At 33.3% G+C, this 132,921-nt stretch overlaps 1 protein-coding gene across 1 annotated transcript; it reads left to right on the forward strand.

The window, feature by feature from the left end:
- Window positions 1-53,568: 53,568 nt before the first annotated feature.
- Window positions 53,569-102,564, forward strand: Arpc5 (Actin-related protein 2/3 complex, subunit 5). The gene is made up of 4 exons (XM_035350572.2): window positions 53,569-53,813; window positions 67,370-67,442; window positions 73,140-73,316; window positions 95,249-102,564. Exons 1-4 carry the CDS (start codon window positions 53,668-53,670, stop codon window positions 95,309-95,311), a joined length of 459 nt encoding a protein of 152 aa, XP_035206463.1. The 5' UTR covers window positions 53,569-53,667; the 3' UTR covers window positions 95,312-102,564.
- Window positions 102,565-132,921: the final 30,357 nt, after the last annotated feature.

The following is a 132,921-nucleotide window of genomic DNA, read 5'->3' on the forward strand; positions in this document are numbered from 1 at the left end:
ATTTAACAGAATTCTTGAAACGCGACTCGAAGGTTTTTGATTAGATTTGATTTGAATAAAATTGGAGATCAATTTTTTACATTTACATTTAAGTAAAAAGTCAAGATGATTCAGGAATTTTTGCCGTTTCAGGCGTAATTTAGTGAAACGATTAACGGATGAAGGCATGATAAACAATGCAGAAAATCAAACTAAATTAACTGAGCAATAATAAAGTACACACAAAATAGCAGAAAAATCCCTCACTGAAATGAATAGAAAACAAAATGTTTGTAAGCAAAATGCATGAAATCAGACAAGCAAAACACAATATCCAAATGTACAAAACATAAACATAACTTGAAAATTGCAAAAATGTACTCACCGAAACTCCTACAATCACAAAATGGCGGCCACACCACGTGCAAAAAAGAAAGCAAAATGTAAGCCTGTTTGGGGCTTCTATAATTAAGACACAATAACACGCCGAATAAATACTAATTCAGAAGTCAAACAACAAAAATCAGCGTTAATTTGCAAAATTTTCACAGGACTAGTTTCGATGGTTTTACCGAACCATCATCTTCAGCTGCAAAACCGCAAATGAACAAGATAGGAAATAATGTTTAGATAAGATAAGAAAGCCTGGACAAGAATAAGCAAGTGGCGCCATCTGTTGGCGAAACCAGAACTAAAACATAATTTCTCTAAAAGCCGAAGGCAAATTTGGATTGGAATTAGGATCGTTAACTAGAACAGAAAGATTTTTATGAATGTGAAATGCCTCTAGAAAATCCAGTTCTCCAATGGAAGATGTTTTTTGAATAATTTTGGCAGCAGAAATATTGAAAGTGTGATTTTCGGACCAACAATGTTGAGCAACAGAAGACTTCTGTGTTTCCTTTTTTCTAACATATGCTTCATGTTCTTTGACACGAAATTTTAAGCCTCTCTTAGTTTGGCCAATGTAAATTAAACCGCACTGGCAAGGAATTCTATAAATACCCGAGGAATTCATATCCGGAATGGGGTCCTTGAGTATAGAAGTTGGAATTTTATTGATGGGAGAGTAAACAACCCGAAAGTTAAATTTCTGCAAAATATGTGCAACTTTATAGCTAATTGATGGAAAGAAGGGAATGACAACAGAATTTTTATAATCTCCTAAAATAAGAGTGTGGCTTTTGGTGTGTTGAGATGAGAATTTTTTAACTGCTTGATTAATAATGTTGGGTGAAAAGCCCCTGTCAATAGCTATTGCTTTTAAATAATTTAGTTCTTCATCAAGGGCCAGTTTGGAGGAGCAAACTTGAAGAGCACGGAAAACATAGGAATAAAATGAAGCTAACTTTTGTTTAGTCGGATGACATGATTTAAAGTGTGGTGGAAGGCAAACCGATGAAGGTTTACGGTAAACTGTAGTACTGAAGTTGGATGTGTTACGTGTGACCAGAATGTCGAGAAACGGAAGAGAATTGCAAGTCTCAAGTTCAAAAGTGAACTGAATAGCAGGATCAATAGAATTCATTAATGAAAGAACTCTATTTAAATCATCTTTATTACCTTCAAACAGGGTAAAAGTATCGTCTACGTAGCGGAACCATGCCGGGAAGTTTAAAGTTTCAAACAATTTTGATTCATAATAATGCATGTAGATATCAGCCAGGATGGGACTGAGGGGGCTTCCCATGGCTAATCCCTCAGTTTGCTTGTAATATTTATTTTGGAAAACAAAATGTGTTTGTTTCAAACAGAGTTGAGTGAGAGAAATTAGTTTTCTCTCACTTCAATTAGTGAGAGAGTTTGCAATTTAACAGAATTCTTGAAACGCGACTCGAAGGTTTTTGATTAGATTTGATTTGAATAAAATTGGGGATCAATTTTTTACATTTACATTTAAGTAAAAAGTCAAGATGATTCAGGAATTTTTGCCGTTTCAGGCGTAATTTAGTGAAACGATTAACGGATGAAGGCATGATAAACAATGCATTAAGATGTCTAGAAACCAGACTTCGCGAATTTCATTTCTCTTGCATCGAAATTGATGAGCTAATTTCTCTCACTCAGCTCTGTTTGAAACAAACACATTTTGTTTTCCAAAATAAATATTACAAGCAAACTGAGGGATTAGCCATGGGAAGCCCCCTCAGTCCCATCCTGGCTGATATCTACATGCATTATTATGAATCAAAATTGTTTGAAACTTTAAACTTCCCGGCATGGTTCCGCTACGTAGACGATACTTTTACCCTGTTTGAAGGTAATAAAGATGATTTAAATAGAGTTCTTTCAACAATGAATTCTATTGATCCTGCTATTCAGTTCACTTTTGAACTTGAGACTTGCAATTCTCTTCCGTTTCTCGACATTCTGGTCACACGTAACACATCCAACTTCAGTACTACAGTTTACCGTAAACCTTCATCGGTTTGCCTTCCACCACACTTTAAATCATGTCATCCGATTAAACAAAAGTTAGCTTCATTTTATTCCTATGTTTTCCGTGCTCTTCAAGTTTGCTCCTCCAAACTGGCCCTTGATGAAGAACTAAATTATTTAAAAGCAATAGCTATTGACAGGGGCTTTTCACCCAACATTATTAATCAAGCAGTTAAAAAATTCTCATCTCAACACACCAAAAGCCACACTCTTATTTTAGGAGATTATAAAAATTCTGTTGTCATTCCCTTCTTTCCATCAATTAGCTATAAAGTTGCACATATTTTGCAGAAATTTAACTTTCGGGTTGTTTACTCTCCCATCAATAAAATTCCAACTTCTATACTCAAGGACCCCATTCCGGATATGAATTCCTGGGGTATTTATAGGATTCCTTGCCAGTGCGGTTTAATTTACATTGGCCAAACTAAGAGAGGCTTAAAATTTCGTGTCAAAGAACATGAAGCATATGTTAGAAAAAAGGAAACACAGAAGTCTTCTGTTGCTCAACATTGTTGGTCCGAAAATCACACTTTCAATTTTTCTGCTGCCAAAATTATTCAAAAAACATCTTCCACTGGAGAACTGGATTTTCTAGAGGCATTTCACATTCATAAAAATCTTTCTGTTCTAGTTAACGATCCTAATTCCAATCCAAATTTGCCTTCGGCTTTTAGAGAAATTATGTTTTAGTTCTGGTTTCGCCAACAGATGGCGCCACTTGCTTATTCTTGTCCAGGCTTTCTTATCTTATCTAAACATTATTTCCTATCTTGTTCATTTGCGGTTTTGCAGCTGAAGATGATGGTTCGGTAAAACCATCGAAACTAGTCCTGTGAAAATTTTGCAAATTAACGCTGATTTTTGTTGTTTGACTTCTGAATTAGCACTCAAGGAATATTTGCCCAAGAAGAAGAACGCCTTCGTCGAGTACTTTCTAATCGTTATTTCAAATGAAAAAGGTGTGTGTGTGTTTGATTGTAGCAAAGTCTCGAGGGCTATCTGCCTAAGGGAAGGAATGCCTTCGTGGAGGACTTTCTAAGGTAAACTGGCTCGTATACACATTGCACATGGGGAAAACCACGAAAACGCCCATGTAGCCAGTCCGTTTGCGGGATTCGAACCTCGGACCGAACTACCAGTGTTCAGCGACTTTACCGCTCGGTCGCTAGTGGGCCGTTATTTGAAATGAAGCTTTAAAATTTGCACTTTTGCTTTTAATTTCTTTTAATTTTTATTCTACTTTTACTTTGCACAGAGCATTCAGTACGTGAAATCATCAATAATAATATAATAATGATAGTAAAATGACATCATACAACTAAAAGTATATACTACTTCGTAAATTTCGATAATTTAATTACAGAAAATATTAAGCATATCAATGGCAGCGTTGGACCTAATAGTTTTAAGTTGCATTTCGACATCTGAAAGAACACGAATTACAATACAATGTTCACTACACAGACCAATGGAAAAGAATTCTCCCACTTTTATTGCAATATTTTAATAATTTTCGCAATTAAAAAAAAATTAGTTAAAACGTTTTAGTGGAAAATGATGCGATTTTCACTCATAAAATCCCTTTTCGCATTATTCTCTTTCATTTTGGCACCACTGCGTAGCTTTTCTAAGACATAAATAGGTTCCGTTAATATATGTTCCCATACATTATATGTATTTTTCATATTTTTGTCATTAATAAATTAATGTTTAAGATAAAAATGATACGGCTTAATTTATAAGCAATGTAAAAACTGGAAATCTGACGTAATTAATTTCTGAGCCAGAAATTGTTGTTTTAAGACGTAAATAAAAAATATAACAATAATCAAAAATATTAATGCTCCTAAAATATATCGTGATTTTTGTTTTCCTAACTGATTTTTGCTTTTTGATCCACCTGGGGTAAAAAAAAAAAAAAAAATCTATTTTCATTAAATGATGTTTTTCGCATTTCTCTACGAAGTGCGCGGTCCACCACCGGCCGAGCGGTAAAATCTCTGAACACTGGTAGTTCGGTCCGAGGTTCGAATCGCGCGAACGGGCTGGCTGCATGGGCGTTTTCGTGGTTTTTCCCATGTGTAACGTGTATGCGAGCCAGTTTCCCTTAGAAAGTCCTCCACGAAGGCATCCCTCCTCTTAGGCAGATAGCCCTCGAGGCTTTGCCGTAATCACACACACACTAAGAAGTGCGCAAGACTTGTTTCATACAACTTTTTTTTTAGTAATTATGAAGAAACTTTATACTTGTTTCCTAAACAAGTATTTATTTATGCTAATTTTAGAATCTATGCGACAGAGTACTCATCTTCAAATGCGTTAGTGTCAATAAGTTTAACTACAAATTATTAAACATTTCTGGAAACTTGAAACTTGGAAGGTTTAATTTTAAAATGCGACAGAGTACTCATCTTCAAATACATTAGTGTCAATAAGTTTAACTACAAATTATTAAACATTTCTGGAAACTTGAAACTTGGAAGGTTTAATTTTAAAATTTCCATTTCACATATTACACAGTCACCTTCAAAGCTCTTTGGGTACAGGTCAATAAAATTTGTTTATTATTTCATCCTAAACTTGTGGAAGAATTTCCTAAAATTATTCGAATATCCATAATTTTTACTGTTAAATATTTAATAATTATACATTAACTGAAATACATTTACAGTACAGAGGATTGGATTGGATTGGATTATTCAGTTATGGCAAAGCACACGAGGGCTATCTGCCTAAGGGGAGGGATGCCTTTCGTGGAGGACTTTCTAAGGGAAACTGGCTCGTATACACGTTACACATGGGGAAAACCACGAAAACGCCCATGCAGCCAGCCCGTTCGCGGGATTCGAACCTCAGACCGAACTACCAGTGTTCAGCGTCTTTACCGCTCGGCCGCTGGTGGGCCCTACAGTACAGAGGAAATGCTAAAAGATATTGCAGGGCATTTATTATGTGTCATTGGAATATGACAATAATAATAGTAGAATTTGACTGGAAAAAAAAAAAACAGATGTTTCAGCTTTTTAGAAAGGAAAGTGGACATCTTTACAGTAAAATCTTAGATGAAAGTTTTACTGTGACTCAACTTGGGAAGACACTGGAAATTTATGGTGGAGGCGGGGTCCATTTCTTTGCTAAACAGCTGCGTTGTAATTGGCTGATGACTCAGAACAGTAAACTGAACTTGCTCGTATTCTAATGACATTTCTCTAGTCTTCATCACTAGATCGAGAGCATAAAGAAGTTTTTCTTTAAAATTAAATTTGAAAGGGATCTCAAATATAATTTTTCATTATAAAGGTAAGTTATTGATTTGTAATATTACATAAACTAAATTCTTATAATTTCAAACTTACTAAAAACTCAATTTAACTAAACTTTTAATCCATTTATCTAAAAATCCAAACTTATCACCATTAACAATGCAGATGTCTTCTAATATTAATAACGTATTGCTATATTAACATGAAATATTTTTATGATAAATATGAAATATAAATATATGTTTCCATACATTAAGAAACATAATGACAGGCTAAAAATAAAAAACAAAATTTTTTTTAACTTGTCCTGCGCTATAGCTGCAGGATGGAAGTAAAATAAACTTAAAGCATCTAAAGTCAAAACTAAATTGGAATCAAAGGAAGGCAATTTCTTGACGCTATAAATAACTGCAACCGTGTATAAGAGGTTTAACACAATATCTAAACAAATTTAAAATAAGAATTCATAGTAGCACAAACTCGAAAAATAAAAATTCAAAAGGGAAAACATACAAAATTATAAAAATTATTCTCCTTTTACTGAAACTCCAATTCAGAACTCATCAGGAGAAAATGAATTAAAGCTTCGTAATAGTCGATTAATACGTTTTGAAAACATATTTCGTTGTCCTGGTTCATTTGAGATCTAAAACCGTAAAAAGAATCAATTAAATTTTCATTTAAGACATTAAAATTGATATAAAACCGAAAAATCGAATCTGAAATGTACGAGAATTTTCTCTACACGCTTTCGAAATACTTGGAAAAAAGAATAAAACATAACACTGTGCCAAATTGACTACTCAAAAAAATCATAAAACTTTTCATTATGCAAATTGACCTTTCAAAAAAAAAAAAAAAAATTGTTTTAAAGTCATCATATGCAAATCCGAAATTCAAAAGCAATTACAAATAAAGAGCAAAGCAAATGTACTTTAAACCAAATTGTCATTTAAACAACACTCAAAAATTGGGAGATCCCCAAAATAATTCACATATTCTGAGCGTTTTGTCTAAGAGATGATGCAAAAAGGATTTTTTTGTTTAAAGTTCTTGATATGTAATTCTAATGTGTAATGTCTTCGAACTGAAAATTCATCGTCAAATCTGAACTCCAATAATTCAAAACATAAACAATTCGTTTAACAAACGAAATAAGTGTCTGAAATTATTGAAAACTTTTTTTATATTAATGCTTTTCTTGTTTTATTGCATAGATTTAAAATATTTTTGAAACATTCTTATTTGAGAATTTAATTATACGGCTTAGAAACAATGAAAACTATACTGCAGATTAAATTGTAATTGGCAGGAAAGTAATGCAATACATTAATATTAAGATTATTATATAAAAGTTTTAATTGTTAATTTTTGTGCTTATGTATGTTTAAATATCTGTAATTCCCTTATCTTCGGTTTTTATAGCTGTAATTCTGCCTAAAATACAAATTTTTCTTATGTCCTTTCATTCTTTTATTGCCCACCAACGGCCGAGCGGTAAAGACGCTGAAAACTGGTAGTTCGGTCCGAGGTTCTAATCCTCGGACAAACGGGCTGGCTGCATGAGCGTTTTCGTGGTTCTCCCCATGTGTAACGTGTATACGAGCCAGTTTCCCTTAAAAAGTTCTCCACGAAGGCATCCCTCCCTTTAGGCAGATAGCCCTCGTGTGCTTTGCCATAATTAAATAATCCAATCCAATCCATTCTTATATCATGGTAAATTAAAGTGTAATTTCTGTATACTCTTTGCATTATCCTTGATTTTTAAAATGATGAGAAAAACTAAACTAAAGCAATATTAAATTCGATAACAGGCGTAAAAGTCAACAAAATATAAATTCCAAATTGCCCGAGATATGTTTTTGCTTGTATATGTGTGTATATTATGTAAATGTGTGTATTTGCATGTATATGTGTGTATTCAATATCTTCCTTTCTTTTGTCTTTCGTATCCTATCTTACTAATTTTCTTACTTTTCATTTGTTTCAATATTCATATAAGTTTTACGATTTGCTTATTATTTCTTTATATACCATTAGTTTTAAAATTAAAACATACCTTTGAACTTTACATTTTATTTGATTTTAATTATTCCTTGTTTTATTTGTTTAATTTATAATCATTTTTGATGGCTTACAGTAGGACCTTTAGTTCCTAAATTAAGCCCAGGTTTAATAAATATCAATGTGCATAATTTTAACCTCTAAAGACATGTATTCTTTTTCGGATTATCTCGGCTAAAGTTAATCACACAGAAACTACATACATTACAGAGGCTAGTTAATCAGAAAATTATTGCAATAAATTTTTAGATTAATCTTCCAGATTTTAGTTCAGGAAATTAATATAATAAAAACATTTAAAAAATAAAATGAGTTAAAAATTTAATATATCATTAATTCAGAAAAAAATCTGGAAGGTTTCAGATTTTAAATTACGTTTAAAGGGGCGTTTTTTTTAATGTTTTGTGTGTTACCTTTATTTATTAAATATCATGTTTTTTACACTTAAACCATAAAATTCAGTTTAACAGCAATGTCGAAAAATAATTTTAAAATCAGCATATCTTTAGAATTTCCGATGCACAGTTCCGCGCGTTTTGTTTCCTCGTAGAGTGTTGTCACTATTCACTTTTAAATCGGTGAGTTTGTTAATCAAAAATTCGTTAAAGTTTTACTCAATATGAAATTGATAATAAAGCAAATTCCAAATTTGGCCTTCCAGATGCCCATATTCGGGTGGAAACGTACGTTAATTCAAAATTGGATGGCTCTAGGTACCGTTGTTTTATCAAAATGTAAGAAATATAGATACGTTTATGCAGATTCTTCCTTATTTAATTTCATTAAATATAACACAGAGCGATAATATTGGGTGGCAACAATTTGAATAGTGAATCGGACATTTATAGTGAACCAACGCAAAATGCCAAAACGAAAATAATAGTCCAACAGAGCAAATTGCACCTTTTTTGGACTAAAAAATTAATTAATTTTGCTTAATTTTTATTCGTTAAATATTTATACTGGTTGCAATAATTTTTTTCACAAGCATATTACTCTCTCCTGATAGTATAAACCATAAATTTTAAAAATTTAAATTTGATCAATCTTAGCTACATTTGCGCTAGATTTTTCACACTAAAAGTTCTAAATTTTTAGCCCCAAAAGGCTATTGATTTCGTTTTGGCATTTTGCCTTGGTTCACTATAAATATCGTTTCACTTTTCAAATTGTTGCCACTAAATATTACAGCCCTGTGTTATATTTAAAGAAATTAAATACTGAAAAATCTGCATAAACGTATCTATATTTCTCGCATTGGGGTAAAACAACGGTACCTAGAGCCATCCAATTTTGAATCATGTAATCTTGCACCAAATATGGGCATCTGGAAGCCCGAATTTGGAATTTGAAATTTGTTTTATTATCGATTTCATATTTTATAACTTTTATTCACGTGTTTTTGATTAAGAAACTCAACGATTTCAAAGCGCGCAATGGAAATTTTTTATGCAAAAAAAAAAAAAAAAAAAAAATCGGAAAAATGTATCGGAAATTCTAAAGATATTCTCATGTGATATTGCTGTTGAATTTAATTTAATGGTTTAAGCGGGAAGAACATGATATTTAATAAATAAGAGTAGCACACGAAACTTTAAAAAGATGCCTGAAAGCTTTCAGATTTTTTTGTAAATTTCGTATGAATTAATTTTGCCCCTCTAGCCGTTTACTTGCAGTAAGTTTCTCACTGGCTTTACCCTTGTCTCGTTTCTGGCTTGATTATTCATTTCCTTTTCATTATATATTTATTTCATGGATAACTTATATGGCGCTCCCTCCCCCGAATCATAGCACAGAAGCAGAATATTTTGTCTGTTTGGTTAATTAAGGGGAAATTTTTAAAGTTAATTGCTCTTATTCTTTTATTTTCATCTTATTCAGTGTTTATTGCCAATAAAATAACGTTACAGAAAAAGCTTTTTTTTTTTTTTACAAATTTAGCAAAATTTTTTAAAGGTTTAAACAAAAAGTAAATATAACTTAACACAAATCATTATTTACATTCTCATTTTTTTTTATTTGTGGAGGAAATTTATTCTGTATTATTATAGCTTGCTAAAAATATTTATTCTAGTTTCTTATGGCATTCGGCGTCATCCTTGGCAGACAAAATTTAAAATTTCTCGTCTCATTTGCTATTTGGAATGATATACTCATTCATGTAAACCACGCGAGTAAATTCTGCAAAGTATAAAGACGAATCTGCAGTCAGCTGTCTGAGCTCTGCAGAATGAGAAAACATTTTTAGAAAGTTGTAGAAGTGATAATAATAATTTAATAATTTAAATAATAATTTAATAGATTTCATCTCCGAAGGAAAGTAAATGTCAGAAACGTTAGAAATCTACCCTTCCTTTAGCCAGTCCATCCATACCCTAAGGCGACGTAGATTGTTTAGGTACGAGGCTTCATATGAAAACATACAAAGTGTTGGAAGCGTAATTTAAAGTAGAACTGTATTTCTACACGTTAGACATTGCTATTCGTTCTGTAGAAGAAAGATTTGAACTTACTCGGGAATACGGAGCATACTACGGTACAGTTTCCTGTACGACGTAGGAACCCTCAAACATCTTTCAGAGAACTTTTGAATAGACGCAAAGACTAGAAATTGAAACTCACAAATAAACATTCGAGTAATCTGAACGTAATCTGAACTTTGTGATGAACTGAAAGATCTGTCAAAATACATCGTTCCTGGAGCGGAGCCCCTTGTCATTTTAGAATATGTATAAAATCTTGAATGTTTTGCCAATATACTGGAGTGGAACTTTGAATTTTGCTGTCCTTTCCTATAACAGTTGCAAGTGGAGAGAGATATTTTTCAAAATTAAAATACATACAAACTTGTTTAAGATCTTCTATGACGGAGACTAGGCTGACAAATCTTGCTCTAATTTCTATAGAGCTCTAATTTCTATACAGCATTGCTCTAATTTCTATAGAGCAAGATACACCTAAAGAAATTGATCTTTCTGACTGTGTTCGAGAGTTTTCGGAAATGAAGGCAAGGAGCTTTTATAAAATTATAGCTAATATTATAAAATAAAAGTTGTTACCCTGGTAAAAAAAATCATTCAAAAATAAATATTTACACATATTTTGGCGCAATTGAAAAATGTGACTATTCTTCAGTCTTGTAGATTTCTTTACTTCTGACGAAGAGGGACCTGCTTGCTCTAGAAATTGTTTGAGATCTTAACATAAATCTACATCAAACTTAAGGTTATTGTGTTACTAATTTTGTTTCACTCGGCGTGTTTCTCTTCTATTTTCACAGAATATATTGTTTTCAATGTTTTATAATATAACCAGTTATTTAAGTTTGCTAAATTAAGCGAAAAAAACTTAGATTGGTGCAGATTTTATATAAAAATTAAAAACATATTTGTATGTAAAACCTCTTGGATTTTATATAAAAATCTCCGTAAAACTAAGCTTTCTTACTTTTCTTAATGCTATACCTTACGTGACATGTTCCTTTTTTTATATAGACTTATTCATTTATTATCAGTATTTATCTCTGTGAAAGCAGAGAAAAGTCTGTCTCTCGCACGCACACAAAAAGTCTTAAATAACTGATTAAAATCATCTGATATCAAATACCCAGACTAAAGCAAATTTCACAGTTGATCAAGGGAAAATATTTTCCTTTTTATTCTTTCTTCATGTTACGTACCTTTCAACTGGTTCCCTAAGGATATGCTTTTATTTTTTAACAAATAATCCAGATGTAATAAAATTCATCATAAAAACACTGGCTCGTGAAATCCTTGATTTTTTTAACTTTTTAAAAATTTTAATTTTAATTTTTATTTTTAAGCACATTAAATTTATTGAGGGGGGGCAGGAAAAATTTTTGCATAGGGATCCAAGAGTTCTAGTTACGCCACTGGTACTAATGGTGAATGTTGAACGTATAAGAATATTATATTTTCTTCTCCGTAATTCAGTCGCAAAAAAACGCACTTGAGACTTAAAATAAGAACTTAATAACATTAAACTTAAAACACACAGTACATTCAAAATGAGAAAAGAAAATAATAGAGGTTAAAAAGTTACTCAATTATGTGATTCAAATCTTATTTATTGCAACAACGTAAACTATTATGACACTTTGAATTGCACAAGAGGCCCTTGTTTTTACAACTGCATTTATTTGTGTAACACTTCCTTTAGCAATGACAGCGAGTACATATACTCCTCTCTTTTCGACCTACACCAGAGCATATGAACTACCCAACTTGTATTGGTACTGTCTGGATTATACACATTCAAGGGAGGACTGTAAAAGGTAGACTTTTCTGAATTTAATTACCCTGAAGTATTCAAGTAGTTCAGTTCACAACGTGAATTATTTTATTCTAAATGCAGACTCTAATAAACAACATTCTAACGCAATTATCTAATCCTCAGCGTTGTTATAAATCTTTCTGTAATAGTAGGTACTATTAAAATTCTGCTGACTTATTAATCTAATATTGGTTTTATTAAGAGTGCATTAATTTATCTTAATGATTCTTAATTAATGTGCAATAATTTATCTTATATAATTTTACTTTGCTTATTATAACAACTAATAATATTTTTATTATTTTCATTATTGTTAATATATACTATATATTAATGAATGCATAATATCAATTGGTTTTGAATTTATCGTGATTAACTGTCTACTAATTTGTTTAATCTTTTTTTTTTTTTTTTTACTACAATTTTATTGTTTACCTGTAGTAGTAATTTGCTTATTGTATGTTGCTTATTATATGTATTGTTTGTTGCTATTTGTTTTATTCCAATTTTGTAATGTTATAGTGCGCTGCGGACGGTTTTTTTCCGCTCTTCGTTATTAGTATTCATCTTCCTGCCATTAGCGCTAGTTCTTGCAAGCATATGAAGTTTTCTCACCTAAAAAAATACAGTAACTTCAGTGCTATATACTGTTCTTACATTTGCTTTGTGTTCCTCCGACTTTCTTCATCGAACGAGTGAGCACTCTGTGCAAGGATTAGAACTTTAACAGGTTGAGAGATCCTCTGAGTTTTTTTATTTTTAAGCTAATATTACTCTTCATCGAACGAGTGAGCACTCTGTGCTAGGATTAGAAAATTAACAGGTTGAGAGACTCACTTAGTATTTTATTCTTAAGTTAATATTACTATTTCATGTTAAATGGGGTCAAGAGAAACCTCCCCAACTAGATCAATTAGGACTACCAGCTCGAGGTGTGTGAGCCCAGTGAGATTAGAGCATCCATTTTCCAGATTAGATAGGATTAACACTTTGACTCTGCACATCAAGTCACTTTTAGCAGAGTACAGAGGCCGTTCTAAACTAAAAATCGCAGACCACGAAGCGGTGTCCAATTATATCACAGAAATACTGGCTATAGCTTCTAATCAGGAAATCTTAATTGCACGACAGGAGGGACAAATACTTCAACTAGAACGACAACTTAATGCCAGTCTCTTCTCTCAAGCAAGAGAGCAGCACAGTTTTAAGGTCCCGGAGCTACAGGAAAACCATCCTACAGGACAACAAGACCGCCGGAGTTACGCAACTGTGGCCGGTAAGATTCAGAAAAAGAAGCCCCCTTCCATACAAGCAACAGCCATTCCCAAGCAAAAGCCTTCTGAGCACGTTTTACTTATCAAAGGGAAAGATTCAGAGCGCACGCCAGATAGTGTGAAAGCGCAAGTTCTAAACAACATCAAACCTCATAAGCTTGGCATCAACATACAGCAAGTGAGGGCCACGAGATCTAAAGAACTCTTGATTAGGTGCAAAGAAGCCACACACCTGCACAAACTTAAAAAGTAATTGAAGAGTCTAGCGTGCTGACAGAGCACTTAGAACTAAGGATTCCCCGTCCGTTTAGGAGCTCTCTTATAGTATTTGGGGTACCCTGTGACATAACGGCAGACGAAATAAAAGCAGCATTTGAAGATCTTTTGCCAGAAACGCGGTCGCCAGTTATCTTTCCAAAAGGCCCGAAACCTAGGGACGAAACTACCTGTAATTGGATACTGGAAGTAACAGCAGATTTCAAAGACAGGCTTCTCGACCACAAGCGGGTTTATATTGGATTCACTTCATGTCCGTTTAGAGAATACGTAAAAATAACCCGCTGCTACAACTGCCAAACCTTTGGCCACCTAAGTAAAAACTGCAGATTCCCACCAGCCTGTACTAAGTGCGGAAAAGGTCATTTAACACAAGAGTGTACGGCAGAAGAGGAAAATTGTGCGAATTGTGTTCACTCCAATACGTATAATGGCACAGACTTTGACGCAAGTCATCCGGCAAGTTCTTCAAAATGTCCTGTGTACCGACAGGAACTGCAACGAGGCAGCAAAACACAGCAACAACGGATGTAGGCAGTAACCAATTCCGCCAACAAGTCACAGGACTCAGGTTTCTCCAAGCAAACCTGCAGAGAGCTCTGCAACACTTAACTTCATGGATATTATGACAAAGGAAAATGCGGATATCGCCCTCATACAAGAGCCGTACTTAGCACATAGTCATCTGCCAGGAATTCCACCCACAAGCAAGACGTTCCAGTCAACCTCTCAACAGGCTGTCATAATTTATAATGGTCCGCTATCTCCCCTCCTTACATCTCAGACGCAACACTCAGTTACCATTAAACTAGAGACAACTACGGGACACCTTCAAATTACTAATGTGTACTTTCCACCAAATGAGGAATTAGATCCACTATTAATAGAAATCAGCACTGTCGTTAGAAAAGGGAACAACCAAATCTTATTAGCAGGTGATTTCAATGCTTCAAGTCCCTTATGGGGGGCACGAGTGGAAAACGTAAGAGGCAAAATGATTTTAGAATATGCAATGACAAACAGATTAAGCATCATAAACACGTCAGACTCACCGCCCACCTTTCGCACTATAAGGGCGGAAGGTTGGCCGGATTTAACCATGGTTTCTTCCCAATTAGCAAATCAAATGTCGGAATGGCATGTTATGGACATTCCCTCTCTGAGCGACCACAGAATAATCAGCTATCTAATGGGCGCTCAGTTAACTTATACTCTGAAACAGAAGTTCAAGACAGCTTATGGAGGACATCAGAAGTTCCTTAATTTGCTTCGTCCTTATGTAGGTCAATTGATTTTCAACTTCCAAGCAAGCAACACCATAGACGGACTGGATGATGCCTACAGGAATTTAATTGGAACTCTAACAAGTGCAGCCAAACAAACGTATAAGAAAAAAACACCCAGCCAGAAGAAAGAACTTTCCTGGTGGAATGATAAACTAACGGCAAACAGAAGCAGAGTTCGGGTGCTCAGAAGACTGGCACAGTCAGAAACAGATTCCATACAAAGGGACCAAAAATGCAGACGTACAAGAAGGCACTTGCGCAATACAAACTACAGATAATAAAGGCCAAATCCGACTCCTGGCAGGAACACTGTAGTAGAATACCGGAAATTTTTGGGAAAATACAAAAAATCGCGGCAGGTAAGGTCTTTAGACCGACTCAATTGACTGCGAATGGGGCCCCTGACGCACCAAATACAAGAAATATTCTTTCGGTAATACTGAAAACGGTTTTTCCTTCAGATGATCCCGCCAATGACTCAGAAACGCATACATTAATAAGGACGCAATTTCAGGAAAAATTCTGGTCTTCCAAAAATGGAGACTATCTCCTACCAACAATAGAGGAGGTAGACCTAATCATAAATGGTTTGGCAAGGAAAAAGGCACCGGGGCCGGATGGCCTAGACAATATAATACTCAAGGCATTGCATAATGAGTTTCCAGAGCTGATCCACTCAGTCTGCAAAGCATGCTGGAAAGTAGGACACTTTCCGAAAGATATGAAGCTGGCAGAGATCGCTCTGTTTCACAAAAAGGGGAAAGATCCCTCGGATCCGACCTCCTACCGCCCGGTAAGTCTCCTTCCCACAATTAGCAAAATTCTAGAAAAAATCATTCTAATGAGGCTAAATTATTTCCTGAATAAAAGTTCAGTATTTAATAAAAAACAGTATGGCTTCCGTGAAGGAATATCTACGGAACAGGCAGTAGCAAATCTCCTGAAAGTGCTGAAAAAGAACACAGAGGAAGACAATCACTCAATAGTAATATCTATTGACATAAAGGGAGCCTTCGATAATGTCTGGTGGCCTGATGTAACAAAAGAATTAGATTCAATCAACTGCCCAATTCAGATCTTAAAGTTGATAAGGAGCTACCTTGAAGACAGACAAGTTCAAGTAACTACAAACGATGGAATAATCCAGCATAAACTGGAGAAAGGCTGTCCACAGGGTTCCTGTCTAGGGCCAACCCTGTGGAACCTAGTAGCTAATTCAGCGTTCCAAATTTTTGAGATGGAGAGCGAAATACATCTGCAAGCTTTTGCGGATGATTTCCTTCTAGTAACTTCGGGAAGAAAGAATATCGAGAAAATTACACAAAATGCACTAAATAGGTTCTTAGAGTGGGCACAAACACATAAACTTACGATCTCAGCAGAAAAAACTACCATGCTATTTATAGGGCGTAAAAGAGTAATAAAAAGAAATCCTACCATTAGACTCAACGGTAGCTCAATAAAATGCTCTTCAAACATAAAATACCTAGGATTTATCCTCAACAATAATCTCTCTTGGATTCCCCACTTAAAAGAACTCAGGAAAAGATGTATCGCACTCACAAACACAATGCTACGCACAACAGGACTGCAGTGGGGAGCACCACCATGGGTGCTTAAGAGGTGGTACCAAGCAATAACAGAAAGAATTGTTCTCTACGGCGTAGCGATCTGGGGATATACACTCAACGTAAGCATGCGTAGATTACTCCTGTCCATGCAAAGGCTGCAACTCTTGCTTATCTGCAAGGGCTACAGAACTACTTCAACGACAGCTCTGCAGGTTCTAGCAGGAATTCCTCCGCTAGACCTGCAAGCGGAAAGGGAGTCGTTAATTGCAAGAGTGTTAAGGCTAGGTGAGGATGGAGTTCTATGGGAACAACACCACTTTGCTGAAGACTTTGAAAAACACAAGCCAGTGACGCAAGGACATCCGGCTGAAACACACACAAAAAAAAAAGTGTATTCTAGGCCACTATGTGACACCAAAAGATAACCACACAGCTATATTTACAGATGACTCAAAAACCGAGACGGGTACTGGCAGTGCCTTCTGCGTTCTAAAAGGTAATACAGCTGTGTATAAATGGAAAAGAAGACTTGGCAGTAGGAACTCAGTATTCCAAGCTGAGCTGGCAGCACTTAAAGCAGCAATTAATTATGTGAAGAGGAACAGACTTATCCACGTTACTATTTACAGTGATTCTGCCTCTAGCCTTGACGCAATCAAAGATTACAAAAGTAGAAGCCAGTATATCCAAGAAATTAGAAAAATCCTCCTCAGTCTTCTACCATCAGAAAGGCCATGCCTCACGTGGGTTCCAGCTCACGTGGGCATTAAAGGCAATGAGGAAGCAGACACCCTGGCAAAAGAAGCGGCAAAGGAGGTCTCAAGAACAGAACTGCCAGATAAATTACCTAGGTCTCATCTCAAAAAGATCACTCTAAAACAACTGATAGACAGATGGCAAACCATATGGGACACAGCAGACACAGGAAGGAGAACGTATATGTTCTTCCCAAAAACAACGCTAGAGTTAAACTGCAATAGTGGTAGTCAGACACAGTTTTATACAGGTCATGGCCCATTCCTGACCTATCTGCATAGATTCAGCCTGAGTGAACAGAAAGATGTCAATGTGGAGAGGTGGGGGATACAGACCACTACGTCTTCCACTGCACAAACACGGCACAGTACCATATAAGAAAGCCAAGTCAAGCTTACTGGCCACAATGGGCGGCAAATATGAGAACAAACAAAACAGCAAATAAAAAGCTACAAGCGGTAATCAGCCATTGTCAGAGAAAGTATTCTCTAATACGAAGATAAGTGTCCCCAAATAGAAATAATCAAGTGCTTAGCGCTCTGAATCATAAAATGTATAAATCACACTAAATCATTCTGGGCACACACCTCGAACCTCTCAACCCAAGACTAACTTAGATAATTAGGACTATGGCAACAACCTGCCTATATTCTTTATAATGTTTACTTTTGCAATTAATGTACAGGTCTAGGACTCGCAAGATCAAATCGTGCCAGTAAAATCTTCAACAGCAATGAGTTTTTCCTACACTTACTAATCGTGTATTTAAATTATAAGTTTGTGATAAATAGGTTCAAGAAGGGCAAGGTCAACTTATGTTATCACCTCAAGTTTATGAATGATATTATTATTATTGGTATGGCATTTTTGCCTTCTTAATTTTAATAAATATTCAACTTTTTATGCAAATTTTAGGGAAGAAATATCTGTATTTATGTGATCAATTGCATGTTTGAATCTTTTCCCTAGTGATCAGCATTACGTGCTTAATTATGTTTTGTATAAATTATGTGCATGTTCTAAGGTGATAAAACTAACTATGGAATTAATGTAGGTAAGTTTCTCTTTGTAATTATGTATCAGCATTATGTATTCAAGTGTTTGGAATCAGATATCAGTTTTACTGAGTATGGTGCTGTACTTTTCTGTTTATGTTCACTTTAAAGTACTCAAGTCTGTATTTATTCCTTCTCTGCATGTACTATGAAGGTCAGTTCGTACTTGGCTAGGATTTAGACTACATAGCAGTACTTAATGATCAGTTTTATGTATTATGCTTATCAGTTTTATTTTTAGTTTTCATGTATTATGTATGCATTTTTAAGTGTTATGTATGCAGGCATTAGGGATCAGCTTTCTGTATTTCTGTACTCAGTATCATGTTAGTTTTTCACTTTAATATTCAGTTTTGTACTTATGTATGTATTATCCTGTCTGCAAGTACTACGAAAGAAAATGTAGGTGAATGGTTCAATTTGTAAAACAACTACAGTTTAAGTATGCGCAAAGAACTAAATTATGCAGGAATTTGTTATTAGTGATAACAGGTACCCATTCCGTTAAATGTTTTTACATAAGAGTCAGGCACATGGAAAGTAAACTGCGTTAAATTATGTTTGGGCGCTAGGATTTTTTTAATCATCTTTTAATCGCTCTCTTTATTTTTTTTTAAATTATTTATTTATTTATTTTTAAAGTTTACTATGTGCAATAATTTAATTGGTTACAACTTTCCTCCATGCAGGACCAACAATTTCACAGAAGCCCCATAAAGATATGACAGTTGTGTCAGGATAAGCACCCGCATGTAGACATTTAGCAAGTCCAGAAAATCTACGGCAGTTAATTTTTCAGGCAAAGTCCTCCTATCTTTACTTTATCTAACACAAGTTTCTGTCTATTCTAACAGCGATTCTTAACAGTCTTTTGATTGCTTCTTTGCTTAATTTTAAGTAGTTCCTAACAGGATACTCTTTCCCCGTACAACAACATCCAAGCTTATATATAGACTTTATGAGGCTCTTAGCCGTCTATTCGGCTGCGTTCCCGGAGCAGGATGGAGCAGAGAGTAGATGGTTTCTGCCAGGAAGATAACACACTGTGAGGCTAAGGCCAGGTCAGTGGTCTTCCTTGGTGGCGCTCACTCACTCACTCACCAGAGCATATCTATGATTGTCGACATACACCGGTGAGCGTCCGAATGTATAAGAATGTAATGAAATATTCGATCATTCACCGACGTATTTGGTGAATGCTGACATTCTCCGGTGAAAGTCGACAGTCTCCAATTTCGTCTTTCACGATAACATATATACTAATTATATATTAATTTGTAAGTCAAAACACAACAAAAAAAATTCTCCCTTTAAATCATGAAATTATTGGTTGAGAGGAAAATTCATTTCTCTTCAGAACTTCTGGTTTAGATGATATTTATTTCACATACTTGTTATTTAATAATTTCAAAATGACTTAATGTTTTAATATATCAGCAACATTTTTATTGTACATTGAGTGTATTGTATTAACTCATCTTTATCTCTTTCTATGCTTTAAAGTTCCAATATTTTCAGGATTAGTAGTTACTAATTGGAAAAAAAATACTCAATTACAATATTTCAACATTTTTTTTTTCTGAATTTAGTTACTTAAATTTGGAACAAATTCATTAACTATAATAATATAATATGCAGTGATGTGAAATGGTATTTACTGAAGAGGACAGCATGTAAAAAAGGATAATCTTCTCTAAAGATGGTGAATGGTGGTGGTCATCTTATAAAGGTGAAATTTTAGTGTTAGTATTTATGTTTTCGCAGGGTCATTCCTAAGCCATTGGCTGCCCGCATACTTCCCTAGGATTGCCGTACTCAAATTTTAAAAAAAATTCAATGATTAATAAAATTTTTATTTCATACTCACTATGTATCTACATATGACGAATTGTATAAGTATTGTAAGTACGTACATATGACAAGTACTTACAATGAACTTAAAATATTTAGTTGTGGTATTTCAAGAGTCGGGCAGCCCGTGTACTTTTAAGCGCTGCACGCCTTGCTAGGAACGGCCCTGTGTTTTCGGAAATACTTGTCATGTTCAGCAATAGCCATCTTACAGTAGTGGTTGTCATGACAGAATTTGCTGTATTTCAGATACAAAGACTAATGAGTTAATATGCTCTGATAAATTTATGAAAAGTGGATAAAGAGGGGAAGTCAGAGTGACCATACTAAAATAAATAAATAATTTGTTGTGTACATGGGCAGTCGACTGTAAATAACGTGCCAAAAAGAGTCACCAAAAATCCGTGCACCCTGCTACCAAAGTAGCATCCAATTTGTTTAATCTGATGAATGTCGTGATAAGTTAAACATTTTATTGCAATGAAGGATGTGATATTTCATGTTTTTTAATTATCTATCACCATTAAGTATTTAATGATATTTTTACATAAGCCATGGGAACAGGTGAAACGGACGTAGTCTTTCCTGCTATAGACACAATGTAATTCAAGCTATTCTCTTTGGCGCGATCGCTAAACACTTGTAATTCTGTTTGAGGGTTGAAACCCAGCAAATGGGTCATTTGCATTGGGTTTTCATGGTTTTCCCTAATATGGATATGAGTAAGTACCCTTAGAAAGTCCTCCACGAAAGCATCTCTCCCGTTTAAGTAGATAGCCCTAGAGTGATTTGCCATAACCAAATAAAATCAAACTCTTGGATGTGAAAGCCCAACTATATTTGAATAGCGTAGCATTTCAAAAGTGGTAAAATGACATTCATTTAACACTTTTATAACAATAATATACTTCAAAGTGTTAATGCATAAAATTTTAAGGAACTAGCCCAGTCCCTTTGCAGATTTTCAGATTCATCTTTTACTGTTTTATCCTGTCATTAAAACTGTGCCGATTCGTCCGCTGTTAGCCCCTTATAACCCCAAAACTGATGGAATCTTTCTTGATTCATCTGCTGTTACCCCCTCCCCAATCTCCTCATCAGTATCCCCTACTAAAACATGGCTGGATATTTTTCTGTTCATCTCCCTTTTCAAAAAAATGTTGAGAAAGTCATTTGTTGAAACTGAACATTACATGATAAATGTTCATTGGCGTATCCCTTTATGACCCAAATTAAATCTAATTTGTATTTTATTTTCTTGTATTTAAGTTATAAATGTGTAGAAATAACTATTAAAGCTAACGAGGCACTACAGCAGGGTGATATAAAGGGGCTTGAACACACGAACTGGAATATCTGAGGCAACAAAATGAGAAATATTAAGTACACTGCTGGCAGATAAAATTACAACACCAGGAAAGAATGATCTGACGGACATCAAAATCACATGAAAGGAAGAAGAGGTTGGGATATTCAAAAGATTAGTATTTCAGTGTATTTAGAAGACACAGGAGTTAGAAACAACATCAGAAGCAGTGCATAAAAGAAAAGTTCAGTGTATTACTCAATCAGAAAGTGCTTTGCAAGGTTAGAGTTCTCTCAGAATATCGTGTTATGCCTCGAATAATAATAAGAAATGCTTACTAGCAAGTGTCGGAATTCGATAGAGGCAAGATTGTTGCCTAGCCAGAGTGTGGATTATCTTTCCGTGATATCGCCCGTCGTACTGGTCGACATCTAACCACTGTCATACGAATATGGAATCAATGGGTTTCTGAGGGTCATACTGAACAGCATGCAGGATCTCAATGCCCTCCCATAACTAATGCCCGAGAGGTCAGCCCTGTAAAACTATACAACCACATCACGGACCATTAATGAGAAAATGGGCATGTCTGCAGTGCTTCCAGTATCCGCTCCTACAGGGCGTCGACATTGGCAGCAGTGTGGACTATCAGCACGGCTGCCATTACTTCAGCTTCCCTTATCAGCATAGAGAGCGACGTCGACTCTGGTGTCCGAAACAACAGAGCTGGATACAGGAGTGACGCAATGTCATATTTTCAGAGAAGTTCCAGGTCTGCGTGCAGTATTTTGATAGCTGCATATGTGTCATGAGGCTCCCAGGAGATCGCACGTAGCCTGCTAGCATTTGATATTGGCATAGGAGCCCTGCACCTGGTGTGATGGTTTGGGCAGACATTGGGTACATGACACGCACATCTCTAGTTTGGATCTATGGTAATTTAAACACAGATTGGTACATTTATTATCTTAAACTTTTCGTTTTGTGTTTTTATGCATGTGTATTTAAAACATAATCATGAATTTATGAAACCTGAATTTATTACACAAAATATAACCATCCAGTAAATTTGAAGGGAGTTCATAAACATTAAAATGGAGATAAACAGTGGATTTGCCGAGAAGCTTTCTGCAATGTGGGTCAGTGATCGACTTTTTCATTCATGCTATTGAATTTTGCTAAGAATAACAGAGTAGTTTTTTGCATAACGCCTCTGAAAACATGTACCACACGAAAAAAAGAGAAAAAAACCACCATATTTCTTTATTCTGGAAGTATTTTTTTAGTTGTATGAAACTCCCTTGTTCAGCACTGCTAGCACTAATATTGCCAGAAATAACAACTGATCCCAGGAGTTGGTCCGTCACACGGTGTTTAAATACTGCTTCAAAAGAAGCCATCTACTATTTGAAAATGCAGCTAAGAATTACATCTGCAGTCCAGTCAGATGGTAGTCATTTATCTATATCCCCCCCCCCAATTTTTTTTTAAATCTCATGTTGTTAACTTACATTAAAGTTACAAACTAAGGAGACATTAAATATTGAGAAGAAAACAATATTTACAATAAACTGGAAAATCAACTAGGAAGAAATAGCACTGGCACTAGTTGTAGTGCTGAAAGTGTACAGAAATGCCTTCAAACTTCAGTTGATATTCAAATAGAACATGTAGCAGTCAAGTTACTAAACTAAAAGATTTCTGTGAATCTGTATATGTAGACTATAAAAAAGTTCTTCAACATGAACAACACCCATTTTCTTTCGCTATTTCCAGCTATTCTTTCATAAGAACATTTTGAAAGGATACAAATTTTATTGAAATGTACTACAGTCAAAAGTCTTTAATCCGGACTCGTCGGGATTTCGGCAATTCCGGATTATAGATCATCAGTTTAAATCTGATAAGATGGCATGCAGAAATTATAAAATTAAAAATATGAAACCGTAATTTATGAAATAAAGAGCAATTATGATCTAAAGAGTATCAAAATTTACAAACAAAAAGCTTAATTTGTTTACTTTATTAAACATTTCTTTCAACGCGCGCGTGCGTAAAGCATACATTACGCATAGTTGAAATTAGAAAATTGCAACCAGAAAACTATTTGATGTGTACTTGTGATGTTTATAATGATGAGGAATTTGATTTAAATCATATCAAAGACGGAGTACATCGAGATGAAATACTACATTTAGTAAGGAATTATAAGCTGAATAAAATAAAAACATCTGCCCTGAAGATAAGGATAGTGCTGACAGATCAACTTCCAGTTCATTGCGTGCCGCAATGTTCTCCCCCCCGCAGAGCAGGGTGAAATTGATAAACAGATTTCGGAATGGTTAGAAAAACAAATCACCTCTGTGTCACTTTCTTCATGCCTTTATCCATTTTTTGCAGCAGTTCCACTTTTTGTTTAATGGACATCGAAACATGCTTTCGCTTTGCAGATCCTTTGGCAGCTCCAGCATCGGAAATTCTAATTGACATAATCGAAAATTCAAGCTTACTTTTATAAAATTGCTCTAACAGTCTGCAAAATATAATAAGCCGGATCCAATTCGAAGATTAAGGAACAACGCAATCTGCAACATTAACTGAAATAGATAATTAGATCATTTTAGCTTAGCTTATACCATCTGTTATACATTAAACGCGCATGCGTAAACGTATTATGCGAATTCGTAAAGGTATTACGCGCATGCGTGAACGCATGCGCAGAAAGTTTGTAGCTTTGAATTCCGGATTATGGGTGTACGAATTAACGACTTTTGACTGTATTTATGGTTTGTACGAAGGCAAATCACGTTATTTAACAAAGCTATGTTAATTATGGAAAGTACAAAAAAAAAAAAAAAACAGATATTGTCAATGGAATTGGGAAAAATTCTGAAGAAAAATAGATACAAAATTTCAGTCATTTCAAAGAAAACACATTTCATTGCACAGTGTCATTTAAATGATAGAATACATTTTCAAGCATGCGAGACACACTAGCAGCAATCAAAAGAATGTCAATTATGTGAGCATCATAAAAAAATTGTTCGAAGAAAGAGGTAAACTGGCTGAATCAACAGTAAAAGCTTTACTAAGCTGCAAAATTAATAGCCAACTAAATTGCAGTGAATTTTTCGATATTGTTAAAAATAACAAAGAATTTTTAAACAAAGTGCACACTAGATACTAATGAATAATATATTTAATATATTAAGTTAATTCATTGTTATTTTTTGTTAATAACTTCTTTAGTAAGGCTTTTCAATCCTTCTTTATTTTCCTTTTTTCTTAGTAGTTGCTTTTTCAGGTTTTATTTTCTGTGCGAGTATTTTCTCAAAATTCTTCTGGTTTGAGCAAAAAATATTATGGTAAGCCTAGTCATTACAGGATCGATGAAGAATAAAGTGTACGTCTTTTAATCAACAACAAGAAAATACACATATATAAACTGCATTAGAAAAAAATTGAAAAATGAGTTTCAATTAATTGATTATGGCAAAGCACTCAAAAATTATTTAGATGAGAGATGCCTTTGTGGAAAATATAAATTCAAAGAAATTTCAAAAGAAATTTTATAACAGTAAATATAGGATGGAATATCAAACAAAAATACATTAGGAAATAAATATGAAATAAGTGAATTGATTATTAAGCATTACAGAAACCTACACTATTAATTTAAAGAAACACAAAAACGTCAACACGTCAACAAAGAACAACGTAGGCTTCCGCATTAGCAATTTCACAAGCGTCTAGCCCAGTGTTTCCCAACCTTTTTAGTGCTATGCCCCACCTAATCCTCTTTAAAATTTTTAAGCTTCCCCTAGCATATACATAATTTTTAATATTTAAAAATTGAAATGTTCACGAAAGAAACTCGAATGATAGCTTTTAGGAAGAAATGACTACGAAATTTTGTGAGCAAACACAGTAAGTGAACTTTAAAAACATGGAGAACTGAAATTCAAGAAAAAGCTAATTTTAGTGAAAGTTTTTCATTTTAAGTATTAGTAATTTTTATTATTTAAATTTAGCGAGTTCCTTGCGCTTGATACTTGCTGCAAAGAAATTTTATGTCAGGTTCCAATTTAGATAACTTGAGTCTCAAGTCTCCCGGTTTCACTATATCCAACTGATTTCTTTTTTTTTTTTTTTTTTTTTTTTAGCAGCAAATCATTTATGGCACTAAATCCGCATTCAGCAAAATATGAAGATAGAAACGGTAACAATTGTTCTCTTGCAAATTTTGTTGAATTTGGATATCTGATTCTGGTTTCCTCACAAAGCTATGTCATCGCTCCTTTTATATTAAATAAGGTTTTAATTGACTCATCATTTTGCATTTCTGCGAGTTCTTCTTTTTACTGAATATTTGAAATATCAGCCAAATCCACTAGCATTGGCTGCATCATCCAAGTTGGGAAATCAATTTGTTTTAAGTTACAAAATCTTTTAAATCAGCCGATAAAATTTTCAGATGATCGACAGTAACAAGTATCAGCGATATCAATAACAAGTATAGCGGTAGTCACGTCACATTTTTGGAGCCAATGAGACTTTTCAAACTTTTTGTGGTAAATAGTATTTGCCTGACATAACTAAGATAATGAAACCAAATATCTTCCTTTTGCATAGACACGTTTTATTTGCTCCTTGAAGTTGTTTATTTAATACATTTAATTTTTCAAAGATATCGGCTAAATAACCCATAATTGCCTTGTTATCATCTGTTAACGGATTTTTCATTTCAGGTTTGTCGCTTATAAAATAACTAAGAGTATCAAATAGTTCCATAAATCTTTCCAAGTTCCCTTTGGACAGCCTTCTTACTTCAGTGTGAAGTACAAGTCTCATATAGTCTTCATTTTGTTTTTCATAAAATAACTTGAAAAGACGTTCACATTTGGCCCTAGCTTTTATAGCATCGATACACTTTATAACTGAATTTAGTACTTCATTTAGAACAGGCGAATTGTTTTTAGCTACCAGGTTTTCTCTGTGAATAACACAATGCACAAGAACCATTTCTGGATTCTCATCTTTTATCAATTTTAAGCAACCCGTTTTCTTATTCCGTGCTTTATTTTATTTTTCAACCATCATATTAGGAACACCATCTGCAGTAAATGTATTATATTTTTTATTGACATAATAAATACATTTATAAAAGTATTTTTATATCTAAGTAATTTTTTAGCTTACTATAAATATCTTTGGAGGTAGTGATGCTTTATAATGATTTACAAAAGAACATTTCTTCGGCAAAATCCCCTTTATTAATATATCTTACATAAGTTACGAGTACGGCCTCACTCTCTCTCAAAGTTGGTTCATCCATTTGCACCGAAAATTTTCTTGTTTTCAGCTTTTCAACAAGTTGTATTTCAATATCCTCATTTAATCTTTCTTCTGCAAATAGTATTGTTATTTAGTGGCATAGCTTTAACGTCTTTGTCATCTTTTTCTAGGACAGTTTTAAATGCCGATATTGATGGTTTGATTCAATTCTCCCCTATAGTACGGCTTTTCCTAGATTAAGCGATGCGTAATGAAATTTGATAAATAGCATCAAGAGCACGATTAACAGTTGTATTATGAGCAGTAAATAGAGACTTTAATATTACTCTTTTTTCAAAAATTTTCCTTAAAGTGTGAAAATAATTCAAATCTGAATTAATATCAGCATTATGTTTCGCCTTTAAATGTGCCTCAAGACGACCTAGTTTCATTGATTCGTTGGTCAGGCATTATTGGCATAAAAGTTGACCGTTTAATGGACCGGGTATGAAACCAAATTTTAAATATGCCTCCGAATACCGACGAACGTTTTTATCTTGCTTGCACTCCTCATTTCAGTAAAGGCTGAAAGAAAGAAATATAAGATCAATATAAACAAAGCTGAAAGCAGCTGCTGTTGCCATTCAAGGAAAAAATAATATACCGGTTTCCATTCCTACAGTAAAAAATAAAATAAATTCGTTGGCTGAAATGTGCGAGAAACGTCTGGAAAGCATAATGTGTCAAGTATTTAAATGCCTTTAAAAGCATTTAAATGTCCATGTCTACAGCGAGAATTCTTTATAAAATATTTAAAATGCACCGCAATTTAAAAACTTTTTTACGTATACATCACTTACATTTTTTAAATTTTTATTTTAAGGAATAAAAAATTAAATTTCGAAAAATTTTGACTTCATGAAACATATTTAGAACATCCTTTGTTCCCTTAAACTCTGAACGAATCCATTTTCGAATTGCCCCCTTAACAGTGGCATTGCCCCCTTGTGGGGCGTGGGCCCTACGTTGGGAAACACGGGTCTAGCCCCTCAGATGCTAGCATGGAGGTAGGAAGTTAGATGGAGTGGCCCTAAACCGGTCTCCCCATACCCTGCTTTGAAGCACTTTCGATTCCTTCATTGGTGACCAAAACTTTAGGTAATTTACCATTAAGTTCAATGGGTTTTGACACGATCAGATGTAAATATTTTGTAATTACGACGTAAATATGCATATAAATGTATATATTTTCTTTTTCTACAATACTTCAGAGTCCTAAGTATATGAAAAGAATACATTTTTAAACAACATTTCATTCTGAGCAGAATGAAATGCTATACTTTTCACCGAACAGTTTCCTCAGAATGGTTTAATTTGAATGAAATATTTTTACAAGTTTTAAAATAATTACATTGGAAAGAAATTTTATGGTAATTCGATTTTATTCGGTTAAGAATTATAAAAATTAAGATCAAAGTTTATTGTATTATTAATATTAAAATTATACATTATTTCTTTTTTATTTATAGAGCTTGCTAAAATGCTTTCTCAAATATGACATGATTTTCTAGCTTCTGAGGCATCTTTTAAATCGAAAAGATGCCTCAGAAGTCAATTTATAATTAATGCTCTATTCGGTCCATTTCAAATTAGAGCACCTTTTATTTTAATAGCAAAATACTTTAAATAGTACTTAACTTTCTCCGAATATTTCTGAAAGAAAATAAAATAAAGATTGTTTTTTAAATATTATTTAAAACTTGTAACTAAGTTATTATAAAATGTAAGGGGAATAATTCTTTTAATTATACTTATCAAATGTTTTACCCTTAATTTCAACAATACATATTCCAAAACTCTTCTTTATTACTTTCTTAAGTACGCATCATAAGAAATTGCTTTACAATACCTTTTAACAGATTGCTTTCCAGTACGAACAATTCTTGCTTATAACGTATTTGTCAACAGGATGTCAATTTATGTTTACAATTTAGTGTTAAGATTATTATATATTTAGATAATATTTATAATCATTATAAATTTAAATACATTTAATAATTAGATTTTTTCACAGTAACTTTCACAGTTGTTTATGAATGAATAAATCCTTCATTTCAAATACATTTATAAATAATTTAATAAATATTTATTTATTTTGTTAAATGCAGATATATGCTTTTTGCAAGCACATGCATAAATACAATTTTTCATTTCCGGCATGTGGAAATCTTTAATTTCTGTGTATTCACTATATTTTTCGTAAAGTAATTTACACTAATTTTAAAAAAGTACATGTTACAACAATATGTAGATGTGAAAAAAATGTATTTTATTTAAAACATTTTGGCGTTTGGAACATAAAATAAAAGTAGCGAATACTGTATCAAGGGTATCGAAAGATGTATACAATTTTAAAGGTACAGTGAGGCATTTTTCATTCTTTAAGCATAATATTTTTGCTAAAATCTTCATTTTTTGTAGTTCAACAACTTAGAATTTTATAAAATAAATTCATAATCAAAATAGCTGTTGTTAGTTATCGAAAAATAACCAAGATGTGATTTTTGCGTAAATGTCACTAAACTATACAAATTGTTATTATCCATCACACTAGGAATTTTTCTTTTATGCAGAAGTGTCCCGTTTTTCGATTTGTATGGAACTGTCATGTGTTGAAATACTACCAGAGCGCTGTCAAGCGAGCTTCTGAATGTAAACAAAAAACACCCCATCTGGTGACCGAAGCTTCAGAGCGATGGTTCACTTCTAATGCCGATTTGGCCACTCCTTCCTTTCTTACCTCCATGGATGCTAGTTTCCTCCCTGATCATTTGCACAGATTCACGCGCAGCGTGTTTACCCAATGAAGCTCGGCGTGCTCAAAGTCGATTTTTTTAAAATGCCACGCTATCATGTTACGAACTTGGTGCGCTTTACTGAGTGTAAAGTAAATTCTTTTATTAGTTTTTTCTGAAATAGTTTTCTTTTTAATTGGGATACATATTTATTTGTTTAGATTATTTTATTATAAATCTATACATAAAGGAAGAATTCCGGATTTATTCATTTATTCATCTACAGATCATTGCCCAAAGCTATTAGAGATACAGATATCAAAACTTAGGAGCTTATTCCTTTTGTATCGAAGGTGTCATTTAAGAAGCGATTTTTTAAGATTCGGCGGGCAAAACGTGTTTTTTCATATAAGGGAGAAACAGATGTACATAAGATTCTTGCTTTAAAATGTATGGACTATGAATACCTAAAAACCAATTTCAAACGTTTTCAAAATTTGGCCTTAATGGGGGGGAAGTGTTCTTCACATATTCCTTCATTCCTCAGATGTCCATAAGACAAACTTATGAATTATTGCTGTAAAATGTAAGGAACACGAATAAATGCTGACATCAACATGTGTGGGGAGGGGAATTGATTGGCATAAAATACAAGTTTACATAATGGACAAATAAGCCTTATTAAAGGTACACACCAGGTATGTAAAGTTATATGCTAATTAGTATATAAAAATACTAACTAGCTTATTATTTATAATTATTATTTTATGTTATTGATAATTAAAACCACAAAATAAAAATGTAGCAGCATGTGGCAATTCACAAAACTGGTTATGTGATTTTGAAGTGATGAGATTGTTGCAGTGTTCAGTTAGTTTTAAACAATTCCACACATAATAAAATGGCCAGTGCGCAACATGTGAATGTACATGGGGTTGAATAATTAGAAAATAAAAAACTTGACAAATATTAAATAGCAAGTATTAAACAGTAGAAAATATTGCTTGCTGCTCAAATTTGGGATTGACTCAGTTTCACCAAAATGTATTTATCTACATTAAAACTATTGGTAATAATCTATTGACTGAACGGTATAAAAGTCAATGAATGATTGATTGTATGGACAATATTTGATATTGCTGGCTTGGGAGGGAAAAAGGAAGAGAGTAATGCAAGGAGGATGAACAAAAATACACTTACTCATTAATCACCGGATCCAAAATAATTTTTAGAATTGTATTATTGTCTTCATTAGTTTTTGTCAATTTCCTTTACATATTTTATTTGAGAATCCTTTGAGTATTATATTTTTGTTAGGTGGAATATCTTTATTAGCAGTTAGGAAATGTATTTCTTGTGCATTTAACATATCAACAGCTTCTAGTTGTAGTGGTATTGATTTTAAAATCCTGTTTAACACATCACATTGTATGTCATATTTTAATGAATCTACTAATTCTAAACATGTTTGTTTTAGTTCATTCTTTCTGTGTCCCAGTGAGAGGGTCTGTAATTTTTTTTTTGGTGGGGGGGCTACTTAATGCAAAATTAATTCATTTTCATCATCTGTAATAAGTGGAGATTCATTATGTACTCTAGTTGTAGTATAAGTAGCAGTATTTCTAATGTGCTGATGTAAGTAATGTGTATGTTTGCACATACTCCACCTAACTTATAAGGCATTTCTCCTCCTTCTTGGTGTGGTGGTCTGCACGCTGGGCGCATATTCTAGAGGTCCAAGGTTCGTTTTTCGGTGAAGGCATTGCTAATTTTTCAATCTCCCTTGCTTCCAATGTAAAATTCTAATGTCTCTACAGTGGCGCCCGAACTAAAAGGTTGTTAGATGATTGTTCTCTACACCCAGGATTTGGCGAATGGGTTCCCTAAAAACCTCAGTCGCCCTTTAAAAGGGGGAGTACATAAAGTATTTCTCCCATCTTCTTGGCATGCCTTCGTGGTGTGATGCGTATCCAGAGGTTCGATTCCCGGTGAAGGCGTTGCATATTTTTCATCTTACCTGCTTCCAAAAAAATACCTTATGTCTCTGCAAACTGATGAATCAATACAGCTGCATATATATCGATGAATGCATATATTACACTCAGTGCACTGTATGTGACATGTACAAGTTTTGTTACTTTCATGTATAGTGTATATTTCTGTATTATGTGCTGATGAAACAGACCACCCATTCTCAATTACTTATAAAGATAGTGTTCATTCGTTTTATGTCCAATTCTTAAATCCCAAATCTTACTTGTTAATTTACCTTTATTTGTTGTAATTAAGTGATTAATCCTTTTATCTCTTACAAATCTCATAATACCATGTATAGCCTTATCCAATCTCTTAAAATTTTCCCCATGAATATAAATATATTTTAATGTTTGGTGCATTGATTCGATGTGCATGTTTGTATTAACACCACTGTGAAGTCTATAACAGTAAGCCCAGCTAGATATATTTTGTAAATAATATGTTTCAAAGTAATTTGCATATTCAATAGTGTCAGGATCTTCTTTAAGTAATTTTATTGCTGCTTCTGTCAGTGTATGAAAAGTATGAATGTCTTGTTCTTCTAAGAGAGATCTAATAACTGTATATGTTTTTGCCTGTTTTTCAACACTATTGATTTTTTTAAAAATTTTTTACCCAGACTCTATCAACGTGCCATGCATAAAAAAGATGTTTCTGTAGTAAACCCATTTTAGACTTCCAAGCATTAAAGAAAGATTCAGCCATATCAGACATAAATATTTGTGGTTGTATTTGCCCAACGTTTTCTTTAATACATGAAAAAAAAAATGCACACGGGAATCCTTGGCGCAAATAATCTTTTATAAGTGAAGTTATGAGTTCAAATCCGTATGCATTCACCCCATGTGTACCATCAATACATATACAGGTCAGAACAAATTTTTTTTCAGTATCTCTTCATGTGCTTCTGTCATCATTATCAAAACAAAACCATTTCCTTTTAGAAAGAAATATTGTGTACAATATTCATTCATGCTATGTTGATCCCTGGGTTTTATAAAATGAAATGCATGGTTGTTCAAAATTTTGCATTTCAGGTACCCACGTATCTACACAAACCCAATCATTTTCTAATAATAATTTATGTTTAACAGAGTTAGAAGACAAATTGAAAGATTTTTCGATGTTATGTAAATCTTCTTTTGTAGGTAAATGAACCCTCTCAAGCCCAGCATTTGATAGAGAATTTCTAATTTAATCTAAAATTATCCAGAGAATTTTTTGCTGCTATCTTTGATGCAATATTTTTTATTTCATTTGTAGTTAAAAATAAGTGACCTAAACCATTTCGATGCCTAATATGTATTTTCTGATATGACACTACACATTTGTAATCTGTATATTCTGTTACTTATAATGCAGCTGGGCAATATGCATTTATTTTATTGCTACCAAGGATTTTTAAGTTACGCAAACCTTTACTTTCTGATATAAAATTTCCTGAACAGTGGCATTACACCATGTATATTAAATATGCTTACTCCATAAGAAATTTTGACTTTGTATTATTTTCAATTTCTGCCTTCCATGCCAAAAAATCATTAAATGAATTAAATTCTAGCTCAGTATTATTCAAATCAACATCATGAACATTATTGAAATGAAATATTATTTCTCGCTTTTCAAAATTAGCATAACATACAGGAAACACATAATTACCTGTTAGAAGTATGAATTTTATTTTGATATTTCAAATTTTTTAGGTCACTAAATTTCAAATGGCAGTCCTCACATTTGTAGCTTGGTGATCGACCACTTTTTAAAGAATCATTAATGTAGTATTATTAGAGTGTAATGTATTGGCATGGCGTTTCAAAATGCATTTATTTTTGTACGTTTTTAAGCAATCAGAGCATACAAAATTACTCTCAGCAACACTAAAATCATTTAGACCCGTCACTGATCGAGACTGCCATTCAGATGTCATGAGAAAAGATCTCGGAAAACAGAAGAAAGACCTGGATATGCTGAGTGGTAAGTTAAATTTTGCTCTCTCCCATGCAAGTTCCACTCACCCACACATTAATTCTAAACGCAAACAAAAGGAAAATTCGGACAACGAAAGAGACTCAGATAAATTTCATAAACCAGCTAAAGTACCCAAAAATCTGCCACCAAAAGTAATTCCTACTCAAAACAGTTTTAATGCTCTATCTCAGCCCAACACACACCCAGATACTAGTAATAACACCACTCAATCATCACAGGGAATTAACAACAACCATACACCTAATAATAGCCAAGAAAATAATAATAACCCAACACCAGTTATGATTAAGCCGGAAGATGGCGCCACGCACAACCAGTATCTCAAAAAAATTTCTACTTTCACACAAGCTAAATTCTATGGAAAAGTCAGCGGCGAATACCTTAAATTGCTTCCATGCACACCAGATGATCACAAACAGTTAACATTAGATTTAAAAACACACAGCATAGAACACTATGGGCCGTATCCTCCTTGCCTGCGACGAGATCTCGATACGAGAGTGACGTCACATATGACGGGTTTTTCGTGCGGAGCGACAATTTGCAATCCTCGAACATCGATCGAAACCATTTCGGGCGGCGTAGCCATCTTCTGGTTTTCGGCTGCTTATGCGCAACCGTGTAAAAATCTTGCGATCGAAAAGTAATGATGTCGTATGAATGTTTAGCGATGTATCTTTTAAATTGAATACATCATCGTAATTCAATTCAAAGAAGAATGTTCCGAAGCAGACTGGATACGTTTGCATTATCTGTTAAGCAGTTTATAAATTTATTTAGAGAAGATAAACAGTTGTATTCTGTTCTGAACTAACAGCTTTTGTTCGAAGACTTACCTTTTACTGGACTGCCACCTCAGCTAAGAGTAAGTTACTTATTTGAATTGTTGAAATTTCAGTCTAAAATTGTAAATAACTTAATCAATTATTCAATAATTTATGTTTACATATTCTACATGTGTCGTGATTTTCGTTTTTCTGATCAATTTCAGTTGTAGAAACATTTTTTATGAATTCGTCTATACTTTTCGAATAATTTTCTGCTTAATATTTTTTATGTATCTCCTGAAACATTCAAAAAATTTAATTGGAATTAAGTTCCGATTTGTATAATAGTAAAAAGAGAAGAATATGTTAGTTAAATTTCTCTCTGGTTTTCATAATAAATTACATCTTTGGTACATAGCATTTTCATTTGTGTTTTGTTGTCAAAAATCAGGATCTGAAAAAGATAACTAGTTGAATTCATTTGCAGTATTATTTAGAAACAAATTACAGTGTTTGTTGGGATTTTAAAGATTATGATACTATTCTTGAAGTCATCTGTTAATATTTTATCTAATTATAGTGCTTAAAAATTCATGTGAAAAGGGTTTGTAATTTTTTACCTATTGATGTAAAATACTCTGTTTCTTCTTATGAATGATATGTTGTTATGAAATTGTTTGAAAATAGAGTATTATTTCACCATTTTACTTTACTAGTATATTATTATGCTATTTTAGAAGCATCATGTGAAAATATTGCAAGTTTCTCATGTGATAGATTAATACAGTTTACAAAAACAATCAGTAGGTGTTATATTTTAAGCTCTTTCGGATTTTGATTTTTGACACCACAAATGAGAAGGTTATGTTAATATATTTTTATGAGATTGTACTCATAATTGTTACATATATGTAAAACTATAAAACTGTGTATTGAGAATTTTCTGAAGTAGGATTAGTTTTGAATAATAATTCAGCTTTCATAATGTTATAAAAATGTATCTTTCCATAAATTTGAAATGAGATTTGTATAATGCTTATGTAATTTATTTTCTTAGTAAACCCAAGGATTTTAATTAACACTCCTCAATAATTTTGTATTGTAGAATATTATTTCATATTAAGTAGATTATTATCATTTAGCTAATAAGTTTCAAAACATTTAAAAGTTATCTAACATGCGTATTTCTAAAATCCTGATAAACATTATATTTCCTGTTATTGATAGCATATATTTCCTTTATCTTGTTTAAGCCTTTAGAGAAGATCTTTATGTACAACAATAATATTTTGCATGTTTCTGATCATAATATGAAGATATTGGCAATAAATGCAAAATGTTCTTGTGTTCATGACACCTTCATATGCACAAATAAACATTTTTCAGGGACAGGGGGAAGAAAGTGAATGTCAGTTATCAATACTTCCTCAATTCTTGTAATCCTGAAATAAGATTTTTCGGTACTCTTCGGTTCAGGCAAGGCTGGGGTCTTGCAGTTCGGGTTCCTACGCAGGAGCGTTACCCCGTGAGTAACAAAATGTCCGATTTTCTAACACGTAAAAAAATTGTTAAGAGAGTTCCATAAGAGTCCTTGGAAGTGTATGACGTGTTGAGGTGACCGGCATAATTGTATGGAACATTTTCGAACAGTCTTTATGAACCGAGGATAACAATGCCACTCCAGATGGCAGTACGCTTGAGGAGAGAAAAGTGCAAGCAATGTGCGCAGTATGATATCAAGTAGCAGGTAGAGAAATGCTTTAAGTTGTTTCCCGAAGAAGTTTGTCACAGTGCATTACAAGTTTACATATATGTACAGAACATTAGTTGAATACACATTTTACAAGGTAATACAAATTAAATACATGAGTACAATGCAGTAAAAGGAATATGAATATATACATATAAATATGTATATATATTATTTTTTCCAACATTAGTTACACTGTAATACATGGCCTAGAGGAGGTGCCGAAGCACCGCTCGAGGTCTTTTTTTATTAACATTGCTCGCTGGATCATAATACAGTGTGGGTAGGGTTGGGTTGTTGACTTTATTAATATTGTCAAAGAATCTTTTTGCCAGTTTGGCAAAGTAGGTTTGAATTTCTAAAATTTCAGACTCTTGGTGTATGGCTTTGTTTCGTATGAACCAGCGGCTTTTTGTCAGTTCACGCAGCACATTTTGCACTGTTTGTGTTCTTTTGATGGCTGTGTGGCTGGCATACCCCCATACAGGACAGGCATAAGTGAGCACAGGACGCAAAATAGCCTTATAGATCAGTAACTTACATTCAAGAGACAACGCTGAGCTCCGAGCAATTAAGGGGGTGAGTGTACTTTTACGTGCTCGGAACTTAGAAAGAATATGTGTAATGTGTGGGGCCCAAGTGAGTTGTTCGTCTAAGATGACGCCTAGGTAAAGGATCTGCTTAGTCCAAGGGATTGGTTCTCCATACATATGGAGCTGGATGTTCCTGTTGGTGTCTTTTCTTATTCTGGTGAAGAGGATAGCATCAGATTTCTGGACGTTGATTTGAATTTTCCAGGCGACAAGCCAGGATTCCAGTGCATGTATGTGAGTTTGTAATGTTGTAACGACTGAGCTAAAAGATGCACTTTGAGAGAGAATTGCAGTATCATCTGCATAGAGTGCAAGAGTAGTGTGGGGTGTTTGTGGGATGTCGTTCGTGTAAAGGTTGAATAATAGGGGCCCGAGAAGGGACCCCTGGGGGACCCCTGGGGGACCCCGGCCCTGATGAGCCTGGGGGTAGAGATTGTGTTATGGACACGAACGACAAATTGTCGACCTTTTAGGTAAGAGTGAAGGATGTGAGTGATGTGCCCTGGTATACCCAGGTTTATAAGTTTGTAGAGTAGGCCCCCGTGCCAGACACGATCAAAGGCCTTGGCTACATCGAGAAACAGTGCTGCTGTGATGGATTTTTCATGTAGTCCTTTTGAGACTTGTCATGTGACAGCACACGATATAGCTGGTGGACTGTAGAGTGCTTTCTGCGGAAGCCATGTTTCTCGTTGATCATAAGGTTGTTTTCTTCTATGTGGATGAGCAGTCTACTCATGATAACATGCTCAGCTACCTTGCTGAGTGCAGGACGAAGGCTGATAGGTCTGTACGACCCAGGATCATCAGAGGGCTTGCCAGGTTTCAGTAGTGGAGTGATGACCGCCGTTTTCCATAACGTGAGGAAATGTTCCAGCTTGAGCATGTGATTGAGAATTTTTGTTAGCTTCAGCAGCATGTGAAGGCCCATGTTCTTAAGCATCTTATTGGATATTTGGTCCAGGCCAGGACTTTTTCTGCTTTTCAGTTTCTCGATGTAGTCAAAGACCTCCTCAAGCAGTGCAGGGGAGGTGTTGGTAGTGTGGGGTTGTGTTGAGAAATTGGAGAGTGTTTGCATGACTAGATTGTCTGTGTAAGGGTGTAAAATGTTGTTCGTGCAGAACTAAGTAGCATAGTGATCGGCAAGCGACTCAACTTTTTCAGTCTCTGTGTATGCAATTCCTGCATGGCCAGTTAAGGGCGGAATGTAAGTGTGGCATCTTTTGAGTTCGGAAGTAGCCTTCTAAACAGAATTATCTTCGCCAGAAACAAAGGATAAGTAGTTAGCCCAGTCTTGATCTGCGATTTGTTGTGTAAGGAATATGACTTGGCAATTTAGTTGGTTGAGCAGAGTCTTGTCAGGAGGGTAACGTGATCTCTGCCACTGTTTTCTTGCTGCATTTCTTCTTTTGATAAGATTGATTAGCATTCTGTTGCATTTCTTTGGTCTATTGGTAGAACAGGTACTGTTGTGCTTCAGAGCATTATGCATCTTATCAGCGAAGGTGCTAATTAAGTCATCTAACTCATCGCTCGTCTGAGGTGTTGGGATAAAAAGTGAGGTGTTGTTTAAGACTTTGGTATAACCAGCCCAATTAGTAATAAAGGCCTTCTTGGGTGGTGAGTTACGAACAGAGACGTCCAGCTCAATAAGGACTGGAGTATGGTCTGAAGACAGCTCATTCAGAGCTTCAACATGTCTAGAGGCACAGCCCTTTAACATGAAGAAATCCAGTACTGAAGCTGAAGTATGATCGTAACGTGTTGGGGTGTGTGGAGCTGCAATGGTAAACCCAGCCGTTTCGGCAAATTGGAGTATTACACGTCCAAGGAATGTGTCATTTCTGCAGTTCCACTCGCGTTGGTGTGCATTGTAGTCTCCCCCCAAAGATAATTCTGTTATTGAGTCTGGATAAGGCATCAAAATCTTGCGAAATTATCCTTCGTGATCTGTGTGCGCTTGGTACATAGGAGGAGATAAGAGTGATTGGTGGTGAAGTGAGTGGAGTGATTGTGATAGCTAGGGCCTCAAGGGCTAAAAGCTGTGGCAGTATAGTGTGGTGGTGTGCGATGGAGGTGTATAGTGTGGTGGTGTGCGATGTGCTTAATTAGTATGAGGAGTTCCCCTCCAAGGCTGCGAGTAGTACGTCTCTCTCTGTCCAGTCTGTACTGGGCATAATTTGGTATGCTGAAAGAGAAGGTAGGGCTAAGCTTGTGTTCCTGAAGGAATAGGACATCAGGACTGTACTGATCTATAAACAGTTGAAATTCATGTAACTTAGGCATTAGGCCATTTGCATTCCATGTCACAATAGTAAGCAAACTATCCATTATTATCATGTTTACCTAAACCGTTGACCTCTTCCATTACTATATACAGAATGTATATCTTTTCCATGTAGGTATTTGCACTTCTAAGTTGGGGCAAGTGTTTGCTGAAAATTTGAATTACTGTAGGTATGTTAGTACCAATTTCACTTTGGAACTCATTCATCACTAAGAAGAGTGATTGCATTTCATTGAACTGACTGTTAAAATTGGGCATAAGAGGTCTCGGGGCTGGATTAACACGATTAGGTGCAGCAGCAGTGGTGACCGTGGACGAATTAATAGTATTCGGCAAATTGCCTCCTGGAACATTAGTCGTAGGTACATTGTTAGTGCTACTAGGTGGTACAGGTGCCTGAGTAGGCTTTAAGGCCTGGGCAAAACTGAGTCCAAGTCTGACAGTAGTATTTTTTTTTTGAAAATTACTGGTTTGCTTTTTTTTGTAAACAGGGAATTTCGGGACCCCCCTATACGAAGCTGTATGTGGGCCTAGGCAATTGGCACACTTGGGTGTCTCTAGACGTCCCTGAATGTCACAATCTCCAGTTTTGTGAAATCCAGCACATTTAACACATAGCGACATAACAATTTTCAGAGGAGTGATGCCATTTCTGGCAATTGTGGCATTGAGGGACTGGATTTTTTTAAACATATTTTTCAATTTTGATATGGAAGAACATCATATATCTAATATCATAATTTTTTTTTTAAATTCTCACATGGAGAAATCTATGCCTGATATAGTGGCATTGGTGCTTTAGTCTTAAATCGTGATAATTGCACAACTTTTGAAACACTATATCCATAGTCCTCAAGTGAGCTTTTAATAATGTTTATGTCAGCATCAATTGGTAGGCCACGGATTAAAACTTTGATGGGCTTTTTGTTTTTAGCATTAACAACATAGTGCTCCACCTTTTTTTCAGTGAAATAAGTGCTAATAGCACGGTGGTCATCTGGTGTGCCAGGCTCGACTTTTAGAAATTCTCCGCTAACGCGGCCATAAAAAGTACAATTAGGTAAATTAGATTTAAGTTCCTTGAGAAATTCATAAAAATTAACCCCATCTTTCGGTTTGACCATGATAGGGGTTCCCTAGGCTGCTGCTGCACTGCTGCTGGAGCAACATTGGAATCACAATTGACATTTAAATTACTATCATTATTATTAGCAGGTAACATATTAATAACATCATTATTAACTTGAGATGCAATTTCATTCCTACTACACAAAACATTAGAATTAACAGTATCATTGACAGCCAGTTCAGCAAATCTATTTTGCAATATAATACTACTTTTAGAGGTAACTCTTCTGAGCCGGTTTTTTAAAGGAAACATCTTCAATACTAGAATCACTGAGATTACCGTCATTTTTTCTCTTATTGAGATTTGAATTGGAAACAACATTGTTAGAACTTTTTTGTTTAATATCAGATCTATTCGATATCATAACTGCGCACCTACCTTGTAATGAAGTGGCACATTCCCTTGCTAGATCGATGTCATCTTTGATTTTTTTGAAGTAAAATTCGAGTATCCTTAGGAATATCCGAGGAGAGTTCACTCACATAACGCGAATAAAGCTGTTGAATTGTATCCGCGATGAACAAAAGCTTTTTCACAATGATAGCAGAGCATTTTATCGCTCGTTCGACACGCGAAGTATCGAGTTGCTGGATAATCGAAAAATCAATTTCATTGAGCCGACGCAAAATATGCACATCACTAAGATTTAACTCTTGCACATTTTCCAGTAAACCCATATCCGCGTGCACATTAGAAACACAACTTGGCTGAGCAGGAGATAAAGAACTTGAAGCATCCAGAGTATCCATTGTTTCGCCCCACGAGGTAGGCTTAGCAGCACTCACGCACGAGGTAGAATCACTCATCGTAGAGATAATAGAAATATCCGAGGAAATAGCAGCAGTAAAATTTTCCGGGGAGTTAACAGCAGAATTATTTTCCGTCATAGTTTGAACGAACTCACAAAAAACTTAAAGCAAGCATAAAAAACACCACCAAAAGAACAGCAGCAGTTTTTTCGGACATCTTTGCTGAACTCTTCTGTTATCGGAACTGGATTCGGAAATAAGTGTATATGTATGTTATATATATGTATGTATATGTGTACACATACTATATGCACATACACATATGCATACATATATACATTCCTTAATCCAGTCACGACAACAAAGTACGAATTTTTCAGTCTATATAGCAAGTTTTGATTAATTTTGTCTGCATTTAGAATGTATTTGATATTATTGTTATAATATTATTCGGTTTAATCCTAGTATTCAGTGCACACGGGATTTGGCTACTTTTGGCGACTTTATGATGAGCAGTAAAAACGGGACATGTACGATGAGTAGTAAACGGGTCATTCACAGAATATATATAGTTATATATAGTATATATTATGTATATACACACATAGTATATACAGTGGTGGCCAAAATTGTGGACACTTTTGGAAACTTTTATGTTTCTGAAATTTGTATGCTTATAGAAAATCTTACGTTTCACAAAATGCAAACTTGTATATATCATTTTATAGAGAATTTATTACTGAATTCAATACAAAACACAAAATTCAATTATTTGCAATACAAAAAAGGTTAAACGATAATAGTTATTGATATACATTAGATAGTGATGATTGCAGTGAGTTATCAGTACTTAGTAGGGTACCCTTTATATTTGATTGCAGCTTTACATCGACGTTTCATTGAGCTGACAAGAGTTTTAAGCTCTTCTTTCGTTATTACATGATGCCAGGAAACAATTATAGTCTCAATTAGTTCCCTTTTATTTGATGGGCGCCTCATTCGGACAAGAGTTTTCAAACGGTGCCACAAATTTTCGATAGGATTGAGTTCAGGACTGTTTCCTGGTCATGACAACAATTTAATGCTCTTTGTACGAAACCACTCTTTCGATATTTTGGCCGTGTGGCAAGGAGCAGAATCCTGCTGAAAAATAAACGAAGCATTGTTGGGAAAGAGATCTCTGATGGAAGGTAGAAGTTTTGGTTCTAGAATAGTGTCAATGTATTTTCTGGCATTCAGTGTCCCATCGATGACATGAAGGCGACCAATACCATCTGCTGACTTGAATGACCAAATCATAACACTAACTGGGTTCTTCACAGTTGCTTGAATGCAGTCAGGATGTAGCTATTCTTCTATTCTACGTCTTACTTATTTTCGCCCATCACTACCGAATAACGATATCTTAGTTTCATCACTCCATATAACTTATGACCACTGATCATCTGTCCAATTAATGTGTTCCTTTGGTCACTGTAGTCTTTTTTTTCGTTGCTGAAAATTAAGATAAGGCTTTTTTCGTGGAATTCTACCTCTCAGTCCAACATCTGTTAATCTCCTAATTGTTCTTGAACTGACAGAAACACCAGCATCATTCAGATCACTTCTGATGGCCGCTGATGACATTTTTCTATCTTGGAGACATAGTCTTTTTATTCTTCTGTCATCAATAGATGTGGTGCACCTTTTTCGGCCTTTTCCTTCTTTGTTTTTCATTGAATTTGTCTCCCGATATCGTAAACACAACTTTCGAACTCCAGATGTTGTCACTGAACCACCCACCTGTCTTGCAATTTCAGCATAGGAAAGACCACTTTCTTGTAACACAATAATATTACATCTCTTTCTAGGTGTCCAATCTACTTTTTTATTTGATGTCATTGCTTCTTGACTAAATATTAAAAATTTTTACAAAAATTCCTACTTGTAATTGCCATGTATAAGAAACAGGTCCTCCTTCTACAGAACAGAGCAAAATAATGAATTGTTTCAAGTGTAAACATGATGTCAGCTTCTACTGGCAGTTACTAACATTTGATTGGTTCTCAGAACAAGAACAGTGATTGGCCAGGAAAGCTGGACATTACAAACCACTTCATAACTGTGTTTTTTATTTGTATTAAAGTACATATAACTTTTTTGTATTGCAAATAATTGAATATTGTGTTTTGCATTGAATTCAGTAATAAATTCTCTTTAGAATGATTTATACAAGTTTGCATTTTGCGAAACGTAACATTTTCTATAAGCAGACAAAGTTCAAAAACATAAAAATTTCCAAAAGTGTCCACAATTTTGGCCACCACTGTAGTGTATAGTATATAGACGTTCTCTGGATCATTTTTGGTGTTGGCGATAATTTTCAAAATCGCGCCAAGGCTGCACCGTATACTAGGATTTTACCTATTATTCTTTCAGATTATAGATGGATTATTTATATTGTTATAGAAATAATAAATATAATTTTTTACGTGCTAGTATTTTTATACAGTATATTACACTAAGTATTATATTATCAGTATTAACATGCGAGTGGATATATGCTAATAAAAGTATGATTTCATTTTTAGTTCTGTAGTAATATTTACCCATACCTTCTTTTTTCAGTAAGTAGTAATTAAAATATTGTTAGAATGTGAAAGAAATAGATTACTAAATTTTATTAAACATGAAATGTACCTAATTTATATGCATTTAGGTACACATGCAAGTTAAGAAATTGTGTGTTCTCAATAAATGCAGATAAAAGACAATTCTATTATAGACTTCTATCTTCCATGTATCAAATTGTTGTACTTAACAATTATGCATTTTTTCTTTCGGATTAATGAGTTTAAAATGATTTTGCAATGTAATGGGTGACAATTTATTTTCTTCTTGAAATCTGATACTATTAGATTTCCCCACCTGTACAAGGAATTTTTATTTCCATATCTTTATTTTTTAGTATTTCAAGTGATAAATGTTATCCGTTGGAACTTTGGCTTTTGACACCATACATATAAATCCCTCTTTATATATAGAAGAAAATTAGAACCAAAAGCATGCAGTAGCAAGGAACTGTGTGGAAAGATACAGTGGTGTACATAAATCAAGGTTTCGTTGCCAACATCATCACAGAGTGTGGATGTACAGCCCAACACTATAAAAGGGCTTCTATAAAAGGGAGCTGACTCATAGTCCATTTTGTAGCCAACAAAGCACACTTGTTGCTATCCGCCATTGGATCAGCATTGTTAAATTGACATGTTTGTTGATTGATTCCGACCTAATTTTGAAAAACATATGTGGATGTGCTGCACCAAATTGTTCCAGTCATTCTAAAAATAACATAGGGATATTTCACTTTCCGAGAAAAAGAAGAAAGCTGAAGAAAATGGATAATTAATTCTTGTCGAGCTCAATAGATTCCCGGCCCAGGAGCGTGTATTTGTGAGGTGAGTTCAGCTTTGTATTTTTCCATAGAATGTTAGAAAAATTACTCTTCGTAATTCTTCAAAATGTATGTTTTCATTTAACTGCCACTTATTGATGATCATCTGATTTTTATAAATACAAAATCAATTATGGAATGTGTGTATTTGTGCAGTAAAATATTGCTAATACTGTTTGCGATGTTATTGTTCCTTTTATTATTATCACGAATAGTTTATACTGTTTGTAAAATTGTTATTTTTGTAAACAGCACATAGGAAAGTGATGTTCTTTTTTTTTATTTAATTCTACTGTACAATTGGTGATTTAAGGTAACATTCTATATTCTGATTCTGATGTATTGTTGCCAAATCTGTTAGCGCCAATGTTAAAAACTGAATAGTATGATCTAAATTATAAATGATTTTGCTTTTTATTTATAGTAAGATAAATATATTATGTATTTTTAAGGTATTTTGAAGGAGTTAAGTATTAATTTAAATATTTGACAAATCATTTTAATCCCATTATCATGCTTGATCTAGTAGTAAATCTTCATGCTGTATTTTTAACTATAGTTACTCTAAATTTATTTTCAATGTGTTTTCATTGTGTGGAAATATGTTTTAAGTAGCTTTACAAACTTACTTTTTCTTAATTTTGTTCTATTTTTCATATAAAAATTCAAATTTACCAGAAAATTGCATTCTTAAAAGCGTGATTAAATTCATTTAATACGTGTAACTGTAATTAAATACTAGTGCTTTAAATGTTAATATTAAATTTCATGCATGCTTTTGTTAAATATGCGGGTACATTTTGAAGAGAGTCAATTTGCTCATAAATGACATGGTTCATAAATTTCTTATGGTCTGCTAAATCAAATTTACTTTTGTGTGACCTTAGATCTGAGGCACCGATCGTAAATCTGTTTTGGCGTATTAAGAATTTTGAATAAAAAATTTATTGCTACTGCAAAAGAATGATCAACTGCTGTTTACCTTGCTAATCAATGTCTTGTAGTATTGTAATGACTTGCAAGATTTTTCATAATGTGATGTTGCATATGTTTTACTCTTCTTTGTTATCAAATAAATAAAAAAAGTATATTCCTAATCACATATTTCTTCTTTAAAAGAATATAATTCTTTTAAAGAAGAATTTCTTAATATATTTCTTCTCTTTTTCTTTTTTGTAAGAGTTTTATGTATCATGATCCGATATTTGGGATTTGTTTTTAGAGTACATAACAGTACTTTTTTGAGGTGTTAACAGAACCAGTGTATTTTATTTATTTACTTATTACTTTAATACAAGCTTTAATTTGAAGCCTTTTCCCCCCTCCTTTCCATATGCACATAAAACTTACTTAAGCTATATTTTTAACATATTAATGAGATATATGTAAATGAAATAAGTCTCTTATATTAGCTACTTTACTAGAAAAAGAACTAAACTAAAATGATATACCTTGAAACTTTTTGAGTTGTTTTTTTATGCATTTAAAAAACAGACTTTATCTTCTAACACTTACTCTAATTTTTTTATTTCTTCAGTATTTAATATTTTCTTGTTTCCTCAGTACAGTTTCATTTAACATCGTCTTTTTCACATTTTCAAATTCCAATAACATATTACTTGAACATCTGCTTCTGTTTTGTCCAAACACGTGAATCATTCTGTTCAACACAAATAGATTCAGAATCTCTAGCAATCAAGCAAACAACCCACAACAGAGTTATTAAAGTTCCCTTACATGTAAAACTTGCATTTCAATTTAGGAATTCATAATTAAATGAATACCAGCCTCAATTTTTTTAGCCTCAATTTTTTGAGTCATTCAAATTATACATGAATTATTGAAATATATCTTCAGATTGGGCTGCAAGATATTGCTGTTAATGAAAACTATAAATAATCGAATTTCTAGTCTGAGATCTGTTTAAAAATATGTTGATATTTTTAAGTAACCAAAAAGTGTATAAACCTGATCTAAATTCACCGACCTAAACTAAAAATTTGTCTACGAATCAGGCAGATTTTTCCCTGGAATGATAAACTGTAAAATAATAATAATAATAATAATAAACAAATTTTGTACATCTTAGATTAAAAAACTTAAAACTGTCTAAAGAACTTCAAATAAACAAGATTACACAAAATTTAGTTATTTAATGATCCTAAATTTCTTGAAAGAAAAGTCATGGTGGAAATGAATAAGTAACAGCAATCTAAATAATAATACATAAATATGCATGTGTGTGATGTGTATAAAATAATATCTTTCATGGTGCTTTTCCATGAAAGACACAAATGTCTCTAACTGACGAGAAGTTATCCGGGATGACTGCTTATTCTAAAAAGAGATGGAAAAAGATACGTTGTTTACAAATAAATAAATAAATAAATAAAAATAAAGTTACGATTATTTTTCAACAAGTCTTCTCATTGGTTGTTGTACTATCGTTTGACGTCAAAATGGGGGCGGAGCGAAGGAGGAGCTAATACCTCTTTCGATCGGCGAAAGCCTTAAAGTTTCGCACGGTAGAGGAGCTTGAAGATACCAGTTCTCGCTCAATCGTTAGTAGCAGTCGAACGAGAAGGAGTCGCTTGCTACGTCACTCTCGTATCGAGATCTCGTCGCACGGTAGGAGGATACGGCCCTATGTCATTACACCCAAGCATAAAAGACCGATAAAAGTAGTTATCAGAGGCCTACCTATTACAACAGACACAAGTGAAATTTCAACAGAACTTACAAATATAGGATACACAATCTACAAAGTAGTTCAATTAACACATTTCAAAAGCAAATAACCCATGCCACTATTTCAAGTACAACTCATGCAAACACCCAACATAGAAAAAATCTACAGTGAAACTCATTTAGGAATGTTCATAATCACGATAGAAAAATACGTTAACAAAGGGGTATAGTCTGGACACCGGTCGAGATCGATATCGGAAAACCAGTCGGGATTCTCTTTCCACTCGACAGCAGAAGGGAGAGCGAGTCTGGCCCCTTAAAATTCCGTCGGCGGAAAGTGAAGTGAAAATTCCGTGCGGAAGTGATGTTTATTGCATAGCAACAAGTCTATCTCCCCTCTACATTGCTCCAGGCTAAGGGGAAGGGGTAGTTTGTTGTCAAAAGGGCTGTTTCGCACGTGCTTATTACTGAGGATGGCGGTAGGAAAAAAAATCGAGTTCGAGTAAATGGTGAAATTTTTCGAAAAAATACGCTGCTGGATTTAGTAAAGAGTATGGAAAAAAGAAATGGAGAACGTTAATGGATATTTTAAACGCAGAAAGAAATGGCCTTTTCAGAACTTCAGGTATGTGAAGAAACGTAAACATAATTTTATGTATGATCTTTTGCAAAATGGAAATTTTCTGAAAGGTTACATGTTTGTAAACTATTTGTTAACAGGATTTTTATGATTAAAATACATTATTTTGTCTGAAAAGGTTAGGCAACAACGTCATAAGTCAAATAATTGAAATGTAGCACCGCGTACGCGTGTTTAATATTCCTAATGGAATCAAAAAAATTTAATTTTTAGCAACCCATGATTATATCAATAATTTTATTTATTCAGGAATTATACCTATCACGTAGCTACAAAGATACTATGTATCGTAGATACCAATAAGCAGTGAGTAAAAAAACAAACTTTTAACAAAAGTAATAGGAAGAAAAATAAAAAAAATTAAATAACTATAGGTTAAATCATAAAACATATTATCTTGCACACATACACACACACACACATATATATATATATATATATATATATATATTAACATATGCAGTGAAAGGAAATTGCAATACATATTCCTATTCATACCCTTTCTAAATCGATCCCACCAGTGACCGTGTGGTAAAATCGCTGAACACTGGTAGTTCGGTCCGAGGTCCAAATACTGTGAACGGGTTTGTTGCATTACCAACATATCTCTGATAACCAATATATCTGTCATTTACCAACATATTTCTCGTAATTTCCAAAAGCATAAAAAATTAAGGCATACAAAACCTGTTTTAAATAAATAACTATATGTATATATTTAAAATTGAAATTTTATTCTTCATGATGATTTAACTCCAGTCCCCGTTAAAACATTATTAACATTTTGCTTTCAAATTATTCAAAACATCTTTCAAAATATAACTTAGCAGTATGGATTCACTCTTTTAAAATAATTCTACTTTAATTAAACTTAGGAGATAATATAATCAATTAATCAATATTGTTTAGGATATAAATGTATTATAAATATATTAATATGCAGTGAAAGGAAATTGCAGTATATATTGTTATTTATGCCCTTTTTAAGTCGATCCCACTAGTGGCCGAGCGGTAAAATCTCCGAACACTGGTAGTGGTCCGAGGTTCGAATCCCGCGAACGGGCTGGACGTATGGGCGTCATTACCAATGTATCTGTCATTACCAATATATCATTGGTAAAGACAGATATATCATTAATAACTTCCAGAAGCATAGAAGTTTAAGGCACAGAAAATCTGTTTTAATATATGTATATACGTAAAAAAGCAAATTTAAAGTTAAAATAATGTGCAAACATATAAAAGAATTAATTTTCGAACTAATTTACAATATCATTTAAATTCAGATTGCATAAGTAAATCAAGTGCAAAACCAAAACATGAAAATAAATTCATCAATTTAGCAAATTAAAATTAATCTAATTTTTTTTTTAAATGCATAAGTAAATGACTGTTGAGCAGGCAGGAGACAGACTTATCAAGGGGAAGTTGCCCCCTAACCTAACTCTTCAATTACTCAATTCATGTTTCCTCATTCATGCAAGCAAAGGTAAAAGTCAAAACCAAAAGTAGTGAAGAATGTCCAACAAGAAATACCAACTAAGTGGTACCTTGAGAAATTAGCAATTAAATTAAAGGTATAAAGGAAAATACCAATGATGAAGTATTTTGAGAAATAAGCAATGAAAAGTTTAGTATTAAATTAAACTTTTTTAAAAAATTAAATTTTCCAGACAAATTAATTTAGAAATCGATGCATTTTAGAAACCCTTGTTTACAGAAATCTCCCCGACACGAATATGCATATTAATCAGAAAGAAACTAAAAAGGAACTAGGCAAATTAATATAAACCAATAAGTAATTAAAAAGAACTAATTCATAATTTTTAAAAAACAAATATATACTTAAAAATAATTACATATCTAGAAAATACTTAAAAACTACATAAAAATATTTTAAAAAGTAAATAGTAAGTTTTAATACTAACTTGCCTACCATATAAGCGTTGGGGTGTGCAAAAGTATTTCCTGAGTGATGTAAGTTTGTACTGCAAATTATATAGATGGCGCTAATGTAAGTAAAGTTGAGTGCCAAGCTGCTATCTTTAATATTAAATTATTTAAATAATATAAATCTAGAAAAAATCAAAGAATATCCTAAAAGTATGTAATTCAAGTTTTAATTTCCTTGATAAGTCTGTCTCCTGCCTGCTCAACAGTCATTCACTTATGCATTTAAAAACATTTTTTAGATTAATTTTAATTTGCTAAATTGATGAATTTATTTTCATGTTTTAGTTTTGCACTTGATTTACTTATGCAATCTCAATTTAAATGATATTGTAAATTAGTTCGAAAATTAATTCTTTTATATGTTTGCACATTATTTTAACTTTAAATTTGCTTTTTTTACGTATATACATTTTTGTTAAAATTTAAATGTCATTCCTTGCAGCAAAGGCGCAAAGAATTAATTAAATGTGTATTTATTTAATGTATTTATTCAATATATATATATATATATAACTGTATAAATATATTAATAAATGCAGTGAAAGAAATTGCAGTACATATATATTTATATCCTTTTTAAATCGATCCCACCAGCTGCCGGTTAAATCAATGAACACTAGAAGTTCGGTCCAAGGTTGGAATCCCGCGAACGGGCTGGTTGCATGGACGTTTTCGTGGTTTTGCCATGTGTTACGTGTATACGAGCTAGTTTTCCTTAGAATGTCCTCCACGAAGGCAACCCTCACTTTAGGCAGATAGCCCTCGAGGCTTTGCCGTAATAACATAAAACCAAAACTAAGCACTTTTTAGATATGAATAAATATACACAAAACTGATGTAATATCTAAAAGTAGAGCACATTAAAAAATCTGATAACTAATTATAAATCTTGCATTATAATATTGACAAGAATTTAACCGAAAATTTTACAGGAATTTGTTTTATACAGGAGATTCTAGAAACTATTGGAAATTGACATTGATATCGGTACAGTTAAAACTACTTAAGTAAATTTTTTAACTCAAAGCAATTTAATGTAAATGTTGAATTTAGGATGTGCATAGTTTGAATTATATACTGCATATTCTTTAATGCATGTCTAATGTATTACATTTTTATACACTACAAATTCAAATAAAAGTAGAAGGAAATACATTATAATTTAAAACACAAAATTTGAAAATTTATAAATTACTCATCAAAAATGAAATTAAGTACATTGATATATACATTAGTTTAACAATTACGATTTTAAATGAAAAGTATGCACCCCTTCTTTATATGTGAAATAGGAAAACACCAAACATATTATTTTCACTAAAATTTAATTAAGGCATTGGTAATGTAGAATAAATAAATAATATAGAATCATTAGCATTAGCATCAAATGCGTTATTTCTATAGCGAAATGTTCGAGTTTTTAACAAATCTTAAGAAATTAAAATATCTATTACGTACACTTTCAAAAACAATCCGTGACCTCCGCCATCCTCAGTTTAGCTCTAAAACGACAGTCAGAAACTTAAACGGCAGCTGTCCAGCTGACGGAAAAATTTCCGACGCGTCGATCTCTGTAATGATCGAGACGATGACACCAGATTCGCTCTCTGTCGAGTAGATCGCAAAAAACGACCCGTTCTTCTATTTCGACGGTGTCCAGACTAGGGCCCAAAAACATCACACCACAATGCCAAAGATTTCATCATTCATCAGATAATTGTTTTTTCTTACCACGATGTGTTAAATGTGCAAAAAATCATAAAACATCAGACTGTCCAACACCTGGAAAAATTGAAAACCCAGTTTGCGCAAATTGTTCTAAAAATCATCCAGCTTCTTATCGCTGTTGCGAAAAATTCCCCCAAAACACACCTAGAAATAATAATAGTTTACCTAATTTCACTTTCACTCCAAAAAATACAACTTCACAAGCAGCTATATTCACCCAAGGCCAAAGCTACGTACAAGTTACTTCAAACTACATCCAAACCACCAAAAACCATAATAGCAATAGCCACTCTGTTAAGATCCAATATGGAACAGCTAACAGCAGCAGATACACTTATGGAAAAACTATTTATATTATTCAACATTTGTGAAGAAGCTAATATATTTAATAGCTAATATGCTTAGGGAGGAAAAAAAACTGAAAAAATTTTCTAAATTCAAATACACCTTAAAAACTCCAAAAATCATTGCTTGCATGGGACCCCTCAGCTTTTCAATCTCTAAGTACTTCTCTCTACTGCTATTGGACGTTCCTGTCACATGACCAGCCACAATGTTAGATCAGCCAGCCTCTTCTCCGTCCAGTTCCAGCGAGGACGCCTACAATAACTGACCATATTCCTCTCATCGCAAGGTTCCTAACCGTTTACTGCTGATATGCTTCAACTCTCCGGCTACACATCTCCTAGTGCCTGTACCATCATCACATTCAACTTAAGGACTAATGCCATATTTTTGCTTTATTAAGATATGCCTTACAGCACCGTATGACTTTAATGTTCGAAAAGTGACGCAAGTTCGCTAGGGATGGGTCTCCCCAGTCCAGGCGCCCTTTGAAAAGAACGTATATTTCACGGATGGGATCACTCCCAACACAATCAGAATTATCGCACACGATTACTCCTTCCTGATTTTGATTCGATTCAGAATCAAAAATTCCTTCTGAGGCATAAGAAGTTCTTGGCCCTGAAATGGGCAATTTTTCTTGATTTTGTGCAGAAGATATAAGTAATCGAAGCAAACTAAAAAAAAGAACTGCATCAGCAATCACATGCTCCCAAAGCAAAGTAAATAACAGTAAATACGGAGCGCCTTTCCGGTAAATGACGACATGCGCAGTAATCTGCGCAGATGTTCAGGGAGGAAACTAGATTCTGAGGGGCTAGACGCTTATAGCAATTTGAAGTCTACATTCGTCTCCATTCGACAAAGGCTGCCGTCCTGAAAAAATGTGTACTGCGCGTGCGTGAAGCATAAGGCCCGCAGAACGGAGACGCTACTCTATTTGAATATATTGCCATTCTGAGACTCTTAATGTTACAAGAAGGAAAAGAAATAACCTGAAGGAAAACATAAAATTGAGGAGAAGAACAAACTTCTCTTTGAAGTAACAAGGACTCTAATTTCGAGAGGAACAGGTGCGGGCGTCTGAACAGCAGAGGAAAGAAAAAGCCTGTGCTTATACCAAAAGAGGAAAATCTGTGTTTTTAACTTTTTAGAAAGGTAAATCTTTGTGGATGTGAAAAGAGTTCGGGAAATCCAGTTTACTGATGAAGAAAGATTTTGGATAACTCTGTCAGACTCAGAGTCAAAACTACCATTAAATTTCCAAAAATGATTAGCTATCGAAGATTTATTTCTTTCTTATTTCAGTTTCCGATAAAGAAACATTCTAATTTTATCCTGTTTTAACATTCTTTTAGTTCGGCCGATATATCTTAAACTACATTGAAAAAACATGCCGTAAATTCTCCAAGAATTAAAGTCAGGAATGAAATCATCAGTAAAATCAAATTGAACGTGGATTTTACTGGAATCTATCAATCATTAGAATCATAATTGATAGGAGAGAAAACACCTTGACAATTGAACTTCTAGAGAATCCGAGTAGTAACTGATCCATGGAGTTTAGGAACAGAAAGAAACAAGATGCCGTTTCTGTCTTGTAGCATATCTTGCCAATGTGGTTTGAGATATATCTGCCAAACTAAAAGAACATTACAATTTAGTATCAAGAAACACGAATCTTGCTTCCGAAAAGAAGGAATACACGTGTCTTGGATAGTTAACCATTGTTGGAAATTTAATCATAGTTTTGTGTTTGGGTCTGGAAGAATTATCGAAAAAGCTTCTTCAATTGGTGAACTGGAAATCCTTGAATCTTTACACATTCACAAAAATTTATCTTCTTTAGTTAATAATGCTAAGCGTTATCTGGATAAGGTTATCCGCGTTATCTGGATAAGGTCTCCGAACCTTATCCCGTTATCTCTTTAATATTTACATTGATAATGTTTGATTGATTTTTTGCCCTGCGGGCAGAAAGACTTATCATGTGCAAAACAAGACATTTGTCTCCATTGTGTGTCTTCTTATCCGTCTGCAACCTTTGAATTAACCTGGTGGTGTCTTTTCGCTGTTTACCTGTTAATTAATAACATGTCTAAAAACACAACTTCGTCAGCTTTCAGGAAAATTGATGTAGATCAATACAATGATGATTATTATAAGGAAGAAGAGGGAAGCGAACCACATTCACCACCCACCGGACCTGATGAACAGGAAATAGTGAATTTAGTGAATCAGTATCCTTTTAAGTTATTCATTATATATTTATTCATATATATAAATATAAGCATTTTAATCGATATTGCTAATTTAAAGCCAGTTCTTATTTTAAATGTCTAAATTCATAAAAATTTCTGAAAGTTTCAGTGATACTTCATGTGGTAACAAATTGTTAACTGAGTATTGTATGGAATTTCGAAAAATAAGACTTGGGATTCAACAATGACAATGTAAGAGTTATAGGTGGGTTTTCTTCTGCAAAGGATCCGTTGGCGCCGGTGCGTATTTATTCGCCAAGCTTGCCAACGGTTATGATTTTAGCGGTGTTAAGTTGCAGGATATTTATCATAAGGAAGCAATGATTTTAGCGGTGTACAGTCAAATTATAAGATATTTAGCATACAGAAGTAAAATAAATAGGTTAATAGTGACATTTAGCGGTGTATAATTAACCTGAGAGGACGCGCTGTAGCATATAACACGAGAACTGGCGTCGCAATTAAATGACATACAAATGAAACATATTCAGGCTAATCTTTGGAATATGGTAACAGATAGTTTGGCGACATTTTGGTAAGGCAATAAAGATTACTAGCTAGGACTTTAGCACTGTACATGGATAAAGTCAAGAGTGTGCACAATGCCATTTTTGTGCAATTCTGGGATGTTTTTTTAAGTGAAAATAGGTCGACGCGTACATGGGTACCACGTATGTGCAATTCTTAAAAATGCGGCAAGCAGTGGGCGATTCTGCACTTTCTCCCAATTTCGCACCTAATCTTCGTCATGATTAAGCAGTTTTGTTCCATAAAAGTCGTAGCATAAGCGTAATTCAGCTAGCAGATTGTTAGAAAAAAAAAAAAAAAAAAAAAAGCCTTTACTTCGTGAAAACAAAATGGCGTCCAAAAAAGAACTAGCAAATTGCTGTAGCAGGGTTGGTCGGCAAATTTTCGCCAAAAAATCGCCAAGTTACCATAATCCGAAGATTAACCCATATTCATTACTAAATCGTACATTTGAAACATTAATTAGTACTATTCGGTTTTGAGGGCTGTAATTGCAGCAAAAATGTAAGCACAAAAGTGCCATATCTAGCAAACGCACCCATTTAACAGCACGCCAAATCTAGCATACGTGTTGATTTCAGATTGCGTAAGTTTATATAGTTCTATATTTCTTAAGATGCCATTGACATACTAGTTTATTTATTTATTTTTTTTTTTTTTTTCAAAATTTACTTGCTGATAGCTTAAAATATTTTATTTTGAAACAACTGCCTTTTTCATAATAAATATGACTATGCCAAGAATCTTTAATAATATTCAAATCCTTTAAAGTAGTATTGTAAATAAAACTGGAAGAAACATTATACATCTTGTTATCTTTCAAGATTCATTCAAACTTTCATTATTTACTCAAAGGAGGGTTTACTAACTTTGGTGACCCTGGGAACACATAAAAGTATTTTGTCATCTCAGAGAGCCAATAATAATTTTTATTTCATTCTAAATCATCTGTTGTGTATAAACACCTATCATCCTCTGAAAAGTAATTGTTAAAATGCATTGAAAATATCAAATTTTTAATCATGAAAACTGATTTAATTCCCATTATTTTAGGTAAAAATAACAGTAATAAAAATAAAAACTTAATTATTAAAAATGTATATTATTGCCACCCACGGAGATTTTAGGAGCCCTATGGTTCTGTGTGTTTCTTAAAAATTACATAAGAACACAGCCATACTATTCTAAACAGCTGTGTTATCAATTATTATACACCCCCACCGGCTAGCCAGCAGAAAAACGGAGCCCTGAACAGACGAGAAATATTCTTTGTCTAAGGCAAGCGTAGAACCAGGTTGCTCAATTCGCCGGGTTGCCAGTTTTGAACTTTTATCGCCACTTTTGGCAATGTTTACATGTAACGGATTCTTTGCGGAAGTGCTTCCTTATAAATATAATGCATTATATATGTTTCAAAAGAATAAATTGAATTTAAATACAAATTTAATTAATTCTTTGTGCCATTGTTGCAAGGAATGAAATTTAAATTTTAACAATTATGTATAGACGTAAAAAGCAAATTTAAAGTTAAAATAATTTTAAAATGTGCAAACATATAAAAGATTTAATTTTTGAACTAATCTACAATATCATTTAAATTCAGATAGCATAAGTAAATAAAGTGCAAAACCAAACCATGAAAATAAATTCTCCAATTAGCAAATTAAAATTAATCTAAATTTTTTTTAAAAAAATGCATAAGTGAATGATTGTTGAGCAGGCAGGAGACAGACTTATCAAGGGGAAGTTGCCTCCAAACGTAACTCTACAATCATTCAATTCGTGTTTCGTCATTCATGCAGGGTAAAAGTCAAAACCAAAAGTAAATACATAATGAAGAATGTCCAAAAAGAAATACCAATAAAGTGGTACCTTGAGAAATTAGCAATTAAAATAAAGGTCTAAAAGGAAAATACCAATAATGAAGTATTTAGAGAATTAAGCAATATAAAGTCTAGTATTAAATTAAATGATTGATAATGGTTAATGAGTATTCTTTTGTACCCTTCTCTCATATATATATATATATATATATATATATATATATATATTAATGGCAGCTAACATCTGTACCCTTGAAGGCGAGATTAAATCGTGTCATGGGTTTATAGGTTACGTAATATGTTATGTTTAGCAATTAATTTGGAATACATCCTGGTGTAATAAACATCAATTATTTCACTATTCGTGTGGTAGTAATTACAAATCATCTTTGTAAGCAGAGAAGTTAAGAGTTTGAATAATCAAAGGCCTGCTGTATAATTTATGTTGTATTTTATCATCCTTATGACCTTAAAATATGCAAAAAAACATAGCGATTTTTTTTTTTTTTTGTAGATTTTGTAATAAATCTATAATGTGGAATGTTTTATATCTCTTAAGATGTTGCTATTACGAATAGTGACAAATAGATCATTCATATTCCAAAGAATGTGGACTTCTGAAATATTATTTCAGTGGTAGCCAATTTAATCCAAGTTTTGGGGCCTTGGACTTCATAGTGTGTGTGCAATAATAAATACTGATTTTAGAATTCTTGTAGTAATTTCATTTAACTATTATGAAAAGAACAAATCAAGTATTAAATGTAAGACTGCATAAACAGATTCAGAATACTACTGTAATATATTTGGAAAGAATACTTATGTTCTTAAATGCAAAGGCTTTTAGATACAATACAAGTTAATATAAATGTGGGCTGTCGTGAGAAAATCAAATATATCTAAATCAGGAGTTCTCAACCAAAACAGATTTCATTGTTTCAGGGGAATGCAATCAGCCTTTTATTTACCTGTTGCAGATTTAGTTTTTAGTTTATGAATGTAAATTTTTTTATTACTTTATCCAAGTTTTGGTATTTATCAACATTTTCTATACATTTTTGTTTACTTTATAAAGCAAATTAAAAAGTAATCTAAATTTTTTTAAAAAAATCATATTGTTTGAATTTTAGAAAAGGGAGAAAGCACAATTTTTGTCTTTGGTATCGTGATTTGGGTCTAGCCCTATGTTGAACTTTTCATTTATTCTGGCACAATTTAGGCATTTTATTGTTTTATTTTTACAGATCTTTTTTTGGTGGTGCTCTGACCCACATCCTGAGCACTTTATTTTCTCTTTACAGTTTTTCGCTGAGTGGTTAAAACTGAAGCATTTTTGACATTGGGCGACTGATAGGAAATGCTCTTGCATTGTTGTGTGTCTATTGGGCATTTATTTTGTGCGTTTTGATAATGGTTTTGAAAGTATTGGGTGTCTGTTGACTATATGTTTACTATATCGCGCTTTCATCGAGAATAGGATTTCTATGTTTGATTCCGCTAGTTCTGGGTTCTGCGATATCAAGTGTTGTGCGAGGTCTTCCTTTTTCTAGATTTTCGTCCACGTTTTAAAATTATTATCTTGGGATTTATTAGTGCAGGTCTTTTTGTCTTAACCTGTTCTGCCAATTTTCTATTTTTTCGAATTGCCTCTTTCATTATGTCGAGGTCGTCTTTTTTAGCTACTTTTATCAGTACCTTGTTAATTTTTTTTACTCCTTTTATGCCTACCTTAAACTTGATGGGATCTATATATTTAACTAGTTTCTCTTTGACTTTTTCTGATTTTAAGGCTTTTTTAGGATAAACTAGTGTGACATGCTCTTGCTCTCTTTTGGATCGAGATTGTGATATATTTCTTATTTTACTAACCGTCGCATAGGGTGTTTTTTCTTGGATATCTATTCCTCTCACATAGTCTTTTATGTCTTGAGTGTTTTCTAATTGTCCCTGAAGTTTTGCAGTTTTAAAGTTTATATTGGTAACTAAGTTGAGTAGGGTCATAAAGTGATTCTTTATTCTTTTAACTACTTTTTTAGAAATAGCAATTAAAGTCTAGATGCAATTAAAGTTCATTTAGATCAATTAGGTATTCATGTGCCTGTTTAACACAATTATTGTCCATGGAAGAGCTGTTCTGTTCAGCTGTTGTGTCCTTCACTGTTTTAAGAATCTTAGCTAACTGCAAGTCGCTGTCAGGGCGTTTATGCCTCTTTGATTCTGTGATTTCTTTATGTTGACATGCCATGCCCACTTTGTACTTGTACTGCATGGACAGGTGAGTGGGGAGAGTGTTTCTAACTTCTAAGGGACCACTGCATGAACAGTTATGGGCCCAACTTATGCTGTGGGTGCTTTTCACTGTGCCTGTGGAGCTACATAAGACCCCCTTGTGAGAGATCCCCTAGACCATGGTAAGGTCTAGCTCCACACGGAAAGCACACAGCAAAAAGACCACCCGTTTCACGATTACTTCCACGTACTGGACGGCACCCGACTTCTTGGGAGATATGCTACACTAACGCAATTTTCTATGAGACAATGACGCACAAAGTTCAATGAACAAAAGAATCTACTGTGTTAATCGCTTCCCCCTAGAGGAACTTCTGCAGTAAATGAAAAAAAAAAAAAAAAAACTTAGCGATAATTCAAGGGGCACCCTTAAATCTACTTTAACCAAAGAAAGCTTTGCATATCTTCAGAAGTATGGCATTTTGCTTAATAGTAGAGTATGCAAAAATTTGAAGTCCATGCATTTATATAAAGCTTTGATATTTTGTAAGTGAAAATGGATTACTATATACATTGAGAGAATAACAGTGTATTTAGTGACAAGTTGTGGAACAATGCCGAGTTTCTGCAACTCTGATTTTTTTTTAAGTTGAAACAGATCGCTGTGTACATAGAAAGAACAGTGAGGAAAAAAAGGTGTTTTGTTCTGGATGTTTGTTGCATTTTTAATTGTGTTAATTAGTCATCGTTAAATATAAATCTTACTGCACCTCTATTTTGAAAATGTTTCTTGTCTTTTGTGTCTTAGCTTAAAGAAAAATTATTTCCTGATGGTTGGCGATATTTTGGGAGGAAGGTATGGATAATCAGAAAGTACTGCTAGGATGTTTGCCATAAAAGTTGTGAGCAAGATCACCATCAACCGTAGTTATTTTGTTATCAAATCTAGATAATTGAATTTTCATTTGAAGACAAGATTTTGAGTCATGACACGTCTTGGGTGTAAGATTTTAATTAAAAAAATCTGAAAGGTTTCAGATTTTAAATTACATCCAAAGGGGCATATTTTTTGTGTTACCTTTATTTATTAAATATCATGTTCTTTGCACTTAAACCATAAAATTCAGTTCAATAGCAGTGTCACATAATTATTTTTAAATAAGCATATCTTTAGAATTTCCAATACACAGTTCTGCACGTTGGAGATAAAAAGGCTTTTTTTTTTCTTCCGTAGAGTGTTGCCATTGGTCACTTTTAAATCGTTGAGTTTGTTACTCAAAAATTCGTTAAAATTTTTACAAAATATGAAATCGATAATAAAACAACTTCCAAGTTTCAAATTTTGTCTTCCACTTGCCCATATTCGTAGGAGGATAGCATCATTCAAAATTTGATGGCTCTGTGTACTGTTGTATTATCGCAATGCGTGAAATATACATTTATGCAGATTTTTCACTATTTAATTTCTTCAAACATAATGCAGGACTCTTAACATTTGGTGGCAACAGTTTGAGAAGTGATTAGCCCCTTTTGGACAAAAACAATTTTTTTTTTTTTTTTTTTTAAAGATTATTTCAAATACTTTTTTTGAATAAAAAAATGGTTATATCTATATTTTATTTCTGTTATTTCTGTCCTTGGCTTATATCTATATTTTATTTCTGTTAATATTATACTTATTGCTAATATTTGCATGTCGTTATTAACAATTTCATTTTAATAAAACTTGAAAGTAATGCAATATAAGTAAATTTTATTAATCTTTGAAATATTAAATCCTCAAATCTATTTTCTGAGAGTATTTATTGCTATTTTCATCTTCTATAGATATTTTTCACATTATTCGTCAATTTTATAAAGTTGCATTAGTTTAATTTTAAATTGGTTGCTTTGAAATACAGATAAACACCTAGAAAATCAAAATAAAGGTGGTGACTACTGTAAAATTCAAAGTTTGGGTTGCAGAATACCCTGAAAATGGAACCAAATGATTGTGTAAAATTTGTAAGTACTCTTTGACTGCAAAATATTAAGATCTGGAGAAGTGCATGGTTATTCAGAAACATAAAATACTTCCAACAAGAAGCATCAAATCAAAAAAGCTTCACTTAGGAAAACTGAGCAGAAAAGACAACAAGAGCAAATTATGTTTATATGTTGCAGAATATGGCACATTCCACATCGTCGAATCATTTTTCAACTGCATGGCAAGAAATTTTTAGTCTGCTCTGAATCTAAAATTCCTTCATATGAAATATATTGAAATTAATAAAAAAATATTCTGGCTCTTTATTTTAAAGATAGAATTTAAAAAAAAATTAATTGTAAATTTTATAGTTTATTTATCGCTGAAAGTGATCCTTTCACTATTGGTGTTATATATGATACAATGGTACTTATGTATAAGTGCAACAACCTTGGCTAAGTTTGGCACTTTTTTTTTTACACTCATGAAAGAAAGGCAGAATGTTATACAGTACAAACTCCGTAATCCGGACATCCATTATCCGGAATGATCTATAATCCGGACCTCAAAGCCACAAACTTACGCATGTGCGTAAAGCGTTTACCCATGCGCGCTTCCAATAGAAAGTGACAGAGAGGTTATTGAAAATGAAAAAATTTCGATTGAGAAGTTAGCCGGTATTCTCGACACAGCAATTACATGACTTGAACAGTGGAACTTTGGAACTGAACAAGAAATGATGTCTGATTATAAAATTGAAGAGAAAGTATTAGCACAAAAAACGAAGCAACTTAAACAACTTACATTGAAAGAAATGTTTTATAAGGTAAACAAATAAATATTAAGCTTTTTTTTTTTTTTTTTTTTTGTAAATTTTGATACCCTTTAGATGATAATTGCTCTTTATTTCATAAATTACGGTTTCATATTTTTAATTGTATAATTTCTGCATGCCATCTTACCAGATTTAAATTGATGATCTATAATCGGGAAAAACCTCTAATCCGGAATCGCCGAAGTCCCGACAAGTCTTGGGCTGTTGGTGATATTGGTACTGTTTTGTTATCAGGACCGGATAAAGAAATATATGTATGCGTGCATGTATGTGTTGATGTAGAATGTATGTGTATATATACATACACATACATTTGTGTATCATGAGAGATTTGTGTATGATATGACGATCATGAGAGATATTCAATAATCTCCCTGAGTTAGGTTCCCTCCTTTGCAGAGAGGAGGATTATGCCATGCACACCCAAATTTCTGTTAATTTCTTTTTCATAAAGAAAGATATTGCAATGACTTATCCATATGTATTTTTATCTTCCATTGGGTAACATGGATCTCAGGAATATGGAAGGGATTTATTAATGCTTGTATGGCCAAATTAAAAAAATGCCTTCTTTATAATGGTTACAGTATTATTGATGCATACTGTAAGTGTTTAAGGAATGTCATTCATATAAGTTTAAACTATGTGGGTCTTAAGTCTGGGAAATTCATACGGCAATCCCCCCAAAAAGCGATTTTTGCGCCAATGTTGGTAGTAATCACTTTCTTTATGAATTATGTATTGCACCAGCGTCATTCGGGCGCTGCTGGTGTAGATCCAATTTCTGAAACTCCAATCAGATTGTCTTTTAGAAAGGCAAAGCAAATTTCCATGAACTTTGTTTTCCAGTAACCTCGAGAATCAAGAGACTGCACATGTGCAGTGCATGTTGAATGAAAGAAAATACCTTCCATTCTTGTATAAAACAAAAATCAGTTTAGTCCTAGTATACACACGAGATTTGGTGACATTGTGATGAACAGTAAATGGGTCATTTTAGCGTTGGCGACAATTTTCAAAATCATGCAAGGCTGTACCGTATACTAGGATTTTATCACAAAATCTTAAACCTTTTTTTTCCCTTTTTAATAAATACCTTATTTGTCATTTTGGAGGAAATAAAAAATAGCAGTCAGTCATCTAGTCTAACCATTTAATATAACTATATTTGCCAAAATATCGTTGATTATTGTAATTCAGTTTTTAATCTTTAAGTAACTAACTTTATTTTAATGTTAGTCATACCATTTAATGTGACTTCTTCCTTATAAATATTTATTATTAATTAATAATACTTCCAAATTTCAGGGAATTTTCTTTGACATACTCCTGAAACTAATTCTAACAATATGATGACATACCATCACAACATTTAATGCACATGTTTTTTGCTTATGTATGCTGCTAAATAAATATAACATATCCAGATTTATTTTAAAATGTTATTAAATAGATTTCTTCCTTTCGTTTACCTGTAAAATTTCTGGCAAAAAAAAAAGACATTTTTAATCCAAATTGGACAGATTTTAATCCCAGTCTTCAGTGGAGAAAACAACTATTATAGTTATAATAATAATGCTTTGGGGATTATATATTACATATACCAAATACATATGACTGTGAATAATACGAGGGTTGGAACTTTAATAGTGGCAACTATTTATTTACAAGGAATACAAAAGTGATTCATGTCACTATGTTTTACAGTCCTTCAATATAGTCGCCAGCATTGTGTACAACCCGTTTCCAATGATGTGGAAGTCGCAGAATACCTGTAGCAGCGCCTGTTTTGTTGATAGTTAGAATGGACCGGTCTACTGCCGCAAGAATCTCAGGAACAGTTTGGAAGCGACTGCCACGAAGTGGTTCCTTCATCTTAGGAATTAAGTCAAAATCACAAGGGCTTAGATCTGGGGAGTATGATGGATGGTAAAGCACTTCCCAGCCTCATTGCTTGAACAAATCAGTCATGGCTTGTGCTGCATGTGGCCGAGCATTGTCATGCAAAATGAGAGGAGCGTTCTGCAGAAAGTGTCGCCGTTTTTTTCTCAAAGCTGGTCGGAGATTGTGCTCCAAAAATGAGCAGTAATACTGCGCAGTGACGGTCTGCTGTGGGGGAACGGTATGCGTTAGGATGACACCATCACAGTTGTATACGAGAATCACCATAACTTTCACATTGCTGGGATTCTGATGAAATTTCGAACGTCGTGGTGACCCGTGATGATGCCATTCGTTTGATTGGCGTTTCAGTTGTGGCTGGTATGATCGAGTCCAAGTCTCATCCAGCGTAATGATATGGTTCAGAAGTCAAACAACAAAAATCAGCGTTATACCTACAAAATTTTCACAGGACTAGTTTCGATGGTTTTACCGAACCATCATCTTCAGCTGCAAAACCGCAAATGAACAAGATAGGAAATAATGATAAGAATAATAGCTGAAGATGCAAATCTTCAGCTGCAAAACCGCAAATGAACAAGATAGGAAATAATGATAAGAATAATAGCTGAAGATGATGGTTCGGTAAAACCATCGAAACTAGTCCTGTGAAAATTTTGTAGGTATAACGCTGATTTTTGTTGTTTGACTTCTGAATTAGTATTTATTCAGCGTGTTATTGTGTCTTAAGTAATGATATGGTGTAAAAAAGCATCTCCTTCGCGCTCATAGCACTCCAGGTGGGTTCGGGCAGCATCGTATCGTAGCCATTTCTGCATTTCCGTCAATTGATGTGGAACCCATCCTGAAGCAATTTTTCTCATGGACATGCGTTCCTTCAGAATGTGCAGCACAGTCGTATGCGCTAATCCTGTTTGTCCAGCCAGCTGACGAATCGTTTGGCGGCGATCACTGTCCATTAGTGTGGCAACAGCTTGCACCTCTGCATCGCTGACACTCAGACGACCTGGCTGCAGCATGTCTGCCACGTTTTGGCGTCCTTCATTGAATGCTTTCACCCATCTTGCTATGGTTCTGTAAGGCAATGCAGATTCCCCACAAGCCTCTTGAAGCCCTTGATTACACTGTCATGCTGTACAACCTCTGGCACATTCAATTTTTATCCAACATCGTTGTTCTTGTTTTGAAAACATGCTGACAACACTTACTTTAGACCGCGAGCTAATACAAGGATCCATTCTTCGCATCACTCCGCATGCGCGTGACGTAGGCAGGACGAGTCCTTTTGCTGAGAGGTAAGGTAGGTATGTAGTTCACATGTGGTATAAGCGATATTCTTTGGTTTTGTTGCGTAGCGTTTTTTCAGCTGTGTTGCCACTATTAAAGTTCCAACCCTTGTATATATATGTGTGTGTATGGGATTTGTAGCCATATGTAATTGTCAAAATTTTGTGTTTTCAAGTGCCACCATAATTAATCAACCGCTCAAACAGCCAACACATACTATGCAGATAAACTGGAATTTTCTCAAAACACACCTAGAAAAGTTAGGGAATTTCATTTTCCTGTTGGAGTGGCAACCCTAGTTTTAATAGATAAATCACATGAAATATTGATTTTAATTGCACAGTGCAAAGAATATATGTTTGTAAAAAATATTGGAGCTTTAAATTACGAGAATCATCAGCTATCTCTGAAAGCAGTTCAATTCTTGTTGGAATTTCAATCAAAAGAAAGTTGTCGTCAAATGAAAATGTGTATTGAATACTTCTATATCTCTTGCAAGAGCTTAAATAACTGTACATTGGATCTAATTGGTAGAGAACAGGCCAGTGTAGAATTAAAAAGTAGGCAGAAAAGGCAACTGCAAATTGCCATAGATTTTGAATAAAGCTCTGTTTCTAGGGCAATCAGTCATAGGTTATTCTTCGTCAGGAGTAGAAAAGAATTGGAAGCACATGTCTTTTTCCAATCACTCACAAAAATGGTAAAATTTATTCAGAATCCATGCCAATCTAAAGGTACCTTTTTTGCTTAATTTTAAAATATACTTCAGATGCTAGTTGGGGTACAAATATATCAATACATAACTCTTTTTATATTTGGAAAAGTATCTACTATCTATGCAATTAAGGTAATTATTATCATGCCACGATCATATGCTATAACAAATGATAACTATACTGATAGTGTGAGATTTATCAAGTTTTTTATATGCATATAATGCATAGAGCAGTGTGTGAAGAGATTGTAGTAAAATTGTTTAGATTTAAAGCAAAAGTAAATATTATTAGTTATCATTCAAATTAACTTTATTTGTATGGCTTTAACACTTCAATTATGTGGATTTTTTTAAAATAATGTATTATAATGCTAAATGATTTCTAAAAGGAAAAATATGTGAAATATCCCCCAAATGCTATCAGTCCTTCAAATGACGTTTCCTGACATTATCTTTAAAAAGTGTAAATAGGAGATTTCATTAAAATGTTTAGTATGAACAAGAAATTACGAATAACAAAGTTGTCCACTGGTAAAATATTTTTCCACACCAAGTATTTTAAGTGGAAATTTTCAAAAGCCAAGTCTTTCTGGAATACTCTCATAAATTTATAATAGAAATATAGCATTTTGAACATTAATTTTTCCCGGCTAAATATTAAGACCTATTATTGGGTTTTGAGCTATTAAGAAAAAGGTAGAATAATCGGATTGTAGTACTCTTTTTCATACAGTTTTCTGATGTTAGGCATTTTCTTGCTTTTAGTGTTGAAGAAAATGGTGTTTTAACAATTCCGAGTTCCAGTGAGGGGGAAATAATACCCATGTTTTTGTATTGGGTTGTTGTGAATGAAGTGGCTGTTGAATGCCATCAGATTTCTACTGGTTGCAGAAGACAGCAGGCATTAAGATATATGTAAATTCTTTTGTCATATGACATTAGCACATGTAGGTGATGCAATTATAATATTTGTTTTATTCAACAAGTATTAAACATTAAGTATTACTGGATCTAAATCAGTATGGAATCTTGCAGTTAGAGTTGTACTGTATGGGTTTAAAATGGGAAATCTACAGTGGGTACTGTAAAAGATATCAATAACATATTTAGTGGAGGAAACAATGAGAGATCTACTTACCAGTGGTTTGCGAAATTTCGCTTAGGAAATTTGAGGCTACAAAATGAACCCCCTTGGCTGCCATTCTTCTTCCATTAATTTGAAAGTGTTAAAGGATTTAATCTAATCAGATCCTCTATAAACTGTGCTAGAAATCAACCACACACTAAATTTGCATTTTTAAACTGTTTCACAGCACTTGGCTGTAGATACAAAAAGTAAGGAAGTTCAATGATTAGGTGCCACATGAACTCATTGATGAAAACAAATCACAGTGTTAGGAAGGATGCTCCTTCTTAAAAAGGAGTAAGAAGAAGGGTTCCTGCAAAAAAAAAAAAAAAAAAAAAATTGTGACTGTGGATCAAAAGTGGATGTTCTATGATAATTGCACATATTTGTTGCACTGGTTCTTAGTGAAAGGCATTCCAGGAGGAACCCAGAAGGCATCTTAGCATCCAAATGTGATCTTTACTGCATGGTGATCTTTTCTTGTGTCATTAGCTACTCATTCCTGTCATAAGGTGAAATGATAAATTGTATAAGTATGCAGCAAATGCATGATAAATTATGACACAAACAACCATCACATGTGAAGAGGCATGGATTTCTATTGCTTCAGGATAATGCCAAATAATACGTGATAATGTCAATCAGATAGCGGACCAGCAACATGGGAAACAAGGGCCTTATTCTCCACATTGTTCTGGCATTTACTCAAGACTTAATTTTTTGTTTGGCAATTTAGCCATTCCCCCCCCCCAAATGCTTTGCTAGTGATGCTTCAATGTATTGGATATTTGACAATATCATAGCTTCCAGACACTGATTTTTACAGTCTTGGTTCAAATGACCTTTTTTCACATTGGCAACAATGCACTGATGTTGCTGAAAATTTCTTTAATTTCAGTTGTCCTTAAAATAGGTCATTTAATTTGCAACAACACAGTATTATAAGGGACTCTTATTTTTATTCTGTTTTTGATTTAATTATTTTCAAAATTTTATAATCATGCCTTGAGTCTATAATTTCATCTGTTTAAATTAACTAAGTATTTTCTTAAGACTTGTGAATCATTTATAACTATACATTTATTAATTAATTTTTCAAATGTTATTTCCTTAACATTTTGTAGAGGTAAACATGTTGAAGCCCTAAAAATACTGCTGCGTTCTGCACCAACAGGCACCAAGAACCAAAATATCAAAGTAAGAAGCTGATAGAAATATTTAGAAGAGTATTTTAATTTTAAATTAATGAAAAGTATAGACTTCAGGGAGTTTGGTAATGTAGTATAAGTAAGATTTTAGGCTAGAGTATAATTTCTCTTAGTTTCATATTCTGTTACCAAAATGTATAGGGTGATTCGGAAATTTCCATTTTTTTCTTTTAATGAATGATACAGATGAAGCAGTACAAAAACGTAAGAAAATTTCATTGAATTAAATAAGCGGCATTTTGTCTATGACCTTTTTGCCATCTCTTCGGCAACTGGAAAATTCCTTTTTTAAAGAAACCATTAGGTTTATTCATATATAAATTATCAAGTTGCTGCTTAACAGTCTTCCAAGAAATGAACTCCAGGCCGTTCAGAGTATTTTAAAGTGACATGAAGAGATGAAAATCACAGCAGGCAAGTCTAGTGAATATAAGAGCAAACACAAAAAATTGTGGTCATACTTAGTAAATATGTGGGATTCATCGAAATGTGGGGCCAAGCATTATTGTGACGGAAGACAGCACCCTGATTGGTCAATTAAAAGTGCTTTGTTTTAATTTCTGCTTTTAAAATTGTCATTTAGAAACAGTTTATTCCCTGATTTGGTATTAACAATTCATAGTGTATAGTTATTTTGTAATCCCATCATACACAAAGCACTACCTTTTTTTTTCAGATACAGCCACCCCCCTTCTCCATATTACTACAGGGGGTTCTTTTGGCCAAATCCATAATCTTTTTCTAGTAACGTTACTGTATAATATAATCTTCTCATCTCCAGTAATGAATTGTTTCAAAAAATGAGTATCTTTATTTTTTTTTCAGCAAAGAATCTCATGCCAGAATTCCAGCAAGTATGTTCTGCTTTGTTAAATTATGGTACTGTTTGGAATATTTAGACTATCAGATAGTTCCTAAACTATATAATGTCCATTTTCAATAATAGCTCTCTTTAATAGTCCTTGTTTACGAGGGATGGTCTTCTAGTAGGAGTAGGCATCATCTTCGAGGCTGCAAATTCCGCACTTGAACTGCTCAAACCACCTATGAATTGTATAATCAGAAACAGCGCATTGTCCATATATAGCAAAAAATTTGGCAAATTAGTACTGATTAGCATTTTCCTTTACTGAAATAAGAGAGCAGAGAATATTGTTACGTTATTTTTCCTTCCTTTTTTACGTTACGTACGTACGGGGTTCGTGCGGATTTGGAGTGAATAACGACGACACTTGATGAAGTATCGAAACACGTTTTATTTACCAATATTAATCAGGATAGCTCCAGCTCCAAAATCACGTTTGCAGTCGTCGAAGAACTACTGTAAATATGCTGACACAATCAGTGATACAGCCTCCAGGTTATCAGGCTGTAACAATAGAGACTGCTTTGCTGCAAAGCAGAGCTCCTGACTCTGCTCGGTTGTTCTTAGAACTCCACGTACTCTCGATACTCTCCACGCTACAACTCGCGATGCACTCGACTCCTCGGTTCAGTCGTTCCCGAAGCTCAACAGACTCTCTTGACGATGCACGAACCATGATACACTAAGAGACTCTTTCGGTGCACTCGATGACCCATTCGACACTCGCTGATCGACTGTCAACTCAATGGACTCTCTGCACAGACTGTCGCCAAATGTGGCAACCCTGCTTTCCCTAGCCATTTTCTGACAACCCTAAACCTTCGTTGAGGGGAAGCTATCTTACCGTACCTGTACATTTCGTAACGGTATGATGGAAGTGAAATTTTATGTTCTTCATTCTTAGTGCTGCACTGAAACAAAAATTATGCCACAAGGCATGCTAGAATTATACAGTGTGAACAGAAAAAACTGCATTTAAACATCCACTTTGATCAAGGTCACTCCTTATTGACGCTAACAAAATAATTGGAGGAAAATGCTCTTTGATTAAAAAAAAAAAAAAAAAAAACAGAACATTTCAAATGACCCAGTATTCAGTGTCGTTTGGAATGTTCAAAATGAATTTCCAGATTTCATGATCTGAAGCTACTCTGTTCGAAGATATAAATCCATAGTCCTATTGTTCAGGAACGTGCACAAACTCAGTTAATGCACAATAATTTAATATGTTCATTATAATGTAGATTTTTTGCGGCAACAGTGATTTTTTTTATATATTGCTTTGAGCGTGATAACGCATGGAATGTTATTCTTTTTTGTAATGTTTAGAATGCTAAATAAAATAGTTCATTGTTAATTAAAAAGGTTTTCTCTGCTAAATATATTACCATTCGTCCGAAGTTGTTAAATAAGTCATGAAATTGATTAATTTCAAACAACTGGCGTCCTTCGACAGGACGGAATGGCTATTTGAAGAAAAAGAAACAACGGTTTGAAAACGAAACGTTGATTTCGTATTGGAATTTATCAAGTGAGTTTATGATTTGTTTGATTATATACTTTATTATTTGAATATATTGGACATATTGAAATTAAAATCATGGAATTTTTATTAAAAAAGCATAAACCACTAAGGCAATCGTTTACGATAACTGCCAATGCTTTAGAGGCTGAAATTCTAAAGCCTGACATGGAGATTAATTAACTCCAAGTATTGAGCTCACAGTTGGAGGGAAAATTCAACAGATTAGATGAAGTTCAATCACAAATTTCCGAAATTTTGTTGAAAAGTGAAAACGAAAGTGAATATTTGGCTGATTTTGACATGAATGAAACATATCGTGATAAATATATCAGTTTAAAAACAAAAGTAGAAAATAGAATGGTGAATGGTGAATTCCACTCCTGTAATTACACCTGGAACTTTAGAAAATTCCATGAAAAGGAACTTTAAATTACCAAAGTTGGAGCTTCAAAAATTCAATGGGGAGACCCGTAATTGGTTAGGATTTTGGGGACAGTTTAAGAAGATCGATGAAGATGTAAATATAGATGACGATGACAAATTTCAGTACCTATTGCAGGCAACGGTCATTGGATCCCCAGCGAGAGAGCTCATAGATAGTTATCCTCCCTCAGGCACGAATTATAAAGAAGCTATCAAGCAGCTAAAATCTCGATTTGCACAAGACGAATTACTGATAGAAATCTATGTTCGCGAATTATTAAAGTTGGTTTTAGCTCAAGCTAGCAAAAAAGGAAATATGATTCTATCCAACTTATATGATAAGTTAGAGACGCAACCCAAGAGCTTTGGAGACGTTGGGGGTAAAAAGTGAGATTTATGCAGCTATGCTGTATCACCTTGTAGAGTCTTCACTACCTGAAGAAATTCTGAGTGCATGGGAGCGATCTCGCCAGCGTAGGGAAAGTGTTGCACACACTGAAAATTTGGAAAATTTATTGCATTTTCTCTGAGTTGAAGTTGAAAGTGAAGAGCGTCTTCAGTTGGACCGTACAAGTTTTTCTGCTCCAGACAAATTGGACTCGGTTCCAGCCACAGCAGCTTGTATTTATGCAGGAGATTCAAAGAAGAAACAGCTTAATTTTTGTGTTTGGTGTGACAAGGAAACACATAATTCTTATTAGTGCTTTAAGCTGCACAGCCTTTCATTGGAAGATAAGAAAAATTTACTAAGAAAGAAAAAAGCTTGTTTTAACTGCCTAAAAATTGTGCATGCTGCCGAAAAGTGTAAAAATTCTGTGAAATGCCTAGTTTGCAACAAACGTCATGTAACGGTGATGTGCAAAGAACTAAAAGGTTCTAGAAGTTCAAAAAAGGAAGCATCTAAAGCAGCTAACGAAACAAGTGAGACTTTATTGTCTAACCAAAAACTGCAAACAACTCTTCTCCAAACTATTATGGTGAAGATTGTCCATAATCGAAAAAAGGAGCTTGTGAGAACTCTTTTTGACAGTGGGTCACAAAGATCTTACTTACGGAAAGACATAATAAAGAGACTAGATTTAGTCCCATTAGATCAAGAGACTTTGAGCCATAATTTGTTTGGTGGAGTTGAAACTGAATCTCAGGTCCATGGTATTTTTGATATCGAAATACAAGAAACGGAAAATAAATTCAAATATGAATTATCGGTTTTAGATAAAGACAAAATTTGTGGATACATTCCTAGAGTGAAACTCAAACATATATGTTCCTGACTTCGAGAACATAAAATCAAAATCAGTGATTCTGGAAGAGATATACCAGATATCGGATTGTTAATAGGAGCCGACTATTCCGGACAGTTAATGACGAATAATATCATTCCAATTGACAAAAACCTTATTGCCATTGAAACAAAATTGGGTTGGACCCTACAAGGCCCAGTGCAAAGTCATAATCCCTTGCTTGGTACCGTCGGACTTTGTTATTTGGATCTCGCAGAACTATGGAATTTAGAGACAATTGGCATAAAAGATCCGGCGGAAGTTAAGACTAAGGAGAATTTAGACACTGACACGATCAAATTTTTCCTAGAGAACATTAAAGTAATTGAGGGCAATAGGTATGCAGTCTGTTTGCCTTGGAAGGATAGTCATCGGATTCTTGAAGATAATAAAGATAAAGCGGAAAAAAGACTTTTCGCCAATACACCAAGACTGCAGAAGATGGGATTTTTTGATTAATATGATGGTATTATTAAAAACTGGCACGAGGAAGGTATAATTGAAATAGCTCCGAATAATAGGGATACTGGTCACTATTCATTTCATCAAGCAGTAATCAAGGATTCCAGTCTGACTACAAAAGTGCGACCTGTATTCGATGCATCATTGAAGGATGAAAATGGGAATTCCTTGAATGCTTGCCTCGAAAAAGGGCCGAATTTAATAGAAATTCTTCCAAAACTTTTGATACAATTGGTATTATGTAAATCAAGTGTAGCGCCTGCCAAAGAAGTAACTATTCCTAGATTAGAGTTGCTTGGAGCACTTATAGCTACTCGGCTGTATCGTCAAGTCACTGACATTCTTAAATTGACAAAGTGCCAAGTGTACCTTTGGAGTGACTCATCTGAAGTTCTGACATGGATAAAAAAAGACTCCCACTGGAGTGTTTTGGTGACAAAATCATGTAGCTGAAATAAGGAGATGCACAAATCTGGACGACTGGCATTACGTACCAAACTCAAGCAATCCAGCTGATCTTCCCTCTAGAGGGTGCGATGCCAAAATGTTGCTACAGAGCATATGGTGGAAGTGGCCGGATTGGCTTAAAAAAGAGCCGGATAAATGGCCTCTCTCTGAAGAATCAGAACTAGAAACTGATGAACTGAGTAGAGAATATGTTGCAATTTCCTAAAATTGCAAGGTGGGAGGATGTTCAGGAACGTGCACGAACTCGGTTAATACACAATAATTTAATATGTTCATTATAATGTAGATTTTTTGTGGCAACAGTGATTTTTTTTATATATTGCTTTGAGCGTGATAACGCATGGAATGTTATTCTTTTTTGTAATGTTTAGAATGCTAAATAAAATAGTTCGTTGTTAATTAAAAAGGTTTTCTCTGCTAAATATATTACTATTTGTCCGAAGTTATTAAATAAGTCAAGAAATTGATTAATTTCAAACACCTATATTTAAGCTATGATTAATTTTTTGGCGAGGAATTTCGTGTCTTAACTGCAGTAGTTTCTTGAATTTAATTCAGTGTATTGTTTAATGTTGTGTGAACTTTAGTAAATATTGTTTTGTGTACTGAATGCGAAAAATTATGTCTTAGTTTTATTAATTTAATGTCTCTGTTTTTTAGGATGCTGCATTTAATCTAGTTCTGAAAGTAATTTTGTCTATAAAAACAAGTGATATGGAAAAAGCAGTTGCTCAGTTAGATAGAGATCAAATAGATATACTAATGAAATATGTTTACAAGGGTTTTGAAAATCCATCTGAAGGCAGAAGTGCTCATCTTTTAGCATGGCATGAAAAAGTAGGTTTTTTTTTTTTTTTTTTTTTTTTTGAAAAACATTACATGATTATAGTAAGAAAGTGGATATATTTATATTATTCACACTCTGAAAAAATAATTTCACCATTATAAAGATTTTTAGAACATCAATAAGGATATGATCACCTTGTGACAAAATGTTTGACAATTCATGATGCATTTGTATTAGGATGGAGCGAAAAAATAAAAAGTTCTGTAATTCACACACACTGTCCCTCAAAAGTTGTGTGTTTAGTATTCATTTCCTGCAAGAGCCTTGAAATTTTGCACTTTTGTAAAAGCACAGTAAAACCACAAAAATTTTCGAAAATTCTAGGATACCCTTTAGTAGTTGTGTGACTAATATGTCACCGATGAATTTTTTGAAAACTACTTCATTCCCTGCAAAGAGCCTTGAAATTTGCAATTGTTACATTAAACTTCCATATTATAATAAAATATTTCAGTGTGTTTTATTTTTCTCAACAACACTGCTAACATGCAGCAGTACATTATGCAAAGTACTGTAAATATTTTCTTTGAAACTAGCAAAACTGTAAAATATTTCTGCATGTGTTTTAAGAAATTATTGTTCACTTAAAAAATGAATGTAAGAATAATTGATTTGATAAAGAAAGCATGAGAAGAAATATAATCTTTTAAAATTTTACATCAGCAGAAAGGAAATTGCCAGGTTTAAAGCTAAAGTTCAAGCTTTCAGAGAGAAAGTAAAAAAACTGTTTGTCCCTGCTCCATGCAGATGTGCTGACTACAAATACTCTAGTTATGAGAAAGCACAGGAAGTTTCTGCAAGAGAATAGGTTTTCCTGTCTGACCAGAGAACTGTAAGACGAATGGACATTGGTTCCATTCATCTGTAAAATTAGTCAGCAACTAAATAAAAAAGGGGGGACTAGCTTTGGGGGAGCACGAATTTCCAAATTTCATGGAAGTGAACCAGGTAGGTGCGTTTCCAATGAAGATGAAGACAAAGTTGTAGAAACAGCTTTTAAAAATCCCCAATCCCATGCCAGACAAGAGGAAGCAGATATCATCATCACTCTGCTGCAACTACAGGTGCACCACAAACCAGAATCAAGCTTTCAACATTTGCTAGAGTATTTGACAGGACAGGTCTACTGCCGCTGTTGTGACAGCATTAGTGTGCGATTTGCAAAGGGATAATGCTGAGAATGTAGCGAAAAAGGGCAAAGTTAAGAAATGTATAGATTCACAGATTATCACTGACATATGTAAATATCAAAGGGAGCAACGAGAACTGTGACAAAATCTGCTGAACCAACTAAGGAGATGAAATCAAACTTCAGGGTCTGTACTTGAATGGGAGAAAGTTGGCGAAAAATGGTCAGCTCCCATTGCAGATCTGAAGTGGAAGAATATATATCAGATTCTAGAACCACACAGTGTGTATCTTGGGCATGTTTCTCCATTAACATTTTTAGCATTTAGTATCAAAGAAGACTCATTGGCTATTCTAAATGATAAAAACATTGATGTATCTCAGCTTGCAGTGGTTGGGTGTGACAGAATTGCCGTGAGCACACGAAATTCATGAAGTGTCATTTGTTTACTAGAGAGTTTGGAAGATACCTATAGTAGATGACATGCCAACTTCACTACCGGTAAGGCACATAATAAATCATTTGAATGGACTGACAGCGGGTCGTCGTGAATTTTATGGACCTGTAGCTAAAAACTTAGTCTACTCTGAGCACCTCTCTGTAGTTGATTTTTCAACCATTTGAGAAAATTTGCCAGCCATGGGAGAGAATGATTTAAATCTCAATTCATATAAAAAATATCTTTGGAATATAAGCCGAGCTATTTCTTCAGGTAAATGCCCAACAAAACTGGCAACATGAAGTCTTAGGAAACTAATGCCTTACTATGGCCAGCAGATTCCTTTGAAGTTACATAAACAGCACTAATCTGTCTGCTGTCTTGAAAAAGATGCCATATTTTATCATATTGTGCTTCACTGCAGTTTTAGATTAAATGCAATCCAGCCATTAAAGATGCTTCTATTAACCCATGGTGTAATCTGTTTCTTGCAGTAGCTCACTTTTAATCTGGTCATCGTGGAAGATTCCGTTTAGCAAAATGGTTGCATTGCACATTTAGAGAATCAGATTGCATCTCTGCTCGCAGAGGAACTGAAGCACATTCAGAGTTAGGTGTACGAAGAATTCTTTTTGCGAGATCAATCACAGTCAAAGAAGCCATCTGTGCCAGTATGCAAATTCAAAAGTCGAGCAAATTATATTGATGTGCAACATTGCATTGACCTTATCGACTAGCAGCATTGTTAAATTACAGAGCCACCTCTTGCATGCTATAAATTGAGCAAAGATTTGAAGCACTATACGTAAAGGAAGGCTTTTAACTTCTTCCATGTACTTTTTATTTGTCATGCAGTTAAAAGGTGTGTTAACGTTCTTACAAAGGTTTCCAGACAAGTAATGTAGGGTTAGAACTCCAGATGGAGTAATCAGAACAAAAATTTTCGACAGCTTGATTACTTTTGAAACTCGGTCTAAATTCAAGAGTATGAAGTAAATACTAAGGACACAGTGACCAAAGATAGAATGGTTAAAATGGACATGGGTGCAACTCACTCTGCAACGACCACTTCATGGCAAGTTCCATGTAGTTCATTGGATCAGCAAAGAGTTGTGTTTTCATAAAGTAAGTCCTACAGTCATTAATTAAAGAAAAAGTTAGATTTTGATTCTCAAAATTTTTGTACCATTACAAAATTTCAAGGCTCTTGTGGGAAATGACGAAATAAAAAAATTTGAAAAAAATTGTGCATGATATATAAGTTATTACTTAACTTTTGAGGTATAGTAAGTTTTCATCTGATAAGTTTTAGAAAATTTCATTGTTTTCCCCTCTATCCGTATATATTTTCATAAATGAAAGTATGTTAATCTAGAAACATCACTGACACTGTGATATATTTCGTACTTGTGTCAGTTCTGTAGCCACGTTCTTGCAAAAAATTACCTAAAACTGCAGATACTAATTGAGCATTAAAACAGATTTTCTACATACCAGCAGAACTGTCAGCTTTTAGTTCAAAGCCTTTTCCTGATATTCTTTTGGTATAAACAACATTGCTGATTCTGTAATTTTAGCTTTCTATCTATCTATCGATTTGGGAGTTTAGCTGTCATGACAACCCTGATTTAATTATGATTTTATTCTTTATTGTTGTGTAGCAATATTTCTTTTAATGCAGATATTAATAACATAGTAAATATTACTTAGCTGATTGAAAACATTTAAAATTATGAAATACCTAAAAATTGGTTTTGAAATAAAAGAATAAATAAAAATGGAAATTTGTAAAAATAAAAAGATCTGAAAAACAGTATGTTAAAATCAATAAAAGTAGTCCATGTGAATATTTAATTGAAAAAACTGGTAACAGAACAGAATAAACAGAATAATTGTGCAAAATATAATTATAATCTAAATAAAATGCATGGGACGTATTAAGGCAAAGATATTATAAATAATATACAAGGAGACACATCAAAACAAATTTGCCAATTTGTGATATAGGATATATAAGGAAAAGAATTGAGAAAAATCTAAAAAATATGCATACTGTTTAAACCAAAAGAGTACTTGTGCTTTGGAAGCAAAAGTAAGCTGTAATTAGTTGTATTAAGTACTGAAGCTGTAACTTTCCAAAGTATTACAAAAACGCAAAAGAAAAAATTGAGAACTGGTAAAAACAGATTTAGAACTTTATTAAAATTGAAGTATGGCCAAAATATTAAAACAGAATGAACTATTTTTGCTGTTGTCAGGGGGATGGACAAAAGTAGTTTAATTTTTTGTTCTAATTAGTTGGTATGACTGATCATTTCTAATACTGTGCAATTTTCAAAAAGAAAAATGATTTAGTTAGGAAAGTTGCATTGCAGGATTTCCCATCTTGATCTTAACAACCGAATTTTACTTTAAAAAATAAATAAATAAGCATAAATAAAGCACTTCAAATGTAGGGTATTGGTAAATTCCAAAAATATAGTTGAAAAATTATAAAGTAGTTAAGTACAACAAAGATTTTAAAAGCATATGTTAATTTTAACTACAGAAAAAAGGCTTAAAAACTTCAAAATGTGGACTATCAATAATTTCCAGAAATGTCACTGAAAAATGCAAAATAATGATGAAAAAGATGATAAAGCCTGTAAATACAATAAAAATAAATCCAATAAAAGGGCAGCTATTTAGGCTCAAGTGTCTTAACAAAACAAGGAAGAAAATGTATTTACTACTACAGAGTTTTAAGTTGAAATGGAAGCTTGAGGCAAAATGCAGTTATGAGGTCATCCCAAGTGAATGCAGAATTTAAATTGTTTGTCCATATGATGTGCTGGAGAGAGGAGGGATAGAAGGAGTAGTTATAAGCAAACAGTGAATCAGAGAAGCTTTTAATTATGGGGATGTAAGCAAAAAATGTATAAGTTTAAAATTAGGAGGGTGGATGGTATTTAAAGCATGTTACAGTAATTGATAAATTAAAATTTCTGGTAGCAGTAAAGCAAACAAGAAAAGAAAAAATTGGAGAGGACTTGAAGAGGGTTGGCCTTGTTAGTAACAGAAATCTGCTACCAGAATGGAAAAAAATAAATATACAAAAGTTTACAAATTTTTTTTTACAAAAATTACACACCTACAATTAGTCTGCCTGAGAATTTAAATTAAAGAAATTTGTAATTTAGGTCCAGTTCGTTTATTAATAAAATAATTTAGGAAGTTGTTTATCTTCAGAGTGGCAAGGAGTGTTTTTATTTCGAATAAAAAGAATATCAGTGCAAGTATTTTTAATTCTTTGAACTTGGTTGATGATACTGGCAGCAGCTTTTTCAAAATAGTGAAATGCCAGTTAATTTAATGGTGGGAAAATTAAAAATATGCTTTTGTCAAAAAAAAAAAAATTGTAGGATTGATAATCCTTCGGTCAAGAAAATCAGTTTGCCTATAATTATGGTCCTATCGAGTTCGAGGCAAGAAGGGTAAATTTTTTTTCAATCAAACCTTCATTTTGAATAGAAATAATGTTGTTTATGTAACAGAAAGTCTAAATGAATTTCCTTTTAATAAAATTGAGACTTTTTCATGAATTATTCTTTTTTGGGGAAAAAGTATATTGATGCAGATACTCGCGGAGTAATTAGACCCCATAGGTATGCCGTTAGTTTACTTGAAAATCTTGTATTCCAATTTTGAAACATTATTTCACAACTTCATAAAAAAGGATTTTCCAGCAAATTCATGGGATGCCTTTGGGTACTAATACTGCATATTATTATTATTTTTTTTTATTGACTAAGCTTATAAGGAAAAACCTCCAGAGTTTAAAAATTTATACTTGTAAATTTCTTTTGATTTTTCTTAAATAAAGTATTGTGTTTGAAAATTATATATTGTGTAATTAGTTTAATTTTCATAGCTTGAGAGTATTGGGAAAAGTAATCATGCTGCTGGAACTTGTTACAATGACTCTTTGTATCCTACACAAAGAATGCATTCTGAGCCGTGGTAATTAGAATGAAAATTCTAGTGATTTCCCCTTAAAACACTTCTTAGTGTAGAATATATAAGGTCATTCATTATAATAGGTTTCAACAGTGCGAACTTTCAGTATAAGGGGTTATTATAGCAAATTTTAGCAAGAGAAAATTCAACATGTTGCCAGCAGTTTGGGATTTTTTGCACTGCTGTTATAATGGAATAGTGATTATAGTGAACATTGACTGTATTAAATATAGAAAAGTTGTTCTTTATCTGTAAAGTCTAAATGTAGGAAAACTGGCTTAACCTTATTTCATATATGTGACATCAGCTAATGCAGTTCGTAGGAATCCGAATTTATAATAAATATATCATTAATTTTTCAAAAAATTTTAAAAGTGTGCTGATTTTCAATGATAGTTGTTGCAGAGATTAATATATTTTATTATATAAATAATAAACTTGCACTATTTAATGGGAGAAACCCTTATGTTAAGAAATGAAGTAATTGGAGAAAAATTATTTTTACTTAGATCCTCTTATTTACACAAATGCTTAAAATTACTATTATGTGAACAAAAGTACTCACCTTTTTTGAAACCCTTACATTTATGACATTGATATGGGATATGATCTTCCCTAATTAGTACACAGATCACAATTTTATTTTCATGCTGTTGGTAACGCAGTTAACTAGGGTTTCCAAAAGTTCCACCTCTCTACCTGTTATGCTTGTCAGAATGACAGACACATTACACAATACATTATTGGAAATTTAACTCTTTATTATATATAGAAGCACAACTTTTATGTAAAAATAGTTACATAATTTAAGAAAATAACTCCAATGAAACACAGGTGTTCAATACCTTACAAATTAAATCAGCCCCACTGGCTAAACTTGAAATTACAACTCAGGTGTAAACATCCTACCACATGTTCTGCAGACAACTCTCGTCTGTCTCACTTGCTGGATTCTGACCGCGAGGTAGGCAGCTGATTGGCTGACCGCAGCCAGATACATGACATCCTCCTCGGTAAGATTGTGCTATGCCGAAGCGAAGCAGAATCTAAAAACTGAACCAGCAAAGGAGTTCACAAACTTAAATTGTATACTCCGTATACCAATGCTTAATAATTAATACACTTATTGGCATTCGAATCGTCTCACGTTGAAATAAACAATTTAGCACTTAAATGACATATATAAACACTTTTACAAATGTAATACTAATACTTGCCTAGTATCTCATTATATATTTTTTCTCAACCAAATAAATTCAAAATATACGACATGTATATGTGACGTAATAACATAATTTGAAATAAGTGCAATATAACAGTCATCTTACAACAGACGAACAGACAGATGCCTTTATACCATACCGGAGTTCTGTATTACAACATATGTACAATACTATTTCAACACACAATATTATAACAAAACAGCAAATGAAAATAACCAAAATGTTTTTTCAAACCAGATGGAAAGTAGCTTTTGTACAATTCCACCGAAAAGTAATTGATGCAAATTTTTGAATATGTCAGTTCATACTTAGTTCACACCTATTTCATTCACTAACTAGTCTTGAAAGACTATCTGCATTTTTTAATTGGCAGAATGAGGTGCCAACTTATGCAAATATAATAATGGATTATGATCTGTGATCAGCTCTATATTCGATCCAAACACCCAACACTCGAACTTTTTTAATGACCACACAATGGCTTAAGCCTCACGTTCAATATTTGAGCAGTTCTGCTGAGTTTTCGAAAGTTTTTGACTGGCAAAGCTGATAGGATGCTAATTGCCTTTAGTATCTCGTTGTGACAAGCAAGCACCAACACCATAGGAACTAGCATCACACTGTGTGGTGTAAGTTTTTTGGCTTACGAGCTTTTGGCTTCAAGAGGGAGGCTGGAGTGTAAAGTTTTAGTGCTTTACACAGTCAATGTTTTAGATCTTGAAATACTGATTCCTCAACATCACTCCATGGAATTATCTCAGAAATTTTATTTTTCGTAAGCTCCATCAATGAGCGAGCTATTTCTGCATATTTCTAAATGTAATCATGATAACAGTTGAATAAACCTAACACACTCTTTAGAGCAGTCTTCGTTTTAGGACTTTCTATAATTTCGATGGCTCATAATTTTTCAGGATCAGGTTCATGTCTTCCAACTCCTATTATATGTCTTAAATACTTTATCTCTGAACGTGCAAAAACACATTTCTTTACATTCACCATAAATCTGAGATCACTGAATGTAGATAGCACAGCATCTAAATGTTTGAGATGCAAATTCCAATCTGGTAAGAAGAAAGCAACATCATCAATATAGGCTTTGCAAAAATCACTGCATCATTCATCACTCACTGAAAAGTAGAAGCTGCATTTTTTACTCCGAAAGGCATTACCTTCCAATGGTATTTGGAACGATGTGTCTTGAACGATGTTAAATCACGACTTTCTTCTAAACATATTTCCCACTAACATTTCAAAACATCTAAACAAGTGATAATATCTGAATGTCTACCTAGCATATAGCTTGTTGCTAGAGTCTGGTATACTAAATCACCATTTTAAAATTCTTTCATACTTTTGCGATGGTTAAAATAATATGCGTAAGCTTCTTTTTTTTCCACAGTAGATAAAAAAGCAAGATCAGCTGCTTTCTCTAAATTTATCTTTAATTCCTGTAGGTAATCAACTGCTGAATTACTTAGATTAAGAGGTAATGGTATTTCACTGGACCATGATGATTTTAATACAACTAAGGGACCTCTAGTTTCACGACCGTACATAAGCTTAAATAGAGATACACCTGCAGTGGCAATTTGGAATGTCATGATACACAAAAAGTAGATAAGGTATATGCTTGTCCCAATTAACAGGATCTGTGTGAATTACATGATTTAACATTTGTTTAAATATCCGATTCCATTTTTGCACTGAGCCGTTCGATGCTGGGTAACCAGGTGTCAAAAAACGAGGATGAGTTCCTAACCTTTTTTCGAATTGTGATGTAAAATTAGTGCCCTGATCACTACAAATTATTTCTGGAATTCCGGTTCTCATAAAAATGTCTAAAAGAGCATCACAAGTAGCTTTAGCTGAAAGACTTTTTAAAGGTATGACTTTCAGCCATTTTGAATGATTATCTATCAAACATAGACAATATTTATGTTTCCTTCCTGAAGGCAGTGAAATTTCACCAATAATATCTTGATTTACTGTATGAAAGGGACATGGCGTGCGGACAATAGGAGTAATTGGAATTTTATCCGATTGTCTTTCCCGGACCTTTTAATTGACATTTTTCGCATGTTCTGCAATAATTTTCTACATATTTTGATATGTTTGGCCAATAAAATGAAAGTTTAATTCTTTCTTTAGTTTTCAGCATACCTAATGATTTCCGAATATGGAATCGTGAGCTAGTTGAAGGACTTTATTTCGATAATTCTTGGGCAAAACTGACTGTTGTGTGTTTTCCCCACTTATTTTTTCTTTATTAAATAACAGTTCATCCTGTAAAAAGAAATTATTCTTCCCTAATTCTGCTTCCTTAAAAGAATTTATTAATGTTGGATATTTTCTCTAACCAGCCGTAAATTTATTTGATTCCATATAATTCTTTAGTCTTTCATCATCTTGATTCGCAACTGAGCCATAAAATAGATTTACATTTGACATTCTCAATGGCTTCAACCTCAAGTTGTTTTTGTTTATGAGTTTCCGTTTTTGTCTTGGGGAATACTGTTGATTCATTCTTGCCTTCAAATATGCGATCCCATACATCTGGCATAATTAAACATTGAGTTTATCTGACAACGCAAAAAGAGATTCCTCATACGAATATAGGCAACTGTTTGGTTTTTTGTAATAAATGGGAATAGTTGCTAATGTTGCTTGTGTGACATTGCCAAATGCAGAACTTAAAACAATTTTACCCTTACTTTCTATTTTTAAATCAGAAATTAATAAAGTCTTCAAAATTGGTATTTCTGTACCTGAATCTTCTATTGCTTCTACTTGCTTCCCTGCAGTGTAAATAGTAATCTTTTCCAAGGTATATAAATTAAGTTTTCCTTTAGAACACTCGCAGTTTTGTAAATATTTAGAATTTGCATTTGTAACAACAGCATTGTCCTTCGGTGCACTTGAAGCGTTAACTTTCGGTTTGAGTGGAACATTATCGTTTTGTTTATTTGACCTATCAAATTTATTTCGTCTGTTTGAGCAATCCTTAGCCAAATGTAAACTGCTACTACACGCATAACATTCTCGTGGTTTAAACGAATGTTTTTTCTCATTTACCACTGAATCATTTCTCAGTGCTGGTGGAATATATTTAGTTTCGGTTGCATGAATCACGAAAATTGGTGCGTTTTTCACCTCTTATGTCATCAAAAGGTTTACCTTTTTCAATCAAATAAGTGTTGCATTCATTCGCTAGTTCTTCTGCACGAAGCCAACTTTCACCTTGTCAAACTGCAACATGGCATGCTAAATCATTGTTCAATGTTTGAAAAAGTTTGTTAGAAATGATTAAGTTAATTAAAGACTCAAAATCACTGACGTTTCTACTTTTACAATAAGGCCTCAACATGATCTTAAACAAGAAGCGAACTGCAAATGAGTTTTTCCCCCATCAACCTTTTAGCTTGGAGAAAATTCTCTAAATATATAATTGGCGATGGTTCATATTCCGTAAGGATTAAAGTTTTAATTTTCTCTTAATCTTTCAAATCATCATATGTAATATATACTAGAATATTTGTCCCCTATCAGTTTAAGTAAAATTTCAGACTTAAACTCATTATTACATTCTTATGCTTAAAAGCTCTTTCTTTTGAATCAAAAAAGTAAGTTCCATGCTTCACCCGTTTTAGGTACAGAAATAGATAATGCCTGTACAGCTTTCAAAAGCTTATCTAATGAAATTGTATTTTCTACATTGTTACTAGTTTCATACGATCCTTAAGAGTCCTTAAAAGTCCTTGGATTTTTTTGAATCAATTTTTGGTCCTTAAAAGTCCTTAATTTTGGCCAAACTCAGCAGAAGGTCCTTAATTTTAATCATCTGAAATTTCTGTCTGTTTTTACTACTGCCATTTTGAGTGTGAATTAGCATTTTGGAGAAACATTTTGGGTGATTCACTGACATATGTGGTTATCTTTTGAATGGGTTATAATTTGTTTCTATTTCAAATATAAATGATGAGATACTCAAGTTTCTAAGCAAGAATAAAACATAAGCATTTCAAAATTCATTTTTTCTAATAAAGAGCTTTTAAACAACTTTTTGTTTTTGGGGATGTGAATTCTTTTATTAAACTTTTCGAAATTTGGCGACTTATCAACATTTTGGCGATTTTAAGATAAGTTTCTATAGAAAATTTTTAATTCTGAGATCTGAGAATTTTTCGACAATTTTTTTTTAAAACATCATAACATTGATAAATTTCATTAAAATAATGGTAATATATTGAAATTATATTTAAAAAATAGCATTAAAATAATGGTAATATATTGAAATTATATTTTAAAAATAGCATTAAAATAATGGTAATATATTGAAATTATATTTTAAAAATAACATTAAAATAATGGTAGTATATTGAAATTATATTAAAAAGATAACATTAGAATAAAACATTTTTATTTTTCGCTGTCATACTATAAAGTTTCATTTTGGCAACTTATCATACAATATTTTGAATCTGAAAAATAAACAAGGTATAATGCTCTGAAGCAGAATTTACAAAACAGCTCTTAGCAAAAGCAAAATTAGCTATATAATTAATTAAAAATGTCTTCTTTTTAATTTTTTCATAGTAAGAGTTTTACGCAAGTAATTGTCTCAGAATATGCATCAGTTATCTATATAAAATTAATTTTACACTTTTCTCCCCCCCCCATCAAATGTTTCTGGCTTTTTGCTGTTACAGAATTGGTTGGGATAATTTTTTTTTTAGGATTTTAGACATTGCACCTTGGAAGGTTGATAAGGATTTGAAGGCAAGATTTATAGATCCACGATTCTAGAAGATTCGAGAAATATGTGACAAAATGAAAAATGTCTCCATGGTATCAACACGTAATGGATGTATTTTACAGAAAGTTTGCAATGAATTTTTTACTTTTTGGAGAATGTCTGGAAGAACAATGAAAACATAATATTTGAATGTTTTAACATGTTTATGTTCCTTTTATTTTTTCTACTTTTCATTAGATTCAAGCATGGAAAATATCAAAAATCCTTCTAATCTTATCACATGGGCAGGCATTATAGAAAGGGATATTTTATTAATAAAGAAATTGAAAATTTACAATTTAAAAGATTTATCTAATATGGCTTAATGCATCATTCACATAGCTGGCACTAGGCATTTTCCCACCTGATGCAGTCTCTGTGAATTCTAAATTCTGCTGCCTCGTCCAATGCCTGCTCTAAATTCTAAAAGTTTTGCCATTTCTAGACTTTGTTGTTCAGTGTGTTACTGAGTTCTAAAAATTTTGCCACATCAGCTCTGTAACCGGCCTTTACCATATATATTTCATATTTCTTCTAAATGTTTATATTACTGAAGAAATAAAATTAGTCTCTTTTTTTATACATTCTAAATGCATTTAGTGAAATTTAGAATAACAGAAATCCTTAATTAAATCCAAAATGAAAAGGAAATGTGTTGAAGAAAGAAACTGAATACACAAAGAAAATTATTCTTCAAGATATGTGCAGTTATTATTATTATGTAAATTACCTAGTTGTTTATGAATTCAGCCTTTACTATAATTTCCCATTTCTATTTCATCATATGATAGAGTTAATTAAACAAATTTAGTAAATTTGAATTTGACTGTTCTTGTTTAATTACGTCACCATGAGCTGTAATTGATTTTGTTAGCATCAGAACATGTCTTTATGGTCTAAGTTCTTATTAAATAAGCCTCTTATTTAAACCTTTGTCTGATACTGCAGTTACTTTCAGACATAGCAATAATATGCTTCGTGTCTGTTGGGGGTTTTAGACTATTAACTTTTACCAGATCAAGTAAACCCTCGTAGGTACATTATGGGGAGGTTGACAAGTTAGGAGATAAAGCACGCAGAAACTAGCGAGAGCAATGGTTTGCATATTAAGACAAATTTCTAATTGTTAGAAAAGATGCTTAAAGAGAAGGAAATCTGTATAAACTACCCAAAATGTTTGGGAAGGCTTCAAATTAAAATGATGGATAAATATTTTGTTGAGTGTTGTTGATACAAAACATAAATGTTTTGTAGCTTTTAATATGTAATTATCCTAATATCGTTTAAGACTCAATGCCATAAATTACATATATTTTAAACTGTAAAATTTTATTAGATTTTAATATTAATAGGGCATTTTTAACAAATATTGTTAAATAAAATTTAATAGTGGCCATGTAAATCCATAATGAATAAGGTTATCAAACTACCTAATTTAATTATTTATAACTAACTGCTTACCCTGAAAAATTATGTCTACATATTAAAGCGAGTTATTGCCTTCCATTAATACTCACTGTGGTCACAAGATAAAATACAAAAATGTAAAAATGCAAGTGAAACTTTGCATCTAGTGAGACTTAAAATAATACAAAATAACTTATCACCTCTGGTGCTTTAATGGCTTATTGGAACCTAAAAGTATATTAACTGGGTTACAACTCCTGGAACTCTACACGAACCTATGACACTAACTGCATCAAACAGAGCTTAACTTTCAACACTTGCCAACCGTGGCTACATCAGGCCTTTCAGGTTTGTTCTAATCAGCAGGTCTCTCTCTCTAAACAAGCAGCAGCGGCAACAACATTCAGTCTTTTGTTATGAATCATGCTGATTATGATCTTACTTCTCATTTTAACCTATGCTGTTTGACATAAAATCTGCCTGCTATTTGCTAAACTGACCAAGTATGTGACAAAATAAGACATAAAAAAATTCAACATAAAGCTAACTGTTAGTAAAACGTAAATGTGTCTTATCTTCTTTCAAATATGTCCAACTATTATAAGTGTAAAATATAATGCTACTTGATAATTTATTTTATGATTTATTTTATTCTCAAACTTATTAATAATTATGTTAATTCATATTTGGGAATAATGCATACTACTTAGGGATCTATTGTATTTGTAGGATGATATTACAAAAGTGAAATTTATGCATAGATAATATTTTTAATTGAATTTATTCAGTTCGCAATTGCTCATAGGTCCTTAATTTTTTTTCACTAAATAGTCCTTAAAAGTACTTAATTTCTGTGTGCCGAAATGTGTACGAACCCTGTACTTTCGATTTGCATCAAACATAGTTTCTCAATTTCCTCGGACTTTTTCCTTTCTTCAACAATACTGTTAAGAAATTCAGTGACAAAATCTTTATCTTTCAAATATTCTTTAGAACTTAAAAGCTTATCTTTTAACCCCGTAACTGCTGCGGGGAAACATACAATTTCATTTCCCAGTGCCACGGTTTTTCACACAGGTGCGTGTAGTTATGTGATGTATTTGGGGGAAAATGAGTGCAAGTTTAACTTTCTAAAAACTGTTTTCTTTCACAAAATAAAGAATAAAAGAAAAAAAAATTAATGCACAAAATTTAATGTTTTGAGTAAAAGTATAATAAAAAGATGTAAGTTTAATAAAAATCATGTTTTTATAATAAAAAAGATCTCTAAAATGGAGTTCCGGTCAATTTATTTTTAGACCAGTAAAGTGCAATATCAGGTTTTATTGTTATACCTTGTGAAATCAGTATGCCTAAAAAAATATATTTCTTCTAAACTTGTTGAATGCCACGATTTTGTTCTTGATTTTCATTTGCAAGGTGTTGGTTCTTATACTTAACTACAAAATGGTTAGTTTCAGTAACAATGTGAAGGACGAGCAGTTCATCAAAAAATAATTCAAAAAAGATAGAAAGATTAAATTTCAAACTAATATTCAAATATCACTATCAATAGACCTGCTCTCCTAAATTAACTGAGACCAAGTCTAATGTTAATTCTAAATTCAAGACCAGGTTTCTACTCTTGTAAGTTAACTGTATCAAAAGTGTCTCATGTCAGTATTAAGTGAGACAGGATCATATAAACATGGCTAACCAATGAAGTTTATTTAAGATACTGTATTTTGTATGAATTCCATCAAGGAAGACTTGCTACAGAAACATGTCAAAATTTAGTGATAGTTTTAGGTGGAGATGCAATTTTGTATAAAATATCCATGGGATGATGCGAAAAATTTAAAGCAGGTGGTCTCAACCATAGTGATGGGCGGTCATTTTTGATTGGTGATGATATTGTCAAGACCATGATAGAGAAAGATCCTTTTTTGGCAAAATTGAGGATTGCAGAAAAACTTAATTCAGCTCAACAAACCATTTCAGATAATATTTAGAAACTGGGATTAGTTATAAATATTCCAAATGGGCTCATCGTGAGTTAAGTGAGAATAATTTGTATGATTGAGTCATCATATACACATCTGTGCTTAGTTGGAGCAAAAATGAACCCTTTTTGGACTCGATGTTAACTGGAAGTGAGAATGGATTACCTACTAAAGCATATTATGAAAAGAATACTGTGATTCAGGACAACCTCCCCTTTCCCCCTATAAACCAAATTTGAGCATGAATAAACGAATGCTATATGTATGGTGTGATGTCCAAGGACCAATACATTATGAGCTTTTGAGACCTAAAGAAAAGCTCAATTCAGAGAGATACTATCAGCAAGTGGATGATTTAAACAAAGCAATCGAAAAAGGGGCCAGCACTTCAATAGGAAGCATGAAAGTGCCAGACCTTTGGTGACTCGTCAAAAAGTCACACAGCTAGGCTTAGAAGTTCTGCCACATCCACCATACTTCCCAGATTTGATAATCTGATTATCACTTGTTTCTCACCTTGCAAAATTTTTTGAAGGGGGAAAAATTCAAAACTGAAGCACATGTCAGCAAAGCACTACTTGAATTCTTCACCTCTAAGGACATTTTTCAAAAATGGCATATACAAATTGCCATCATGCTGGCAAGAGGTCATAAGTAATTACAGAAATTACATTGTAAAATGAATATTATTTAAAGTATGAAAAACGTATACTTTCCAAACTACTGCTTTTCCTCATGAATACTTTTTTCTGATGTATTGGCTGGGATGCAGATAATCAGAAACTATTAAATTGTATATGTATAATTTCATTTTTAAAATTTGGAAGGCAACTGATAAATTTTTTTTTTTTTTTGTGGTAGTTTAACCCCTTCGAGCCGGGTAGCGAAAACGCGCGCTTATCACGGAGGCCGGCAGTGTCTTCCGCGAGTGTCTCTCCAGGCCCGGGGGCTTTTTTGCTACTAAGCCTAAATCCATGAAATTTCCGAAGTATCAACGCATTGTTTAATAATGCTCTATAGAGTATTTAAATGGCTTATGCTTTATAGATATTTTTATATATATACTTTAATTACCTTATTTCTTGTTTAAATGCATATTTTACACATTTTATTTTAATTACTCACCATTGTATGACTTTTAACATTATACATCTGAAAACTAAATATATTACTTAAAATTCTCTTTTCGTATGAAAAATTTGAAAACAGGAATCTACACACAGTCCTACGTTACATTCCTTGAACTCGTAATAACTCATTTGTCGTTTTGGAGGATTTTTCCGGGAATGTGAACAAACGAAGCATCGTCGTCTCATTTTCTTATCAGTCTCTTCTGAACAAAGTTTTGGAAAATGTCTTTCAGTTAATCTTTCAGAATCAATATCTGAAATATTTTGCATCATTTCTGCTATTTCATGCTCTGTTAAACATTTTCGACATTGAAACGGTAAAAACAAAAAAAATTCACGTCTAACAAGATCTAATTATTTTCTAAAAACTGAACTGTAAACGGAAATACTCAATGCTTTAGCGCATATAAAACTTCTACTTACAATAAACAACTACCACATGCGAATAAAGTGCGATTTAAAAAGACGTCATAAATCACGCCATTCGGAAACATTTAGTTCCCCGTTTGTTTATATAATCAAAAACACGTGTATGTGAGTCATGCTTCTCTCATTTCGAGTAGAAAGTCTAATGTACATGTATCTGAAACCATATGGACATACAGTGCCATCTTGTGGCAGAAATTATAGTTTGAAAAACGTTCCAAGGTGCTGGCACAAATACGTGACAGTAGGTAGATAACGCAACAATGCTCTGGCACGCCTGCGTGTCGGCCGGTAGATAAGTGTGTTCGTTGCTGGCACGTATACGTGACAGTCGGTGCGAAGGGGTTAATTGCTAATTCCTGATTATCTGTGCTCCCATGAAGACTGTAAATGGCTGAAAATGTTTCTGTCTTTACAACGCAAAGATACTGCTCATAAATAGTTAAGTATTTTATGAGGAAAGGAACAAAAATCTGTATGGTAAGCTGTTGGATATTATTCAGTTAATAGTTTTCAAAATGATCCCTTGCTGAGCTTTCCAAATAAAAAAGATCACTTATAAAATTTATCTCTGTTTTTATATCCCAGTAGTACTGTATGTGTTACATCCCAGTAGCTCACCATGTGTGTTGATGCTACATACTACTTTCCTGTTCCACAAATTTATGCCATTATGATATGCACTTGCTATTATTGTATGTATACTCATTAAAGAATAGAAAATATAGTAGTCTTACTGAATGTTAAAACCACAGGGGCTGATAGTCAGAAAATACCATTTAATTGTGAAACACTAATGCCTTTTATTACCATTTTAACTAAATTCATTTTTTAGAAATATGCAGCAAGAATGTAATGCCATCAACATAACTTAATATTCGGTACTTGCGTGTTAATGGAGAAAAAGCCAAAAGAGTGAATAGTTACCAACTTTGGCACCGTAATACAAATTAATCACTATTGTAACCATTTGATGTAACTAAATTTTAAGAATGTCTATATATATATATATTTTTAATTTGAGACTATTGTTCGATCATGTGTCTGTGGGATCTACAAAACAATAAATGTTTTGCTATTTCTTTACAGTCAAAAGTCGTTAATCCGGGCTCGTCGGGACTTCGGCGATTCCGGATTATAGATCATCAGTTTAAATCTCGTAAGATGGCATGCAGAAATTATAAAATTAAAAATATGAAACCGTAATTTATGAAATAAAGAACAATTATGATCTAAAGGGTATCAAAATTTGCAAAAAGAAAAAGCTTAATATTTATTTGTTTACTTAAATAAACATTTCTTTCAGTGTAAGTTGTTTAAGTTTTGCTTCGTTTCATGTGATAATACTTTCTCTTTAATTCTATTAAACAGACATAATTTCTTGTTCAGTTACAAAGTTCCACTGTTCAAGTCCTATAATTGCTGTGTCAAGAACACCGACTAATTTGTCAATCGGAATTCTTTTGTTTTCAATAACCTCTGTCCTTTTCTTCGCTATCGGAAGCAAATTATAATGACGAAGAACTTGTTTTAATTCATATCAAAGACGGAGCATATCGAGATGAAATACTACATTTGGTAAGGAATTATAAGCCAAATAAAATAAAAACATCTGCGCTGAAGATAAGGATAGTGCTGACAGATCAACTTCCAATTCATTACGCGCCCGCCGTGGCATTCCCCCCGCCGAGCAGCGTGAAATTGATAAACAAATTTCGGATTTCAAAACATACTTTCGCTTTAGATCCTTTATATATCAGAAATTCTATTTGATATAATCGAAAGTTTAAGCTTACTTTTATAAAATTGCTCTTACAGTCTGCAAAAAATAATAAGCCGGATCCAATTCGAAAATTAAGGAACAACGCAATCATCAACATTAACTGAAATAGATAATTAGATAATTTTAGCTTATATGTCCATTATACATAAAACGCGCACGCGAAAACGTATTCTGCACTTGCGCGCACTTATATGCGCAGTCGTAAAAGGTCTTACGCGCACGCATAAACGCCTATGCGCATGTGTCAACGCGCCGCATGCGCAGAAAGTTTTTAGTTTTGAGGTCCGGATTATAGATAATTCCGAATTATGGGTGTCCAAATTAACGACTTTTGACTGTACTATGTTTTGCTATTGATCGAATATGGAGTTTCAAAATGGTCGAACAATAAATGTAAGGATACAGCAACACAACATTTGAACTCATACTTAGTAGATTTCATTTGGTGGCAGAAAGTTGTGCTTCACCCTTTGAAGCTATTTTAGAAGCGATTGCCAAAAATTTTCACCCAAACTAAAGAGAAACTAACTGTATCAAATTACCACCAAAGTTAGCCAGTCCTTCTCCATTAATAGGTAAGTACCTATTTTTCTTCTAAACTGCCATCTAATATCAATATTTAGTGTTATCAGCAGCATTGTACAAAATCAGTATATTGGCATTAAAATACCAGTAGCACTGAGTAAGATAAGTTTATTTGAATGAAAGTGTTTCTTCCAGTTAGAAAAGTCCTTCCATTTCAAATATTGACCACGTTATTATGCTGCCAAGAATTTCTTTAGTAACTATTTAAAGTCATACAAGTAAGTGGAAAAGTAAAATCTTATTTGAGCATATTGGGACATACTAGCAGATCTCCCCCCTGCACAAGTATGGCCTTTAATGTTCCAAGTTTTCTGAACATGTAATTAAAAAAATAACCAGCTGCCGTAATGTTGTAAGAAAGGGATTAAAAGTGTGAATTATGCAGTATTTGACAGTGCTGTTTTGCTACTTTTTAAAATTTTGGGTTGTTTCTTAGGACTCCTGATAAATTCATCAGTTAAAGTAAAATAATAAATGAATAGATACATATAGAATTTTAATTTGCATGTTTGTGTTTCAGTTTTTTTTTTTTTTTATTTATTTATTTTTTTTATTATTTTTTTATTTTGACTATAAATGTACCAAGTTGTATATTTCAGTGATCAGTTGCTCACATTTTATAAAAAGTCTGTTTAAAAAAATATACATTCTCCTTTTCAATACCTACTAATTAACTTGATAATATGGAATGCTACATAAAATTTTAGTCATAAAGATAAGGCCCATATGACAATCAAACACATTGGAGAAACAGTATGTCTATTATAGCTGTCAAAAAGTGATACAGTTTTAGTGAATTCAATGAAAGTATGAGGTTGACAGCTGTGATTTGTGTACTAGACATAAATTCAATAGTGATATCACTTTTCTCTTAGTCAATAGTGGAATCAAAATGTCAGATCTGTGCTTTCTTTACGCAAGAGACAGAGATGAAGTGGATTTAATGTTAGAAAAAGCAGATACTTGAGAAAGGACAGATGCAGCTGATCTTCCAACTTGACATTGTCCATTTTCTGTAAGCACTGCTTATTTGTGCGAGTTCTTTTGAGTGACAGAGTGAACAATCGCTCATATAAATGAAACTTAAGCAGTATGATAGTTTGAATAGCAATTGTGAAATATGTTAAATTGTTGGGCAAGTATTTGAAACTTATTATATCTTTTTTTTTTCCCTCATGCATGAAAATTTGGCAGTTGTGAGTTTGACTGATGATAATGCTTCTTTTTTCAAATCGGTTTTATTCTAGGATAAAAAATATTTCTTGCTGGAATTAAGGAACTAATCTAAATTATACCTGTTTATAAATGGTATCTAAGTGTAAAGATCTACTTCATTGGAAAAGCTCGTTGTTGAATTAAGTTTGATTGTATATCTTTTATCATTTTGTAAGACCCATTCAATATGACAGTAATGGACGTTATTCTGGAGTAAGTTTTATCATTAGCAAGCAATTATTTTTTCAGCTTTTGTTAAATGCATCTGCAGTTATTTAGCATTTCCTATTTATTTATTTAAATATTGTGTTTCCATTGTAAAAAAAATACTTTCAGATTGTATAAAATGCAGGTTTTTCTTTTTGTTGTTTGTTTGTTTTGTTTTGAGGATCACACCTTTTATTGCACACTTTAAGAAACTTACTTAACTATTTCTGTGAAACTATATCCAATAATTAAACTTCAGCTCTTGGTATGAGTTTAACTGCAAGATATGTAATATGTCTTGCCAGATTTTTTTTAGTTATTTTTGTAATAGGACCCCCCCCCCAAAAAAAGGAAGAAGAAGCCTCTGTTGTTTCAGTATTTTGATCTTTCTAAATTGGGAGCTCCCAGCAAGATCAGTATATGACCCACTAGGTTTCAGTGAAATTTTTGAGGGGATCAGTGATGATTAAGGGGTTGATTGTTGACCGATAGCTGAATATGCACCTTTGATAGGTGTAACCAAGATCCCGTTGATTACAAAAAAAATTTTAATTGATTATTAATTCTTGCTGATATGAAATTATATTGTGTAGTAAGAAAGAAATCATATAAAATAAATGTAATGGGGGATACCTAAAAATTATTTAATATTTTTTAAATCAGTAATATTTTTCTTTTAAATATAAAAATTTTTATGCAAAGTGCAATATAAAAAAGTAAAACACAGGAATGCAAGAAAACACAGCCAGAAAATACAAAGAGTTCAAAACTTCCTCCAAACATAAGTTATGTATGAACCAGCTGCAAAGCTTAAAAGAAAGTTTTAATGTTCTTTTCTAAAGCATGAAAGATTTGAATGTGCCAGCATGGCTTATAGAACCAGTGAACTATGATATATTTGATTTTAATATTATAGTGCAAGAATAGTTGATTGCATTGAACGATATTTAAGCTCAAGTGAAGCAAGGATATGCTAAGTTTCGAAATTTAAAAGTTATCTCAGAGAAAGATCCCCAAATAGCAGTTGTTACTGAACCAGCATTATTGACTACTTCCTCCTCTTACTTAACTAAAGCAAGCCTTAGTAATGTCACCAGTTTGCTACTGAAAACAAGAAACAGGTTGAATATTTTTGAATGAGGTGATTTAAGAATTAAAGAGTTTTTATGTCAAATATTAAAAAAAAATTGCATCAGTTCTTTAAGTCTAACCATTGCATTAAAATCAAATTGTTCTGCAATTAGAATCTGACTTTTTCCTTAAAAACTTGGTTATATTTGTAAAATTAAATATAATAATTTAAAAAAATTATAAAACATAAATCTGCTAAACCTTTTTTTCAAAGCTTTTTTTTTTATGTTTTTAATCTAATTGTTCTCTATAAGTTATTTATGTGCAATTATTATTTGTATTATGATTGTAATGTATGCTATATATTGTAGAGAAGAATGTAAGGGGTCGATGAAAATACATTCCTTTGAAAGGGATCAATATAAGAAAAATGTCAAGAACCTCTGTTCTAAATAATAATGAATTAATTTATTAGGCTGTTGAATGTGAGTTTCAGTGAAAACATTGACATGAAATTAGTTTTTCTGTTTCCAGGTTTATGCTGCTGGTGGTATCGGAAGCATTGTAAGGGTGCTCACAGATAAGAAAAGAGTTTGACATAGTATTATGAAGAATTTATCATTAATTTTATATTATAGACTTTTGTACATTTTCTAATATACTAAATTTGTTAAAGTTCTTTTATTTGTAAGCAGGTACATGATTAAGGGAAAAACGTTGTAAAAAAATAACTCAATATAATTGAAATTTTCGATGTCAGGATCATTGTATTGAAAATATTTTTCTTGGTTATAAACAGTGAGGTTACTATGTAAAATGAAATATTTCATTTCATATTTTTTCCCCTGTGTCTGTAGTTTGAATTCTTTTTTGCTTCATTTTCCGTATATTTCACTTTTTCTCAAAATTGTAAAATCATGGATTATTCTCTTTTAGTTACAACAGTATACTTGACTGGCAAATTGAATTTATTGTATATTTAAACTATACCCCTCCTGTACAGTAATTACCCACAACAAAATGTATGCTGTTAAGCTTTTTGTGTTATGTATAAGTGTTGAAGTGCAAAAAACAAAATAATTATGCATTAATATATAGTTCTTTCTTATTTTGTGTTATTTAATTATTCTGTCATATGTAGAAATATTGTGATTTTATGAAGAAACTTATATTTGTGCATGAATCAAAATGTATTACTATTTGAAACTCTTAACACTTTTAATGTATAAGGAAAAGAAAACTGAGTTTCTTACATGTTTAGCTTTGTAGTTACAGAAACAAATATCATATTGTATGTAAAAACCATTCTTGTCTGAGTGTACATAAATATTACATTGCTTGTAATTTTAGTAATGTGCAGGAGATCTATCCTGCTTTTGATTCTAAACTTTTGGCTAGTTGGATTTTTTTTTTTTTTTGTTTCATTTAAAGGATAATTAATGCATTTGCTTTAGAACATGATAATACTTTGTAGAGCTTAATTTTAATTTCATTGAAACAATCATATGTGTAGTAATTTTTCTGTGTACTGTTTGGTTATGTACTTAAGAAAAGGAAAGTGCAAATTTTCATTAGAAACCTGCACTTTCTAATTTTCCATTTATTAATTCGTTCTTGTGAGGAAGTGACACAGTTCGATAAATTATAAAAGATTGGTAATATCAGTAGTACCAGTCCTCACCAACGTTTTCAAGTGAAAAGTTTCATTGTTAATGTACTCTTTCCTTCAAAATTTTTATAGATACAAGAGCATAATACAGAAGATAGTTTTTTAAAACGTTGTAATGATTATATCATCTATAAAATGCTTTCAAAAGCTAGATAATCCTCTAACTTGAAGGAAGTACTCAAAATTTGTGAAACAAGACCTTGAAAAAGTGATGTTTAGAGAGAAAAAGCAGTGTATCATAATAATCGCAAAATAAAAACAGTTGGATATGGCTCACAAAACGATAATAGGTATGCAAGATCACGTGTGAGAAGATACTCATAGCATTCTAAACAAAGCTTCCAGTAAAATCGGAGGGCCTAACAAAATGATCTTTTTTGTTATCAAAATCAACAAAAATGTATAACAAACAAAAAATATCATGTCGAAAGAAAACATATATCAGGTTGGATGTATAGTAAAGTATAATTATACTTATATTTTTATTTTCCCAATGAAAAGAGAAAATATCTCAAAAGGAAATATGAAATTGTCATCGCAGGTGAACAAATTATTGGCTTCAAAATGTAAATAAAGAAAAGTGAGCAGACCTGTTCTGTAAACCTTAGGTTGCATAGGGTTTACCTTGTTTTCCCTGTATGTAACATAAAAAGTGAGCCAGTTCCTCTAAATAATTTTTACACAAAAGTATCCTTTTTCTTAAGTAAATTGGTTTAACATGCTTTGCCTTAACTCATCGAAGAAGCAAAGTTCCTCCCCCCCACCCGGCATTCATAGTAATTTGCAAAACCCTATTGGTAAACATTTAAAATAGAGTTTCAGGTAATTTTTTAATCAAATTTTGTAGTTAATCTTACAAGGAACTGGAGTGCCATCTCTCATAAGCATCATTCTGAGACCTGTATTTAGATTATAAAATAGACAGTTTTTAACTGTTGATCATGAGACAGAGCAAATGGTAATTTCTTCTTTCTTTCAATGATGGGAGTTTTGTTAAAAGGAAATCTCTAAAAATTTACAACATTCATAAAACTTAAGTCTGGTTTTAACTTCTATTTGTCTTTTGTGAATATTTCTAAAATGTTTTTAGAAATACTTTTGCTTAGACATGTCCTTAGTCAGCTGTAAACTTCTAGTTGCCTTTTTGGAGGGGGGGAAGTATTTCTAAAAGGCTTTTAGAAATGGTTTTGCTTAGGCATGTCCTTTATAGTTAGTACCAAGTTTCTTGCATAGTTTAGAGATGTGATTTTCATTTGTTTTCTTTTTCTTTCTTTTTGTTTATTTGTTAAATAGAACTGTTTTTCATTTGTTCTTAAATTTATTGTTCATTGCTGATATACGTGCATTCTGCATTGATGTTTATAAACCTTCCTTACCTTAAAATTTATTGCTCATTGCTGATATACGTGCATTCTGCATTGATGTTTATAAACCTTCCTTTCATCATGTCCGAAAACTGACTACAGAAGTATATATATGTAAGATAAGAAAAGTAAAAGTTAAATTTATTTCCCCCCTTCAACTCTAAAAATAGTAATCCCTTTTTCTGAACAGCATCATTTCTAGATTAATGTATATCATATGACTTACACTGATCATGTAAATGGAACTAAAGCAACCAATAATAATTTTACAGCACTATTAATTATGCAATCAAAGTGCATTGAGAACCAAACTGAATTAAGATTTCATCCTGAACACAACGCACTTGCTTTCAGCACTTTGTCCTAGCTGGACTGCCACCTCCTGCTGCTTTCGTATTGTAAATCTATCAAAAATGTAAACATTTTGAAATAGACACAAGTGATGTGCCAAGTTCTTTGTGGCTGCTATATGAAATAAAAATGAAGATTTAATCTGCATCGGCTGCCAGCTTGCTGTTCATTACGGATTCAACATTTTACATTATATCCTGTCTATGTTTTTATGCCATCAATATTGCAGTCTTTTTATCGCACACACACACACATATATATGAAAGGTTGTAAATAATGTTAATAAATAGTACAGGTAAGTTATTCAACTTAAAAGCAAAATTCAGTTACATCTCTTCAATGTAATCGTAGTACTGTAGCTTTTGCAAAGGCTATGGGAGCTACCAAATGCTATGAAGAAGCTGGTTTCTGTGGATCTCAGTGATGGTATGGTGCCTATTTGGGATATGGATAAAATTAGGATGGGTCATACAGTTTGATGAGAATCCCTCTTCTGCAAGTTATTCTGCAGCAGCTGGACAATGGAAAGGAGGTGGCCCATAACTGCCACAGGCCACTTGGATTTTTCATCCATAGTCACTGGTAAAGATTTTCTAATATACTTAATGGGATGCAGATAATGCTTTTTATTTCAGTCACGCACAGCATCATCATCTTTCATTGCAGTGATTGCTTTTCACAACCCATGTAGTAAAACTAGCTTCATCTAACACTCCCTGTTACCTGCTAGTGTGAGTGTGCATGATCTTCCTTGACAGCATTGCTACCTTTATTTACAACCCATCTATCTTAGCATGTGTGATTGTTCAAGTGAAATGGTTCTGTTTATGTGATTATGGCAAAGCCTCGGCTATCTGCCTATGGGGAGAGATGTGTTTGTGGAGGACTTTCTAAGGCCGTATACACGTTGCACTTGGGGAAAACCACAAAAACAATCATGCAGCCTGCCTGTTCACAACCTCAGACCGAACTTCCAATGTTCAGCGGCTTGACCGCTCAGCTACTGGTGGGTCTGACATTAAATGACTTTTGTTGTGAATTTCTGGGGGTTAATAAGTCTGCCTTAAGTGATCCATTCAGTCCTACGTCCTTCTTCTACAAACTGAAAAGCTGTTTTGAAATTGTGTTACATTTTAAATTTAGAATTGTGTATATATATTTACTAAAGTAATATTGATTATATTATCTCCTAATATAAAATTAGTAAAGTGTATCTGAATGAAATAACCCAGAAGTATGAAATTTAATCCCGAAAATAATATTAAAGGAACTTGAATTTAAATCGAGAAAAATAGAAATGCAAACTTTTAATATGAAAATTAATAAACCAAGTAGTTATTGTCATTGATCGGAAATTAGTTGATATTTCAAGGGGAACAAACCAACTCCCGTTCAATTAACAATAATTAATAAATGCAAAGGTGTTTTGTCTTTTACTCAAGTAAGAATTTTGGGGCCAAATGGCAATTTTAGTTAAGGCCAAGCTTGTAAGTCAAATTTTAATTCAATTAGTGAGATGAATTAAAGTACTATAAAGAATCCATTTTGAATGTAGCTGTTCCGTTAAGTTAATGGATTTTATGGAAATCTTGATATATTATAGCAAATTGAGTAGGAGAAAAAATTTCTCTACTGGTGGTGTGGTGGTGGGGTATTTAATTATGGCAAAGCACACTAGGGCTATCTGCCTAAGGGGAGGGATGCCTTCGTGGAGGACTTTCTAAGGGAAACTGGCTCGTATACATGTTACACATGGGGAAAACCTCGAAAACGCCCATGCAGCCAGCCCGTTCGCGGGATTCGAACCTCGGACCGAACTACCAGTGTTCAGCGACTTTACCGCTCGGCCGCTGGTGGGCCTTTCTCTACTGGATATAGTAGTAATAAAATTTTTTTAAGTGTCCCCTGACACCCTCGCTTTCATGCATGTTAATTCAAATCTATTTTTATAAACATAATAAACAGTCTTTGCTATATTTATTTCGAATTATAATTTATGTATTTTCAATTAATCTTTGAATATCTTTATCTATTTTGAATTTAATCTTTGCTATATTTATGAAATAGAAAAATCGAGATTTCTATAAAATCCATTAACGGAACTGCTACATTCAAAATAAATTCTTTGTAGTACTTCTTTAATCTCACTAATTGAATTAAAACTCAACTTACAAATTTGCCCTTAATTGCCAGTACTAAAATTGTGAGTTTGGCATCAAAATTCTTACTTGAGTAAAAGACGAAACACATTCGCATTAATTAATTATTGTTAATTGAACGGGAGTTGGTTTGTTCCCCTTGAAAAGTCAACCAATTTCTGATCAATGGCGATAATTACTTGGTTTATTAATTTTCATATTAAAAGTTTGCATTTCTATTTTTCACGATTTAAATTCAAGTTCCTTTAATAATATTATTTTCGGAATTAAATTTCATACTTCTTGGTTACTTCATTCAGATACATTTTACTAACTTTATATTAAGAGATAATATAATCAATATTACTTTAGTAAATAAATTATTATTATATTTGCAGCTATTGCGCAAGTATTACGAAATTTATTACAATTAATTAATGCTTGTAAAGTCATTTAATTTCAAATTTGTAACATTTTAATAGTTTAAACTTTGACATAAATATAAGTATTCCACTGAAAATAATATTTGTAGCACTGTAAGTAATGTATATTATTTACTGTATTCTTAGCTCCTTTTGGTAAGAGGTTGGATAATCTGGTATCTATCACCAATCCTCACTGTAGAGACTGCTTGAAGTCATTCTGCTGATGAGCATTAGCAATTTGCAGTAATTGTAAAATACAGTATTAATATATTTTTTTAAGTAAAAATGATAGGCATGGGGTTGTAATTTCAAAGCAGTTGGTTCTGTGATACTTAAGTATGCAATAATAATTTAGATGGTAGTAGTAACGTCAAAATTGTATGCAGATGTAAGATTACTAATGCTTGAATAATAAAAACTGATGGTAAACAAAATATAATTTTTCAGAAATCCTCCAGGCCAGGAAAAAAATTTAAAGAAAATAATAGATTGATTGACTCTTGGGTAAAGTAACAAAATTTCTAAAATTATTTACTCTTCCAAATGGGGGGAAGTAATAAATTATTCCCTGAAAAATGGACAACAATAGTTTATAAGAGATAAAGGCATAAATTTATAAGGCATAATTTAATTAACTCTGTTAAAAAATTGTAATATTTCGTAGACTTCATTACGTAACATTATTTATGCAAACTATTATTAGAGCAAAGTTAATTGAGGTCTTTTCAAATTCAGTTTGATGAAAAAGAAATTGTGAAAATGATTTAACTCTTTGAAAGACGAAACGCCGAACATAACCTTTCATTCAACCACCCAACTCGATGTTGTTTTCTTCCCTCCACCTGAGGTATGCAGTTTTCCTAAATATATCAGTTTATTGCAGACAACTTGTTCTAAAAGGATTTACTTGTGGTTTCTTATCTTAAGGTTGTTCATGACATTTGAAATCTTCACACCCATTGTGTGGTTAAAGAAGGGAAGGGGAGGAAATTTGTGTCATATAACACCACATTTTTTATATCCAGCATTAACTCCAACATATATATATAACATATCTATATAAAAACCTAGAGATATCTATTTAAAGAATTCTAACACAAAAGAAAACAGAAACAAAGTGAACGGAAATATAAATTTATTTAATTAATTAAGCTTAATTTTTTATTTTTTCATGCACCATTTCTTTTCCCAAGAGAAAGCAGCAAACCATTGTAAATTAATAAAAGTATAAGAAATTTTGTCAAGTGTATCATCGACATAAATAGCATCTCATCTTAATGAGGGTCGAAGAGAAAAAGCAAACATGAGATAAAAGCTGCATCATTTTCGGCCTCATATTTTGAGCATGCTAAATATCTACATCTGTATTTGGCTGTTGATTCAAATTTCTTATGCTTATATTTATTTGGATTTTAGTAGCACACCTGTAAAGTAAAAAAAAAAAAAATGATGATAAATCGAGCTAAATTGATATTTGCTACAATTTAACTTGCCTTTTGTGTTTTGTTCCATGCGTATTGATATATAAGTGTTAAACTGTAGATGTGTAAATGTGTCCATGAAATTTAAAAAAAAAAAAAAAAAAACTTAGAAAAATGAGAAATACAATTTTGTGAAATACTTTTTTGCTTGTTATAAATTATGTTAACTTTATTGCAATAATCACGCGTTGCTTTTCCTTTTAAAGAATAATGAGAAGCCATATGATTTCGTAATATATTTTCATGATTATTAATGGCATTTTAAATTGAAAAATCCTTGTGTATGTTCATTTTTAAATGTGTCATATTGATTAGAGAATTTGCGATGCTAATTATATTAAAAAATTATATTATTTTATGTTTAAGAAATATAGTATCCATTTTAATATTTCAAATAAAAACATTTTTTTTTTGTTCAGCTAGTAAGTTTTATGATTTGATTATTAAATTTAACTGGGAAGTTCTGTATTATATATACTTGGGTCTTTGAATAATTATTGGGTAAGTACTGATAGAACATATTTCAATTTGTATTTTCATATTTTACAATACATTTGGAATACATACATATATATTACAGGTAGTTTCCCCTCAAATGGATGCAGCATTCACATTCCAAGAAGTTTTCGGATGACTGCTGCAAACTATTCTTTAGGAGTATTGCAGATCCACTCATACAGTTTCTTAGCAATTACTCACTACTAGCAAGTTGTCTACTATGCACATTTGCCTCTATCTTGTTGAAAAGTGCATAGACAGTGCAGTGAACTTCTTGGATACTCACTGAATACAAATTTGATGCATTTTCTAATCTTCAAGCACTACTCTGCAGAGTTCTGCCACTATTCATTTCATTTACACTAAAATAATATAAAGCTACAGATACATTAATGTTGCATGCAAGCACGTACGAAAGCTTAATAAGAATAAAGAACAAGAGGATCATGGGATATAATAATTGGATGTGGTTGGCGTGCGCGTGCCTTCGCATTTCTAGGGTTACCAGATGTGAGGTGGAAAAAATCATTTTCTTCTCAAATGCCTGATTAATTTACAACAATCACCCTTTAATCATGCATTTGGGAAATGTTGGAAAACAGATTTAGCTCACTTGTTAATTTCAGAAATTTTGGTTTGGGCAATGGCTTAGTGAAAATACCTGCAATCATGGAATTTGTATTCTTGTCTATTATCTCTATTATTTTATTCTCTTCCATTTCTATTAAAAAGAAATCTATAGCATTAATATGCTTTAGCCTGGTATTTATTTTCCCCTGTTTTATAAGAGCTATTGTGGATTTATTGTCCTCAAATATCCTAATGGGTAGTTTTTGAGGTAGTTCAAAATCTTTAAGGAGGTATAATATCCATTTAAGCTCTTGAGCGGCAGTAGTTACAGAAATAAGCTCGGATTCGGTAGATGATAAGGAAACACAATTTTGTTTGATTGTGGACCAAAATACTGAGTTGTTTCCCAGGAAAAATAAATTTCCACCAGTTGGCCGTCTCATGGTTAAATCAGATGCATAGTCAGCATCCATATAACAGGAAAGTGTTAGTGGGCTATCAGAGTCGATTTTAAGGCAAATATCCTTTGTAGAGTTCAGATTTTGAATCATTCTTATAACTGCTTTCCAGTCCTTCTCATTTGGAGATTCATTTTACCTGCCTAATAGAATCACTGCTAGGGTAATGTCTGGTTACAGTGGCTATGTATAGTAAGGCTCCGATGGCTTGCTTATACTTGGTATTGTCCATTGGTGGAGAGGCATCCTTTTCCTTTGGATAAAAAGTATCCATTGGTGTCTAAGATGGTTTGTGGATATCTGGACCAAAAAAATCTTCAATTTTTCTGTTTTTGATTTTAGGCTCAATAGGAACTTATTTTCATCTCTTTTGATGTCGATTCCTAAGTAGTTTCTGATTTCTCCTAAGTCTTTTGCTTCGAAGAATTTGTTGAGAGATTTAATTTGCCTTTTGATTTTTTCTTCGCTCTTGCATGCTATAAGGAAATCATCAACATAAAGAATGATCAGTATCATGTCATTTCCATCTTTCTATAGAAACAAGCATGGGTCTACCGTACTCTGCGAAAAGTTACTGTTCTTTAAATACTTCTTCGACTCTTTTATTCCATGCTCTAGCAGTTTGCTTTTATCAATAAAGAGCTTTTTTCAGTTTGCAAAACTTTTCTTGTCCTGTTTAAACTGTGCCTTCTGGCTGTTCCATGTATATTTCTTCTAAATTTCCATGTAGAAATGCTGTAGTGATGTTTACATACCTCACATGCATTTTACCGTATGCTGCAACAGCAAGAAAAGTTCTGATAGTTGTATGTCGAACTACTGGTGCAAAGGTATGATTGTAGTCAGTTCCAAATTTTTCACTATAAGCTTTTGCAACTAGTCGCGCATTGTAAGGAATGACTTCCATCTTTGTTTTCTTTCAGATTAAAAATCCATCGATAACCAATAGGTTTCTTTCTTACAGGAATCTCAATAGTTCCCAAGTTTTATTTCGGGATAAGGAATTGATTTCTTCGTCGATTGCGAGTAACCACTTTTCCTTTTCTTCGGAATTCAATTTATATAAGTCTTTAAAATTCTCTGGAATAGTTTTGATTGTGTGTGTTAAAAATCCTAGACGTTCTGGTGGTATCCCCTTCATTCTCTTTTCTGATCATCTTGGCTCTTTAGATACAATTTTTTTTTTCTTTTTTTCCAGTTTCTTCGTCATTTTCAACGTGTTTAATGTTTGGATGGAGAGAAATTTCAATATTTTCATTCGCTGGTAATTCTTCAACAAATTTTACGCTTCTACTAATAACTATACGGTTATCAACTGTAGATTCTGTACCCTTTTGATCGTTGATCATAACTGACAAAAATTCCTTCAATCGCATTCTGGTCTAATTTTTTATGGTTTTCCTTATGTACATATGCATACCCTCTGCCACCATGTTGTTTCATGTGAGCTAGATTAGGTTTTCTGCCTCTCCATATGTCATAGGGAGTCTTCTCACGAGCTCGGTTTGGAAAGCAGTTCTGGATGTAATTTGCTGTGTTGTCAGCTTCACCCCCAGAAATTGTTTGAAAGTCTGCCTAGGGACAGCAGGCACCTGGTCATCTCAGTAAGGCTTCTATTTTTTCTTTCGCTCCCATCGTTCTGAGGAGGCGAAAACGGAACAGTTAGTTGATTTTTCGATAGAAATTCCTCCATTTCCTTGTTGGTATATTCACCGCCGTTATCGGTTCGAAGAGTCTGCATAGTTCTTCCAAATTTATTTCTTGTTATACCGACAAAGTCCTTTAATTTACTAACAACTTCATTCTTTTTCGCGAGCAAATAGATGACAGTGTATCTAGTAAAGTCATCAATAAAGGTTACGAAATAAAGTTTTCCACCAATACTTCGAGTAGGCATAGGCCCGCAAATGTCACTATGTATAAATTTCAGTGGTTTTCTTGTGCGAACACTAGAGCTTTTGGATAAGGAATTTGCTGCATTCTGAACAGCTATTATTATGAGTGCAATTATATAATTTTATTCCTTCTGCAAGAGTTTCTCTTACTAATTGTCTGTTTGCATCATAACTTCGTTGACCTAACCTTGAATGTGAGTACAGTTTTTATTTTTACATTAAAGTGCAAAATTAGAGCATTCTGGATTTTTAATTAAAACAATTTTATATAAACTATTATTGTCAGAATATGCGCGCATAATTTCTGGCTATCCTTTTTGACGTAACACTTTTCTTTTTCGAAAGTAACAGAATATCCCTTACTAGCAATTTGCTTAATGTAAATCAAGTTGCTCTTTAAATCAGGAACGTAATAAACATTATAGTCAATCGAATTTTCTGTAATCCAGATTCATCTTCTAAATCAAAGTCAACAAATCCTCTGCCCTGCGAATATAAATTTTTTCCATCTGCTAAAATGATTTTCGCTTAAGAATCCCCATATATCAGTTCTGTAAACAAGCTTTTATCTCCAAATAGATGACTGCTCGCGCCGCAATCGACGTACAATTTTTTTTTTTAAATATTTTGTTCTGAGCAATATCGTGGAGCAGAGCTTAAATTGCGCCGGATATTTCTTTTCGATTTTCCAACATGTTTGGTAACCCATGTTTCGGGTTTTGAGTTGTCAGGACAAGAGTAGTTATTTTTGTTTTGTAATTTATAACAATATTCACGAGTATAACCACTGCGTTTACAAAAGAATTTCTTCTGTCTGTTATTATCAGAATTTATTGCAGATTTAAACGGCATTGAAGAATTAGAACTTCGATATGCTTGTTGTTCTAGTCTTCTATTGTATTCGTTAGCGAGTTTCTTTTTTACAAGATCTGTAGTTATAAGAGTTTCCTCTCTAGCTTCAATGGCAGTTATAAGATTATTGTATGATTCGGGAATTGAAACCAACAAAAGTGCGGCTACATGCTGATCCAGAATGTTCTCACCGATAGTTTTCAGTCTTTCGACTAAGTCCACCATATGAGTGATGTGTGCGATCATATCATCGTGTTCTGCCATTTTTATTGAATATAATTTTCTCAGAAGATATAATTTGCAGCTCAAATTGGAGCGCTCGTGAATTGACTTTAATTTCTGCCATGTACCGGCGGTAGTCGTTTCATCTCTAACATGAATAATCTGATTGTCGTCAATGCATAGATTTATTATAGCTCGTGCTTGTTTATCCCTCTTTAAAAATTCATCATCAGGTTTTGGATCATCTAACCCATCCCGCATTGCATTAAAAGCATTTGAATCTTGAATTTCCAAGTAGCGTAATTTTGGGAATTCAGTTTCGTTATCTGCATGCAATCTTTAGGACTACTGTGTCATTATTAATTGTTATTTAGCAGTTTCAGAGAGTTTATATATTAATGCACAGTTTAAATTTTAGTTTCGGGATTTACAACAGTCAGTCTCAGTAATCTATGAAGATAAGATAGCAAAATTTAGCTTACCTTTTACCCAGCAGCGAGGTTAAGTCTCCGAAACTATGCTTCCTGTGAGGGATATATCCATTAATAATAGGATGCAGATTTAAACACTAATGACATTTATTCATCTGTAACTAAAATAATAGAAAGCGACAGATACATTAACAGTACATACAAGAATATACGAAAGTTTAATAAGAATAAAGACAAGAGGATCATGCCATATAATAATTGGGTGTGGTTGACGTGCATGCGCCTTGGTATTTCTAAGGGTGACAAGAAGTGAGTTGGAAAATTATTGCCCAGTTAATGTAAAGTATCAATTAGGAAACTTTTATAATTCGATTAGGGGTAGGACTCGTTGCCCAGGTACCAGGTGTTATACCATTCATATACAGTATTAAACATTCTCTTCGTCTCAAATGCCTGATTAATTTACAACGCACTTCACGTTATGACTTAATTCTTTTCTCGTACTAGATGCTGCCTGAGTTGACCCCCCGTCCCTTGTGTTAGCTGTTTGAAAGTTAGATGCTAACCTGTTGGAAGATCACTATGATCTTCTGCGATAGGGATAAGACTTCTATGAAGTTGATGGTATATAGCAGACATGGCCAAACTGCGACTCTCCAACATCTTAACTACGGGTCGCGAGCTACTTGCGATCCTTTGTCATCTATAATGCAACTTGTTTGAGTAAATATAGTTTAATTTTTTAATACAAATGAAATTTGAAATAGAAATGCAGTGTCACGTTTCTTTATTAATCGCTAATTTAATTTCTGATATTATGTATGTAAAATTTTGATAGATTTCAAACTGTCCACTGCTGGCTTATCGTCAGAGCAACAAATACGTGCATGTCTGGTAATTACTATTTCGGGTTGTGTTACTTCTTGAATAGGTAATGGTCGTCGGAATATACTAATATGAAGTTAATCTAAAACGCAATGCTAATATTTTTACTTGATTATTCTCCCTAATATATATATATATATATTTTTTTTTTTCAAGTTACTTTTACTTCAGGCAGTATCTGCTTACATTTCCTGTGTGATCCCATTGTTCACAACAGATTTGGTCTACCTGGAAGATTAGCTATTCTTTGTAGGGTAATACTTTTGTTCAGTCCTTGAATGGTGTGAGTAACTGCTGAAGAAATATGTTTTGCCTTGTAATCCATATAGAACTCTTTTAATCTGTGGAAGAATTTTACGGGGATTTTATTTTTGGTGAAGTGAACCTTTAGCCTCTTACTTGTTTAGGAGACTTGTCTCAATTTTCTGCGGATCTCCGTCAAAATTAATTTCATATCCCTAAGCAAATCCTGCATTTATATGTAGTTCTTCACAGATTTCGCAACCATTCATAATAATATGCTTAACACTTTTGCCACATGGTATTCTTATTTTTCGTAATAATTCGTAGGCAGAGATCATAATATTACTTCACCATTGGTTGTGCATGCTGAAATATTTGGAGTAATGGGAAGAATCACTGGTTCGACAACGATTTAAATTTTAGTCAAAAAATTTAATTCCCACTTTTATCAAATACTGTTATTCCATATAGCGATCTTTCACCTTAATCATCAAATCTTCATCTCAATAATGTTGCATCAAGCAAAAACGTCTCTCTTCTCCAAAGTTTTTGTCCAAATCGTCATATTGGTATTTGTCAAATCTCTGTAGCTTGTGATATTTTGTCGTATTTTTCGATTTCTTGTTTGACAAGCAGAGTCGTAGCTAGGTTTTCAGCGCCCAGGGACAACTGAAGATTTCGCGCGCCCTACTGCTTGCCAAGGATGGAAAACATTTAATTCTAAAATGTCGTAACATCAGTTTGGCGCCCCTTGGATTCTGCGCACGGGAACAGATGCCCCCCTCTAGCTACGCCCCTGTTGACAACCTTCTTTCTTTGTACCTCGTACTAGGTTAAAGGCATTTTGCTGCCCGACATATCTAAAATTGGCCACCCCTTAGTACTGCCGTTGTGCAGCTGCATCGTTACAATTTTGGAACAATTTGGCTCTGATGCCAGCATTACACTTTTAATCTGTTGATATTTTTTGGCTTCCTAATTTTCGATCAGCATGTATGTCTGAAACGTCCTTCATGAAAGCTTAGTAGCCAAATGGAAAGTTGTACAATAATCCACTGCTTGTTCACTACAGATTCTGATCTTTTCTTTTTTTGTCTACAGACTCCATTTCAAACTCCATTTGAGATTTATTTTCTGTATGCAGGTTAGGTAACCCAACGAAAAGTTATATTATGTAACCGTTAGGCTGACAATAATTTATTTTAAACTAGTACTTATAAACAGAGTTATTTTACTTGGAATTTCAAGACGAGACGGTAATTCATTTGACTGCCTTTACGGGTCCAACAGTTAGATCATGGGGGATCCGCACATCTATTTGTCAAAAGCTTAGGACTAAACTATTGTGCACATGTCCTCCGCGTTACAAAAGGCCTCCACATCGAACATCTGTGCATGTACATAGAAATTTGAAGAGTTATGCGTTCATATTATATCTGAATTTGCGAAATAAATTCATTACAGTAGTGACAGGTTTTTCTCTCTGTAACATTAGTTTTGATTTGCCATATATTTGAAAAATAGCTCAAAATTAAACAGCTAGGTTTAAGAGTTCGGCTGGTAGACGGATGGAATATGTGCTGGACGAAGCGATTGTATACCCCGGCATGAACTACTTCATTTATTAGCAAGAGGTTATGTACAGGGTGATCAGCGAATAAGCCCTGATTTCAAAATTAAATATCTCTACAACAAAGATCGATAGAATTATGCGTAAACTGTACGTTTATTAGCAAAACTGTAAAAATGGTGTACGAAAGTTTAGAAAATTGAGATATGAAAATCGTTAACAGATGGCGCTCTAATCGTAATGACCTATCAATAGCCTAAAAATGTGCTTTGAATTGGAAAGTGATCAGTACGACTGTTGGCTAGTGAAAAAAGGCTAGCGTAGAAAGTGAAATAATGTATTCCATTGAACAATGTGTTTTTTTGGTTCTGGAATTTCACCGATTATAACACAGTCCTAGGGCAACACGTCGCAGTTTTCAAAACCGATTCAATGTTCCATTTTGGCCCGATGCGAAAACCATTCGCATGCTCTTCGCGAAATTTGAACGGACTGGCAGCGTGGCTGATGATCGAAAGGGAAATGTTGGGCCTAGGCAAACTGTAGTCACTCCTGAAAATGCAGCCAAAGTTTCTGGAATTGGTCAGCAAAATCCTAGGAAAAGCATCCGAAGGATGGCATCAGAGACAGGTTTGATGTACACGAGCACGTAAAAAATATTAAAAAATAGTCTACGGCTCCTTCCATACAAAATCCAAAGTCATCAGGCCATACCCATGAAAGCTGTGCAACAAAGGGTTGACTTTGCGAATCAGATTCTAACGATGGTCAACAACGACAGATTTGATGTGAGCTGCATCTGGTTCACAGATGAGGCACATTTTCATTTGAATGGAATCGTTAATAAACAAAACTAAAGATTTTGGAGTACCGAAAATCCTCATTTGTGTGAAGAGAAAGCACTGCATTCGCCTAAAGTTACTGCATGAGTTGCGGTATGCACCGGAGGCATTATCAGACCATTTTTTGTACGAGAAACGATAACTACTGAACGTTACGTTACAATTTTGGAACAATTTGTCAGCACTCAACTAGCGTTGGAGGATCGACAAGGTATCGACTGTTTCATGCAAGATGGGGCTCGACCACATCGAACAGATAACGTTTTTTCGCTTTCTTCATGAATACTTTGGAAATAGAATAATTGCGTTAGATTATCCACAATTTACTGACACAGGAATAACTTGACCTCCAAATTCTCCCGATCTGAGCCCTTGTGACTTCTTTCTGCGGGGCGCATTGAAAGAGACTGTCTATCGAAACAATCCCGCTACTCTAGATGAGCTTGAATCGTTGATTGGTGTTGCATGTGATTCCATTTCCGTTGACACATTGCAAGACGTGATGTCAAATTTCATTGTTCGTTTAGGCCACCTCATTGTTTCGAACGATGAACATTTTGAAAAAATTGTATTTTGATTGCAAAGGCTGCTTCACTTTATTTTTTATTTATTTATTTATTTTTTGAGAAAGCGTGTTCAGCGCAGAGCGCCATCTGTTAACGATTTTCGTAAGTAAATTTTCTAAACTTTTGTACACCATTTTTACAGTTTTGCTAATGAACTTACAGTTTACCGCATAATTCTATCGATCTTTGCTGTAGAGATATTTAATTTTCAAACCAGGGCTTATTCGCTGATCACCCTGTATGTCCAAAATTATCATAATGATTCAAGAGGCAGTTTTGAGAATTTTTAATGATGCTCATGAACTTCGTTATCTACGTCCAAAACTATCAGGACAATTCGAGAGATAGTTTCAAGAATTTTCAATGATGTGCCTCAATTTCATTATCTATGTCCAAAATTATCGGGACGATTCAAGGGATAGTTTCGAGAATTTTCAGTAATCTACAGGGACCTGCTTACTAAAAAAATTCTGGCAAATTCCGCTGGATGCCGCACTGAAATATTGTATCGGTCAGGGCCGTCGTGAGAAATACTGATTCTTCAAATACCGCTGAAATTGCAATCATATTCTTTTTCTGGTAAATTCTTCTATACTAGGCATTAGTAAAAGTAGTTTTTCCAAAGTTTGGGAGGAAAATGTTGAATGATTTCTTAGGTTAGGATCTCAAAATTCGAATGATCTCAGTATGTTTGCCCTTATCTTAATTGTGTGGAGAAACAAAATTACTTTTTAAGCAAAATCCTAAACAAGTTAATAGCTTACTTTTAAATAAATATTTTTTCTCGAATAACAGTTTCTCTGCATTGCGTGTAGAAGTATGTAATTTAATTTATCGTTTCTAAAAGACTGCTCATGAGTTAAAAAAATAAAACTCAGTTTTTAAATAATAATTTGTAATTTACTCAAATAGCACTTTTTTATGGAATTGTAGACCAATGAATATGCTTCTAATTCATATTACTTCTAAAATAAAACAGCAATAATTATAAATGGAGAGGTATAAAGGAAATCAGAAGAAAATAATTGGTTTCTTTACCTGAAGAAAAAACGCTCAGTTGCCCAGTTACAAGAGTTGCAAATTTTTATTTTCTTGGAACTTCACTTTTCTAAACACAAAACAATAGATACAAGATGCATTCATTCATATTTTTAAGTAATAATGTTAATCACATATTCATTAATTTACTTCAAAAGTTTCTTTATATTCAAAACCTGTATCATTATTTTTGAAATAATATAAATTTGGATTTGCGGTTCTCGGACATTTATAAAACCTATCATGTGGCTCCCATCGTCTTGAAATTTGGCCATTCCAGGTATATAGCGTGGCAACAGGTTTATGATGACAACATACAATGACTAACAGGAGTGCACGTTCTATGTTGAAAAGCCAGGGAAAGGCAAAATCGTAACAGCATGACATGGACATTGTAAAATTGCATAGGCTTATGTAGAAAAATAATAATCAAAACATGTGAACAGTTGATAAACAAAATGAGAGTGTACTTAGCAATAGCATTTTTACATTGACATTTGACAGGAAATACAGGATGAGAAAAAGCATATAGATATTTATGTACATAGTACAAAAGGACTGTATGCAAAGTAGAATATGGAGGAGATAGCTCAACTTACTATAGAGCTGTATGCAAAGTAGAATATGGGGGAGGAGTATGATCGCTATATGGAAGGGGGTCATGAAACATCCTGTAAAGTTGCTGAAACCACCTATTCATTTGATTTCTTAAGCAACTTAATTTTCAGTATCACTTTTAACATAAAACGGCACGTCTGAAGATTTCAAAAGTAAGACTAATTATTTTTTTAAAAAATTACTAAATTAAATGTTCTATCACATATATACAAAAATAGTTTAGAAAATCTTCTTTCAAATTTGTTTATTGCTGTGTGACTGTTTGCAGTTTTGCTAGTATGAGAAGCAAGTTCAGTAAGGATATTACAAAATTTAGACTTATGCAAACATACACTTCCTTTGTGAAAGATATGCTGCTTTGTCAAGACGATCCCTTCTGAAAGTGAACACTATATCTGAGAGCATAGACAAATATCCAAATTCAATATCACATTTCTCAAGCGACCCCTTCCCGAGACATCCAAAATCATCTAGAAACATGGATAGTTGTCTTAGAAGGGTTTCACTATGTATCTATATTTTTGTATTTTATATCTACATTTTTGTATTTTGCAAAGGTCATTTTAAGTCACATCTTAATTCTTATAATAATTCTTAATTGTGACTTTATATATCTAGAAAAATACTTGTAGTAAATATTAATTTATAATAATTAGTAATAAATAATGTCAAAAAATACCTTTTTAATGAATAGTAAAAAGCACTAATATGATTAAAAATAATACGTTTAATACAAAAATATTACAGTAATTTTCAAGCATTTTTTACAATTTCATATTTCTCACTTTTAATGAAGTAAAATCATCAGTAATTTTTCTTTCAAAATCTGCTCTATTACTTAAATTATTTAATTCATGTCTTATACCGAGAATAGTCATATTTAAAAATTCTTCCTGACTGAGTTAAAAACTTGCGTAATTTTATTACTTTATGTTTGATTAATCTTCTTTCACTATAAGCAACAGTAACTGAGGCGACGTTAAAAATATTCTTAATGCAACCACCAAATCTGAATACGATTGAACTAAATTGAGTTATCTTTGAACTATCAAAGTTACAACTGCTTTGGTGTCCAAAATTATTGAAATAATGTGGTTGTTAAGATGACATATCTGATGAAATTTCGCTAGTGTCTAAATTATTTGGATGTTAATTTAAATTCTATACTACAATCTGTTTTTTGAATTACTTAAATCCACTGGCATTAATTTTTCACCAATTACCAACTTAAAACTGTATGATAACTTATAATATTTTCATTTCATTCGTGAGTTAAAAACATCTATCATTCCTTTTATTTCTGCAATGGAAAAGTATTTTTCTGAAAAATTAAAGCCTCTCCATTGCTTTATTGATTGCTTGCTCTCGTTTGCCTTGTGACGTACGGTCACCCCCTCTTACCACTTTTCGACTTCTTATTCACGCGCCAGACTTATCTACACCATGTACAGTGAAGCAACAAACTTATTGAGCCGGAAACGTCACGCTTCTGCGTGCTATAGCGGCAATACTCGTCCAGAACGAACACTACGAGTGAAGCAGTGCTCCCAGACTTTGGTCTCCAGATAGGGTGTTTTTTGTTTACATACAGAGCTTCGTTAGGGTGTTTCTTTGTTTACATCCACAGCTTCGTTGACAGCACTTTGACAGTATTTCCACACACGACAGTTCCATGCAAACCCAAAAGAGTCACACTTCCACATAAAAGAAACATTCATTGTTGGATAGATAATGGAAATTTGTATAGTTTAATGACATTTACGCAAAAATCACATCTTTGTTATTTTTCGATAACTTGCAACAGCGATTTTGAAGTACCTTTAAAATTGTCTACGTCTTTCCATACCCTTAATAGAGTATTCATTAGTTTTATTTTATGTTCCAAACACCAAAATGTTTTAAATAAAATACATGTTTTGTCATCCACGTATTATCATTTTATTTTTATATACAACTGAAAAATTTTAAAAATAAAGTTCTGTCTCTCTTTTTTAAAATTTTATTTAGCAATATGTTTAATTGATGACTAAATGTAATACAAAATTATAAAAGAAAAATCCTTGTTATTCAATACATATACAGTAGAACTCCAATTATCCGAATCAATTGAGACTGGACCCCATTCGGATAATTGGATTTTTTCCGAAGAAAGGCTCTACGTACACTTTAAGTAATTACTGTGTGTTGAAAATGGGAGAAACAAAAACTATTTTTTTAAAGAAAATGAGGTTTTAATCAATTAAAATGGAAAGGCAACAAAGTCGTTGCTTGCTAAAAACCTGGGTCAAAGTAAGCTGTTTGACTGTCTTCACCAGCCAAAGTCTCGCATCCGCTTGATGATGAAAAGTGGCATGTGGTCACACTCGGGCTGACGCTTCATCCAGTTAAACGCAATTTCAAGGTCGGCAAACTCTTCACTAGCTGATGGTCCTATGGCTGCTTCAACTTTGACATTAAGGTCATCTTCTTCCTCGATACTTTCTTCTCTCACACTTTCAATAAATTCATTATGATTTAGGATTTGAAACCCAGGGTCTGACGAACCACACACCATCCGTTTTGCTGAAGCCCGAACACTAACTTCACAACATCCAGGAATTTTCAAAAGTGTTTCTTAATTCCTGAAGTGACACGTCATCCTTATCTTCCCTTTCATTTTTTTAGCTTCTTTTTCCTTTTCCTTCTCTTTCTTCTTCAGTTGATTCTGAAATATTCTGAAAGCGATCCGAATAGTCGGAGTTCGGATAATTGGAGTTGTACTGTACTTGAGTAGTAGTCTGCTAATTGTGAAAGAGTTTTAAGACATGAAAAAAGCATCATTAATGTTATTAATCGGTATATGAATATACTTTGCATATTGTTACTTTCTGGATTACTTCGCAGTATGAAAATTTCAGATATTTGTGAATTTAGATAAATCAGTCAAGATTGCGATCTGATGACAGTGAGGTTAATGTTTAAATGTGAAATGGATAGTTATTATTTATTATATTATCAGAGAACTATTAAATTTGGTAAAATCGCTAAAAGAGGTATTGAATGCTCTGCCAAAATATATTTACTAGAAAATTTTAATTTGATAATGAATGTATTCTAAAATGTGTTTTAAGTCAAAAGTTTGAAACTTGATGGCTAGATATAAATATAAAATTATGCATGTTAAAATATTTGTAATTAGACACATAGGTCAAGTTAAGTTTTAATTAAATAGGGTAAGACATGCAAGGACTGTCTGCCTAGAGGGAGAGATGCCATTATGTAGGAATTTCGAACGAATTTGACTTCACCTAGGTATTAAAAATAATGCATGCAATTTTCATTCAAATTATATTTATACATATTTCTTATGTAAAAAATTCTGGTGTATGCTAAATTATTGTAAATTACTTTATTCGAAAAAGATAGTGAATGCACAGAAATTAAACATTTGCACACGCCGAAAATGAACAATATTATAAATATATACACTGAAGTGCCACTGAATTAGGGATAGCGTCAATAACGAACTGGGCCTTCTCTGGTCTTGATAATGGCTGCCACACGGCGAGGCATGGATTCAGTAAGTTTGCGGAAGCATTCTACGGGAATGGCTTGTCAGACATAGAATAGAGCTGTCCATAACTGATGAAGGATCGTTAGTGTTGCGTGATGTGGTTTCACACAAAATATCCGAAGGGTGCTCAGTAGGATTTAAGTAGAGGCTTCTAGGTAGCTAATTCATAATACAGACGTTAAAGGAATGTACATCCAATTAGGCAATAGCCAACTGGGACCTGTGAGAGGTGCAGTTATCTTGCTGGAATACTCCATTCCCGTGTAAATGGCAGGACAACATAAATGGAGAGATGATCGCCTAACAATTCTACGTGCTGAATCATATTGAGTTAGGCTGGTACAAATACCAAAGGTCCCACGCACTGCCAAAGGAAAACACCTCGGCCCATGATTGAGCCGCCATAGCCTTGTACAGTTCCAACCAATCATACAGGATCCATGGCTTTATGATACTGACGCCATGTTCTCAACATCCCGTTAGTATTAAGCAGTCGGAATAGAGATTCATCACTTCATTCTACTCTTTTCTAGTGCTCTAGAATCCGTTCTCTGTTCCGTTGCTCAGACAGACGTGCAGTTCAATGCCATGTACTGAGCAGTGATACTCTCGTGTGTTTAGGGGCTCCCGAAGTGCATAAATTGATGCGAGCGTTGCACGATTCGTTTACTGGCTATACGACTGGTGCCCTGATTCAGCTGGTTGGTAATTTGAGTTCATGTTTGGCTTCCTTGGCTATATGCAATACGAATGAGCTGTCTCACATCGAGGCTAATTGTCCTTTGCAATTTTCCCGATCGCTAGTTCCTTTTTGCACTATCCGTGTATTCACAGTGTACTCTTGACATTGTCGACTGAAAATCCTAGCCCTTTGACGATTTCGCAAATTGAATGGCCCATGCATCGAGCGCCTATTATCTCTCCTCGATTGAAGGTGTCTAAATCAGAAGCTTTACCCATACTGGCTACTGAAACGACTGAATAATAACAACCATAGTACTAGCTAAACATACAGTTACCACAACGCCCTCACGTGAGCATAAATGCAGCGCTATAAAATTTGCATATCCATGTCTATCCCTAATTCAGTGGCACTTCAGTGTATATGGGTAATTGTATCTGCCTTTAACAAAATATTAAGCAGCATGTAAAAGCATGTATCTGCCTTTAACAAAATACATAAATTTTTATTAAATTATTTATAAATGAAATGAAAGATTTGTAGAGACATTAGGATTTTTTTGGGGGGTTGTAGCAGACGAGATGAAAAATTAGCAATCGCCTTCGTCGGGAATCGAACCACAGAACTCTGAAATACCGACTCAGTGTGCTGACTACTACACCACGAAGGCACGCTAGGAAAACGGGAGAAATACCTTACAGATTTATTCATTCATAAACTCCTGTGAAAATTACTATGAAGAAATCTAATTATTAAATATATCTGTATTTATAATGATTATAAATATTATCTAACTATATAATAAACTTATTTAATTGTAAGCATAAATTGAAATTCTGTTGACAAATACGTTCATAAAACTATTTCAGCAATAATTGTTCGTGCTTTAAAGCAATGTATAAAAGTTATTGTAAAGCAAAATCTGAGATGCGTACTTAATAGTAAAGAAGAGTTTTTAGAATATGTATTGCTGAAATTAAGGGAACAAAAGTTGATAATTATTAAAATAACTATTTGCTTACATTTTATAATAAGCCAGTTACAAGTTTTAAATAATATTAAAAAAGAATCCTTTTTTATTCCTTTTCATAAATATTTATAGAAAGTACATGGAAATCAGCACCAGTATTTGACATATTTCACTATTAAAATAAAAAATGGTGTAATTTGAAATGAACCGAACCGAGCATTAATTATAAATTGACTCAAATTTTCGATTTAAAAGATGCTTCTCAGAAGCTAAAAAATTAACTCATATTTGAGAAAGTATTATAGGAAGAAGCTCTGTAAACAGAAAAGAAATAATGCGTGGTATTAATATTATTAATACAATAAACTTTGATCTGAATTTTTGTAATCCTTAATTGAATAAAATCGAATTACCTTAAATTTTCTTTTTAATGTAATTAGCAAAAACTCATGTAAATCTTTCATTCAAATTAAAACAGTTTTGGGAAATTATAGTATTTAATTTTGTTCAGAATGAAAAATCGTTTAAAATTGTATTCTTTCACATACTTTGGACTTTGAAATATTGTAGAAAAAGGAAATATATATATATATTTATACATTACAAAATGTTTACATGCGATCATGTCAAAACACATTGATTTTAATGGTTAAGTCACTGAATGGTTTTGTCTCCAGGAAGGGACTTCCACTGCTTCAAAGCAGTGAATGGGGAAAACCGGTTAAGGCCTTTTTTCTTACCTCCTACCTTCATGACACATGTACCCCTTGTCACTTGTTAGCTCAGTGTACCATTGTTCGAAAGCCTGGGAAAAATTTTCTAGTGAATCACTTCAAAGGATTAAAGCATGGCACATGTATCTTTTAGGTTTCTTCGTAAAGAAAAATGTGAGAATGTACCTAAAATGTACCTAAAATTTAACGAAATCGCCCTATATGCGGTCAGGTCATAAATTTACAACCCCAATCCCTTTTTTCAGGGGGAGAGCTGACAAGGAGGGGATAATCTTGCTCGGGGTCTTGAGAAAATGTGGGGGTCGTTTAAACATCTAACTTCTCTACATTCACTTTTATACAGAGGAAAATACAAATTAAATTCTTCGAATGAATGCAATTTTGTACAATGAAAATGTATTATTGAACGATAAACTGTAAGACAAATAATATCTTTTTTTAAAGCCATAGGAGTAGAAAGACAGATATTTGTTACATGAATGAATTTAAAGTAAATATTGAGTTTTTCATTTCGAATGCTATGTTACAGGTATGCGAAGTATCTGAGTATCTGAGAAAATAGTCATAACCCAAATGGCTTTCAACCTTTTTCACGTCTAAGGACTGTTTTTCAATTACATTGTGGTCGCTGCTTTTTGGTTAATTTTCTAATGACATATAAACAATAATTGTTTTTATTTGAGACTTATGAATAAAATAACGCAAACTAGACTGCAGAAAATTCTTCAGAATGAAGTTAAATAATACTGAAAAATACATTATTGATGCACTTCTGGGTTTTATATGTAGTAGTTAATATGGAATCCTTAAATTATATATATCTATGTATAAATGGAACCAAATATAGAACAAGATATAAAATATTAAAAAAAAATATCTTTATTATACAATGTTCATTACCATACGTACATTTACGTAATATCAATATAAATGGTTAGTTATGTTTCGTACATATATATTTTATTTTTATATTTATAATGCTCATTACCATACGTATATTTACGTAATATCAATATAAATGGTTAGTTAGGTTTCGTACATATATAATTTATTTTGATATTTTGTATTATATTCAGGTATTATATACGTATCTGAAGTTTAATTTTACTTGTTCTCCTTTGGGTTACGACTTTAAGAGATAAAGAATTGTTAGGGCCTTCATAGGGATTACATACGGCTATTTGCCTAAAGGTAAGGGTGCCTCGCGGAGAACTTTCTAAGCAAAACTGACTCTTATGCACGTTACACGTGGAAAAAACCACGAAAACGCCAATACAGCCATCCGGTTCACCAGGATTCGAACCCCGCATCGACCTGCCAGAGTTCAACGACTTTACCGCTCAGCTGCTAGTGAGCCACACACACACACATACATTATATTTACATGTCGTTTATAAAGTATAGTTGAGTGCAATTTAATCATAAAGAGTTAGAAACTATTTTACCGAATTACTTCACTTCGTAGACTTTTTGTAAACTTCACCATATTTCTTAAAGAGAATCGCAATGCTAGTTCCATTTAAGTCGTTTATGTACCTTATTTTTCATGCTTTGAATTATATTTAGAGAATTATTTCACTTGCTTATACCTGAAAATGCAGTTTTTTTTTATTGAAGAATTTAAGGGTAAGAAGAGAATTATGTCCTTTTCTAATTATTCTTGAAGCATTTAAATTTTTAAAGAAAAGGGCACATTAATACGGATCACTTAACTAAGCTGCTCGATACAAGACAGATTAATTAGCTACTAAATTTTGATTTTCATTGAGTAAAAATGAATTCATCTGCATTGCATAAGAAAGTAATATTCAAGAAATGTTTTTTTTTTCCTATTCTCGCAGTCATAATATTTTTCTTAAATATTCAGCTAATTCATATTCAAATATTCCAATCCATTACAATTAGTAATAAATCGATACAGTAAATAAATAATTAAAATCAATTAAATGGAATTTTAATTGATTTTAATTGCCATTTTTCCCTCTGATAAACCCCTCTTTAGAGTTCAATAGCAGTCGATCTGTTTTGTTGGGGTTCATTTTTCTTTATGGTATGCTTACGTTATATATGTATGTATTATGCATTGCTCATACTCGTCAAATGCAACTTTTAATATCTCTTGGGAAAAAATCAGTATGGGAATCCAGAAAATGATTCTTAATGACGCTAAAGCTATTATTACTAGGCACTGTCATGCCACAGTGTTTTTAAAAATATCCCATTGTTTAAAGGTAGATTCTATGCTCATATCCTAGTCTAAAATTAAAAGCTGCGAGTCAAAATTAAGGGGATTGCTCTTAGGAAGCCTTAATTAGAGGTAATTATAAGAAATGTTAATCAATACTTATTATCTTATGGATTAAACACTTACTCCCTATTTGATCACGTGTATGGCAAACAGATATTCGTCATTCATAAAGAAAAGAAAGGTGAATCAAAATGAGTTATATTCTTGTTTTTCCAACTGCAAAACCATCTTAAGGTATTATCGGATTTAATCTTTAAATTATTCCAATAATAATCAGAACAATGGGGGCCATTATTCTTAACTATAATTTACTAATGCAAATCCTATTTTGGTTTCAAATGGCTTTCATTAATTACATTAATGATATGGATATTTACTAATCTATTACAATTACTAAAAATAGTTATAAATATTTTATTACTGATATGTTTATGTAGTATTTTATTGAAAAGCCTATTTATTAATATTAATAAACCAAAAAGTGCATATTTATATTATTAAGCTGTTTAATAATACATAAAAGAGCACTTCAAAACTTTTCGTATCCTATGCAATTTGTCTCCATTCTGGTACTATGTGCATCCTTATACACATTACTGACTTACAGTGAAGAACAGAGGAGAACTCTAGCTCCATTCAAGTTTTTATTCCCGATATACCGATACTGAATGAGATCTAAGAACACTTTTCTTTTAAAATATATCTCCCCTCATGATCCCTGACACAGCCGTTTACTTTCCTCTTCCGTAATTAACGTCAGTCTCTTGCTCTTGACCGCATTTGCAAAGCCACCAATTTGAAAGCCTAGTTTGAAATTATAGGTGCGCCTTAAATACCGGCGTATACAAAATTCGTAATATTGCCCCCTTCTCAAGGCCTGCACGTTTCAGATAGTACAATCTCTGGACAAGAAGCCACAGTTATATGAAAGGAAAATCAGTGGAATACTCAATAAATGAATGGAAATTTCAGTAAATAACATACGACTACTAAATCAGTACATGAATGCATGAATTTACAAATTGGTATACATATAGGACCATAGTCTTGTACTCTGATTACTTTTTATACACTATGAGGACTAGTTACTGTGACAGTAGTAAGGAGCTAGTCTGTCGTAATGAACAGCTCTAGGCTTCAGATTTGATGACTAAGTCTAGGTGTAGACCCTGCTAGCATGGACTCAGAAAGTCAGACTACTTTGCACGTAGCTTGCAGAAACGACTCTTTGGGTAATATTATGATTCGTATTCATGTATTTGATTTCGCTGAATTAGGAATTTAGTAAGTTCCAGTCAGAAACCAAATCTAATTGTTATTGCTTATTAGATTTGAGTTCTGTTAAACATAGAAAATGCCGTGGTTCGCAAAACAAATATTTATTACTGAGATATGCAAAGATACACGCAGAGTTACATGCAAAGAAATACAAGCAAAGATAAGCGGTTACAGAGGTCATATATATAACTTTATAACAGATCATGGTTCAAAAAATCATAAACAAGACACAATAAATAACCAATCAAAAGTAACATACAGAATGGGATTAAGTTTCAGAATAATTCGGATCTGGCCGAAAGCTAATGGATGTATCGGACCTGACAGAAAGCTATACTTCCTTTTAACCAGTAAGAATGCGATTAGAGATATCGCAACACTCCCCCTTAATCGCACATTATACAAAACATAAAAGAATTACACAATTTTTAAACAGCTCAATGATAACAGTTCATAGAATTTTGTTTTGGACAGAGCCTTAGTTAAGATATCTGCAATTTGTAAACCTGATTGTACATATTCAATTCTAATATTATTTTCCTTAACAGTCTTACGAGTGAACTTTAATTTTATATCTATATGTTTCAACCTACCTGAAAAGTTTCATTAACAATACTTTTAATACATGACTGGTTATCTTCAAAAATATAAACATTTTTAACACTGGAAATTTCATTTACTACATTTTTTATCCATAAAACATCTTGAGTACCTTTGCATAAAGCAATTATTTCAGCTTCTGTTGATGAAAGTGCAATACACTTTTGCTTGTTACAGCACCACATAATAGAACAGTTTAAAAACATTATAAAGTAACCAGTAATTGATTTCCTATCTTGAGTATCTCCCCCCCCCCAATCTGCATGTACATACAAACATAAGTTTGCTCTTTCCAAATCACCCTTTTTGTATATCAATTTTAAATTTAAGGTGTTTTGCAAGTACCTAAGAATTCTTTTTAGAGCACACCAGGCAACATCAGTAGGATGCTCCTGCAGTTGGCTTAAGCAATTTACTGCAAATAAAATATCTGGCCTTGTAATATATGCTAAGTAAAGATCCAATTAATTCTTTGTATGGGCCATGAAATGCATTTCCTTTCTGAAAATCAGCTTCTGTAGATTTTGGTTCAATGGGAGTTTGGGCTGTTTTACAATCAGACATTTTAAATTTATCAAGTAATTTTTCAATATATGGTTTCTGATCTAAATATAAACAACCAGACTCAAATTTGAGTCTAATACCCAAAAATTCTGAGACTCTTTCAGATTTTGACATTTGAAATTCATTTGATAACAATGATGTTATAATATTTGCTTCTTTTACATCCGAACCTGCAATTAATAAGTCATCTACATAAAGAGCCATAATTACTTTCTTACAATTTAAATTTCTGATGAAAATACATGGTTCAGAGTCCAATTACTTAAAATCTAATTTAATAACAAAATTAAGAAATTTCTGATACCATTGTCGAGGAGACTGTTTAAGACAATATAAACTCTTTTTAAGTTTACATTTCTTACCACTCATATCATCATATCCTTTTGGCTGGTCCATGTAGATGATTTCATCTAACTTACCGTTCAAGAAAGCTGTCTTGACATCTAAAGTAAAAGTTTGCAAACCTTCATTATTGATAATTACCAGGATTAAACGTAAACAGCACATACTAATCACTGGAGAAAACGTGTCTATAATCTATGCCTTCCTTTTGCATAAAGCCACGAGCAACAAGCCTGGCTTTGTAAGTTCCATCTCGTTTTTTACGTAGAACACATTTGCAAGAAATGGCTCTTTTATCAGGGGGTAAACTTTGTAGGTCTCAGACGTCGTTATCTTCCATAGATTTTATTTCCTCGTCCATAGCTCTTTTCCATAGTTCTTGTTCTACTTGTGGTAGATTTACAATATCTTCAAATGTCACAGTGTCTTGTTGTGCAAACATTACTTGGTAAATCTCAGGATTAGGATACCTAACTGGCTGTTTCTTTTCTCTTGGAGATTTTCTTTGTTCCTCCTTATTTGCAGCATTTAATTCGCCGTTATCAGTGTCTGAAATTGATTTGTCTTCATTTTTAATGTCATCATTGTCATTTTCACTCAAATCAGAACTATCGGAAATGTATCTTTGATTTTCTACTTTCTTCTTTTCTTCATTAAATTTAACATTTCTGGAAACAATGATGTGTCTTGTTTCCGGAATCATTAAACGATATTCCATTGTGGAATAACCTACAAATATTATTCTGACAGATTTTTCATCTAGTTTCTTTCTTTGCGATGGTGGCACAAGAGTATTAGCATCACAGCCAAATACACGCATGTTTCTTAAATCAGGATTTTCACCATACTTCAGAAAATAAGGAACACGATTGTCAATTGAACTATTTGGGAGCCGATTATTTATGTAAGCAGCCGTACGTACTGCTTCACCCCAAAGGAATTTTGATAATTTTGCCTCAAGTATCATTGCTCTAGCTTTTTCCAGTACAGTTCTATTTGTTCGTTCAGCAGCACCATTTAGAAAAGGTGTATAGGGAGGTGCAGGATCTATTTTTACACCTGCTCTTTTAGCAACATCATGCAATTCTCCACTGACATATTCTTTGGCATTGTCACAGCGCAGTTTTGTAACAGTTGGATTCAATTTAAAGAATAGCTTGAGTTCATCAGCAATGTCACTTTTTCTTTTGAGCAGTCTGATTTCCATAAATCGCGAGTAGTCATCAATTATAGTCATGAAATACTTTTCCCAATGGAGTGTTTGAGGTTCTATTGGACCACATATATCAGTGTGTATAGTTAAAAGCGGTTTGGATTCTTTTATGCGAGAACTCTTTCCTATAGGCAAAGCACTTTGTTTGGCATGAACACATACTTCACAAAAGGATTCTTTTGCAGGAAGATTCATTAGTTTTAATTTTTGATCACAGCAGTGTCCTAATCTTCTGTGCCATAAATCATCATTCTTTACTGCTAAAGCTGTAAATAGGTTTGGTGAAAAATCACTAAAATATTGTCCGCATTTTTCCAAATATCCAAATCTAAAACGCTTGTTTTTGTTTTCAATGTAAACTCTTTCATTTTTAAAAATTACGCTCAAACCTGCTGCTTCAATATTTTTGACAGAAATTAATTGTCCGTTTAATTCTGGAACGTAAAGAACATCTTTTAACATTATTTCAACACCAAGCTAATCTTTGGAATATGGTAACAGGCAGTTTGGCGACATTTTGGTAGGCGATAAAGGTTACTACCTAGGACTTTGGCAATAATGTGAGAAGTACCCAGTTCCAGTTACGGATTATTTTGTCTGAGAGAAATGAGAGATCATGAGATACGTCATGTAACATATATGGACGAATCACAGTTCTTTAATCGGAAAAGGGGGGAAATCTGGAAAAATATCTGCAGTACTTTATAGCATTTTGTATTTAGGCTTCATTCTGTGTTGTGTGAAACAGTGTTGATTAATTTTTGGATCCCATGGCCCTACGTAAAGTGAATTTGAAATGAATATTTAGTGGGATTGAAAGGGGTAGTAATAAGTGTTTTTTAAGGTTGTGCGAGATAGAATATAAAGATTGCTTTTTAAGTTTTATTAAGCAGTATATTCTACCGGGTACAATAATAATATCTGATTGCTGGAAGTCATATGTCTGTTTGGAGGATGTAGGTTTTCAACATCTTGCTGTTAACCATAAGTATCATTTTAAAGATCCTGAAACAGGCGCACATAAGAATATGATTGAGATTCTGAAGAAGATTAGGTAAGTTATTATTTTTAATCATTTGAGGATAGTATTTTTTGCATTGTTCTAAATATAAGGAATAAATAAATTAATATGCTATTATTGAAAAATTGTTATCAGCAATGAATTAGTTTAAAGTAATTAAGATTTTAAGCTAATTTTTATTAATTTAATGTTTATTTATATTTTAAGTAGTGTTTTTCAATTTAATTATATTTTAATTAAATGATAGTGATTTCGTAAATTATTTTAAAGTATTTCAGTTGAAGTAAACGTGCATGGCAATAATTTAAATATTTGACACTAAGTATTTGCAACCATTTTAACACAACGCTATAGCACAATTTGCCACTTCCGCCTAGGTATAATAGCAAATTAACAACACAAATCAAATCAAACTGTTGATGCAACGAAAGTAAACAAACGCCAAGAACTAACGCTGTCACCCACATGACGTCATGCGTATGTGGCATAACTTTCTCCCTGCACTGCGCATCGCTCTTGCCCCCCCCCTGGTGGTAGCGGAGAAGGCACCACTCACAACAGTGTTGCCAACAACCGTATTAAAACTTTCTGTACGTCCCCAAAAATAGGAGACCTTTTTTTGGGGATTGCCCTCGTAAAACTTTCAATCCTACACAGAGAGAGTTTGCAGCTACTGAAAGGGAAGCTCTAGCAGTTAAAAAATTTAGAGTGTATTTTGGGAAAATTCCGGTTCCCAAATCTGATCATGCATCTGTGAGTCGTTTTTACTCCGGAAAGAATTTTTCGCCAATTAGATAGGCCCTTAAACTTCAAGAATTCAACCTAAACATTAAACATAACGCCTGAGAAAGAAAACATAGTGGCTGATGCGTTATCAAAAATAAAATTATTTCGGGAGGGAACTCGCTAAAATGTACTTACTATTCTTACTTCAAAAATCCTTGATTGTTATCATTGACCTTGCTGAGTTACAAATCGACCCCGAATTTACGTAAAAAAAATTACCCGTATCTAAAAGATCCTGACCATTTTGAGCATCAGGGCATTACGGCTATTATATATACGTATCTGATTATTGTATCTCTGGCAGTGGTCTGGTATCTGCATGTCCCTCAGGTTTTTCATTTTCTCTATAGATCAGAGAGGTAAGCTATACGAAGGTGATAAGTAATGAAAAATAAATGAAAAAAATTAGAAGGAAGTCATAAACTATTTCAGAATAAAATATTTTTGGCTACATGGGACTTATTACGGTCTTTAAACGCAGTAAAAGTAGAACGTTACGGTCTTTAAACGGTAATAAAAGTAGAAATTGCTGAATATTTAGACAAATATTAAAAAACTAAATAGTTTCATGTAAAGTCTAATCATCTAATCAATATTTAATATCGATTTAGGCCTGCGTGCCTCAGAAATTCATTTGGGTCACCGTAATTGTTTTTAAAAAGAAGAGAGTAAAACTTTCAAAAATAGCATTTCGTGCATCGCTCATAATTACTTTATCGCCAAATATAGTAACGAGTTAATAGAATAAGTTCCTACTTTTGGCTTTAAAACATAATATTACAATAGATTAAAATTCTTGGAAATGATTGAAAAACTTGTCATACGCAGAACATCATTTATTGCTAACGCTTTTTTATATCTAAACGCATTCTACGTATAAGGATGTCAACCAAGAGGGTCATTTATAGACTACACTAATTTGATTAAGGATAGGTAAGTTAAAGATAATCAACAAGCGTAATTTTGAATTATGTAAATTTCAAAATTTTTTTAAAGTTTAATTTCAAATACAATATTATATTAACTCCTCATGATCTCAAATATTAATAATCGGCTATTGGGAATGCAATATTTATTTCCTCTGTTTCTCAGCGTTTTAAATTTTTGTTTCGAGAGAGAGAAGAATAAATTACTAAACCATCGAATTGCCCATCGACGAGTATTATAAGAATTCAACTAGCGGTGAGTTTTCTGTTTCGATTTCTTTATTCAGCGAATGGCAATTATTACTTTTACTAGCGCTCACGATTGTATAGAGGAAAAGAAACAGTTCAATCAACTCATGTCACGTTTCACATTGATACTGAATCCAAAATATCCAGGTGGGAGGCGGAAGACTATTGGGGCACTGCTCATATTCATCTAAAACCTAAGAAGTTTCTGTTAGTAAAATAACCTGATAGTCAGGGGCGTAGCTAGAGGGGAGGGCAAGGGGGGCATCTGTCCCCGGGCGCAGAATCCAAGGGGCGCCAAACTGATGTTACGACATTTTAGAATTAAATGTTTTCCATCCTTGGCAAGCAGTAGCGAGCGCAAAATCTTCAGTTGTCCCTGGGCGTTGAAAACCCTAGCTACGACTCTGCTGATAGTACAGGCTGAAGCAAGGTCGGGACCTGTGCATTCACGTAGGTAATATATTACGTATCGCCAGTCTTGCTAACGCTTGAGCTTCTGTCCTAAATTTGGGGAAAATACCCCTTAGGGAGGCGAAGTCCGAGTGTCTCATACCTCCTCTTCTCCTACCAGCAGCCTCTTGTCTGTACGTACGTATCTCGCATAACTCAAAAACGAGTAGCCTCAGAACGTTGAAATTTTGTATATAGGACTGCTATAACATGTAGATGTGCACCTCGTATTTTGGTTGCAATCGGCCGCACCAAAACGTATATAAATATATTTATATATATATATCCACTCTGTTACCCGGCTGAGTGATCTCAGTTTCTTTACTCTTTGTAAATTGTACATTTTTTCTTTAAAAATGATTGTATTATGTTGTCTTTATCTTCCGGTTAAGGTTTTTATGTCTTTAGTAAATCTGTATACAATATTTTTAGAATTATCAACAATTTTAAAGTTGTCTAAGTGCCGCTAAGCCTTTTTTTATGGCGGCCGGCCCCCCTCCCGTACCCTAACATTAATTTAAGGTTTTTCAACGACTATATTCTCTGGTCAAATTCTTACAAGTACCTAGGTGTGTTACTTGATTCAAAATTACTTTGGCACCTTCACGTTGATCATTCTTTGAATAAAGCGAAGGCTGCCAGATCCACACTTTACCTCCTTTTAGCTCGAACGAGTCATTTGTCAAAAGAGGACTTTCAGCTCGCTGTGTATTTTGAGTGCCCTCTTGCCGTGCGGCACTATACATTTACAAACGTCCATGCCTTCTCTGGGATTCGAAGTCGGGCTCATCGGTACGGAGGTCAGCGTCATTAACTATACCAGCTGGGCGGCAAATAACATGCAAGTGAGAGATGAGAGCAGTTAAGACACACGAGCGGCTTGGTTAGATTAATCTGGTATCATCCGGATCTCACTACTATTTAAAGTAACATACCGAAACCTAGACATTACATGGCCATACAAGGACAAAGTATTACATATTAAGCTATATGCGTTGCAAAAAGTATATTAAATTCTCTACTTCATAGGCTAATGATACAGGACACTGTTTGCGATTACATAGCATAATGCTAAAAACTCCTTGTCGTATACATTACCCTAAACCAGTGATGGCGAACCTATGGCACAGTCGACACGCAGAGCATTGTAGAGACATTAGGTATTTGTTTTTAAGCAGGAGATGAGCAATGCCCTCGCCGGGACACGAACCACGGACCTCTCGAATAAGCTAAGAGTGTGCACCACGAAGGCAGCCTAAAAAGGCATACCTTATATACTCCTCTTTTAATATACCTTATATACTCCTCTTGGGATTAGGGAACCCAGTGGCCAAATCCTGGTGGTGAAGAATCATCATCCACCACCATTTTTAGTTCGGGCACCACTGTAGAGACATTAGATTATTTCGAAGCATGAGAGATGAAAAATGAGCAGTGACCTCGCCGGGACTCGAACCACGGACCTCTCGAATACGCGTCGAACGTGCTCACCATTACATCACGAAGGCATGCTAAGAAGGCGGGAGAAATACCTTATGGCATTATCAGCAGGCACGCGACTAAAATATTACTTCCTTAATCACTAATAACAAGAAAATGAAACTATGTAATCTAAATAAGTGTTTTAGTCTGTTCTTGAACGTTTCCCTTACTTAGCCTCAGCCTACACATAAGATTTTCATACATTGCCATAGAAATATTTATTGACCCAATTAATGACGTTTCAATTGTTTGGGCCAGTCATATTTCTTGTTACATGGGTAAGAATACGCCAAATTTGAAGCAGCTTATGTTTGCTAAACGAATTCAAATTTAGTATAAATGTAATGTAAAAACATGCAATTTGACAATATAGCAAAACACGAAAGCTTAGTAGGGAAACCAAGCTTATTCACATGCGCTCAGCCAAAATAAGCCCAATAAAGCCGGAAAGGAGCATATGAAATCTAAAGTTAGAAGTTGAGCAAAGAGATGTCCGGGTTAACGGTTACTGCTGTCCTCTGTTTATATTTGAAACTGCAGCCATAGATTGTTGATTCGTGAAGACCCAATTCCTTACTATAACCAAATAATGTTACCTCTTTTTAATATGATCGATTTATATTTAATGCTTCATTTTTAAATTTTGGGCTTTTCTATACTCCAGGTCTTGAACCCTCACAAATGATTCCAGCAAAAAAGGCAAAATTCAACATTGATAGGGGAAGATCATTTCAAGAGACCTGAACAGAAACATTTGGAGTTATTGAACACAATAGAAAAGCATTATGCATTCTGTGCGGAGAAAGTGCTTTGTGTCGCACATCTAGTGTCAGACGGCACTTTAACACCAATCATAAGATTGTTGCGGAACTTGATGATGCTGAACGGAATGTGTTTATTGACGGGAAATTGAGAAATTATAATTACTAGAAAGTTGGTTTTTGCAATTATCTTTCTAAAACAAACCATCTAACAACGGTCAGCTTTCAAATTTCACTGTACCTGGCAAAACATGGTAAACAGCTCTCTGATGGGGATGGGGATTTAATCAAAGAGGTCATGTTGTCTGGGAGTAATTCCCTTTTTCATGACTTTCCAAATAAGGACAGAATTAAATGACTCATCGCTGAGATGCCACTTAGCAGAAATACAGTTAAAGTTCGAGTCATGCGAATGGCAAGTGGTATTGGTCAGCAGCTCACCACTGACTTACAAAAGGCAGCCTGTTACTCAGTGTGCTTGGATGAAAGCACAGGTATAAATAACTATGCAAGGCTAACAATAATTTTGCGTTATGCTGTTGGTGCTGTTGGTGATACGATGAAAGAAAAGCTGGTTAAATTGGCATCTTTGCCCGAAAGAACACAAGAAACACATATTTACAATGCTGCGATGGAAGCTTTTTAGCTCCAAAACATAAGACCAGAAAAAGTAGTTTCATTTACTAGTGATGGTGCGCCTTGCATGTTGGTAACAACATCTGGTTTCATACAGTTCTTTGTTAAAGAAGCAAAACGTTCAGTTATTCAGTTCCATTGTCTCATACACCAAGAAGATCTTTGTGTCAGGGACAACTGCAAAATATTAGACGATGTTCTCAAAGATGTCACCAAAAGGGTGAATTACATCAATGGCTCGAGCTCTTAATTGTCGACAGTTTCAAGCACTTCTTGATGAGGTTCAAGCAAAGTATAACACTGTGCTTATGTACACTACGAAAAGAAAAAGGGGGACAGTCCTATATCTCCCGTTCTACTGGGCCGGTTGACGAAATTCAACTTGCGTTTTTCATTCCTCGACAGCGCGATTTACAGTATATATTAGATTTATATATAGCGTTATTCTAACATAGGTAGTTTGGCACAAAAATCAGTCTTTTTCTGAAATTACATGCAGTTTTTTGCCATATTTCGATTCTACGACTCAAATTATGCCAAACTGCCAAGTTTTGTAAACATCGCACGAGTAGTTTTTAAAAAATTAGTTCTCAAAATTTTAGGTAATCAGTGTTAATTGAATTTATATATTCAGTAATATCTTTTTTTTTTTTTATTATTAAACTTGCTTGATTCCTTCTTCCAGAACTCGAAATTTGGGCTTAATAGAAATATAATTCGCACATTTCTTATGATTTGTTTTTAAAATTTCTACTTTTAAATACTTTTTATAAACTTTTCGAAGCAATTTTTGTATTATAACCTATAAAATTTTTAACATCCTCTTGAAGTAGATGTATTTCTAGGCACACCTGCAAAAAATTAGAGTTTTTATTCAAAACTTTCTAAGATATACATGAAATTACATATTGGCGCATTTTGAAATTTGGCATCTTTCTTTTGAGCGATAATAACGTCAAGTGTGGTTTACGCACTTTGTTAAAATTATTTGAAAATATGAACGGTGACTTCTTCCCCCCCCCCGGCTCGTCTGCAATGCAAGAAAGGAAAATTAGGTTGCTATAAATTAAGAAGTTCGCCAAGTAAATTATTCTTGGCGCAAACTGAAAAAAATACTCCAAGACAAATTTTCGAATTTCTCTGTAAATTTCGCACGAAATTTTAAAAAATGTAATACTTAGGCATAATTTGAGTCGTAGAATCGAAATATGGAAAAACATTGGCATGTCATTTCAGAAAAAGTCCGATTTTGTGTCAAAATACCTATGTTAGAACAAAGCTATATATAAATCTAATATAATCCAAAGTCGCGCTTTCGAGACATGAAAAACGCAATCTGAATTTCGGCAATCGGCCCAGTAGAACTGGAGATATAGAACTGTCCCATTTTTTTACTTGCAGTGTAGCGGCTGAGCGATAAAGTCGCTGAACACTGGTAGTTCGGTCCGAGGTTCAAATCCCGCGAACGGGCTGGCTGCATGGGTGTTTTGTGGTTTTCACCATGTGTAACGTATATACGAGCCAGTTTTCCTTAGAAAGTCCTCTACGAAGGCATCCCTACCCTTAGGCAGATAGCCCTCGATGCTTTGCCGTAAT

This window comes from Stegodyphus dumicola, chromosome X2 (assembly GCF_044657685.1).
Source record: "Stegodyphus dumicola isolate Sdum_Otavi_A_Nest chromosome X2, ASM4465768v1".
NCBI lineage: Eukaryota > Metazoa > Arthropoda > Arachnida > Araneae > Eresidae > Stegodyphus > Stegodyphus dumicola.

Excerpts from the sequence above, each read along its gene's own strand:
- Arpc5 (XM_035350572.2), top strand. The coding sequence starts at position 53,668 with ATGTCTAAAAACACAACTTCGTCAGCTTTCAGGAAAATTGATGTAGAT. Across the intron at positions 67,443-73,139 it reads CCAAGAACCAAAATATCAAA|GATGCTGCATTTAATCTAGT; the intron begins GTAAGAAGCTGA and ends TCTGTTTTTTAG. Across the intron at positions 73,317-95,248 it reads TTTTAGCATGGCATGAAAAA|GTTTATGCTGCTGGTGGTAT; the intron begins GTAGGTTTTTTT and ends TTCTGTTTCCAG.